This window comes from Clarias gariepinus, chromosome 3 (assembly GCF_024256425.1).
Source record: "Clarias gariepinus isolate MV-2021 ecotype Netherlands chromosome 3, CGAR_prim_01v2, whole genome shotgun sequence".
Lineage (NCBI taxonomy): Eukaryota > Metazoa > Chordata > Actinopteri > Siluriformes > Clariidae > Clarias > Clarias gariepinus.
The window spans coordinates 37989012-38133190 of record NC_071102.1 but is presented as its reverse complement, the minus strand read 5'-3'; the positions used below and the strand labels follow the sequence as shown (position 1 = coordinate 38133190).

Sequence of the window (144179 nt, the reverse complement as noted above, 5' to 3'; positions counted from 1 at the left end):
GGAACATAAGTGTCTCAAAAGACTGTCCACCACCTACATGGTTTATTCTTCTCACCTTTTGGTCAGTGACCCCATCATGTCATAATTCACATATGCCACTTCAGTGCTGATATTTCAGCTCTGACCACTTTGATTTCACTTATGGCACAGATTGAACTTCAGGCAAATACCAGAATAAAATTTCATTAAATTCTGTCTAGCCAGTTTTGCATGATGCTGTGACAAAATCTGGCTGGACAGAGATACAGTACAGACATACAGACAAACATTTTTTTAGACAGGTTTTAGGTCCTTCAGTGTATGAAATGTAATGATATCTTATTAAAAGAGTGAGTTCTGACCAATGTATATGGATTCTTGCGGCTAGATCTAACCAATTAAAGCAACTCCAGATCATAACACTGCCTCCAGAGGCTTACAGTATACAGTGGGCACTATGTATGATGGGTGCATCACTAATTTCTCTGTTTAGTTCCAATTCATATACTATTAAATGTGTATGGAAATAATTTTACTTTCACTAATCAACAAAACTGTGATTTCTCCTGTTGCATCCATGTAAGGTTTTATAATATTTTAAGACATTGTAATCTAATAAGAAGTTTCCTGTGCCCTGAGGACAGACCCCTCACTGTGCTTCCTTATGCCTTATGTGGTAACACCTTCTATATCCTGTATCCAGACGAATATACATCCAAATTGCTCTTGTCTGCTATGACCCTTTTGTTTAATCAGGATAATGCATATGTATTTCCTCTCTCCTGTCTGTTTCCAGGTTTCTCTATGTCTGACATGTTAATAACTGGTTCTTTTGATGTTCGGGATTAATAAACAGAAAATAAACAGAGATCTTCAGATCTGTGTGTGTGTTTGTCTCTCCCTGAGTGTGTTTGTCAATCGGGCCTGGACCGGTAAGTGTATCAAGGTGCAGCGGACACAACAAGCTAAAACTCTTCTTCTTAGCTCGGACACACCTCTTCTTCATTTAAACCTAACAATCCCCTTAACTGTTTTCTTTGATTGATAAAAGCTAGTTATGCTTTTGAAATGTGACTTTTTCCCAGGAAGTGTAAGACATTCCATAGGTTTTTGAGTGTATTAACAGCCCAATACATAATGTTTAGCATGTCTTAGTGTGTTTCCATCAAATTGTCAGACAGTGGCACAGGATCAGACGTTTGGATCAGTATCATGCATTACTAAAACACGACCCCTCTTTTTTTGGCTGGTATTTTTGCTATTAATACTGTAAGAATACATTTTACTTTTATAGTACTGTAGTCTCTTTAATCTCTCTCATATAATTGGTCAATTCAGAAATCAGTTCAAATAGGAAAAACAGATCACACAAATACAGAAAAAAAAATTCTAAAGGCAACCACAAAAAATACCAACACTAGGGCAGTAGAGCCTCAAAAAGATTTTGCTACTTGTGTCCTTTTAAAGAGCGGTGTTATGACACCACCCACGTTTCTCACAGTCCCAAGGCCAGAGAGCATCAGTACTGTGAACACCATGCTGTGAAGCCCTAGAGCCACAGACAGTGAGGCAGCTCAGACCACAGACAACAGCATTACCAATATGCTAAGATAGACTGCAGAAAGCAGCAGAAGAAAGTGATACTCCTCCGCATGTACAAAAGCACTCAGAGCAGCTCCTCATTCTTTTTATGAACATGACGTTACTCAATTCACTAGTCAAGCTCTCATTCTCCCTGATAGACACACAAATAAGCTGATAATAGACAGGTCTATAGGCAGTTCCTTAGATTATGTTTCTTTCTCATTTTTGCACGGAACAACAAAGCGGCATGGCTGACAAAATGAACAACATGTGTAAAAGCTAATACCCCTTCATTTAATTTTATGTGTTTTTGTGTAAAAACATAATAACAAATCATCTGATCATAGATGATTTTTATGACTAATTGTAATGACTTAATTAGTATCGTCATTACAGCCTCAGATCTTTAGATGAACAACAACATATGACTTTTTTCACTATGCCAGTATTTATTTAACAATGCTGAAGCCAAAAAAATTGAAGCAATACCAAATACCCCAAGGATAGCCAAATTGTAGATCCAGCTTTAGCATCCATAACTACCAAAAAAGTCATTACCTTTATCATTACTATTATCAATCATTCACATCATTGTGGAGGTCCAATATTCTTTACAATTTTGCTTCAGTTTATTGAGGTTTTTGGGCATTCACTTATGCACAGCTCTTTTAAGGTCCCGCCACAGCATTTCACTTGGTTTGAGGTCTAGACTAGGCCATTTCTGAACCTTGAGTCTTTTCTGCTACAAATCATTGTCCTGTTGCATGACCCAATTTCAACCAAGCTTCTGTTGTCAGACGAATGGACCCAAATAGGCCTCTAGAATATGTTGGATAACAGCATGGTCAGCTCAGTAACTGCAAGGTGCCCAGGTCCTTTGGCTGCTAAACAAACACAAATCATCACCCCTCTACCGCCTTGATTAAGGTATAAGCTGTTTCTGCTAAAATGTGGCTTTGGGCATTAAGGCCAAGCCTTAACTCCACTTTAATTTCACCTGTTCATAGGAATTGTTCCAGAAGGCTTGTGATTGTTTTAGACCGTGTTTCCATGTTCTTTTTACATTTAGGCATTTGGCAGACGCTCTTATTCAGAGCTACTAATATTTTTATCTCATTATACATCTGAGCAGTTGAGGGTTAAGGGCCTTGCTTAAGGGCTGGGATCTTCCGAACCGTAGTCCAATGCCATATCCACTGAGCTACCCCTGGCCCTTTTTAGACAAAGGAGACATTCCCCGGGCAGTCCATCCAAACAAACTGTCCTTGTTCAGTCTTCTTCTAATTGTGCTGTCATGGTCTTTAAAATTTAATGTGCTCAGTAAAATGTACCTCTTAGATTTTTATTATTATTATTATTATTATTGCACATTCTGACCTTGTGGTAAATTTGCTGGGACATCCAGTCCTGGGAAGATATATATATATATATATATATATATATATATATATATATATATATATATATATATATATATATATATATATAATTTGGATTTTAAACAATAAAAACTGTTTAATCAACATACCATTATTAATATACTGTAGGCGAAAAAAAAAAAAGATTGAAATATTTGGAGTCAATACAACAAATCTAGATAACACTGTATTTTGGCCACAATCACAGCATCGCAGAGGAAATGGGATAGAAGCAAACAACGGTACCAAATATGTATAAAACAGACATACAGTATTGTATTTACATTTGGTTGGGAATTGCAATCTATTATAAATTCATTTATTCTTCTTTTAAGTTATTTTCTTTTGTAGAGATATTCTATTAACATAGATAATAGTCTGGTTTTCTGTTTAGGAACTTAAACACAATCTGAAAAGCCAACAAGGAAAGCAAGCAGCACAACAGAAAAAAAAAAATTGCCCTGCTGTAAGGAGATTGTAAGTTTGACTCCTGATGACGCAACAGCCATCTGTGCCCAGCACAGGAGGAAGCAAAATTGGCCCTGCTGTTTGGGTAAGATGGGTGAAATACTCTGTCTGTTCTGTCAGTCACAGCGATACTAGTCAGTAGAGGTACACAAAGAATGTATTAGGATGTGCATTACAAGTTTGCTAAACAGTTTAAGTAATAGTACGTGTTAAGCTAAGTTAAATAAATAACCCATCATTTTTTAGAGAACACTTAGAGATCAAGACTCTTCACTGTACTGGTTAAGTTTAAAAATAAATTAAAAAAAGACTTATTTCTTGATGCATACGCCACAACGAGCCCACGAGCCAGTACTTGTGTGCACGCATGATGTGTCTGAAGTGCCCTGTGTCACTTAAGTCCCATACATCAAAAGAACAAAAGTCATTAACATGTAAGTCATACAGAGACCCTGAGACAGACAGACAATAGGAAGCACATTAGCACTTTCTAGTTAGATAAAAGGGTTCCAGCGAGACATTTACAGAAATATTAATCCACATATGAGGTATAATAAGTATTATAATATAAGGAATGAGAGAGTCCAATGAGTTTTTTTCTTTTCTTTTTTAATGGACATCTCCAATTGTCCAAACAGGGAGTCAGTTGTTGCTTCTTTACTGAGCATTTGAAATAACACACCTGTATATCACTCTGGATAAGGGCATCTTCTAAATGTCACAAATGAAAATCTGTATTTAACCTCCAACAGCAAAGATGGCCTGATAAGGAGTTGTCAGATAGATGGTCTCCTGGTTCTCATAATGTCACAATTCTGCCATCAGAATCCAAACATTGATCAAACCTGTGATTCTTCCATTTTCCCATTTGAATATTTTGAAGTATATAGCAAGCCCAGGCCATGTGGAAGGAGGAGACATGCATTAATTATAGGGGTTAATCAAGGGACCCTCAAGTGGTATTACGCCTGGATCAGGCAGCATTTAAACAGCTAACCTAGCAAGTATATTGATGAAATTTGATTTCACAGACTGATGTACATTTGAGAAGGAGATAAATGAACAGTTTTACAACAAAATGAAATATCTCCATTTCTGTATCTTTACATATTTTGGAAAATTAGTATTTTCTGATGCATAAGGTTGTCTATGGCAAAACCTTTTATTTAAAAAAAACACTATATAACTTTCTTTTAGAAGCTTTAACTGTCCATGTTTTAGGCAAAAATAGGTCACATACACTAAAAAAAAAGTGAAACTGCTGTGTCATTGATACAAAGTATGTTTCTACATTGATCTGATGGAAATTTAAGAATTCCTATACAAAACTGATATTTTTACGTTGCTTAAAAGAAAACATAGCAGCCCCGTTTAAACTTAAATTTAATGTGTTTACTCAAAGGACATTTCTGCTTTTAACCAAAGGTTTGCCGTGTCACCTGACCTCATGACGTAGTATTATCGCGGACTGAATCACGTTCTGCTGGCGGCCACAGGTTTTCAAAGAAAACAACAGGTAAGAAATCCAACTCATGTCATTTCTATGTTAAATGTATCTCTTCCATAAGCGAATTTATGATTTATGTCAGGAACAACTACTTTGTAGATAGAGTTTTGTGTCTGTGTTTGCTAGATTGCATTTTGTGTCCGTGTTTACTAGCTAAAAACACCTATATTTCCTACAGAAGCATTAGCGAACTACCGCGCTTATTTTCAAAAACACTGGAGTTTCTATGCTAAGTCGGCTTTGCCAAATAACATGAAATTAATTATATTTAAATACTGTGAAAAATGAATAGGAAAGTGACCTAAACACAGAACAAGCCAGTTTGGAGTGAGTGTTGTTTGTAGTATACATATAGTTGTGTTTAAAACCTTCTGGACTTTCTAATGTGTAAGTAATGTAATATCACTAAAACTTTATTCCCTCATATGAAACGGGGCATTAGCACATGTTCCTGACATACTGGTAACACTTTATGACACGTTTTTTAAGGTATCAGTGTTCACGTTGACGCGTTACTATAAGTAAAAGTACAACAGTCCACAAGTCGACACACTTTTGTAGCCCTGTAGCAAATATTTAGGGAATGTATAGCTTATTGACAGTGAAATATAAAATTTTGGTCACTTTATTTGTCAAACAATTGTCAGATTTTTACATGGTTGGCAAATAGGTTTATACAGTTCTTAAGATTAAGTTATTAAAATGCATTGTTTTTTTATTTTATTTTTGTTTTCTGTCTTTTAATTAGAGAAATAATATTACAACAAAAAGAAAAGGTAATGTATCATTTCAAGGATGGTAATAAATGTTTTTGGAGGAGAACTTGTGTGTTTATTATCTTCATTTTTAAACGTAATTATTTTTTTTAAGGTTGCTTACTTCATTCATAAATGTAACTTCTTTACCTAAATGAACTTTTTTGGTTCAGAGATAATTAAAAAAATATTTTTATGTATATTTCATAAAATTAAGTTTGTACGTAATCATACTTTTAACTTGAGAATAATGAAAAAGATTACTTTACTACTATAATTTACTCCTATTACTTTATACTACATGAATGTAAATTGTTTCTTTCAAGGTAAACACTAAACTTAAATATAATATTAAATTTTAGGTTTTTCTAAAGTGATATAATCAAGTTGTTAGAAAGTAGAAAAATAAGTTTTACTGTCCTAAAGCATTGTAATAAGTTTTGTTTCTGAATTGGATGGATGAATTTCTTTTGCTTTGGGAAAACTTAAAAATATATTTATATTTAATCAAAATTAAACCCTAAATAATATTCTAACATTTGATTTGAGAAAAAGAAAAAAAATGCTTGTAACAACTGGATTTTTTAAAGGTAATCCAAAGTATCATTTTTTTCCGTGTACTTAAAATTTTTAATGTTTCTAAAGTGAAAATCAAGTTGTTACAAAGTCGAAAAATTAGTTTTACTAGCCTAAGGCGTTGTAACAACTTTTGTTTTTGATTTGGAGGGTTGAATTAAAAATTTTTAAAAATATATTAATAACAAATAAAAATTAAGCCTTAAATAAACTCATGACATTTGATTTAAGAGAAAATAAAAAAAATTGCTTGTAAGCAATTTTTCTTAAGTTGATCCAAAGTGTCATTTCTTTCAGTGTAGCAGCTGCAATTTCAAACAAAAGGCAACATGTTTTGAAAAAAAAACAATCACATTGCTCCAGGAGTTACACATTCAGTAACGCAAAACTACCAAAACAGCAGCTGCTGTGAGTGACCTAAACGTGTTTGATACATTTTTAGAGAATCTTGAAGCCAAGAACTGGTTTTGCTGTAGGTGGGAGTCATGGTGAATTTACATACAGTATTATTTTTTTTTTTTAAATACGTAACAACACTTAAATCTCTGGTTCTGTCCGCTTCATAAACTTTAGGGGCGACTCTTTGCCAGTTGATGGCCAAACGGACTTCACATGATGCATACCTATACTAAATGTAAAGGTGTAATAAAGAAGCGGTCATCATGTCCTGAAATGAAAATGAACAGACGAGGAGGCTGACAATGCTGTAAAATAAAATTCTTTGTTTTGATGGCAAGGTTTCTAAGGATCTGCAACAAGCTTTCTATTTAAAATAACTTTGTGTGCAACACAAACACTTTTTTCTGATCTAATTTGCTGCAACTATACTTTCTATAAAAATCACAATAAAATAGTTGGAGTTGTAGATTTTTTTTTTTACTGATATAACAAAAATGGTTTTGACACAATGTTTTAGATTTGTTCTTTTTAACACCCTTATGACTCAAAGAAAATTCAAATTCAAATTCAAATTCAAATTTTATTTGTCACATACACAAACATACACAGTACGAAATGTAGTGAAATGCTTATACGACTGCCATTGACCCTAAAAGAGAATTAAATTTTACAAATAAGAAATAAATATGAATAAAAGAAATACGATAGAAATTAAATAAAAAATTTAAATTAAACTAGGAAAAATAGAACTAAAAATAAAAATAGAAATGTGCTAGGAAAAAAATAGAACTAAAAATAAAAATAGAAATATGATAAACCATAAACCATTCTCTATCAGTTTGCCGTACTTCTTGCTTCGTTTGACAAAACTCAGTTTTCTCTTCTTTTGCTGTCAAACTGTTTCCATGGAAAACCGCTTTTGGAATCCCATCTAGCCACTGAAACTATTTTGTAATGTCACATGGTTTGGTTAATGCCCTGTCTGTCTTTTAAACAAATTCAACTGATATTCTCATACAGAGGTCATATTTAGCATATATTGAAAAAAATCTGGCACACTTCTTCTGTGCTTTTGGTGAACCTCTAGGCTTAGATTTCCCAGCATTTTTAAAGCAGAAAATGTGAATGCAATCTCTATGAGGTTTTTTAATAAGACATCTTATAAGCACAGTGAGGGTATTCACAGATGAACATAGATGAGATTTTGCAGTTGGGGGTCTGGAGTTACAGTGTTTTTTTTTTTCCAGCAGGTATCTGAAGTTGCACGGTGGTAAAGAATTGAAGTGGTAATATTGTCATCTCCTGCGGCTTCTCCTGGGGCAATCACCTTGGCCTGTAAAGGAAAAACCCAAAAGGAAGGAATTAAATCAGGGTGGTCTGAATTGTTCATTTGTCGGCAAAAAAAAAAAAAAATCCGGTCCGGGAATAAGTATATTCATCTACACTAAGGAAGTTGATTTGATAGAAATGTAAAATGGTGATCCTTTTAGGTAACATGGTGATAATGATGGTGTAAAAATAAATTAACAGTATGCAAAGTAGCAAAGAGCTTATGATCCATTTTAGGAAGTCTGCGCTTCTTCACCTAACATTCTGCCATTGTAATATTCTGTTAATTAGAATCCCTTAGTATCTCTTTCACATGGTATTGTTTTGACTGAACTAGGTTGTGTCAACACTGATATCAGCACCATACTGCATCACTGCAAATATAAAGACAATTATTCACTGCCTGGATGACAGTACAGATGGTCTTTTTCATCTGAGCATCTGCCCCTGAGGACAATCTGCATGTCCCTAATCAGAATGCTGTAATTACATACAAAGGTGCATTATGCTTATATCACTGTTAACTGGCAACTCTGTATTTTCTCACTCTGAACTAATAGCTACCCCAGAGCATTTATGAGACTTGAAGAATTTGATTAAAAATGGATGCCCATAGGAAACTAATGCTTACTTGATCTATTTGTAGATATTGAAAATTCTAAGCACCTTTCAGTGAAATAATTCTTTAATTAATGCTTTAATTAATGCTCAGACATGCATATTAGGTTAATTGGCATTTTTATATTGCACATAGTGTGTAAGTAAAAATGTGTTTATGTGCCCGGTGATTAATTGCCACCCCATCCAGGTAGTACCCCACTTGGGGCAGTACCCCCATGCCCCCCGAGATATAGGCTCCAGGTCACATGCTATCCTGTAAATGATAAGCAGCAGTGAGAATGAGTAAAAGTGAGTTATTGTAAGAGTGAATAAAATATATAAGCCTACCATAAACACATCCATATCCATAAACACACTTATAAAGCACAACTATTTTTGTTCTATGCTATGGGCACTACTATGTTGTGATCTAGTTCAAGTTCAAGTTCAAGTTCAAGTTCAAGTGGGCTTTATTGTCATTACAACCATATACAGTTAGTACACAGTGAAACGAAACAACGTTCCTCCAGGACCAAGGTGCTACATGCAACATAAACTTACAACATAAATTAACAGAGACACTAAACTAGCTAACCAAGAGGCCTAGTTAACTGGCTAGCAGAGACAGAGAGATCTAACATAAATTACAACATAAATTAACAAAAACTAACTAGCTAAGTAACATTTTTACAGACAACATAAAGTGCACGTGCAAATGTGCAAACAAGAGCAACAACAAAGTGACAGTGCGCAACCACGACATAACAGAACATAAAATATGGTGTTGAGGTAGTGGGTAAACAAACATTCCTTAAAACAGCAGCAAGATTTGAGGAATTAGTGCAAAAATGTAGTCCAGTAATGATCATTGTGCAAAAAGATTGTTAAAAACAGTGAAGCATTTACAGGTTGGTGTGTACGATAATTTGGTGGTGTAGGTCAGTGTGTCTGCACTTGTGTTGATTAGTCAGTCCAGTCTCAATATTTTGAGGTAGTTGAGTTAAGCTGTGTGATAATGTTTGTGTTTGTGTGTGTGTGAGTGTGTTTGTGTTTATCAGTCCAGTCCCTTTTTGTTGAGGAGACGGATGGCTTGTGGAAAAAAGCTGTTGCACAGTCTGGATGTGTGTGCCCGAATGCTTCGGTACCTTTTTCCAGATGGCAGCTAGCTAGCGCTCCTAAAAATGGACATTATTCACAATGCAACATTAATATAAAAAAAATTCCCCAAAAAAGCTGCAAGCGTTAACATAAATCTGCCCTTACAGCACGAATAAATCACAATAATTAACTTGAACCTACTGATTATTTAAATGTATATGTTGTTCTTGTAAAAGGTATTAGTTACAATACAAAGTTACAAAAGTAACTTTGGTTATTAATGCTTAGTTCAGCCTTTTGGCCCTATGGGACATACCTTTATAATGCAGCTTAGAGAAAACAAAGCAAAAATGCTGAGCAAATAAACACAATAACCAAAAAAATCACATTACTTATGGTGCATTTTTCCACATTAATTATTGCTTATAGTATTTGAGTCATTGCTGCTGCTCTATTCTCTTGCGGCATCTCATGTTCATATTAGAATGTAAATAGTGAGTCAATTCACACATAGATATATACACACAGAGAAGTAGGAAGATCCATTAAAATGCTTGGCTTAGCAGCAGAGTCTGTACCTAGAATGCTACAATATACATGAGTTTACTTAGTACCTAAAGCAAGCTGCATATTACAATACAGATGGTATTATTTACTTTCAAGGCTAGTTAAAGTCTTAATCAGCAGGTAGTGAAGCAAGGTTATTGCCTCAGGACTGAGTTCATAAACAGGTGGAACGATAATAAACAGATTGTGATTAGGATCAAAGTTTCAAAATTAGCTTGCCAGAAACAGCAATTACATTTTGCAATAGCAAATTCTGGGTGGACATCTCAACTAGCTTCAAGCTTTGTGTCTATATGCTGTTACAGGTCTGATAGTTCAGTTAAGCATAGGGTATATACAGCATGGAGGCACGGTGGCTTAGTGGTTATTACTGACCTCTATGGTCCAAGGTCAATTCATGCCACGGGGTCTGTGTACATGTTCTCTACATGATTGGTGCTTGGTTTCCTCCGTGTACTCTGGTTTTCTACCACAATCCACAGTCGAACAGATTTGGCTAATTGGCGTTCTTAAATTGCAGATAGCATGTGAATGTTGACCCAAGGTCCTACCACGTTGTAAAAATAGGAATAAATGGGAACAGTCACCATTGGCCTCCACAGTCCCTAGTTGGACTACAGAGGTTCCTAGATGGAAGTGAATATTTCAAATAAAAATAAATACCAAGGTCAAAGTATCTGTTACTGTATATATTGATAAAATTCAGGGCAACAGTTCCAATTGTTTGAAAGAAAAAGAAAAAAAAAAAAAAACAGGAAACTGCCTGCACTCAGTTTGTGAAAATCTGGACAACCCAACATTTTAAAGTTGTAGAGTTTTACGCAGTTTCATATCCATGAATACTCTAAGCTGTATTTATAATTAATCATAGGGTTAAAGTGAGAGGTGAAGATATGTATAAATGCTTTTCTGTTAATTACATCTTGTGATAACACTTGAGTACCTTCCCCATGTCAGGGGCTTTTACTATGAGCAATAATTAAAACAAAGCTGTTGCAATCAAGGTCACAGCTAAAGATTTTCAATGTGCTATTCACAAACCGGATGCATGAATTAATTCAAGGCCCATGCCGATGGCATTACAGAAGAGTCATTTCAAATGCATAATAATGTACAAAGTGAAAAGAAAAACTATGTGCAAAGATATAATTATTTTTTGTGCTATTCTTTACCTATTCCATTTCTTCTTCAAAAAATGTGATTTTACAATATAATAGCAAGATCATGTGCTACCTTTTTGAAGCAATATTCACTTTTTAGTGGATAAAAGTGGCAAAATTCTCAGTTAAACCATTTATTTTATCTATGTTTTATTGTGAATAAAATTTTGACTCATGTGATTTGAAAGTGTTTTAGTTTTCATTTCATTCAAATTTAGTCCTAAATGTCCTAACTTTTCCAGAATTCAGGTTGTATGTGACCTTTAAGGCTAGACATACAGTTTATTTATCTGAGAGATGACACATTTCATCAATTTTATACATAAAATAGGAGAGTATTGTACTGTATATGTAGACCACGAATGTCACCCAGACTCAGGTGAATGGATACTGACTTGAAAAAAATATATATATTTTCTGATTGAGCTAAGGAAGTGAAAATGAAACACCATGCTCCATGATCAATTTGATCAAATCTAAACCGAGTACAGCTAAAGCTGTTCAGCGATCAGACATATCCTCAGGCTTCTATTTACAAATAGAGTTTGGTCCTTGCAAGGAGGACACTAACTGCTAAGTTCAGTTTTCTTTGGGTCATTTCCTTTAAAATAGGAAATTATATCTGCAAGTAAAGCCATAAACACAAACTATTTCTAAAATGTGTAGTAACAGACTTACTTAGATGCCTGGAGGCGAGATCTAGAAAATATGGGCAGTATGCACCATTTGTAGGACATGACTGGAAAAACAATTCCCTGTCCTCCTCCCAAATGTACAAACTGCTTGTAAAGAAAAACACTTTGTGGTTTTAGACATCTTACAAGACAGTGCTTTTAACCATTTCCTATGCCTATTTCAAAAGACTTACTATTAGACTCTATTGTAATAAAAAAGTAAAAGCTGATATGAAATTTCATATCTGTCACAGATAATATTAGTTTTTTAAAACAAAAATGCAAACAAAACACTCATCAAGATCCCCTAATCATATAATTTCTGACAAGACATTCAACTCTAAATGTATAATAAACCCAAACAGCAAAGACAAATACAGCTCTTTGGTGGTGTACATAACTCAGTCTACTGGACCGTACAATTTTATTCAGCAGAAGAAAGTCTCCATATTAATGAGATTCTATCATAATCCCAGATCATGCTGATTACAGTTGACATGTCATTCCGTTTTTAGATGAACAGAAACTGTAACGCTCCAGCTTCATACAATACATAGATAAAACACAAAACAATACACAAGATAGATACAGGAAAAACCATAAGACCGTACAGGCAATCAACATCACTGCCATTATGAGAATGAACAGTTTATTATTGTTTTATTAAGAGAATTGCCAAACACAAAATGTTATCTATTATTTTTTCTAAATTGCAGTTTAGAACAGACAAACTGACTGAAATTACCATCACTTACAAATTATCATGGCATTTCAAAAACTGGATATTATTAAAGTCAGCGGTGCCCATTTGCATCATTATTAAACAACATTACAGTCAAAGAATTTGGTTTCTGTCCCTAAATGCATTCCAAAATAAATTCCAGTACAGCACTTCTGAAAAGTATTACAGGGTTATGGGATTTGAGTGAAGCAGGAGCAATGAAGTAGGATCACCTCAATTTCATTATAATTTTTTTTTTCTGTTTTCTTTTGCACTTAGTTTCCAAGATTGACAGGTTGATTCAAGAGTGCTTGGCTATGTTGGAATAAAGTCCTATATTCACAGTTATCCTTTGCAGGATGTCTAAAAATGGTAAAAATGTTTAAAAAGTTTTTAAAGCTATTATATTTTAAATAGGAGTGGAAAATCCATGAAGTATTTACCATACATATAACAAAAAAACATTCTCTTAAAATTAAGTGTAAAACATTCAATGGCACATTCCATCCATACTGTTCCTGATTTTAAGCATTAAGTGGTTCTTTTGGACAAGTTAATGACCAGTAACTTGTTTATTAAACTCTAAACCTTTATCACTAGGCTCATGATGCTCTATAGATTGATGCCCACTGTACCCAGTCACTTGTGAATGGTTTCTTCTAGCCTAAAGTATAGTTGCTTCATATTGTTTATATTTATTTATAGTAAATAGTGCTACACAGATTGTTTAAAGATTGGACAAGATCCTCTTGGTCAAGTAGTAATTAATTATACTGAGACCAAAACATTAACTAGAAGTCTATTCTATAACTTTAGAGCTTTAAAAGAAAAAGCTCTGCCCCTGCCTTACTGTAGTTTTCATAATTTGAGGTATTGACAAGCAGCCTGCACCATTTGATTGAAATTACAGATGGGGGATCCTAAAAAAAAAAAAAACTAGCAGTTCACTCTAGCACTATGTTGGGAGACCATGTAGTCCTTTATATGTCAGTAAAAGTATTTTAAAAATCAATGCAAAAATTTACTGGAGCCCATGCAGTGTGGATAAGGTAGGGATGTTTGTCCATATCTCCTGGTTCTTCCTGGTTGTTGCATTATGGACTAACCCGGGCTTGTTTATGCACCTAGTTAAACATCCGGACAGTAAGGCGTTACAATAATCCAACCTAGAGGTAAGATAAAATTAAGATAAATTAAGATAAAAACCTGAAATAGTTTGCACCTTGTTGTCTTCAGGATTTATTTGTGGTTACTGTAGGTATGTTCTCCAACAGAGCTTTCCAGGAACAGATATATAAACTGCATATTTGGATCACATGACACAAATTATGCACAGATCGACTCCATTTAGCCAAGAATGCAAATACATACAACAAGTACTTATAGCTTTGCTTGAAGGGCCAACAATGGTACATGGGACAACCCAAGGAGTTGAACTTCTGAGCAGCAGCTATCTCTAGCTTTGAAAGAACAAATACATAATTAATTTAGCTCACAATTCAGCACACTACAGCCACCATTCTTAACTAAAGTGTAATTCTGGCCTATGTATGTTTTCCCCCCATGTCATTAATATGGAATAATTAATATTGTTTTAACCGCACGACAAAAGAAAATAAATCTATTTAAATTCTATGCTGTTACACTAAAGTCTTGAAATTTCCATAGAATGGAGGTAATACTGATGCACTAAGACACTGTGTCTAACCTAATTCTTGCTATCATTTACTTCTCCTTTGTCTTTCAGCTATGCATTTACAGGGGTCGCCACACAAATCATCTCCCTTCATCTTACCATATCCTCCGCATCCTTTTCTCTCACACCAGCTAACTTTATGTCCTCTCTCACTCACTTACTCACTCACTTACTCATCGTCTATATCACTTTATCCTGTATTTAGGGTCAAGGGGGCCTTAAAGTCTATCCTATGAGACTTGGCGCAAGAAGCTGGATACACCCTGGACAGGGTTCCAATCCATTACAGGACACACTCACTCACACAACTACTCAATTTGGGAATGCCAATTAGCAGGTCCTTGGAATGTGAAAGGAAACAGGAAACCACAAACACCACTCCTCACTCACTACTGTACATCCATAAATCTCTTCTTTGGTCTTCCTCTAGACCCCCTGCCTAACAGTTCCAACCTCAGCGTCCTTCCACCGATATATTCACAACCTCTCCTCTGAACATGTCCAAACCACCTCAATCTGGTTTTCCTGACTTTATCTTCAAAACATCTAACATGGGTTGTCCCTCTGATGGACTCATTCTTGATCCTATCTATCCTTTTCACTCTCAAAGAGAATCTCAAAATCTTCCTTCTATTAACATCTAAAAATAATCCACCATTGTTTTAAGAATAAGAATAAATTCAAGCAACTTGATTCTGGATTAATATTGCAACGTTGCTTTCAGATCAATTAATCAAAAATACAAATAACACATGTTTGATTATGTTTGTTAACATCATCCCTACTTTAATTTGCTGCATGGCTTTTTACTACAATATATAGACACATGTTTCTTGCTCTCGGCAGCTGTAAAAAACAAAACCATGACAATAATTCTGTACCACATTCCTTGCCTTTCATGAACTAGAATGAATGAAAAGTTCATCCATTCTTCTTGTTTTCTTTTTTTCCCTCTTCTTTTTTAGCAGAAAAACAGGTGCAACTGTCTGATAAGCAACACTAAACAATTGTTGTACGTACTTAGCTGTAATTGTGTTGACATAACCAGAAAAATAAATATTTATGTTTAGGCTTTAACTATTCTATTATTACATTATTTAGGCTTCATTTAATATGTAAATATATATTTAGGCCTAATCCAGAGTGACATGGATTTACAGCAATTTTTCCATAATAAGATAAAATGGTCAGTGTTTATCATTGGAGGAAAGCTGTAGATTTTCAACAGGCGCAATTTTCTCTGGGTGCAGAATTAAAATCCTGCTGGCTCAGGCAGTTATGTCAACAATTACATCCATTGTAGACGCTCTTTTAAATGGACATTACCAAATTAAATTGATATAAGTTCGAAGTGTATACTGTTTTTCTTTTCTGCACACCTCTCTCAACCTATTCTGACCATCGACACCTGAAACACCCCACTAGAAAAATGTTTAAGTGAAGGAAAATATTATCAGTATTGTCCTAAGTTGATATAAAAGAGAACTTCCACTCATTCATACATTCCTTTGTTTCTTCTTCTTCTTCAGTAATCTCCTTGTCCTGGTCAGTGTCATAGTGAATCTGTAGCCTATGCTGGAAACTCTCGGTGCAAGGCAGGAATACACCCTGGCTGGGAAACCAGTTCATTACAGGAACACACAGACACACACATCCACCCACACACATTACCACACTTTCACACCTACGAGCAATTTAACACAGTCGGGCCGCCTACCTGCATGTTTTTGCACATGCGGAGCAAACCGTAGAAATATGAGACAACCCACAGGGAGAAAAATTTGAAACTCCAGACAGACATGTATTATTAACTTGCATTAATTAAATGCAAACAGCTCGCTCGTTCAGTTTTATGAAGCGAATGTGACATTATCGGTACTAAAAAAGTGCTGTTGGGTATCCAGGTTTAGAATGAAGGAGGATATAAGGTAAATAAAATGTGCATAATCTTTTAATGTTAATCTCAGCCAAGAATAAAATGCTATCAACGAAGACGTTTTTGACAGAAATAGGAAAGCTATTACATTCAGGAATAGATTGATAAAGATAAAATTAAATGCTAAAAGTCAGTCTCTTATTACAGCATCACCATTAACCAGTTGCACCATTACTATTTTAAATATCTTTCTTTTTCAAATGAACTTTGAACATCCTGTAGACACGTCAGCTTTGTTGCTTATTCATTTCATCAATCCTTAAAACCATAGTGTGGGCCTATTAAAAAAAAAAAAAAAACATTAGAAGCAACCTACACCCACACAAAATAAACAACTGCACATTACACTTCCATCCTCGCAAAAGGGCAGAAATACAATTTCTTTGTGAGATGAAAAAGTACAAAAATCAGTTTAATACCTACGCATTTTATTCAGAGAGAGACGGTTAATGGATGCATGCCGATAAAAGGTCGTGTCATTTAAAGCGAGATGCGTAATTACTTCCAAACATTTTCAGCACTAATGCAGCTACCTTTGACAAATGCATGCCCACTATCCCGATACACTCCTCCTCAGCTGTTCGGTTCACAGCCGAAGCATGACGGAGCAGGAAAACGTGTCCGTATTGTTTCCTGTCGAACCCTTTAGTACTATCAGCAGTACCCCTCTATTTTAACTTTTATTCGATCCCTTTTATTCCATACACAAGCATTAACTAGCTTTTACAATCCCGCACCAACAGGGACAGAGCCTTTAGATAAATCTTGTCAAGCTTGGCCTGTCGGGAGGCACGAATTTAGATCATTTATTTCTACAGAGCTGCAAGTGCTGTCTCTGAAATGCTGTCATATGCACTATGACAAGTTTTTTTTTTCTTTAAGTCCAGCATATAAATCATCTCGTACTAGAGACAAAAATCTGGAATGTTTCTTTGTCCTCTACAATAAAAAAAAGGCATGGTTCAATTTTATGTCTTTTATTAGAATTATTAACTGAACCCTGATGTCTGAATCTATCAGTAGGATTGTTGTTTTTCACGCTAATGGTATGTGATTTTATTATTTTTTCAATTAGGTTGTCCAAGAATTTAAGAACGATAAAACAATGGGACAATGTACTTCTTGCAGTTTATGTACAGTACAATCCTGACCGAGCATCAATTGAATTTAAATGCACACATTCACTCTCTTCATGACTCTTGCCCCTCAACAGGCAATGTGATATAGATAGGACTCAAAGCTGCACACTACCTCACTGCTAAGTGGCTCTGACCTTAGTAAGTCTTGGTACAGTATTGATTCCTTTTTTCTTTTTTTTTTTTTTTCAATTTAATGCAACTACGAATAAGAAAAAATTAGGACAGAAAAGCATTGTAATCCCTCTGCAGCAATTTAATTTGCTAGAAGAAAAGGCTTGCTTGTATCCGAAACAATGCTCCATTTCCCTAAAGGGAGGACTGACAACACAGCCCCAGTACTGTTTCACCGAGCTAACCCATGTGGAAATGTACTGCTTTAACTTTTTTTTTTTTTTTGGTTTTGTTTTGTTTTTTAAAAGAAAGAGAAAGAAAAGACAAATGTAAAGAGGCTGAATCTAAAAAGAGCTGAATACAAAAACAGTTACTGCATATCTAATCCAAGTGTTGATTAAGTAATTCACCATGAGCTATACTAATGAACTTTTTCAAGTGTATCTGCCTCTTATTGTTAAAACCTGTACTCCTTCTCTGCCCATGCTATTTTTTAGCTAAAAGATCATAAAGTCATGCAGTGCTGTGTATATGCATCCATTTAGACCAGTGTATCTATCCAGAGGAGCTCTGCTAGATGCATATAATCCTGAAATTATTTTACTCTCTGCATTGAAACACTTTTAATGTTGACTTACCATGTTTGTCCTGCTTATGTTAAAACCATAACCTTTTTAACCATTAAATGATCAAAAACTGGAATTAAGCTAACAGGATATTCAGGACAGAGGTCTGTTAGATGTATTAGAATGAATTGTACTGTACTGTATGTACTGAAATACTGTTCCACTAAGAAAATGTTGAGTAGTAATGTATTATAATAAAAGTCATGAATTTAACAACTGAATTCAAAATCAACTTCAGTTATTAAAAATGTCTTTGACTTTGGAATGAGATTATATAATCAACTTATTGATTGATGGTCAGAACTCTTAAGCTTTTTATTTACATTTATTATGAATGAATTCTGGAAACACAAGCATGATATTAAGAATTCTTGAAATTGTAATTGTATTTATAACCATAACCTTTCAGTGCCTTCATATATATATATATATATATATATATAATCAACCCTAACGTTAACACCATTTAGGTTTTGGGTTAAAGCAGTACATTTGTGCCACGGGGGCGGCTTTGGCAGCTCTGGCACTAGGATGTTGGCAGTGGATGCAACATCCACATTCACCTAGTGCATCCACCCAGTGCAACATCCCACCCTGGTAATTGCAGGGTGGGATTTTTCACTGGGTGTTTTTCTGCCTTTCTTGTCTTTCTGGTGACTTTTTTCTATTGATTTGTGCTGCATTGGCATGAGTGAACCTTGGGTGCCCATGATCCAGTCACCAGTTGTGTACTGTAGTTAGTGATCAGATTTGTTCAGAGTTTGTTAAGAACTGTAAAATGCATTATCAAAACCTGAAAGGCTCGTGGTGAACCATCATCATCAAGAAATAAATTTGATTTTTTTTATTGATTGATCTTGATCAGAGATTACATAAAAGTGTAATTAAATCAAATAATAAATAAACAACTGTAGAACACCTGTTGAAATCTTGTTATCCTTTTCCATCAAATGATTTTATCTTAAACCCAGATTTGACACCTAATTAAACAATTAATTACAATGTTCTAAATAATTTTAAGTTTTATTGCATTACTATTATACGTAAGTATATTGTACTAATTTGTAGTACAATATACTTGCATTTTATGGTAATGTAATACGTAAATAATTTTAAGTTTAATCGCATAATAATAGTAAGTTTTAGTCGTGGCCACACCTCTTTATCTCCATAGAGACTAAATTTAAAGTTAATGATTGGCTGTTTCTTCAGGCAACACAAGAGATGAACGTGCACGTGCCATTTAGGTCATTTTACCCACAATCCATTTTCCACCTCTTCTTCTTTTAATGTTGTTTTCTTTCACTCGAGAGGCAGATTGTGAGCCATTGAAATATCAGCTCGACAAAAGTTTTATCACCTGTTACTGTGATTGCCCTTAACGGAGCTGGTGTAACGATTGCTGTGGGCCGACGCTGCCCTGCATTAACCTCCCGCCAGGTGACTGAGCCTGAGACTGAAGCTGCTTCCAGCAGGTGAGACCGGAGGGTGACAGATCGGACTGCTGTACCACAGTCTACTGAATCTGGTGAGTGCTATTGGCGAAAAGTATAAACCTGCTGCTTTTTTTTTTTTTTGCTGTATTTTGCACTGGAGGGGCTGAGTGTGGCAGTATTTAAACTTTGTTGTAATGTTCAACAATTTGACGGACATTTTTCACCTGCTAAGTTAGCTAGCTAACTGGGAACACGAACGCGCATTTAACATAATTTCACCTATATTGTATAACGTTGTCCTATCACTCTTTCTGCTGTTTTGGAGCAGTACAACATGATGTTTTAATTAGTTTGATGGTCATTTTACCTGTTAGTCACCTGTACGGTATTTTAGCCACCTTATTACTTCATGGTCTGTTTGCGAGCAGTGAAACATGCTTTAACCAGTGTGATAGGCTATTTACCCCCTCTTCCTTCATTATAATTTTTATGGACTGCTTGGTATTTAACCTTTACTTTAATGGTTTACAGAATGGTTAATTTTATGCACATGAAAAATAAAAATATGTGGAGGTAAATAGAGGTACTTTTTGTTGGACAAGATTATATTATCTAACTGCCTAATTACAGTATATCTTCTTTGTTAATCTGTTTTTTTTACCTGTTAGGGTGTAACTAATATGGACTTGTACAGTAAAACACCAGTGTGAGTCCTCCACATTGATCAAGAAAAACCTCAGCTCAACTCATCCAGAGTGGACATCATCTTTAAAGGGAGTGTGGTGATGGATTAACTGGCCAACATACCTCAGGCCTTCGGTGTCCTTTTTGGACTGATGTATGCTCTGCACCTGGACTATGATTAAACCTCTGTTTAAATAATAAACAAAAAAGGTTCATAAGACACATGTTCTTAAATTTCATGTTTGAAGAAATAAAACAGAAAAAGAATATACTGTTTCGATTATATATATAGAAACAATATATATATATATATATATATATATATATATATATATATATATATATATATATATATTGTAATCCAAAAATTCTTACTTTAACTTTTTATATTAATTTGATTTATTACAAACGATTTTAAGTTAAATCAACTTAGTATTTAAGTTAAACTAACTTAAGTTTTCATTAAACATTACTTAATTTTTTTTAAGGCAACTGGTTCAGGGAGCATGAGACATAATTTTCACATGTGTTTTGGCCAACACAGATTCCAGACCTTAACACCATTGAGAATCTATGGGATGTGACAGATAAGGCTTTACACAGCAATTAGAATTTCTCGTCATCAATATAAGATCTTAGAGAGAAATTAATGTGATCCTTGATGGAAATAAAAATTGTGATATTTGCATAGGCTTATTAAAATGCAATGGCCTTAATTAAAGCGAAAGGTGGTCCAATGAAATAATAGAATGTGTAAGGTCAGGCACTGTATGGAAATAATTTTTGTGCAATATCTATTATTATATAATAGATATTGCACAAAATATTAAGGTAAATTCGCATCTGATGGGTGGTGGCATGGTGGCTTAGTATTTTGCACTGCCAGGGGTCTGGGTGTAATGCCCGTCTCGGGGTCTTTTTGCATGGAGTTTGCATGTTTTCCCCTATGTTTGGTGGGTTTCTTCCCACAGTTCAAGACATGCAGATTAGGTAAAGTGTCCCTTCCCAAATTGTCTGTTGTGTGCAAATGTACGGTGGCTGCGATGGATTGGCACCCCATGTAGGGTTTACCCCTAAGTCTCCTGAGATAGGATCTAGGCCCTCTACGACCCTTTGTAAAGGATAAAGCTGTAGACAATTTGACAATGATGATGCATCTAAAGAGTTTTATTGCAAAATGAGGTTAATGTTTAGGTTAATTTTTATTATATCCAAGAGAATTTTGTTTGCAGCTATGCATATAGACTTACAGAAAATTAATAAATACACAATCTACAATTAATACAAGAAAAACAAACAGGACAAATAACAATAATAATAGTTTAATAATAATAAAAAAAAGCAGAATAGCAAAGAAATAGGATCAAACCCTCAAACTATTCACAAATACAACTTCTGTATTACTAAGTCCTGTAATGAGGGACAGAGTACAAAGGACATGTAAAGTGGACGATCTGGACAATTGCTGATCTTCAAAACCTTCTTAAGAACTCTTTTAAGTTAGATATCCTAAGGCTAAGCAAAATTCCCCTGGGTCACTTTAAAAGACTAATAAAACTTAAAAAATCATAAGGACTTTACATATCTTAAAATAATTAATCTTTATTAATTGCTTTGATGTTTTGCAAATAAATAGACACATCTCTATTAGACTCAAAGCAGAGCCTATTGTCAATTCCGGTACAGTGCTTTTGTCTGCTCTGAGACTGTGAGGTTGTCATAATTTAGTTTGTACATCTTCAATAAGATCATAATTGTACATTTACAGTATAATTAAAAGTCTGCCTAGAAAACTATTTAAAAAAAGACAGAATGTGTCTAATGACAGCATGAAGCCAAGCGAAATACAACCCACACCTACATCCTGATTTAAAAATGCAGAGATAAACAAGATTAAAAAAAAAGGCATGTGAAACAAATATAATTGTTCTTAATTTTTGCCAATAAAGATTTATAATAAATCAAGATATTCTTTTGGTTTGTGTATATGGGCTGGGTTGGGGTGGACTCATGGGGTGGAGTGGGCTCACAACAACAGAGTGGGCTGGGGTGGACTCATGGGGTGGAGTGGGCTGGTCTGGGCTGGGGTGAAATGGGCTGGGGTGGAATTATGGGGTGGAGTGGGTTGTTACAAGAGGAGCTTTCAAAATTGAAAATTTAAAAACATATCTGTTGCTGTGAGCACTTCTGAAATCATTTATACTGGGATAAAAAAGATGGGTGACAGAACGCATCCCTGTGGTTAACCAACAGAGGACTACAGTTTAGACGACAGCACACCATTCACACCAACACACTGTGATCTATCTGTCAGAAACTGTAATAGCCAGTTAGTAAGGTTTCTATTTATGTTGAAATTGAGCAAAGGTTTTTTCATTATGTGACTAGACCCTCCATGCGCTTGGAAAAAGGCTGTGTTAAAATAGGCAAGTTGAAGTGGATTCAACTGCCATTCCACTTGCCTTAAAATTCCCAGTCTAATTAATTTTTCTTAATCAAAGAGTTAAGAGCAACAGGTGTACGGTTGTTCATGGCTTTAGGGTTTTTGCTTTTACCTACTGGGAAGATCATAGCATTTTTCCAAATTTTGGGATGTACTTAGTAGAAGAGACTGATCGAAAATGATTTACATTGAAAATAAGTACAAGATCTTAGTACATGACCGCTCATCCTTATCAGGCATTATCAGGTTATCAGGCTCAGACCTTTTGCCCATATTATATAAATAAAAGTATTTGGCTAAATTATTGATTAATTATTGAATTCACGTGTTTCGTGGAGGCCCCTTATCCCCAGTAAAGGTCAATCTAAATGCTTAATACACCAATACATCTTGGATTCTTGGATGCTTCCAAATTTGTGGCAATAGTTTTGTGATGGCCTTTTTCTATTCAAACATGGCCATGCCCCAGTGCACAAAGCAAGGATTATAAAGACATGGTTTGATGAGCTAGGTGTGGAAGAACTTCACTGGCCTGCACACAGAGCCCTGACCCCAACCCCATCGAGCAACTTTGGGATGAACTGAAACAGTGATTGCAAGCCAGGCCTTCTTGTCCAAAATCAGTCCCTGACCTTGTAAATGCTCCACAGAATGAATGGGCATAATTTCCCATAGGAACACTCTTGTGAACCGCCTTCCAAGAAGATTAAAAGCTGTTATAGCTGCAAAAGGTTTGGCCGAAGACTTTTGTTCATGTAGTGTATCTTAACCTTATTATAAACATTTACAACACAATGAGAACTTATATTAATAGCAGAGGTTGCTATGTCCATTTTTAACATCCTCTCAATTTCATCACCTATTTTTAGACTTTTTTAATCATTTGACAACTGCTCAAAGGGACAGGATTTCTCTTTTTATTTAAGCACATTATCAATTTCATACCTTTCCAGACTGCCTTATGATTAAGAATTTTCTTCTTGTAATATGTTTTCTCAAGATACTGTATATCTATTTTTTGTGTAGCTTCCTGATATAGGCTTCAGGTCAATCTGACCCTGCAGAGGATAATTGCAATAAATAATGGGTGGAGGGATGTATCTGTCTGCAGTATGAAGCCTTTTGTAAATCACTATGGATTAATTAGAATTTTACAAGTGATTGCTTGGGTTACATTGTTTTTTACATATGTCCAATATTTATGTGCTTAACAAAGAAAGCACTATTAGAGACCATTTATACGAGAAAGATGGTAAATCTGAATATATGACTATAAGAATTTTAGTATTAGAATAGAAGTAGGAACAGGTTATTTCATCCTACAGCAGTTGCACTCAATGGTTGCTTTACATAAGATACTTTTCCTCTTTTAGATTCTGTTGAGCCTTCCCTAACTCAACATGTTGAAAGGCGACATGTTTTTCATTTCCCCAGTGGTCTTTTGTTTTGAAGTAGTTTAGACTGTTACACAGTCTATAATAAAATATTATTAAGTCAATTTAACATCTTCAGATTTCCGAGTACTTCATAATGAATCAATTTTAAACCTAGCTCAAGGCCTCTGCCATTATGCCTTGCACAACAGATGCTGCAATTTTTTATTTATTTTTATTATTATACTGTAAGTCAGCTTTTGTCTGCTTCCATTCTTGGGATAGCACTTAATAAACATTTCCATCAAACTATTCATTAGAGGTCTATCTTCTTTAATTCCTGTGGTATAGTTGATCTCTCTTTAGGTAGTCAAGAGAGAACACCCGTGCTTCCAGCCTCTAAATCTCTCACTTTTAATTATCTAGGAGTTTATCATGGCTGCTCATCAGTGCAATATCATTTAATAATTGAGCAGATAAATGTTGTCTCTTGTACAGTACTGTCATCCTGGGTAATGATGTCCTACAGTATATACAGTATACTCATTCCTAGCAGGAGCTCCCAATGCCTACTGTCTTCAGTAGATGTGACACCACCTGGGTATATTATATTATTGTTCCCAAAGAAACATTTCATGGAAGGACTAAATCTCACAGACAGTTCCCACAGAACATTAGTCTAAGGTAGTGACAACTTTTCAACACAACTGTGTTTAGAGAAAACACTTCTGTGTTTTAATGTGCTATTACTGTCAGTACCAATAAATAGTAATGATACAAAAAAGGTTTCTGGCTATCGTAATTCTAGCTCCATCCATGATATCATGTATAATAGTTTATCCCAATTATAATAAAAAAAAATGCACAAGCTTTTTTAATAAATTAAAAAGCAATATACTATATTGTTTATCTTGAGAGATCCTTATAATGAAAAGTTTATATCCATCATTCATTTAGTTCATTCTAATCCAGCTGAAAAAGAAATCTTTTCAGACAACCATCTTGACCTGAAAAATGCACAAGTCTTTCTAATGGAAAATAAATGAAACATGTCGTTTGTCTTTGAAATGTCTCTCATCTGGCGGGAAACCCTTGTGCATAAATGCATAAAATGGCATCAGTGAGGTGCATCGGTGTCAGCTCTGAAAAAAAAAAAAAAGAAGTTGATTTTTCACATTCGCTGACATTTTGTTCAGTGCTTCACATCAGTAGCAGCTTGTTCTCACTGACTGCTTCAGGGGCTGAATATAAGGAATAAAAATGTGTATAACATTTATAATGGTTGCTTCATCCCCTTTTGCTGGATGAATAGCAATCTGCATACTACCATGCACAATAGTGTAGTCTTACTATAGTACAGTAGTCTGGGATGCAGCCTTTCAGTCGTCGCTGAAGTTGTAGTAAAAAAGCAAGAAAACCAGACACCTGTCATCAACGAGAGCCCAATGGGCAGAGTGAACAGCTTCTGGTACCTTTGCACAGGACCTGTCATTGTCCTGTCTCAGTAACACCTTTGTGGAAAAAAGGTTTGACGGCATCTCAATCACCTTAAATGCCTGAAAGACATCAGGCCCTTAATAAAATACCAAGGTACTTAGGAATTTTTTACTCTTGCACCATAGAAAGCATCCTTATGGGAAACATGGTTTGGGAACAGCACTATGCAGGACAGACGAGTCCTAAAGAGGGTGGTTTGATCAGCTGAGTGCATCATCTGCACTGAGCTCCCTGACCTGCACTCATCTACTGATCTACAGCAAGCGATGTCAGACCAATGCCAGGAAGATAGTGACGGACCTCAGCCACCCCAGCATTTTACTGTTGTGGTGAAGAAAGCACCTCTGCTTCCTGAAAGTCAACACAGAGAGACTGAGGAGAAGCTTCTTTCCACAGACTAATTGGCATTCCCGAATTGAACTTAGTGTGTGAGTGAGCATGTGAGATTCCCTATTTCTCCTGGGATAGGCTCCAGGCCCTGTCACCGCATATACTGGATAAAACGGTATAGGCAGTGAGTGAGAGTGTTTACAGTTAAATGCTATGATTTTTTTTTTATTTTTTTAGTCTAATCAGGTAACTGTAACTACTGTGATGTCAACGTGGGACTACAGTTCACAGTGATTATGGATATTCTCATCTTCACATTTGTACAGCTACTGTAGTGATTGCACACACATGGACCAAATTATGTACACGCTCGTACCAGATAAGCCCCCTCACCGCGCTTTGAGTATACGCTCTGTTTTATTCTACTAGTCGATACCATGACTTGGTTATTGATTGTCTTTCTGGTTTCTGCTCTGCTTTCTGGTTTTGCTGACTTGCTTTTGCCTGCCCTAGTCCATGTTGATTGTTGATTGCCTGACCCTAGCCTGCATCTTGACCTTAGGTCTGGTTAAGTTATTTGTCATGATTACTATGTTCAATAAAACACTGTACCCTGCACTTTTGTCTGTACCTGCTGAGCTCACCATAAAAGTTTCTGCCTTTTCTCCTTTGGGGGTTACTTTACTTAAAGATAAGTGCCTATTATGCATAATTCACTTTTTTTTTTTTTTTTTTTTTTTTTTACAAAAAATTTGAAAAAAAGTTCCTTCTCATTTTTATTGGCCTGGATAAAAAACAAACCAATACATTTCCCCTGCCTAATTTGACCTCATATAAGAAGATCTCTTGCATGTCACTCAGCTCTGCCCAGCTCTCTTAGAGGGGAGTGGCTTGGCAGTAGCTTATTTGCATAGACACTGAAACAGCACATTTAGAACAAAAGTCTAACAGAGGGAGTTTGGGGAATGAAATCTGAATGCTATTTCAGCTCTAAGCTCTTTGAAGAAATAGCAAAATATGGGACCTTTAAAATGTAGATGGTAATGCTGTTTGGTAATGGTAATTGCAAAAATGTAACATTTTAGAAAATGTTTTTTCATCTTCCCACACACAATATTTAAAATTTGCGGGCGTTGTCAATGTGTTTACCCTATTGGGAAAGGGTGTTTGGGTTAGTGGCTTCGGTGACCTGTTGAATGTACTCTGGTTCATGCTTAGGGTGAATTGGATGTGGTTCTTGAGGTGAATGTGCTGCTTATGCTATACTATACTGTGCTGTGCAAAATAAAGTACTCCCAGCCATTGCATTGGGCAGCAATTAAGCTCACTTCAACATCCTTTCCGGTGGTAAAATGCTACAATATCATACTGTAATCTGTTCAATTTACACAATTTCTTCACCTTTCTGTTTAGTTTTGTGTCCAAGATCCCTGCTTTATCAGCACAATCCTCTTCACTTCTACTTTGCGAGAGGTGAACGCAACATTGGATGCAGGTTGTGAAATTGCTTACAGGGGTGGAGCACACAGCCAGAAACGAGCTGGAAAAATGTGGTTTGCTTAAATTGTAGTGTTTTGTATGTGTTTTCTATTCTGCTTTTTGTGAAGCAGATTATTTGTGATCAGTTACTGACACAAGTGGGTTTTTTTTTTTGTTTGCTTGTTTTTTTTGCTTTTTTTTTAATGGAATCCAAAGTTTCCATAGCATCTTAGTAGATTTCAATAATGACTTCAGGCTTGTGGATCTTTGGTGCCCTGCCCCTCAGGCTGTTTGCAAGAAACATTGGTACAAGACATTTGTGGACGTGGGGTTCATCCAACAGAATTTAATTGGATAATAAAAAGTTATATTACATAAAGAAAATTAGGAAGTCTAATGCTATTAGCATGCTAATTAAAGGAGGTAAAGGTGCATGAAATATTTCTGGTTAAAGGATTTTTACATTTTTACCATATAGTATATAAGATGTGCGTTTGAAAAAAAAGTCACGGTTATTGATACATTTAGACCAGGACCTTGTAGTTGCATGCTGGAGCTCATAAGATTGACAAAAAGTTGAGCAGAGCAGAAAAGTGAGCTTAAACACTTTAAGCACATTATATAATTAAGTTCTTTGCAGGTCTGAGGGAATTATTTAACTTTGATGCGTTATTCAGAATGAGGCTGTGACTATATACTGGCAGAGGGAATGTTTATGTGGATATCAGGGTTGGCAGATTGGACAGACCAATTCCAGTTGAATCGCTGTTTAAAAACCTTCCTAGCTGGCTACAAATTTACTCGTATAAGCTGTGGCTATATTTAATTTCAACTAAATTATACGTATCAATCAATTTTTTGTTTGTTTGTTTGTTTGCAAATTTAGAAACACAACAATAAATCAGAAAATGCAATAACCAATAAATAAATAAATAAATAAAAAGTGTTCACTCAACATCCCATGCTCATTGCCCATTATCAACTACTCTATTCTGATTCACACGGACAGTGTAATATAATATCTTGTGAGTCATAACTCATTTGAATGATTGCATAAAAAGAGCTAGTCTCTGTGGTTTGACAAGGGGGCAAAATAAAAAAAAATGAACACAGGGCCAACAAGATGTAGAACAAAAGTGAAAGTAGCTCTTGCTCTATCATTCCATCAAATCCTGATAATGCTACAGACATCCATAGACACTAGTCCTATGGAGCAAATTGGTCGTACTTTTATAGGGAAGGGGTAGCATACTGTATTTTTTCACTCTCACATCAATTGTAGTGAAATTAGCCAATGATTACCATCTGTTAACTGATTCAGGTGAAGCGGGCAGAAATCTCTTCCCTTGGGGTTTTACCATTCCCTAGCGGTGTATGGACAACTGTTATGGTGGCACCTACAGTAGTAGTGTATAAACAGCAGTTTAAATAGATGCAATCAATTTGGAGGAATCACGAGTAGCCATTAGTCCTAGGGAGCAAATTGTTCGTACTCTTATAGGTAAGGGGTAGTATATTTTCCACTCTTAAATCAACTGTAGTGAAACTAGCCAAAGATTAGCATCTGTAATCTGATCCAGCTAAAGGGGGCGGATATCTCTACATTTGGTGCTATGCCACCCCCTAGTGGTGTATAAACAGCTGTAATAGTTCCATCTAGAAGTGACGCCATGTACCTTCAGGGTCCAGGATGCAATTCCTGCCTCCAGCGGGTTTCCTCTGGGTGCTCCGGTTTCCTTACTTAGTCCAAAGACAAATTAGGCTAATTGGCATTTCCAAATTGCCTGTAGTGTCATTTAATACAGTGTCCTTGCGTACTATGTGATGAACTGGCACCCTGTCTAATGTGTACCCCGTCTTGTGCCCCTAGAACACTTTGAAAGTTTCCAGGCCTCCCATGACACTAAACAGGATGTGCGGAATATAGAATGAAAGAATGAATGAAAAGCAATGTAGGGCCACTGATGGGATTGTGTGGATAAGTGTGGCTGACAGAACACCATTTTAAGATCCCATTGACAACAATTAAACATTAATATGAGTTTGTTTATATAGAATATATATTGCATATTACATGTTGTCCAAATAACAAATAGATAAATGCTGATAAATGAACATATCCAAAAAGTTAGCAGGACCACATTGATATCAGGACTTATTTCCTAAACAAATAAGTTTACCAAACAGTATCTGCATTTTAAATACCATGAAGAAGACCGGAGAAAACAGCATCACAACCAAGTGTTAGTGCTTAACTTAAAGACCAAATGAATTATATTAGTTATTAATCATTATTTAAATTAAAGTGAGCTATAAGCATAGCAGAAATTTTTATCTGTAATATTATCTGTTAAACTGTTTTATTTACAACAGAGTATATCAGATTAATCAAACAACGGCTTTATTAACGAGTTTAATAAAGCCTATTTAACGAGTTTATTAAATAAACAAATCAATAAGATAATGAGAAGCATGATAAAATAGGTTATATCTCATGCATATGTTACTATTACATGACCTTCATTTAGTGACATTGGGGCAAATTTTGCACACAATACAGTATGTTGTGTTTAAGCTATTAAATCTGCAGTATAATAAGGATGGAGATCGTATTGTTAAATTGAACACGTTTTTTAGCTATTGATAGGACTATTTACGTAATAATAAATAACAATATACAAAAGGCATCCATTGTAGGCTTTGAAAATACTGCTGCCTTTTAATTGCCTTTATCTGACATTGTTCCAAAGCAGATAAAGAGCAAGTGCATTTACTCCATTGGGATGAAGAGTACACGACCTGGTTTTAGTCACGAGCCAAATTTCAAGAGCTGTTAATGAAAATGCAACTGCACAGAGGATGTAATGGAGCTCAGAAGAGTGAGCTTGGAAACAGATCTCCATCTTTTATTAGCTGCATCCTATTATACGTGGTTGAAGCCCAGAGCCTCAGAGATTGTTGGTAGTCAGAGCATTCTGGAGATTAGAGTGTGATACAGGAGCGTGGACTAGCAACAACAGTAAATATGCTATAGACCACTTCCATAGATATTGACTGAAATGAATGATGCGGAAGCCGTAAGCTTGACATCAATGATTCAGTAGTGGCACAAGCTGATGAGAGTTTGAATGTATATCCGCACTGCGCATGTAGCTTGTATGTAAAAGAGCTGACCCACAGGCTTACAAAGCAGGTCTGGTTGGTTCTAATGACATTTGCAGAGGCTTTTACAATCAGCACAAACTTGTATCACATTTGTATAAATCTGCAAACTCAGCAGGTGCCTTATTATGTGCATATCCATAATTATAATTTTGACTAAGTGCATTTGCAGACACATGGGTAAGATGATGTAAGTCATAAAAACAGGCAGCAAAAGTACTATTAGGCTACAATGTATTTCTATTTATAATTATGTTCAGGATGTATTTATGAGCCACAAAAAGAGGGATTACAAACTTATTCCAAAGAAAAACAGGCGTTTGAAAATGTATGAAGAAGGATATAAATGTGCATTTTTTTCCCTATGTAGGGCTTAAAATCCCTTGTTCCACACACCCTTGATTTGTGATTCAGCCTTGTGTTAGAAACAAGTTAGCACTGTAGCTCACATTATCTATAGACAAAACATGAATGGTTTGAGAGCAATTTGGAATGACGTAGAAGCAATTACTAAGGAGACAAAGATAATAACATTATTAGATGTGTTTTTTTGCATAAAATGTTTTAATGACTGGTTTTGCATTTGGAATTTGGCACTGACATCTGGTAAATATCATCCGTTTTGTCACCCAGAAGTGGGCGGGACTATGGAGAACAGATGTTCAGGTGCAAGTCTATTAAATATTAAGGAATGCATGCATCTTCATGGCTTTAATATATTTATTGTTTAGTATCCTGAGTGACACAATGGAACAATGTGTTCTGTAGAATTATACTTTCAGTATGGTTTAGTGTTATTATCAGGATTCATTTTTCAAATATTTGATTGAGGTGAACGTATTTCAGTTGCGCCACAGCTTGATATTTATATCATAAAATGACATCGTAATTATAAAGTAAAAGTGAAATTCCAAAGTAAAATATTCAACACAGCATGGTCAAAAGGACAAAACGATCACTGTATGAATGAATGCATGTAATAAGCCATCTGTAGAATCATAGATTTATACACAGACAATAAAAAAAATAGGTTTTTACCATTTGGCACCATCTGCTGCAGGTTTTATGATGCACAGATCCAGTAATCATTAAGTGATTGCCTCCTTAACACATTAGGCAGTAAACTACTGTACAGCATTTAGCGAATTCTCTACCGTGCATTGTGTTGGTAGAGATGGGTTTCATAAACCACACATTTGGTTACAGAGGCTAAAGCGTGGTCCTGTCGGCTTTGTGCCAAACCACAAAGGTGTGTACTCTGTGTGCCAGAGCAGGACCTTACCTCCAGGACATGATTCATAGGGCAGGGCAGGAAAACATGGTATCATTTCTGAAATTATGTTTTAGTCAGTTTTCACCTTAATGCAACTAAAACACTGAAACTTAATAACATCATATCCATGACTACTGAGCACACTGACTGGCTATTGCTTGGAATTTCACTACTGATCACTGAAAGAAATAATAAATAAATAACTAAAGTAAAGGTTTGCCCCGCAGAAATGTGATACGCAAGCCAAGTGGCTTCACTCTAGATGTGCAGGTGCTAGTAAAGAAACAGGAAATACATTCTTTGCAATGTAAAATACAGCCATATTTTTTCGAAACCTTTCATGCATAAATTTGTTTGATTCTTTCCTTTTTATAGTATTTAAGATATAAGTAAATGGATTGTCCATAAGTAAATAAAAAAAAAAAAGAAAAAAGCTTAATTAGTATGCTTAAAATTATGAAATAATGTATGTTTATATTTTTATTGATTATTTAAATGTTTTTTTTATATCCAGAACTAGAATATTTAATGTAAAATACATCAAGAAGTTATTTATAAGCAAAGATTTACATATTTGGAATTTTGATTGTTGCATGACACAAGCAGGTAAAAATCTAAAATAATTATATATATATAGTGTATATTTTGTATACTTTTATAGCCTTTTAGCTTTTTATAGCTTTTTAATACAGTATATATAGATATAATGTATAACTTTTTATAATACTCAAGTGACCACTTGTGGTGTGGCTCACACATTGGGAAATCAAATTCACATCAAACATCTCATGCAAACTTAAATAAATCTTTTGATTGTTTAAACCTGCTTTACCACAATGTCAATTATTATTGAATTGAATTGAATTGAACTTAGGGCATGAGGTGGGGTACAGCCCTGCACACACACATACCCCCTCTGATTCACACGCTATGGCCGGTTTTAAAACTACAGTTAACTTTTGCATAGTGGAAGCTAACTGGTGTACCTAGAGGAAACCCACCAAGCAACATGCAAACTCTAAGGCTAAGGGGGGACACAAACCCGAATCCTGGTAGGCCACTAAGCCACCGTGCCTTGGAAATGCTACCCTAAAATAGTTTTTTTTTTTCATTAATCTAGGAACCTCTGTAGCCCAACCAAGTGGCCAATGGTTACCATTGTAATTATTCCCATTTTGTACAACAATTATAAGACCTCCAGTCAACATTCACACACTGTGAGCAATTTGGGAACACCAAGTAGCCTAATGCACATATCTTTGGAAGAAAACCCAACGAGCATGGGGAAAACATGTGAACTCAGTCTGCACACAGACAGTGCTATCCACTAAGCTGCTCTGCCACCTTGGGTAATGCTATGCTAAAATATTTTTTAATAGGCTACAATAAATTGTTAATTGGCGTAGACATGGGCATGGACATGTGGACATATGGACAGAATAGAAACAGAATCTTCTGAGAGACCTAAACATCTAGTTAATACAAATGTTGTTTTATGTATTTATGCAATCTTCATGTTGGTGTGTGTATAAGTGGATAGATGCACCTCTTCTCTCTCTAAGAGCTGCCTACCTACTGGCCCGATGCAGACAGATATTAGATGAGCTGTCTCACAGACAGCCTTTGCCCAGGGATTGGCAAATTTACAACGAGGCGTTTTGGCTTATTTGGAAGATCTCTGGCAGAGAGAAAGTCGTCTTTTAGTTTCTGTGCATCAGTACTGTATGTATGCATGTACATATGTATGACTGTAAATGTATGTATACGCCCGTCCTATGTGTATGTAAGGTTCGAGACAAACTAGGACTAAGTGTTCCCCTAATTTTTTATTTTTTTGTGTGTGTGTGCGGTATATATACTTTGCACAATGACGAATCAAATTATTATTATTATTATTAGTAGTAGTAGTAGTAGTAGTAGTATGAACTTGTCTTTCATTTGTTTCCCTCTTATAGCCTCTTATAAACTAATTTCATATTGACTCAGCCTTGCAGAAAATTAAATTTGGTTCTTTTAAGGAATCTTTATAAATGTTAAAGTATATGCATTCTTAAAAAGCAGCTCTAGAAATAGGAGACATTCCCCAGACATCTTTACTCAGTGACACGGTGTCAGAGCAAAGCTCTAATTTCTTACTGAGCAAACAGCATTTTCACCTGGCACAAACTATTTTCCTCCATGCCTTCAGGCGGAGGCATACGAGGTTACATAAATCCATGCAAGGCTATAATACCTCACAATTACATGTTTTATAACACCTTCTGCCCTGCACTACTAAGCCTGAAACATGTATATCCATCAAATGTCTATAAAATGCGGGGAGAGAAAGAAAGTGACTATTCTATTTCAAGACTAGTTCTTTAGCCTCACAGACATCCAACATCTTAAGCTTCTTTCCATGTCCAGCCCTTTTGTGCATTAACTACAAGAAAAATTTAAGTAAAATGATTAGGCTAATATTGCATTATAAGTGTGGAGGAAGTGTCCAAGCTCCCTTGAGTTTCAAGAGGTTAAACAAAGCTTAAAAACCTTTAATAAAGTGGTGCTCAGAGGGAACAGAGGAAAAAAAAAAAGATCCATGCCACATTCGAAAACACTGCATTAAGTTCATATTATGTAAGTTCATATTATGTTCCAGTGCTTACCACGTTTATGGCATGTTATCAGTGCATCTTAGTCAATTTCAAAGAATTTAGCATAAATACAAAATTTTGTTCCTCACACAGTTAAAAGCACATGATGATGTATTTATTTCAACCTAATGAACTTCATTGTCCTTATCATAAGGCCCATACTAAGCCTACTCCATATGAAGACTCGACTGGAGCAATATATCATGGACTAGGTGCATAAACGTTAACCAAGAGGTCCTGGGTCCTTTGAGGATTAATGTAAATCTGGTAATTTTGCAAAAAAAAACTAATTTCCTTTTCTCCCTCTGCTCCTGAGTGTGTACAATTTGGCACACTTCAAGAAGCCTAACTAATATAAACCTTGCTTGATCAGCTCCAAATCATAGAAATTACACTGTCAAGTTTAAATAGCTTATGTATTTCACTTACACACAAATTGAATTAAACACACAGTCGATAAATATTAAAGGCATTACCTTAAGAAATGTTAAATAAGAAAATAAAGACAAAGAAGCAAGCGAACATAAATCAATAAATGAAGATAAATAAGTGTAGTCAGTAAGATAAATTAGAATGCAGTCGTAAAAGGAGGACGAATAATGCAATGACTCAGGAAGTGTATAGGGCTGATTTGTATTTCTTCGTGCACTCCCGTAACGTACACATAACTCCAGGAGGCACCGCTGCATAACCCGCAGCAGAATTAACACAGTAAAAAGGGCCAAAACCAACATGCATCACCTTAATATAATGCATTGGAGATAACATGGTTCTAGGGGGAAAAAAATCGTGACTAATTTTAAACTGTGTGAGCACAAGTCTGAAGTGGTTTAACCTTCCTGTATTCAGCAGGATCAGGGTCTCTTGCATTGAACTAGTGTTTAAATCCACAAATCTAACAAGAAAAACTTTCAGAGCATGAGCTCATCTATAGAAGATGGAACGTTCTAAGTAGCTATAAGTAGCAGTGAAGATCCTGACAATGGGTAATGAACACATTGGAGGCATGCACTATTACATTAAGGTGTTTTCTACACAAATGTGCCACACAGAAGCATATAATTAGTACATAAATTCATTCCAGTTGAGACTGCAGCTTCTTTTTATGCTGTTTAACACTTTAATAGATCCAGCACCAAGTGAATGATAAGTGACCGATCTGGTTTGTCTAAATCTGAAGTGAGATGTGCCATATCAAACCCAGTCCATCAGGTTTCTTATAACACATGCTGCTTTTCCTACGGCATCGGAAATGGAGCATTAACACATTCTGGCTGAGAGACATTGAGGGTCTGTATGCTTGGAGTTTGCATGTTCTACCTGTGCTTGGTGGTTTTTCTTCAGGTACTCTGGTTTCCTCCTTTAAAGACATGCAGGTTAGGCTAATAGGTGTTTTCAAATAGCCTGTAGTGTGTGTAGAAGTGGGAATGTTTGTCCCCTGAGTTGGGTTGGCACCTTTCCAGGGTATACTCCACCTTAAGCCCAACATGTCCTGAGATAGGCTTCAGGCTTCCCATAACCATGCACAGGATAAATAGCATGGAAAAATGATTAAATTAATAAATTAAATCCAAAGTTGTATGACGTGCTTGGTGTCCAAGGATTTTTTTTTTTTCAAAGTTAAGTCAAACCATTTTCTTTTACTCTTTTTTCTGTAATTTCATCCCAAATGTTGAACATTTTAAGGATAATATATATTTTCATTTGCCAAATACATTATGCCTTTTATTTCTAACTCTGAGAAAGTCTAGTTTTGCCTTTTGCTCATCATTGAGCTTTGCTTTTTGTGGAATTTAGTGGGTGTCACCATGCATCTTGCAATTTATGGGTATTTGGCATACAGGAATATACACATGATTATGAAGATAACCAGCGATTCCAAAACTTCCAAAGCTGGATTTTTTTTTTTTACACAAATAAAATTAGAATGAATAAGTGATAATAAAAACATTTGACCAGGTTTTCACATCTTTAAACTTTAATGTAGCATCAGGTGTTTCTTATATGGTGAGTGAGTGAGTGAGTGAGTGAGTGATTGAGTGAGTTTCAGTGATAGCATATCACTGAAATTCACCCTCTTACTCACTTACTCACCCATCATCTATTCTGCTTCATTCTGTATAAAGAAGAGCCTGAAGACTATTCCAGCAGACTTTGGGCTTGAGGATATGTACACCATGGATGGAGTGCCAATCCATCCCAGGTCACACTCTCTTTCACTCACACACACACACACACACACATGCTCATTCACACACTATGGGCAATTTTGGGAACATTGATTACTCTGATCTGCATGTCTTTAGACTGCAGGAGGAAACCGGAGTACCTGGAGGAAACCCAACAAGCACGAGAACATGCAATCTCCATGCACACAGACCCTGGACAAGGAAGGTGACAGTGCTAACCACTTAGCCTCCGTGCCACCTCTTCACTAAAACTTTGATTGTTTTTGTTAGTAAATAGTTTAGCAAAAAAAAAAAAATAATAATATATATATATATATATATATATATATATATATATATATATATATATATATATATATATATATATTACCCCTTTACCTTTAGCATTATAAGCAATTAGTTATTTATTAATTGGGCTACTTATGTAAAATACTCTAAAAAGAACCATAACCTACTATTGATATTACTAAAGCAATCTATTGGAATTCATGTTATTGTATTAATTTTCCATATACAGTGTCTAATAATCATTCAGGCTGTTCTGTGAGCTAACTTAGAGGATTGGATGTTTTTTTGTTTGTTTGTTTTGTTTATAAGAACCATAAACGTCCAACGGTATATTGGTTTTAAGAGACATTTTTTCCTTCAATGGTTTACTCTACTTCTGAACATTCAAACATTCATTCAACAAATCAGCTACTTATATCAGACCTACTCACATTGTATGTATTTGTGTAAAAAAAGATTTTCTTATACCCAAGGCTGATTACAAGTCTTTACATTCCACACAGCTATACACACACTCAAAGCACACTTGTTATTAGAGCAGTGTAGTCCAATGCATCGTTTTCTTTGCGCATGGAAAACCTATTTTCTGTTATGCCTATAAAGCGCTATTTGAACATGCACCAGTTTGATGTAATGATCATTCAATACCTGCCTACCATTTTTGTACTGAGTCTGTGAAAGAAACCATAAAGCACTCCAGGCTGAGCTCAGCTGCTTTTATTTATCCATGAGATTCTGTATATTATAATTATCTGCAGAATATGTGTAGTATCATTCCCCATAAAATAAATGCAGTGCAATATTTAGCAGGCCGGGAATTATTCATTTTTAAATCACTTCATCAAATATTAACAAAAACATTGTCGCACAGAAGAGATTGAGTAACTGTACACTCCTTCTTTACACCGCACCCTGCTGCAGGAAAAGTTTGGTCCTTTGCCAGATGACTTCTTTTAACTCAGTGGTTCTCAACCCTGATCCTGGAAGACCCTCTACCCTGCACATTTTAGTGTTTTTTTTTTTTTTTTTTTGCTTTATAACACCTACTTCCAACCACCATTATGTGCATGACTGATTCCATTTAGTGGTTAGCACTGCGGCCACGCAAGTCCAGGGTTGAGGGTTTGATTCACACCTTGGGACTGTGGAGTTTTCCATATTGTTCCTGTGCTGGGTGGGTTTCCTCCCAGTACTCCAGGCCTCCCATGACCCTGTACAGGATAAGCGGAATCCTTGGGTTCTGCACGAACAGGATTGAGTAACACTCCTCTTGTGTGTCTGGTGACTAATTGTATTTCTATACCACTTAATCTGTACAGGGTCATGGAAGGCCTGAAGCCTATCCCAGGAGACTTCAGGCACAAGGCAGGGTACACCAGGGACACATATGCACACACTATGATCAATTGTCCTGATCTGCATCTCAGTGGGACAAAAACTGGAGTACTTGGAGAAAAACCCACCCAGCAAAGGAAAAACATGCAAACTCCACACACACAGACACAATGTGGGAGTCAAACCCTCAACCCAGGAGGCCGGTGTGCTAACCACTACACCACTGGTGGCACAAATGACCTACCTCCTGTGCAAATGGTCAATGTGACTAAAGGTGTACTTCCAACCAGGCCAATATGCTCTGATAAGATTGATATGGAATAAAACCCTGCAGGCACTTCCAACGGTCTACTGGTTCTAATGGGCACACCTGCTCTAAATCCTCTCCTCCTCACAAGAGGATACACTCTAGAGCCATTACTAATCAAACAGAAACTAAAGAAATCCTGGGAGGTATGCCTCATCATTCTTATTATTTGGGACATCGTGACAGATTAATGCATTGTCAGAAGACAGTTTTTAACCCATGCTACAGGCTCTTGAAATTATTTCCCAGCTACCCCTACACACTCACTCACTGGCTTTCAAAAAGATTTATGATTATGTGCTTTCAAAAAGACTCTCCAACCTCTGCCTGGACTTCTTAAGCAAGCCACTGGGTTATTCAGCTAGAACGAGAAATGATAAGTGGATGTGCTGGACTACACATGGTGCTGGGTTGATATGCAGGGATCATTTACTGAATGGAAGAGCCAACACGAATGCAATGAGCTCCAGTATGTTGTAGTGCAAAAGAGACCCCCCAACACAACCACCATCACCATCCTTTTCCCCAAGCTAGGAAACGTCACTTGAAGTATACATGAAATGACAAGAGATACGCATGTCTTCATTCCTTTTATTATTTTTTTAATGATTATTATTATTATACAAATTGAAAGGCACATCCTGTTTTAGTCTTTCTTCACTCCCCTGACACACAACACTAAGCATAGAAAAGTAGCAATAGAAATGGACAAATTACACACTCCATTTACCACCAGTAATATGCTCAAATAGCATACTTATGTACTACTATTGTAGACTGTTATTGACCACTAAGACTAATCAGTTTTCTATTATGGTTAGTATTTAAATTTTAAAAACCGAATGACATGAATTGTGTAGCAAGACATTTTAGTTTAAATTCAGTCTCCTGTACTTCTCATCAGGCCATATCATACTGAGCTTCTTAAGGCACAGAAGGAAAAAATAAAATATAATGATAAAAGGAAAATAAAAAACTTTTTTGCACTTCTAAATATGATTTGTTTTTAATTATTTCTCCATAAAGTAAATTACAAAATAATGAAAAAAAAAAAGATTTTAAACTGTTAAAAGCAAGAACCTGGATGAGGTTAAGAAATCCTGCCTTCTGAGTTATGATTATGGTTACAACATTTCGGTTTTATCTATGATTAGTTAGAAACCCAATGGATAAAGGCAGGACTTAACTACCAGTTGATAAAGGCAGGACTTAAATACCTAGTGTCAGCAATATAAATGAAATAAATTAAACACTGTGAACATTTTATAAAACATCCTGTCTGCCATTAGCATGCTTGAGTTTGTTGTAGTGTCAGTCTCCACAGTTTACTAAAACAAGTTGGCAGTTAGTGTTTTACAATGTTGCAAAGATATGAACCTAGAAATGGTTTACTGTACAAGTTCTCTCAGGTTTTAGTACAGAATGTGACTATTCCCACAAAAAAAGATGTTAGCATATAATGCTAAACAGTTGATTTCAATGACATAAAAATTGAGTTAAAAACTGTTTTTCAAATTGTTTTACAGATCTTAAAACTGTTAAAAATGTTATATACACTATTTTACACAGTGTTTAATATTTTAATACCAGTGAAATATGAAATAAAAGCATGTATTCATTTAATTATAAAATGTTTTTAATATTATTAAGTAATTTTCCTTAATACATATGAGTACCTTATGTTTTATTTGCTTAAACTAAAAACAATTATTCCACTAATAATGTTAAAATCATCACGGGTCTGGCTAAATAATTTAGGATGTTTTACATGATTTATTCAAGTAGATTCTGTTTGGGAAAAATCAAGCCGTAAATACTTAAAAATAATCTTCGTCTGGCTAAATAATTTAGGCTTTTTTACATGATTTATTGAAGTAAATTCTACTAAAAAAATCAAGCCTTAAAAACTGCTTAAAAATAATATGTGCGATATTATTACCATATTTTTTAAGTAGATAGCACTCAAGATTTTTTACAGTGTATGCTAAACATACTACAAACATAATACTATTAACGTTGCTTTCTTAATCATCATCTACTGTATACAGCTTTATCCTGTGTACAGAATAGACAAGGAGTCGACCCACCGCAGGGCACACACATACTCACATGCTTATTCACCCACTACTGGGCAATTTGGGAACGCCAGGTAGTCTATTCTGCATGTTTTTAGATTATTGGAAGAAAATGGAGCGCCTAGAGGAAACCCATCAATTGTGGAGAGAGCATGCACACAGACCCAAGGTGAGAATCAATCTTGGACCCTGAAGGTGCGAGATGACAGTGTTAACCACTAAGCCACTGTACCACCTGTTAATAACATCATAAATGTTCATCATTTAGTGGTACTGAATGATGAACATTTATGATGTGTCAAAGGTAGCCTGAGATTCTAAAATATATCATGGTTAAGTCACACAAAATTCAAACTTTTCATTTCGGGATTGTTCGTTAAGCCATTATTTAGTGGGCGTCGCTAAACGCATGACCATATACAATTGGGTGTTGTCAAAAGAGGAAAATTGTTAGTCAACTGCACTAGAAAGTGCTTAAGTGATATTACCACTCACCACAAATTCATTCCATTACATAATTCCATTACATAAACAACCTTGGTTAAAATTAGCACATCACATAGTGCACCAAGTGCACAAATGTCAGGATATTATAACTCATACTACAGTGATTAAATAATCTTCCCTGGTGTACAGCAACACATTGATTATTTACCCCATCGAGAAAACCATTTCGGTATTCAGCCACAATCAGCTCTGTGTGTGCCTTGTTGTTTTCTCATAACACCCATTTTATGATCATATTTTCTGAAGCTAGTTTCTGTTGTCTGATAGGTTACCAAAGCAATAAAGTGAGTTGTCTAGAAATAAGCTTTTGTGCCATCTGTCAGCATCCTTGTGTTCTGCCCCTGCTGGAACGTCTCATTTCCTGGTTTCGCACATGCCGTTCCTGTCTGCTGACCCCAGGGTACCTCGGCCTCCACAGGTTAATTAAATGAACAGACTAACCGGTTCACTGTGTAGGGTATTGAATAATTACAGCACTATAGCTGTACTAACAGCAAATTATTTAGAGAAAAAAAAAAGCCAGCAAGAGATGTATTGCAGTTCTGATATACTAGTCTAGCAATAACTAGTATAATAATAATATATTAATATAATACAGTAGTATATTATTATACCAGTTAACTAGAATATATTAGGTTTCATGCAATACCGTTTATCTGTTTAGTATTCAAAATATTAATATCTGTTTTTTTCTTTTTGGGTATAAACTTGAAGTGGGTGTTGTCAAAATCACAAGAGCTTTTACTGTGTGTATGAACCTTATTATTATGCCTCAGAACAGACCCTGACGATCCAATATGTTCACTATGCATGTTGAATCAGGCCCTGTTGCCCACCTCACCTCGTGTCAAACTGCTGGAAAAGCAATCAGGGAAACTTTCTCTCCTCTTCAAGTTTGATGTCAGCAAATAACAGTAAACTAAATTTGATGCCCTAGCGCAGAAGTGCATGAATCTGTCTGTCTTGCCGCCCTAGCTTAACAGTTCAGCTCCCTGCCACTGCTCTGTGACTTTATACCTGACCTAAGGGAGAGCAAAATATGACTTGTTATTAAATTTGATAAATGTTTTTAGAAACTGCAGCTCAGGAAAGATAACCGTGTTGTAAATGAACTTGTATTCATACAGTATGCACCTGGATAAAATGAAACTCATACTTTCCAGCAGCAACCTCCGGTGAGACCAGTCCAGACAATATATGGGTGTGATGGCACAAAACAAGACAATGATGATTTAGTCTTTATGGTTACTTCTCTGAACTAATGCATAATGGAAATTCACATTGAATTGTAACTGTTGGCAAATATAGCAATATAGATGGAAGTCACTTAAAAATACCTTCGGGATTGTATTTCGCATTTGAATATGCATAACAAGAATATAATATTTATAATATTAATAATATATTCATAAAATTTAGTTTATACATTTTTGTCTGATTGTATACACAATTTTTTTTAACACAAGTTTGGATGGATTTTGTACATAAACAATATAATTCTGGATTATATGACATTGGGTAATTACTTAACAACAACAGCAGTCAATTTAGATGGATTTTCGTATGATTTTTGTTTTCTTTTAATAACTATTAAGACCAATCATTTGGGAATGACAAAAAAAACCCATACATTTTTAATTAATTAGATGATTATATTGAGAAACCCGAGCAGAGCTATGATGTCATGTTCACAGCACAGTCTGAGTGAGCTATTTTGTGTAACTGATCAACTATATAGTTTCTCCAGAAAAATGATAGAAATATGGTGATGTATATTGAATTTTTTTAAACCTGGCAACCCTCTCCTCAAAGCTATCATGAGCTGTTCATTTAAGGTCTACAGGAATTCCCTTAGGACATATTATCTCTTCAATCCAAATGCTGTATTTATATTTATATTTATGTATATGGTATAAATATTTAAAGATTGGAGCCAAGCTGGCCATGACAAGCTTTTCATGAATTCCTTTTCCAGGTCTGCCTGAAATTAAACATATATACTGTACTGTGTAGGTATTTTTCTCAGTCTATGCACTCTCTCCATTTTCAGAAATCGAAAAAATGCGCAGCTCTACATCCATTTTTATGAGAAGGACAATATAGTCACTGGGAAGATTTAATCCATATAAAGATAAGGTATTTACCTTGAGTTAATAATAGACCTTCCAAATTCTTGTTTTGTTCGGTTTGCTCATTCATGAGGCTGAAAGACTCACACAGTATTACTCCTGACTACCTTGGACATGTGTGGTTCTGAGAGGCACATTAATGTCTTATGTACATTCACACGCACACAGGGTCACTGGGAAGATAATGATGAAGACTCCCTATGATAAAGTGCCTCTGATTGAAAATGCTTCTAGTGATGATTCATAATGTTAAGTGAATCAGGTAAAGTAAATGTCTATAGAAGGATGAATATTCAAACTCATAGTCCATTTCCACTTCCATTTTATCTTCTGGATGTCTGTGCATGGTGACATCTCATATACTGTATGACTAGATCTATGAGACTCTTTTCAGTTTTGTCCCACCTACAAGGTCACAAACCTATTCTATTTATTATGCATAGGAACATATGGCTGCTGCTTCATACCAAATAGAAGTTCTGAAGATACAAGAAACAGTATGACCATAAATGTATGAGTATGATGAAGTATTACCCAATGATAATAAAGAAATGCATCATAGATAAATTATAAAGTAATTAATATACAGTAGGTAGGAAAATGTATTATTTTTGGGGATGGATTTTTATTCACATGTTAATGATGCTATATTTCTCACTGATACATATTGAGAGAGATTATAAATCATTACAGAATTGTTCTAGAACTGTTCATCATATGTGACATGACTGAAAAAGCCCAGGTTATCTAATAGGTTAGTGCTTTAGTTTGATTAGTCAAGTCATCATCCACCACATCCATTATCTTTAGCTCTTATCCTCATTACGGCCATCGAGTGCTATACGAAGAAACTTGGGCAACAATGCAGGGGAAGGTTTTACTATCCAAAGGTTGATCTTCTGTAGCTCGGAAGACTTTTGTTTAATTGTGATTCTCATTTCAGCCTCAATTTAGAGTCTGTTTCTCCTAAAAATTCATCAGGAGAAGTAGGTGAGACAAAACAATTAGCAACAGGAATCATCCTTGAGACATAATGAAGGTAACCTCACTAAACTCCACTCAGTGTTATTAATGGCTCCTTCTTTTTCTTATTTGGAAAAGAAAATTATTAATATTAGAGCTACAGTACTTTCAATATAGATGAGTCTGTTCATATACTGTATAGGCAAGGGTCCATTCACATGCCATGTGCAATGAATACTCTCATTCCTGGAGATTTATCTGTCAATTCCGTGGCCGTTTTCGTAAAGGGATGGGTTGCCAGATTGATGCCTGATTATGTTCCAGAATTTGAGGTGAAGGACCTAACAACGGCAGCTCGATAGGACGGGGTTGAACCAGGGCCCAAGCAGTCACACACCCTAACCACAGAGGTTTTTTTTTTTTTTTTTTTTAAGTCTTGGTGAGAATTTAGTGAGTATATAGCACCACAATAGCACCACAATAGCACCACAATAGCTTGTGAAGAGCTATTTATTTGCTCTTTCTGAGATCAGCATGAGGTAATGGAGATGACCATTAAGCTCTGATTGATCAACATCTCTTAGGGAATAGTATATATTCATTTATTCAAATAAATTAGCAAATGAAAAAATTGCGAACATGAGCCAAATCTAGTGTATAAACATACTGTATATTCTCGATGCAGTAAGAACTAACAAAGGCTTGTCCTGATTTGTGGACTTGGCTGAGCTTGTTTTGCATGTTGCATTTCATGCTCACTACTGCCAACAACTCCATTAATATTTAATGAAAATTTAATGAACCTGCTATCTATTTGGTTGGCTCAATTCGTCTAATGAACATGGAACATAATTTGTTGTTGTTGTTGTTTTTAATCACATTTATATTACAAAGATTAAAGCCAAGCTATTTTGACCTGACAATAACAAGGTGAAGTCAAAGTACAAAAGATAATTATGCTGAAAATGATTGAACGGATATTAAAACACAATGTAATGTTTGGGCTGTTTTTATTATACAGACTATCATGCACAAGCTGGAATTTGCATAGAATTTTTTTATATTGATGATAAAATAAATATCAATTATTATAACAATATAATTTAAAAAAAGATAAAGCCTGGGTTTATAGGACATGCATTATTGGACAAAAAAATGTGTCAAAAATAGTTGTAAAAATAGTTTCAGAAAGCTGTGCAATCTTTGTGGTATCATGTCTTTACCCAACTTTTTATTTCAGTTGTCACTTTAAAATGTCTGCTCAGTCTGCCTCCAGCTCCTTTCAGACCATATGCATGATGTGGTGGATTGCGGAAAGTATTCTAATCTCTGGTTTGCAGACCCACTGCAAATACACGCGCATTCATCGCTGAGGGTGTGCAGGTATCCATCTATTAGCAGCTTCCAGCTTCCAAAGGCTTTCATTGTAGTCCCATGAGAGTGCTGGGTTCTGCCACAGTGTTGTACGAGCACCTCAGCCAGCGATCCATCAGGAAATGTGAAGCATGTCAGCTGTGCTTTATTGCAACAAATTAGAGAAGGGGAATTTTATTTCCTTTCATTCTGTTTGGTTTATGTAAAAAAAAATTTTTTTTAAAATCATAAAATTAAAAGGCTGATCTCGCATTTACATAATTAAATTTGAAGGCAAATTCACTGGTCTCAGCAAACAGTTTGCTCCGTTCATTCCATTTATTTATTTGGCAGATATTAAGAGAATGTTTTCTTCTTCTTTCAAATAGATCAAGTCTGAGACAGTTTATGATCTAAAAATGTTGAGTTAAGGGGTTGTGATCTGAGGTGAAACATCATCATCTCCTGAAACTTAAACTGAAGAACTCAAAGGACTCTGACCTCAGCCCCACTCAAAACCTTTGGCATGAACTGGAACGCTGATTGTACCTCCTCACCCAAAATCTGTGCCTAATCTGATAAATGCTCTTGTAGCTGAATGAACAGAAATCCACACAGCTACACTCTAAAATCTGGTGGAAAGTCTTCTGAGAAAAGTGGAAGTTACTATTTATAATGTTTTGTGTTGCAATGTTGTTGCTGATCATTATATGCATGCGAATGTCAGGTTTACACCAGTATTTGTACATAAAGTATATGTACCTAAAATCACATTACACACTGTAAGATGGCAGTATTATTTTTATGCTTAAGAAATTAAATATTCAGTGAGATCTTGGCATCAAAAGAGACAAACATGATGATGACAACAAGCCAATATTACATTTACATCTCAAAAAAGGGAGCCAGTTGACATTTAAATGCAAACGTTGTTAAAAGGAAGAAAGAGAGACAACGCTGTTATTACACCATGTCATTAGAGACAAAAAAAAAAAACATCAGATGCTGCATAAGCATGTTTTATTTCAAGTTTAAATGATCTCTGTATGACATGTCACAAAGGCATAGAAACCTTTTAATCATTGGGTTTAACTAATTAATTAACTAATTAATTTAGTAGTTTTGATTTATTCATTATTTGTTATTTATTTATTTTAAGGAATAATTATACATCAAAAAGTTCCATTCAGCATCTAATTAAACTCTTTACGAGGATATTAGGTCAACTCTATTTCAAAGGTGTTTATTCATGTAAAGTGTATCAAGGCTTAATCTAAATACCTGAATGAGTAAAACTAGACTACTGAATGCTTTTATTTACACAAAGTGATATAATGCAGTCAGATAAGTAACATCAGAAATAAATAAATTAATATATAAAAAATTAATCAATAATTTTTTTACGTATTAAAAGTTATATATATATATATATATATATATATATATATATATATATATATATATATATATATATATATACTTAGCAAATCAGCTGAGGATGATCAGCTGTCCTTCCTGTCTGTTATTAGGAACACCATACTAATACGGTGTTTGACCCTCTTTCACCTTCAAAACTGCCTTAATTCTACGTGGCATTGATTCAAGGTGCTGAAAGCATTCTTTAGGAATGTTGGCCCATATTGATAGGATAGCATCTTGCAGTTGATGGAGATTTGTGGGATGCACATCCAGGGCACGAAGCTCCCGTTCCACCACATCCCAAAGATGCTCTATTTGGTTGAGATCTGGTGACTGTGGGGGCCATTTTAGTACAGTGAACTCATTGTCATGTTCAAGAAACCGATTTGAAATGATTCGAGCTTTGTGACATGGTGCATTATCCTGCTGGAAGTAGCCATCAGAGGATGGGTACATGGTGGTCATAAAGGGATGGACATGGTCAGAAATAATGGTCAGGTAGCCCGTGGCATTTAAACGATGCCCAATTGACACTAAGGGGCCTAAAGTGTGCCAAGAAAACATCCCCCACACCATTACACCACCACCACCAGCCTGCACAGTGGTAACAAAGCATAATGGATCCATGTTCTCATTCTGTTTACACCAAATTCTGACTCTACCATTTGAATGTCTCAACAGAAATCGAGACTCATCAGACCAGGCCAAATTTTTCCAGTCTTTAACTGTTCAACTGTCGTGCAAATTGTAGCCTCTTTTTCCTATTTGTAGTGGAGATGAGTGGTACCCGGTGGGGTCTTCTGCTGTTGTAGCCCATCCGCCTCAAGGTTGTGTGTGTTGTGGCTTCACAAATGCTTTGCTGCATATCTCGGTTGTAACGAGTGGTTATTTCAGTCAAAGTTGCTCTTCTATCAGCTTGAATCAGTCGGCCCATTCTCCTCTGACCTCTAACATCAACAAGGCATTTTCGCCCACAGGACTGCCGCATACTGGATATTTTTCCTTTTTCACACCATTCTTTGTAAACCCTAGAAACGGTTGTGCATGAAAATCCCAGTAACTGAGCAGAAATACTCAGACCGGCCGTCTGGCACCAACAACCATGCCACGCTCAAAATTGCTTAAATCACCTTTCATTTCCATTCTGACATTCAGTTTGGAGTTCAGGAGATTGTCTTGACCAGGACCACACCCCTAAATGCATTGAAGCAATTGGCATGTGATTGGTTGATTAGATAATTGCATTAATGAGAAATTGAACAGGTGTTCCTAATAATTCTTTAGGTGAGTGTGTGTGTGTGTCACTATATATCACAGTATAAGGACAAATAGGGGAAAATATGATGTAGAAGAAAAAAAAAATCCCTAATACAAGCCACCTTTGCCTCATGCATAAAGAGTAGTTCCTTTCCACTGGTCATTTTCCAGTCCTTCATCTGTCCAGTTTTAATGAGCCTGTGCCCATGATCTTCGGAGATTCCCGTGTTCATGATTGGAATCCTGATGTCGTCCTCTGCTGTTGTAGCTCATCCTGCTACAGTATTGATGGTTGTGCATTCTGAGATGCAGTTAAATAGTGATTCACACTGGAATTTAGTTCATGTTTTTATACCACCCTGTGTAACCTCTAGATAGTTTTGTGAATGAAAATCCCAGAAGATCAGCAGTTTTAAAATACTTAAATCAGCCCATCTGGTACCAACAACCATTGGTTTAGAGATTGAACCACTAAATTAAGGATTATAATTTATGTTCTGAGCTGATTGGTTGATTAGATAACTGCACACATGTGCAATTGTACACTTGTTTGTAATTAAGTGTCAACCTACTGTATCATACTGCAAATACTAACCAGCAACACCTGCACACAAGCAGCACAATGCAAAAAATTATGTAAATGTCATGTAATGTTCAGTGAATGTTCATATCAAACCGTGAATGAGAAAAACGAAATATTTCAGAAACTGATGATTTTTTTGAGTAAGGTTTACACACAATGGTACAAAAAAGCAAACGATGATCAGAGGTCAGAGCAGAACGACTAAGCTGACAGACAGGAAGGCAACAGTAACTAAAATAAGCAAGCTTTTCAACCATGGTGAACAGAAATCTTGATCTTGATGCTACATCAGCAGAATACAATCCCAGCTTCCATTCCTGTGAGCCAAGACCAGGAATCTGAGGCTAAAGTAAGTACTTTAACTTCATCTTCAGTTATTCATGTTGCATGATTTTCTACACTGCTCTTCTGCCACACTGGGTAATTGATTGGATAATTGCTTGAATAAAGAAGTTTTATGTGAATGAAGGTGTAAAACTGACTGACATTTACAGAAGACTTTAAGTACAGTACGCTGATGGACTCTGAGCTGCAGTAAAACATTTGAATGGTGTAATCAGAGCGCACTGCAGTCATTTGCATGAACCCCCAGCAAGTGGAACGCCTGATACTTGAAAATTGATGGATAGCTTGAATAGGAAATGCATTTGGTTGTGGGAACTGTACACAATCATTCACAAATACCATTTGCACAGTAAAGGAATTTGGCTGGGAGTTATTTTCACATCCCTGATCTCAGTCCAAGCCATTTTCACATGCTTGGGCCATTAAAGGAGTTCCTGGGACGCCAGCGTTTCAGTCGTGAAGCAGGCAGTCTGATCATGGCTCTGGCGTACTGAGGAAACGTTCTACCTTGATGGCCACTAGTAAAACACTGGGATAAGTGCATTAGCGTATCAGGGGATTATATAGAGAAATAAAGTTTATACTTTCAGAACCGTGTTCTGTTATTCTGCACAGTAAAATGTCCTGGTTTGACATAAATGCTCCTCATATTTCTTTAATTTTTTTTTAACAGTAATGAATGGGAATATTCTTAATTGAGCTTCATAGCGCAAGGTCTCAGGCACAAAAACTATGAACATTCTGACTTAAGGATGAATAGGCAGGACCATTTGTTATTATTATTTTTTAATATCTGTATTAATTTCATGTTGTAAGCATGGTAACCAAAAGGACACTCTTGTGTAATTGATTATGATGACTATGAAAGTACAGCCTGGGCTGGATAAAAGGAAGGAAGGAAGGAAAAAAAAGGAAAAAAAAAACAGCCATCACTTCATACTGTGTAATTTTACCACCTCTGGTGCTGCTATTGTTATTGGTTCCATAGAAGAACCTAAAAAATGGCAACGACTAATCAAATAATGTGGATGTCAAAAAAAAAAACTATAAAAAAATATAAATAAAATCAAGCCTTACTAAAGCTTAGCCTTGCTACAGTAGCTCATTCATCCCAGACATTCATTTACTGTATGTATGAATATGTCTGCTGAGCTTCTCACCTCTGAGTGCAGGATATACCCCACATTTGTCTGGATTTTACTGTATGCCCAGTCTGATATGACAGAGCTCTAAGGCACTTTGCCATCCAATGTGAAAGGGAAAGAATGAAAGTGGGAAAATATATTTATATATGCAGAGCTCTGCTCTGGATCTTCTCCAAATATATCTCTTAGGAAATATCTCTTGGTCTTTTTTAATGAAGCCAGACACTAAAAGATTTATGCATGACTAAGATCACTAGACAGACCAACCTACATGATGAACTTGATAGAAGAAAAATAAGAACAGGAAACTGAGATTTATACTCACTCACTTTTACTCGTCATCTATACTGTACCTCTTCCCTCTGTATATAGGGTCATGGTGGGCCTGGAGCCTATCCCAGGATACTTAGGTCATGAGGTGGAGTATACCCTGGAAGAGGCGTCAATCCATCACAGGGCACACACATATACTGTACTGTACACACACTATGAGCAATTTGAACAATGCTTAGAGGCAGATTAGAGGCAGGAATCGAACCTGGACCCTGGTGGTGCTACAACCACTATACATATACAGTGGGGGAAATAAAGACCTGATCCCCTACAGATTTTCTAAGTTTGCCCACTTACAAAGAAATAAAAGGTCTATCATTTTTATTATAGGTTTATGGTAAAGGATTGCAACAGAATATCAACCAAAAAAACAGAAAAAGCACATGATACAAATGTTATGAATTAAGTTGATCAAATACATATTTCCCCCACTGTATATACTACTTTATGTTTGTTTTTATATACTACCCAAAAAAGTAAGAAAACAAACTCATACATACAGGGGGTGTTCAAGTCAAACCGGGACTAAGTGTAGTATTCCTTAAATTCCTGGTTAAAAATTGTTTAAATCTGTACAATACAAGACTTTAGGTTACAACATGACATTATTCGTGTTTTACTATGAACTCTGTCTTTCCTTACAAATTGGTGGCGGATCAACGAGCACTTCATACAACAGACAATGAATTCAATCAGGTTATGCATGCACTTGGTTTTGATACATCAGAGTCCCTGGAAGGTTACAGTGCACATCTCATCTTTCATAGAGCAGAGAAAGCATCCAGTTGTGCTGGACTCCGATCCTCCAAGACTGTAAGAAAGAGTTTATTGTGGGTATATGAAACACAAACGAACACAAACTACACAGCCATGCATACCTCCAACATGTTTGTCAAGGCAAACCTGATATCAGTTGTATGACATGGCAGATCACTGATCACTACTTTGGGGCTTTTATGGGGCTTTTATGATGATCGATGGCAACATGACTTTTGCTAAGTACCAGCATATGTTCGCCCCAAAGCCTTGGTCAGAGATTAATCTTCCAACATGGTAATTACCTCAAACATACATCCAAAGGAGAGGGAGTTACAGGAAAAGGCTCAAAGAGGTTTCATCAAATGTTAATGGTGTAAATGACATATTATTCATTCCTCTTCATACTATACATATGCAGCATGTGGACACCTGACCACCATGCCCATGTGTGGTTCAGAACCTGGTCCTCACACCTTTATTTGGAATAAACTGGAACTGCAGCAGTGACTTTTTGGTGTAGTGGTTAGCACTGTGGCCTTGCACCTCCAGGGTCCAGGGGTCGATTCCTGCCTTGGTGTCTGTGTGCACAGAGTTTGCATGTTCTCCCTGTCCTTGGTGTCCTCCAACAATCCAAAGACATGCAAATTAAGTTCATCGGTATGCCCAAATTGCCTGTACTTTATGTGTGTGGATGCCCTGAGATGGTTTGGCATCCTGTCCAGATTTTGCCCCGCTTTAGCAGCTGTTGCTTGCACTGTTATGAAATCCCTGCACTGCCGGTGCAAACTGACACATGCGCAGAGGCCAAAAGTTACACGAATACCCATCTGCCCCTTCTCATTCAAGTTATACTTGGTTATATATCCTCCGAGGCTTGGTTTGATTCCTGTTTGGTTTTCATTCCACAGTCCAAAGAGTTGCAGATTAGGCTAATTGACATTCCTAAATTGCCTGTAGTGTGTAAATGAGTAATGCCCTGTAATGGATTTTGTCCAGGGTGTACCCCGCCTCGTGCCCTCAGTCTCCTGGGCCCCCAAGTGACCCTGAATGGTACTGTATAGACAATAAGTGAGTGAGTGATATATACCCGATCTAGGACTACATACAAAAGTGACTCGGATCGATCAGATTTGTTTGTTCAGACAACCCAAAAAAAGATTAGGTCTGTATCAGAACTGAATCACATCAGGCTGGTAATGGGACCGTAGCCTAAAATAGCAAAGCACAAGAATCTAGAGCCAGGCCTTCCCAGAAGAGTGGAGCCCTTTTAAAAACTGGAAAAGGTTACTCTGAAATGTGATGTTCAAACAGCATGTTTTGCAAAGTCTACAAGTGTTTGACTGTTTTAACATTTCAATCACTCTTCCATGTTCCAGTTTCAGGACCGTACCCAAGTTATACCGTACACTGATATGTTTGATTCCTCTTGCCTAAGATTCCTTCAGAGTGCATCTGACTCCAAGCAATTTTGACTTCTAATACATTCAAATCCCATTTGATATTATAACTTGCATGTTATTTCTTGAGTGTGTGGCAAAACCCAGAGGAAATCTTTAACCTAGTAAAATAATTACTGTATCAACATACTAAATCTTAATCTATCAGGCCTCTCTGGAATTTCCAGTTTATCAGCTAGACCTGCAACTCAGAAACTTTAAAATGCTCCTCGAACCTTTTCCTACTGAAAATCACGTTTTAAAGCACTCTCATTAGTCATGCTGTCTAAGGCACACTTATCCAACCACTTTTCCTGCTCATAAGATCATAATGAGAGAATGATTGCATGACTGGCAAAATAGATTACCCCCCCCCCACCCCCAACCCCCCAACCTGTAAACAATTTAGCTTTGCTATTATGGAGAACCTAACTGAATAATGTCTGAATATTAAATATGGCACGGTTAGCTGTTGTGACTAAGCATTTAGTCATGTAGTTACAATTCACTGAGGGAACGAAATCACTTGAAAGTGGACTGAAATTTCTAGGAACTGAATCAATCGCTGTTTTTCATTACCTTCCTGTGCTTTCTTAAAAATGAGAGAGACGTATCGTCTCCCGGACTTGTGAGTGGAACAGGATTGGACTTATGGTCTAGCTTTGAATCTAATCTCCTGTACGCCCAATCAGGATACAGTGGAGAAGGTTTACCTGATGTCATGCCAAACATGCTACAGCATGCCCATGGTTCACCATGTGAAATACATTAAGATGGAAGTTTGTCTTTCAAGAGCTTAGTGATTTGCATCCCAGGCTTTTTAAAATTGGCTTGGTGGAAAAAGCACATCCCGACAAGCTGTAATGCCTTAATGGACGGGCAGACACATGCGAGTGCAATTTCAATACTGTCTGGTGCTGATGAAATGATTTAGCGCATTGTTTTGGTAAACTGCTAGTATGTATTCAGAGCGAATGCACAGCCAGTGTTGTATTTATGTATTTCAGAGTTCATCAACACGGACAGTATAAAATTCCAAACCCAGGAGTGCGACGTACATTCAGACAACTCAAGAGCTCCATCCACTGGCAGAATGAAGTTCTACAAACATGATACTCTGGAACATGATTAACAGCAAAAGCTTGTTCATTACCATTGTAAGTGTTGTAGGTTTTTGTTGGTTTTTTTGGAAAACTTTGTCATATTTAGTTTGCAAGATTTTCTGCACGTATTTCTTTAAAGAAAAAAAAAATTTCCAGTCCTTTACTTGCACAAACACTGCATGATGTCACAGCTTTGATTTCAGCTCAATTTACATATTTGCTTTATGATTATTTCCCATAGATATCTACAGCATGTCTCAAAAATTTCCATACATACATACATGCATACATAGGAATGCAAAATGTTTTCAAAATTTTTTCATATCTAGTTTAGCATCCATATACATGTTTTCACTTAGCTTTTATCAAAATTCTCAAGTATTGATCAGGAAGCTGTCAAAAGTGTTGCTGCCGCTTGTGGATGGAGATTTTTGGTGCGCCCTGTAGAATTCTCCTCATAAAAAAAATAAATAAATAAAACAGGACACCCTTGCATTAATCAAAAGTTTATGAATGAATAATTCATAAACAGTCACGGTGCGTTTGAAAACGCTTTCATAGCAAGTATTGCGAAGAACTGCGTCAGAGTTCAGTGCACAATGAGCCGAGAGATACGCTCCTGAACCTCTCCATCAGCCTCCAGTGTTTGATGGTAACTGTCTGAATCAAACTGCAAAATCAGTTAAGTGTAGTAAAATTAAGATTTGCTGCAACACTGCTCGGGACTTTGTTAAGACCTAAGGCTAAAGGCAAAAACCTACATACTGTACGCAATGCAGATTTTGCGAAATGAACCTACAACAACCTCTAACACTATTGAAATTGATTTTATAAAATGCACAAGCTGCTCTCAGTTGCATCCAGAAGTCCAACCTGGCCTCAAAACACATTGAGGTACATTTTTATTCTGGGCGTACAAGAACGAGGGGAAAAAAATATATGGCTCCTGAAACCAACCAGCATGTTGGCAGAAAAATAATAGAATCTTGGCTGGTGTATTGTATTGGTCTCATATTGTCTCATGCAGGCTGGAGCATGCGGTCAGATATTAATCTTGGGGGAACAGAAGACAGATAATACATTTCCAACAATATTTAGTAATCCATTTAATGTCTTAAGCAATAAACAGTACCAGGCAAAGGCTTTGGGCTTGCAGATTAAACACATTTTGGACCAGAAGTGACATAACATGCATCAAACAGAAAACAAATCAACCATTTTAAAGAACTATTTGATATATTAATAATTCTTCCTTCTTAAGTCTATCAAACAAACAGATTTTTTCAGACTTGCTGTAGATTCAAAACCAAGTAATCAAAGCTTCTGTGAAGACTAATGTTAATTGTCTGATTTGTCTCAAGCATCTATATTTCTTACAAGATTTAAAGAATGAAAAACTACTAAAGTATGTAATAAGTACTGAAATGCGGTGTAACTTGTGTAGTTCACTCTTCAAATGCCATGTCGCTTACAAAAGCAGCAATGTTCCGGACCAGTCTCCAGTCCAGAAGGTGGCAGTATTTTCACCTTGCAAGTATTTGTATTTCAAAAGTTGCACTTTTTTTTTTTTTTTTTGCAAAAGCAAAATTTTGTTTATTTCGTTCTTTTGATCAGGAATTTAAAAAAAAATGTTGCATTATTAATAAACAGACCCCCAAAATTTCTACATACTCAAATTTTGGCTCTAGTTTCAGTAATGAAAATATTACAATGCAGCTAAGGACACATTATGATAAACAGAATAAGCAGCTCACCTCTCATATCTTCCAGTCTGAGTTGTTTGTTCTTTTGAATCTATTGCACTGCATAGCGTCTATGGGGGTCAAGTGATTAAAGAACGAACAACTCGGACTAAAAGACTCATTGAGAAGAATCGCTTAGTTCTGTTTCCTGTGTACTGCACTTTATAGCCTTAATAAGAATCACGTGACTAAAGAACAAACGATTCGGATCAAAAGACTCAAAGGTAACTACTTATTTCTGTTTCCTGTACATAATCTATGGAGGTTTTGCAATGCTTTGCACAATGAATGAATCACTCTCCGAGACTATTAATTCTTCTAAGTCACGTTAAAGATTGGTTCAAAAAGAATTAATCATTCATGAACGACCCATCACTAATGTAGAGTTGACCCCTGCGAAGTCGCGGTTCAGAGTCAGCGGCCTCAGTTGTGGATTTTTTCTTAGAAACTAACTAATAAATGTTTGTGGAAACCCCCACAATTACGTGGAAACCCCAAATATCCTCCGCACTTTTTTAATGGCTTTTTTCGTCTCAATATTTTATTGTTAATGTGTTTTAATGCCAAACTATTAAGAACCAGATAACTTACTAATTTTGTAACTTAAATATTAATGTAAATTTCGCTAACCTTTCATATAAAATATGATACTATATAATTTTTTTTGTTCTGTAGAAAGAGCACAAAGCAACCATCGAAGGGGAAAATGTGGCTTGGGATGATGACAGCGGTACAGTACTGTACAGTATACGGGTTTACCTTTTTTTTTTAAGGGTAACGTATTAAGCTGAGTTTGATTCAAGGAATTTCAGACCAATTAACAATTGCAAGTTTATTTTACTTATTTTAAAGGGGAAAAATAAATAAATAAAAAATACACACAAAACTAAATAAATTATTCCTGGTATACAATGCTTCAAAAATTACCTTTGTCAATAATCTAAGTCCATGAAGAGCGATTCTATGTTTTCCTGAATGTCCTTGCTAGAAAATATAACTCTGCCGAATCCTTCCTACTTGCTTTGGGCTTCACGGTCTTCACGTCTTGGAAAGCACGAGTAAGACCTTCGCGGAGCTTGTGCGTGAGCGCTCCGTCCCAGTACTTACACAGCAGTGATCCTCCAGGGCGTAGCAGCTTCTCAGCCAGGTCTAGCAGTGAAAGACACATGCAGACAAGTCTCTCATGGTCCAGCTCTTTAAGCCCAGTGGCATTGGGTGCCATGTCACTCAAGATGACATCAGCGGAAGCTTGAGGAAGAAGGAGCTCCTGCAGCTCGGCGTGAGTAACGGGACTGGTGATATCCCGGTTAGACAGGAAGTGGGCACCTTGCAAAGGGGCAATGTGAAGTAGATCTATTCCTACAACATACCCTCTGGCTAAATCAGGCCCTGTAAAAAAAAGAAAAAAAATGAAAAAGGAAAATCAATTAATGATTGTGAAGTTAGAGATAGGTGTGTATGTGGTTTTTCTCTGTTTAAAAATTCACAGTGCAAAATCAATTAGCAAGAGTTAACTGATTACGAACAGGACTAATGCCAGAGGCTGATCACTTCATTAGTAAATCATAAAGATTGAAATGCACCGTTTCCTGAATAAAAAAAGTACATTTAAGTACAGTCTTCCTTCAGCACCACACAAATAAAAGTGCATTCACATCACCAAAACGGAAACATCTGGAATGTTCGTGAAGTCTTTTGGACTCTTCCAAACGCTTTGCTTTTTTAATGCACAGAAGTTTGTGCTGTCACGTCTGGCACGAGTCGAACATGTGAACAATCAATCAATCATCATTGATTTGTGATACCCAGACGCACATTTTCTCCTCAGCTTTATTGAAACAGTCTTCCAGTCTTTGCAACACAATCCAGTATATACCATCCACTGATTTATTTTTGTTTTCAGCTTTCTATGAAAATAAAAATGGGCGATAAGGAACCGGTTTGTTAGGCAGCATTAATCCAGTGTTTATAAAAGGAGTCGTGGAGACTCGACTTTTTAAATAAGTTTAAAGCGAGCATGGGTAGTAAGGATACACAAGATAAAAATAGATGACAGCAGAGTTGTCAAGGTTACCAATACATGGCAAACAAACCTTATGGGTTAGATTCTTAACAGCAATTAAGTGTTTGACATATAATCAATCAATAACATCTCTAGAGCATGTATTTTTTTTTTTTTTTTTTAGGATTATTGATTAGTCTCAAATGGTTTTCTTATGGAGACGCATCTGTTTAGTCCCAGTCCTGTGAGTTTGCATCACATTGTGTGTGGAAATGCTTTTACTTTCACTATTAAACATAGCTGGAATTTGTACTGTCCATTTTCATGATGCAAATTTAGCAATCATTTAAGTGACATCAGATCTTTACTTGATGCAGGCTAATAATTAAATCCTTCTGGAATACAATAACACGTTTCCCCCAATATGTCATCTGACATGGTTTCATCAAGATGTGCACATATTTATTAAATCAATTAGTTCTTATATACTTGCTCGTGTACATCCAAATTTAAATTATTAAAGATAAAATTATTCGCTAATGTTTGCTGTCCAGATGATACCCGAAGGTTTAAAAAATAAAAAAATATTTAAAAGTCAAAATGCCATAAATAGCCAGTAACATTTATTTTGATTGTCCTACTAATTTGCCCAGTTTGACACTAATTCAGTAAATCAGTTACATCATTCCACTGCAATCCATGTTGTTAAACTAGTGTTTCACTAAGGATGTGTATGTATTAAAATGCAGTTGTAAGGTTTAAGGTCATACTGTATTTTGTGTAAATTGTTAAAATGACAGCAGAATAACTAAAACCTTTTTTTTGGGGGGGGGGCGCTCACATTTCAAGATTATTTTTTATTTATTTAATTATTTTTTTGTTTGTTTGCGGTTTACCTGCTTTTTTAAAATAAATAAAATACAAGTAAATAAGTAGGTAAACATTGTCACTAATAATTAGTTCCTTTGGAATTAGGCCCTTAACCCTCAACTGCTCAGATGTATAATGAAATAATATGTAATTCGCCCAGAATAAGGCTGTCATACAAATACTGTAAATGTTTATAATGTACCACCTCATTTACCACGGTGCAATTAACTAAATTTACATTATTGTATTTTACTAAAGCATGTATATAAAATATGCTCCTTTGGAAGGAGCGCAATTTCTGCAAATTACACAAAGTTTTTGCTTGAATTTTGCTTTAAATTTTGAGTGTTTTTATGTGCTCTCTGGATAACACGAATTAGTGCAAAACTGAATCATTAACTTGAATGTTTTTAACAGAAAAGTAATAATCATCCTGTACTTAATGAAGAAATTATGTTACTTGTAGTTTTTACTATTATTATTATTAGTAGTAGTAGTAATAGTAGTTAATAGGAGTTAACCCCCCTCAATAAAAAAAAAAAACGAAAATGTTGTAGTAGTAGTAGTAACGAAAATAAGTTTTAAGACAGAAGTGCACTGTGAAATAGTTCATACGGCCAAAAGTCTGGAAACCTGCCCATCTCACCCACATGCACTTGTTGAACATCCCATTCCAGACATGTTCATCGCTTTTTATTGGTTCATTGCACGGCAAACTTTTTGGAAAGTTTCCTACTAGTTTTTTTTTTTTTTTTTTTAGCATAGCTGTGGGGATTTGTGTTCAATCAGCTACAAGAGCGTTAATGAGGTCAGGAGGTGGTGTTACTGAGTAGGTCTGGGGTGTAATCAGTATTCCAGTTCATCACAAAAGTGTTCAGTGGGGTTCAAGCAAGAGCCCTTCTACTCTAACCACTGGAAGCCATGTCTTCAAGGAGCTTGCTTTTGGGCACAGCTAGACCATGTCTGGGCCTGTTAGATGCAGTAAAAGGAAATAAGTTTGAGTGGTAATACGGTAACTGGAGGTTGAAGAAAAAGTCATTATTTGCAGTATTGACCCTTCTTTTTCAAAACATCTGCAATTCGCCCTGGCATGCTGTCAATCAACTTCTGGGCCACATCCTGTCTGATGGCAGCCTGTTCTTTCATCATTAATGTTTGGAGTTTGTCAGAATTTGTGGGTTCTTGTTTGTCCACCCACCTCTTGAGGATTGACCACAAGTTCTCAATTATATTAAGGGCCATGGACCCAAAATTTCAATGTTTTGTTCCCTGAGCTACTTAGTCAATCACTTTTCCCTTATAGCAAGGCTCTCCATCATGCTGGAAAAAACATTTCAACAGATAGTTGGGAGAAGTTGCTCTCTGAGGATGTTTTTGTATTATTCTTTATTCATTGCTGTGTTCTGAGTCAAAATTATGAGTGAGCCCACCCTTGGCTGAGAGGCAACCACACACATGTATGGTCTCAGGATGCTTTACTGTTGGCATGACACATGACCCATGATACCACTAATTTTTTCTTCACCAGACAAGATTGAAAAGGGGATACTTCAGTGAAATGACTTTACCCCAGTCCTTAGGGACTTCACCCCAAACATCAGGGACAGACTGATATTATGCAAAAGATACAGGGAATGGACCCTGTATCTTTTGCATAATATCAGTCTGTCCCTGATGTTTTTCCTGGGAAAAAAAAAAAACTTTTTTGCTGCACTTTTTGACACCAGGTCATCCTCCGAAAGTCTTCCCCTCACTGTGCGAGCAGATGCACTCTTCCCTGCTTGCTGCCATTCCTGAGCACGCTTTGCACTGGTGGTGCTCCGATCCGGCTGCTAAATCAACTTTAGGGGACGGTCCTGGTGCTTGCTGCACTTTCTTACGAGTCCTGAAGCTTTCTTAACAACAGTTGAATCTCTCTCCATGAAGTTCTTGATGTTACGATAAATAATTGAATTAGGTGCCATCTTACTAGCAACAAAATCCTTTTTTTTTCCTTTTTAAGTTCATTTTCATGACAAAAAGGGGTGGGCAATTAACTGCAATTCTTCTGATCTCTCTTTATAACATTCTGAAGTGTGTAACATCATAAAAACTATATATTATATATATATATATATATATATATATATCGATAAAATCGATATTTATCAATAATGAAATTCGAATGCCGTTATCGATTAGTTGGGCTGCTCACGTCACTGAGGAGCGCAACCACAAGATGCACAAATACACACAGATACACAGCCGCTCGCACAATAGAGGTTACAGAAGCGTCTGCAGGAAAAAGCGCGCGCCCCGAGTCCTCCAAGGTTTGATAGCAATTTACATTAAACGCCTCTAAGAAGACGGTAACCTGCACGCTATGCAAGACCGAGCTTTCATGGCATGTCATGCACGAACACTTAAAAAGAAAACGTGTTGGTGTTACGGATGGCGAAACGTCAGCAGAGTCAGTAAAAACTGTACCTCTTCATCGTGTAAAAGTTGTATAGTTTAAGTGCTTTTGTTTAAACTGTTTGCTAACATCCGGACAGTCGCGCTAGATCTGTTCACGTGCTACTCGCTAGCATCACACTGCGCAATCACCTCATGAGCAATAGTGATTAGTTAAATGGCGCTATTTTAGATTAGCTTAATTTACACGGTGCGAATAACAGTAGAATATTACATTTAGTGATTGTTGTGGTTTTCAGCGAACGCAAATAACAGTATATTTGTGACTATTAGTTGTTTGCATTTCTACAGGTTTTTTTTATAGTCCACTACAAAGTTCACTTGTAATTTACTGTGGTTTTACTTATGCATACATCATTTTATTATACAAAATTACAGTATTTTAGCTGTTTATATCTTATTAACTGAATATATCAGTGTATTTTTTAAACTATATATATTGTATATATTTATACTGTATATATTATATACTACATTTCATTTAAGGTTTAAAATGTCAAAATTAAAGATTATTAAACTTTATATGTGGCTTTTGCATTTTTAAAAGTTTATTTTTATACATAAATAATACCCTGATCTATGTTTTTTTTTATAGTTATAAGCAAAATATCAAATTAAAGTCAAAATAATCGTTAGTTGCAGCCCTAATATATACATTTGCCCACAGAGAGTAATAATGATGTGTACCACTTGTCCCAAACCCCTCTGAAGCACCTGGGACTCACTTTCTCCCGCTGCATTGACTCTCTGCACGGCCACCTGGCTCCAGGCTCCGGGTGCAGCCCCGCAGTCTATCACACTCAGCCCAGGTTTTAGAAGGTGGAATCTGTCATCTATTTCCAGCAGTTTGAAGGCGCTCCTGCAGCGGAAGTGCTGGAGCTGAGCTGCTTTAACGAAGGGGTCGTTTATGTGTCGCGCCATCCAGCGCTGCTCCGCGCCGCTCTTCCCCTTCAGCCTCACCGGAGCTTTCTTCAGCAGCCGGGCCGAGGTGTGCACGCGACAGATGTGTAAACATTTATACATGATTTACACGCGTCTGGATACACTAGCTATTAAAACAGGCATTTAAAAAGTGGGAAAGATATATAACTGATAATTCCCACAACTTTTTCAAGATGTTACCGTACACATAAATGACACAAGACGCATGCTTTTTCTTCTTTATTTGGCGTTTAATTGCGGTTGGCAAACAACGTGAAGGTGCATTACCGCCACCTACTGGAATGGATGGAATTAAATGGAATGGAGCAGGTTCATATCTGAACTAGTACACACACATACAGTATATATTGTGTGTGCGTTTTCCTTTAGACTTCGTAAGCATTGTCCAGCTGTAGGATACATTATACTTTTATGCCTCTTACTATGAGGCGCCGTATAGGGCTTAAATCAAACTTTACTCACGCACACACATATGAAACACTTGCATACACATATATGAAACACTCACACATACATATATACTACTAACTGCTCAAACAACTACATATGAAACACTTGCATACACATATATGAAACACTCACACATACATATATACTACTAACTGCTCAAACAACTACATATGAAATGCGCGCGCACATACATACATACTTTCCGCGCACATACATACATACTTTCCGCGCACATACATACATACTTTCCGCGCATATACATACATACTTTCCGCGCACATACATACATACTTTTCACGCACATACATACATACTTTTCACGCACATACATACATACTTTCCGCGCACATACATACATACATACTTTCCGCGCATATACATACACACTTTCTGCGCACACGCACGCACACACACACATACATACATACTTTCTGTGCACGCGCACAAAGCCAACTGTAGCGGTGTAGGGAACGAGTGAACAACGGATCTTTAGTTTAGCGGAAAAGGGAATGGATAATTTCCTATAAGTCATTACATATCGCTGGAGTGTGAAAAAATTTTACTCGAAAAAGAATTTATATTTTTATTATAATTATTATCGAGGCGAGGACATCATATAAATAGGACACAATAATTTACATTTTGATTTAATAAAGAAACCATTCGTATTATATAGGCTAGTAATCTGTAAAAATAAATAATACGTTTTATATTTTTTTATGGTATCAGTTTTTGTTTCAATAAATAATCTATATTTAATGTCCGTAGCGTGAAATTTCCACAGCAGCAGGTATCCGAGGTGCTTGTGTTACCATGGTAACGCAAGGAGGAAGTGACGTTGCATGGTGTTCTGAATGGTGGAATTTTGTAGAGTGAAGTTCCCTTTTCAGACATTTCCTGCGCAGGGAATAGGGTGTAGGGTGTAGGGAGTAGTCATTTCAATGTATATGAACTTCATTCTCCCTGATTAGTAGTAGCGTTTCTTAAATAGACCGTTAATGGACAGTTTAGAAAACAACGAGTGATTTATTTATCACCACAAAAGTGGGTGATATGGGGGGTCGGAACAATGTTTGTCCCGTGGGATTCCGATGAGTTGTTCATATTAGCGAAGGCGAGGAAACACATTTCACAAAACAGTATTTCTTTCTGTTGTAGGATCCGACATATTAGCCACAGATTCCGTGCTTCAATTTTCTTTTTGCAAATCATCACCTGCGTTTTCTGCCGCTGAAATATTCAGACATTATGTGGATAGTTCTGAATACGCCATGTGATTGAGCAGTGATGATACAAACCAGTACTACCATTCGGGGAGAATGAAGCGACAAGGCCGTCTACACTGAAATGCCTTCCTTTTACACTGAAATGCCTTCCGGTTACACTGAAATGCCTTCCTTTTACACTGACATGCCTTCCGGTTACACTGAAATGCCTTCCTTTTACACTGAAATGCCTTCCGGTTACACTGAAATGCCTTCCGGTTACACTGAGAATCTCATAGGTGAATGTGCGAGAAGAGTTTGTATGTGTGTGCGCGGAAAGTATGTATGTGTGTGCGCGGAAAGTATGTATGTGTGTGCGCGGAAAGTATGTATGTATGTGCGTGAAAAGTATGTATGTGTGTGCGCGGAAAGTATGTATGTATGTGCGCGGAAAGTATGTATGTGTGTGCGCGGAAAGTATGTATGTATGTGCGCGGAAAGTATGTATGTATGTGCGCACGCATTTCATATGTAGTTGTTTGAGCAGTTAGTAGTATATATGTATGTGTGAGTGTTTCATATATGTGTATGCAAGTGTTTCATATGTAGTTGTTTGAGCAGTTAGTAGTATATATGTATGTGTGAGTGTTTCATATGTGTGTGCATGAGTAAAGTTTGATTTAAGCCCTATACGGCGCCTCATATCTTACTGATGGGACGTTCATGATTGATTTGTTCTTTGTGAACGAGTCTTGTTATATTATAACAATATTTTACAAACTTGTGATAAACCAACCGTTAAAATACTATGAAGCTCCTAAAGCAAAGGAAACCCATTTCAAAATATTAAATGGTATTTATCCATCATCTGCGTTTTTAAGACAGCGGTTTAATTTTGAACAAAATGCTTGTACTTTCTATAAAGTGGACATTGAGACTACTGATCAGCCTTTTTTTTCCTTGTGAGTACACTGCTATCTTTTGGGAAAATATGTCTTATTGGTTGGAGCCAAAGATACAATCACTGCCCGCTTTTGAAAGAAAACATATTATATTTGAAATACTACTGGATGATAAGAATAAAAACTCTCATTAATATAATGCTGATTTTAGGCACATTTTTCATTCATAAATACAAATGTATAAAAACTAAACCTTATTTTTCAGTCCTTAAAAAGGATTTTATTTGTAATTATGTTACATCATTGGAACATAGGAAAGGTAAAAAGGCCAAGAAATTTGTTGGAATAATAAGAGACTTTGGTTTATTAAAAGAAGAATAAGGAGTCCCTTTTGCTTTTGTATGCATCTATTTTTTTTGCTTATTCAAATTCGAATTTTATTTGTCACATACACATATTTATTTATTTTTTCTTTGTTATATATATATATATTAATTATTACTTCCTTGAGTGCTTTTTCGATACTTATATCCCGGTGTAATTCATGTGTGCCTTGTTTTTTGATCAACGTTTACACAACTTTATGATGCTATTATAAATGTACATCTTTGTACATATTTAAAAAAAAAAAAGGGAAAATGCGATGGGGGAAAAGTATTTAAAATATATATAAATCATAATATATTTAATATATTATTATAAATCATAATTATGCTTTCCTAAAAAACAATTACAGGAATATAATGTTATTATAACTGTATATATTTTTCCATATTTTTGTGCAAAAAAAAACAACAACAATGGGGAAACTTTTATAGGGATGGGCCAGTCCATTTTTAAACACAAAGGGGAAATCACAAGATCACAACCAAACTAAAAAAAAAAAAAAAAAAACACACATGGGCCAGTAATAACTAATAAATTAAACAGATATTAAAAGAACAGAACAAGTAGAAAAGTAAATAATCAAAACCGTATACATATTATTTATTTAAACACACAAACATAAAATGGCAGATGTTGGTACGGCCGGTGGAACCATAGTTGCGGTCGATGGGGCATGCCGGACTTTAATAGTTGACGGACCGCAGTGAGAGCTTCACGAGTACAGTGCAGCAGTTTTTAGCCCTTCACCCCTCAACAGCTCAACGGTAACTTAAACCCAAAGAAAAATAATATTAGCCAAATAAATATTTAAATGAAACAAATCGTGTTGGTGTCTTATTGTTTTATATATGTTTAATATAAATAAATACTAAATAATAAATGAGCAGTGAATGAGTCTGTGCACATGTTTATGTAGATCTATGTGAATGCTTGCACAAGTTATCCCTCAATGTGTGGCCGATGGCGGGCCATCACTGTGTGTGTCACACAGTAGGACATAATGTCACACTAAAGGACCACAACTCTAGTTAATACATTAAAAAGAAAGTAAAAGGTTAACATATTAAACTATTTTTTTAAACTTTGAATAAGCCAAGAGAAATTAAACTTTAACTTGCAACCCTTCACAAATATTATATAAAACAAAACGGGTAAAAAAAAAAATCAACAAATTGCAGTTTCTACTAGAGGTTTTCCAAGCATATCCGAGAAGGAAACAGAGGTGATGGATAGGTATAGGCTCCAGGAGAGGAAGAGAAGGGTAGAGAAGAGAGGTAACAGAGGTATCTGTGAGCCGTAGTATAAATAAGAGCACCTACAATATTTGCAGATGATATTGTGATTAGCAGCTAGAGTAGAGAGCAGATTGAGATGAATGTAGAGAATTAGAGGGATGCGCTGGAGAGAAGAGGCATGAAGATCAGTAGGAGCAAGATGGAGTTCAATCGTATAAACTGTCAGATAAGGCATGTTGGTGTACCTGCTTATACTCACAAGCTCTACTCCTCTCCAGAACAGTTTTGCAAACCATTCATCGTTTAAGCAAGTTTTGCTACCCATTCCTCGTCACTGAAATGTGCTGCGGTGACTTTTTTTCTGGGAGAAAGCTTTGCAGTGGCTCTCCTAATGGCGCGCAAGACATAACCGAGAGAATCCGGTCATTTCTCAAAATAAAAGGTGCAGGTGTTGTTACACGTTGTCTTCCACTGCGAGGATGATCAGCTGTCCTTCCTGTCTCCCTGTAGCGCTGTCTTAGGCGTCTCACAGTGCGGACATGGTATTTTATTGCCCTAGCCACATCAGCAGTCCTTATGCCTTCCTGCAGCATGCCTAATGCACGTTCACGCAGATGAGCAGGGACCCTGGGCATCTTTCTTTGGGTGTTTTTCACAGTCGGTAGAAAAGTCTCTTTAGTGTCCTGCGTTTTTAGAACTGTGACCTTAAATGGCTACTTCCTGTTAGCTGTTCAGGTCTTAACGACCATTCCACAGGTGCATGTTAATTAATTGATTATGGTTAATTGAACATGCATGGAAAACATTGTTTAAACCCTTTACAATAAAGATCTGTAAAGTTATTTGGATTTTTACATTATTGTTAAAATACACAGTCCTGAAAAAGGGACGTTTCTTTTTTTGCTGAGTATACAGTGGTGTGAAAAACTATTTGCCCCCTTCCTGATTTCTTATTCTTTTGCATGTTTGTCACACTTAAATGTTTCTGCTCATCAAAAACCATTAACTAATAGTCAAAGATAATATAATTGAACACAAAATGCAGTTTTTAAATGAAGGTTTACGGTATTAAGGGAGAAAAACAACTCCAAATCTACATGGCCCTGTGTGGAAAAAGTGATTGCCCCCTTGTTAAAAAATAACTTAACTGTGGTTTATCACACCTGAGTTCAATTTCTGTAGTCACCCCCAGGCCTGATTACTGCCACACCTGTTTCAATCAAGAAATCACTTAAATAGGAGCTACCTGACACAGAGAAGTAGACCAAAAGCACCTCAAAAGCTAGAAATCATGCCAAGATCCAAAGAAATTCAGGAACAGGATCTATCAGTCTGGTAAAGGTTATAAAGCCATTTCTAAAGCTTTGGGACTCCAGCGAACCACTGTGAGAGCCATTATCCACAAATGGCAAAAACATGGAACAGTGGTGAACCTTCCCAGGAGTGGCCGGCCGACCAAAATTACCCCAAGAGCGCAGGAAAAACTCATCTGAGAGGCCACAGAAGACCCCAGACCAACATCTAAAGAACTGCAGGCCTCACTTGCCTCAATTAAGGTCAGTGTTTTTTACGACTCCACCATAAGAAAGAGACTGGGCAAAACAACGCCATCTGGCGTAAAAGTAACACAGCATTTCAGAAAAAGAACATCATACCAACAGTAAAATATGGTGGTGGTAGTGTGATGGTCTGGGGTTGTTTTGCTGCTTCAGGACCTGGAAGGCTTGCTGTGATAGATGGAACTATGAATTCTACTGTCTACCAAAAAATCCTGAAGGAGAATGTCCGGCCATCTGTTCGTCAACTCAAGCTGAAGCGATCTTGGGTGCTGCAGCAGGACAATGACCCAAAACACACCAGCAAATCCATCTCTGAATGGCTGAAGAAAAACAAAATTAAGACTTTGGAGTGGCCTAGTTAAAGTCCTGACCTGAATCCTATTGAGATGTTGTGGCATGACCTTTAAAAGGCGGTTCATGCTAGAAAACCCTCAAATAAAGCTGAATTACAACAATTCTGCAAAGATGAGTGGGCCAAAATTCCTCCAGAGCGCTGTAAAAGACTTGTTGCAAGTTATCGCAAAGCACTTTACCACTGCACCACTCGGAGGCCCTATTTCATCCATTATTTAACCAATACCTGGAATGTGATATGATTGTGAATTTATGACTGAAATAAAGCTGTTCTTTTGTAAAGTACTTTTACTTTACAAAAGACGGCGTTTGTTATCAAAAGGCTGATAAACGCGTGTTGTACAGTCATCCCTCCTCTCACTTTCATGTAGGTCTGCTCAGTCTTGTTAATTCATTTTAAACCCCTCAATTCCCCGAATTCACCCATCAGCTAAACCGGTTTGATAACTTCATACCTAGCATGAATGAAAGGTGAGAAGAGGGGTTACAGTAACTGGGGGTTCTGTGGGTGTCGCGTTGTATTCAGCGAATAGACTAAAACAAAATCATGTTTGCTTCAGCATTGGAAACAATATTGTATTAGGCTAACTTTATTAAAGATTATTCACTTTTGTATTCTTTGTTGTACTTTATCTTTTTGCACACACGTGCGGGTATCTTTAAATTGGACAGAAAATAAAAGTGGGATGGTAGGCACGTTATTTTTCATATAACTTAAACAGCTGAATGAAGTTAAATATACACAATAAATTATTAATAATAAGATAAACTTGGTCGGTCTGGCTTTTAGATAAAGTTCTTACTTAATATAATTTTATTATTTAATTAATGATCTTATTATAAATATGATTCTTATTCTCTATATTATTGTCGAGTATAGTCCTTCAGAACAAGCATTGTGTCAGAAGATTCTGCGGAATCTCTTCTCACCTTTTATTCACGATAGACACTTGCAACTCCAGGTCCTCGGTTTGATTCCCATGTCGGGTCTGTGTGCATGAAGTTTGCATGTTCTCCCTGTGCTTGGTAGGTTTCCTCCGGGTGCTTTGGTCCTACAGTCCAAATACATGCAGATTAGGCTAAGTGGCATTCTCAAATTGCCCGTAATGTGGGAATGTGTGTTGTGTGAATGGTGTCACCAGTGTGGCCGGTTCACACACTCTCTCTAAGGACGGGAGGGGCTTCTCACATACAAACACACACTCACACACATACACAGCGACTGTGCACATAAACGGAAACACTTATCTGGAGGATTATAAAATAAAAGGATTTATTTTAACTTTTTTTAAAAGGGAAAGTGCAGGTTAATTTGTTTTATTTTTTTGTAAATTATTTTTATGTATTTATTTTCTTGGACTGTGAAACGAATAATTTGAGTTTCCATTATTTCTTATGGGAAAATTTAATTTGGTTTATGAGTGTTTTGGAATAGGAGCCCGCTTCCATAACGAATTATTCTCGTAATCCAAGGTTCCACTGTATTATATTTATAATTTCATTATAATATAGTCCTTCTTCTTGTAGTCAAAAAAACAAAAACAAAAGTACCATACCAAAAGTAACATATCTGAAATAAACAAAAATCAAACAAACAAGCAGAGTTCGATGCTAATAAGCAGTCCTTTATAAATTTCAAATTAATAAAAGATTTGACTCATAATATTTATATTATAAATAATATATATTTATATATATATATTATATTTATAAAATAAACTTCTCTCATCTTGTTAATTACAATATATTTAATATAGTTGCAAGCAATGATGAGCGGGCACAAGCACCCTGTGCCATCGCCACCCCGGGTGCTTCTCAAGGTTTCTTTCTATTACCATCTCAGGGAGTTTTTCCTTTGTGTTACATTTGTGATATGTACATGTGTACAATAGGCCACAGAAGCTGGAACAAAGCATCACACTATAATGTTACTCAATGTGATGTCACTGAACTAGTGATGGGTCGCTCATGAACAACATTGTTCATTTTGAACGAAACTTTAAAGTGACTCAGAAGATCAAGTAGTTTTGGAGAGTAATTCGTTCATGTTCTACTGGGTGCGCATGCGCAAATCATCGCAAAACCTCCGTAGGTTATGTACAGTAAACAGAATTGTGTGATTCTTTCTCAATGACTCTACGCCGAGTCGTTCGTTCTTTTGTCACGTGAATTTCATAAACACTATGTAGTGCAGTACACAGGAAACAGTAATGAACGGTTCTCCTTAGAGTCTTTAAGTTCAGAGTCATTTGTTCTTTTGTCACATGACTCCCATAGACGCTATGCGGTGCAATAGATTCAAAAGAACGAACAAATTAGACTGGAAGATATAAGAGGTGAGCTACTCATTCTGTTTATTATAATATGTCCTTAGCTGCATTGTAATATTTTTATTACTGGAACTATAGGCAAAATTTGTGTATGTAGACGTATTGGGGGTCTGTTTAATTGAAAATGCAACATTTTATTTTATTTCTTATCGAAAGAACAAAATGAACTAAATGACTCAAAATAAAGATTTGTTTATTTTGATGAACGAGATTCAAAGAACTGAGTCACTAAAATGATTTAAACTTCCCATCACTAGATCTCATGCTGTAAAGACTTCTTTTTAAGTTTTTGGGGGGGTGGCGCAAGATGGCGACCTGAACAGTTGTGTTGATTTGTGCTCTGAGGCATCTCGAAGAGTTCACATCATCTAATCGATTTGTAATCCATATCTAACACCTATGGAGAGTGTATTCCACTAAAACGGAATGAACTAAAATTTTTGTCCAAGACTGATTAACGTTACTTGGTAAACTAGACTGTACAGACCATCGCATGTGCAAAATGCCAAAGAATAAAGACCGAAAGTTACTCTCTTCGCTTTTTAATACGACAACAGGAGATCATGACTCTTCGCCAAATTCTCCAACAGGTAGTCCTCTCTCAAAAAGATCTTGTCTTGTCTTGATCTTGGAAGTTGATCCTAAAGTTTTGAATGCCAACCTACTTCATGCTGTCAATGCTCTTACAAAGCGTTTTACATCCGTGGAATTCATCTTTGAAATCGCCCAGAACTCGGTTGCAATCGTTAATCTCTCAAAAACGGTTGACTTTGTTGGTGAGGAGTTGAAATCGTTGTCTACAAGGGTTAGGACGAATGACGACAAGGTAGCTCAATTTGAGCAGGTGGTATGCGTGGTTCGAGACAAATGTGATCAAGCCGAGATATACAGTAGAAGATGGAACCTGAGACTCATCAACCTTAAAGAAACGGATGGAGAAAATATCAGAAACCAAGTGCTTGAGATCCTCAAAAGTCTAACTCCAGAATAGGCAGATAACATTCGATTTTATGTTGACACAATTCACAGAGTTGGACGGCTCGGATCAGGGGAGCACTCGCCCTAGGCTGGGTATCATTCAGTTTGCACTCCGTGTGTACAGGGAGAAAGTTTGGAGAGCTGCACGGGACCATTCAGGACTTAAGGAAAGATGTGTTCGTCTAACAGAGGATCTGACGTTCACAGAAAGACAGCAGAAAAGAATGCTATGGCCAAAGATAAAAGCGGCGAGGGAAGAAGAGAAGAGAGCCTACTTTCGTGGAGCAGATGCCTTTATACTGTAGATGGAAAAAAACTATCTGTTGAGTTTCAAGATGAGTATTAACTGAAAAGAAGACACAGACTGTGGGTTTGTCAATCAATAAGAAGATGTACACTCAATTTTCAGTCCGAAAGACTTAACTATATGATGTGACTCTTCTCAGCAAGGAGTTGATACAGTAGATACCGATTACTTTGTGAATTTTCTTGTTTCAGGGTTCTTTACATAACCTTGTTCTGACATCCAAGTAAGTTTCATTATGTCTGATTTAGTTTTTAGTTGTTTATAGATTGTTTCTCTTAACATTAGGGGTTTACGAGACAGCACAAAAAGAAAATACATGTTTTTCTTTTAGGTAATATCTATGGGTATAATTATTCTGTCCAAGCCAAAAATATGTCCTCAGAGGTCACTAATTCTGTGTTAATGTTAATGGAGAAATATAAAGATGCATTTTTGATACTGGGTGGAGACTTTAATGATGCCCCAGAATATTTTTTTGATCGTTTTCCTCCACATACTACATCCTCCTTAAAATTTAAATTTACTTCATTTCTGTCTTCACAGTTGTCTGTTGTGGATATTTGGAGATTCTTAAATTTTGATGAAACATGTTACTCTTGGAGTAATTCCTGTAGAACCTTACAATCAAAAATTGACCTATGGTTGGTCAGTACTGACTGTGACAAATATGTAACAGAAGTTGAATATACTTATGCTCCTCTCTCAGATCATAAAATGCTTGTCTTGACACTTTCGGGGTGCAAGGTTAAAAATAATTCCATAAGGGGATATTGAAAACTAAATAATCATTTTCTTAAGAATGTGGATTTTGTTAATGAGGTTTGAGAAATACTGTAGCGCAACGAGTTTTTAAAAATAAGCAAATGACAAGTATTCAGAATTGGGAGTAATTCAAGTTTAAGGTTAGACAGTCTGCTATTTACTTTAGTAAACAAAATAAAAATATTACTTTGAAAAAGGGACAGGAGCTTATGAAAGAATTAGACTCTTATTTAAAAAAAAGAAAACCTTTAAATGAAAAAATTAAACTGGAGACTATTAAAACCCAAATTGATCTAATATATATAGATATGACAAAAGGTGCATTTATTCGTTCTAGAGCTAAGTGGTTGGAAAAAAGGAGAAAAAAATACCAGTTATTTTTTTTGCATTAGAAAAAAGAAATGACAAAAGACAAACTATCTCCTCTCTCAAAGTTGATGATGTAATAACTTCAAACCCCTAATCAATTTCAAATTATGCAGAATTATTTTCTACGAAAATATATAAATTTGAATTTAAAATAGATAAATGTTCTTATTTCTTTGGGTCTATTAAGAAATTTATCTCACCTATCTCATCCCAATTTAAAGACCTTTGTGATGAAGAACTTAGGAAAGATGAGATGATCACAGCTATCGGTTCAATGAAACAAAATAAGTCCCCAGGTACAGATGGTCTTTCAGTGGAGTTTTACCTTTGTTTCTGGGACCTAACTGAGAATCCTTTATTTAAAATGTATAAGGAATGTATTGAAACAAAGGAAATATCATCTTCTATAAAACAAGGGTTAATAACTCTGTTGCCTAAGCCTGATAAAGATCAGTTGATCTTAGACAACTGGCGTCCTATAACATTACTGAATGTAGTCTATAAATTATTATCTCCTATTTATGCAAATCACTTGAAAAAAGGTTTAAGTAAAATCATCAGTGAGTTTCAGACAGGATTTATGACTGAAAGGCATATAAGTTGGAACATTAGATTAATTTTGGATTTGGTAGATTATTCGGATTTGGTAGAGTCAGAAACGTTAATGGTTTTTCTAGATTTCCACAAAGCTTTTGATACAATCGAGCATCAATTTATGTTTAGGGCTTTACAATCTTTTGGATTTAGGGAGAGGTTTATCTCTAATATTAAAATGTTTCATAAAGGTATTATTAGCTCCATAAACTTATATCCAAATATTTCTATAAGATTTTCTGTTTGTAGGGGAGTGCGTCAAGGTTGTCCTTTTTGTTTCTTTTTATTGTAGAGTGTCTCTCTATTAAAATATTGAACTCTTTAACTGTGAAAGGAATAAGTATCTTTTTATCTCTAGATTATCTCAACTTGCAGATGATACTGTTCTTTTTTTGAGAGTTGCCTGCAGCTTTACAGTTAGTAAATTAATTTTCCGATGCTTCTGGATTAAGGTTAAATGTTAATAAATGTGAAATAATGTGTCTTTATAATTCAAGTGAAAAGCTTCTGTCCAATATCCCAATTAAAAATAAGATTAAATATTTAGGAATAAATATTACTAAAGATCTGACAGAGAGACAAAAGGTAAACTTTTCCCCTAAACTACAAAAAGCTCAAAGAATCTTTAATAATTGGCTTCAAAGAGACCTGACTATGATAGGCAGAGTTTTATTAACCAAGGTAGAAGGGGTATCTAGATTTATTTACCCAGCATTGTCACTTTTCGTTAATGATTGTACTTGGAAAAAAAATAATGATTTGTTAATACAATTTGTTTGGAGGAATAGACATCATTATTTAAGAAAAGAAATTCTTCAAGGCTTTTGGATTTTTGTGATTTAAATGATACTTTTAAAGTAAAATGGCTTAGGAATTGCTTACTTAAACCTAACTCAATTTGTTTTTTTAATATTTTTAACCTTTTAATATTTTCAAAAAGGTTCAAGGATTGCGTTTTTTGTTAATGTGCGATTATTCTATTAATAAATTACCGGTGGCATTATCCAATTTCTATCAACAAGCTCTGAAGGCTTGGAAGTTATGTCATGTACACAACTTTTCTCCTCATAAAGTAATCCTGTGGAATAACGCTTACATCACAGTTAATCATAAATCCCTTTATTAACAAAGCTGGATGGATAAAAGTATTTGTTATTTGTCTGACATTTTAGACCAATCAGCTAATTTGCTTTCTTATGAAAATTTTATGAACAAATGGTCATTTCCTATAAAATATAAAGATTATAATTATGTAATGAAAGCCATCTCCACAGGTTTACTTATGTTGATGAGAGGTCATATGATGTCATATAATATTTGTCGATCTGAACCTGCTCTCTGTCTGAATGGAGTTGATATTAATAGTAAAAAATGTACAAATAAGTTTATTAGACAGTTGTTTTATAAAAAAAAAAAAAAAAAAAAAAAAGATACCTACAGCCCAGAGGGAAATTTTTCTGGAACGATTGTTTTACAGATATTATATGGAATAAGGCTTGGTTATTACCTTACAGATTTTGTATCTCTAACAAACATAGAGAATTACATTTGAAAATTCTTCATAACATTTACATCAGTAATTATACTTTGTCAAAGTTTACGGATATTGATGAAAAATTTTCATTTTGTCTGGATGAAACAAAAAAATTAGCTCATCTTTTTTATGGATGTGTACATTCAAAGAAGTTTTGGGGAGAAGTATCCCTGTATGTCCAGAAGAAAACAGGTTACAATTGTGATTTGACTTCAAAAGATGTGTTATTTTATTTTGAATCGAAGAGTATAGCCGTTAATTTTATGTTGAATCTTATAATTTTATTTGGTAAATTTCATATTCATGAAAGTAAAAGAAATAGTAATATGAAGCCATGTTTAAAGGCTTGCTTAGTTGATATATAACTATACATGGATTCCATTCAGATTATTGACAGTAAAAAGTGTAAACAAACAATACTATTTGCTACAGAACTGAATAAAAAATAAAAATAAAGATTCCATTTTGTTTTCTATAATTATTTTTATTTAGTTGCTGTATGTAGTTGTCTGGGAAGAAGTATTTGTAAAATAATGTTTGTAATGATTAATGTAAACCCTTTGTCTTGTTTTATTTTTTGGACTATTTGGATGTCTTGATAGTTTTGTATATTTGTTATTGTTGTGTCTAGTTCTAATAAAAAAAAAAATCTTTTTAAGGTTTATGGCGTCAAAAGGATTTATATTAATGCTTTACCGCCATCTACTGGTCTGGAGTATGGACCCGTTACTTTATACGTCTATCCTAAATTATAACTAAAGGCAAAACTTTCTTTAAGATACTGGATTATACATCAGATAAATAAGAGAATCGAATCTCCTTTTTTTATATATATAAATTTTATCCGTTAATAGCATATGTTATTTTCCTTTTAATTTCTTTTTAATTATTATTTTAATTATTTGCACGGTCGCTGTTTCAAGCCGGAATCATTTCAGTGTGAACATGCTGTGGGCGGAGTGTAAACACACGCGCGCGGGAAACATGTTGTAGTCTATTCAGCTGCACTGTGTCATTATTAACTTCAGTGTTTTTTTCCTTTTTATCACATTAATAAGCCGGTAATTTATCACTGGACAAGTAAGATGCTATATAAGTATTATTTGTATTATTTGCTTTGTTTACCGGCTTAAAAAAACGTGAACATTAGTACAATAATACATTTCCAGCTTATGTCTTTATGCCGAGTCGATTAATTTACATTGTTAAATTTTATTTATTCTGTCGCTTTTTTTTATTAGTAAATAAAAAACATGTTCACTATTCTAGGTTAAAATGTTAATAATAATATTTATTTCCATTGTTTTAAAGACGGAATAAGACACTCTTCAAGGGTGGTGTAATATGGCATGTATTAATTCCACAGACCAGAGTGTGATTTGTCACTTAACAGAGGTTTTAAAGTGATATTTATATATGTATTTATTTATTTTCTATATTGCTTATTGTATGTAATAGGGACGAGAATCACCAGTCATATAAACCCCCCCAATACGATTTTATCACAATACCTCAGTGTGGATTCGATTAAAATTCTGCGATTCTGTAAGTGTCAGGATTTTATAAATATCACGATTTAATTTTTCTGACCTAAAAACATATTCAAATACAAGATTTTGATGTTTAACTGAGCAGCGCCTATCTCTGTCATCCGCCAGAATTATTATTTCTAAACATACTCCTACCACATGGAATGAAAATACATAAATAGTTCTGAGTGCGCCACCTGTAGGACTATAAAGCAATGGCGACGTTTTGCCTCCTCAAAACTCAGCTTGACAGTGAGCGCGCGGGTTGAGTGGCTCGCCGCATGCTTTTAACTCAGGCACGCGGGACATGGGGCTAATTAGCACTTGCTGTGTTTTTGAGAACAGTATAAGCGTGTGTAATTCACTCACGGAGTATAGAGAGAAATGCTGATCGGAGACTTTTAACGCATTAAAGTTTCAATAATTTAACCCCATAAAAATGCATTTGTGTTGTGCCATTCGGAAGATTCTGCGCTCAATAAAGAATCGCTTATATCTGAGGCTGATCGGCAGATCAAACTGGAAACCAGACAGTTCTGGTCTCTGTCCGATCGACCGGTTCATCTCTATTATGGATGTAAAAATATTGTTTAAAAAAATCAATTTTGGAGTCGTGAATATGTGAATCACCAAACAAAAGGATTACGATTCACTACTAAATCAAATTTTCACCCCATGTCTCTAGTGTATAAGGTTGCGGGGGCATGGAGCCTATTTCAAGAAACTTTGGGCATGTGGTGGTGGGGGGGGCTGGATAGAATCGTCACTAGTGGTGTCTTGATACCAAAGTTTTTCTTCTGATACCGTTATTCAATTCAATTTTATTTGTTTAACGCTTTTAGCAATTTTCATTGCCGCAAAGCAGCTTTACACAATCAAAAGAATTATTTAAGTTAGTATGAAATGTGAATTTGTACGTATCAAAATGGTCAGTTTGTCCCTGGTGAGCAAAGCGAGGGCGACGGTGGCAAGGAAAAACTCCCTGAGATGGTAATAGGAAGAAACCTTGAGAGGAACTAGACTCAACAGAGAACCCATCCTCATTTGGGTGAAACAGAAAGCAGTAAATGATCTGCATTTATACAGTGTGTTAGGTGGCAGTTCAGCTATAATAGCTGATGTTAATTGATGTTAATATGGAGTCCAGTTAGTTATTGAAGACCCAGGTAAAATTTTTATGAATTTCGGTTTTGATTTGATTATCAAAAACTTAAAATTCATAACGCAGTCTCTTACCCAGAATTGACCAGACTGCTGTAATTAATTCAGAAAAATAATGGTGATAAATTAGTTGCATCAAAGGGCCTAATTAATTAATGAGTTACTGTACCTGGAAAACATTTTGTTGAGACTGAATAGATACTGTATAATCATAATCTGTGTCACATTTTCAGATCATGCTCAAAATCAAGCTGCATCTTTGATGTGAATAATGAAATCTAATCTAGTGCAGCTTATAAAATGAGTTAAGGGTTTATTATTTATTTATTTGATTGGATATGGGGTATGAACATGCAATAAACAGCTTTTGCATACTAAGCATTTCATCTAAGCATCAATAAATAGGTTTATGTGTTTTATTAGATGTTCACGAGGAAGCTGCTGACGCTGGTGCTGGTGGTGCAACCCGGCCGCGTGCTGCTCGGCATGAAGAAGCGTGGCTTCGGAGCGGGGAAATGGAACGGCTTCGGGGGCAAAGTTCAACCTGGAGAGAGCATAGAGCAAGCTGCAAGACGGTGAGGAGGACAGTTAGCCAAATACAGATCAGATACACAAATTATTGCTTAAAAAAACAATATTGATATTTGGAAGTTGTATTTTTGTAGGTTTGTTTATTTAAAAGATTAATTTCTTTTTATATATCCTATCTTGGAGTTTTTACAGTTTACAGTTCAACCTTATAACACATATATTACGTTTGCTGAAACAACCTGAGAGAAAAACCTGGGAAAATTAAAGTGCGAAAAAGTGTGTAAAGTGGCAACAAACACCTTGTAATCAAAGTAGAGTTCCAATAGAGAGCATTTTAAACGATTTTTTTTATTTTCAAAGTAAAGTGCTGATTTAAGTTCAAGATCAAGCAGACAAAGGGATGCATTCAAAATGACAGCAAGGTTAAAAAAAAAATGAAAATTGATTCTAGAAGGAGATAAATCTTTTTAGGACTGTTCTTTAAAACTTTTTATCCTGATATATTTAGATCAGAGATATGGCTGTAATTAAAATTCTTCACATTAAAGCAAAATGATATGAAGGGCACTCACAGAAAAAAATATTATTCAGCAAATATGGATGCTTTGCTGGAAGATCTTTGGTGTAAGCATTAAAAAAAAGCCCAAAGTGTTAAATAAATAAAGAGCAGATTTGTTAAACAATTAAAATAATATTTCATAAAGAATAACTGTCATAAGTTACGCATTGATTAATTGCTTAGTAAATCTTGTAAGTTGTAATTCTGTGTGAAATAAATCATGTTTATTTAATTTTTTTATTTTATTTATATAAAATTATAATTACAGTACTCCTCCAGGTTCCTTCCACAGTCCAAAGACATGCAGATTAGTCTAAGTGTTTCCAAATTGAGTGTTGTTTGAGTGCATGTGTGTGCACACCCTTGTTTACTGTGATGGACTTGCACCCCGTCCAGGTTGTGCCCAGCCTAATGCCCTGGGATAGGTTTTAGGCATCCAAAGACCCAGAACAGGATAAGAGGTGTAGAGAATGAGTAAGAGACAGAGAGAGTGATTGCAGTATATCAGTAATGTATTGAATTTATGGATAAATCACATATTTACAGTACAACCAAAAAAAAAAGTCTTGATCGACCTCAGTCTAAGCATACTAAGTGCGTCGTGTTTTATTTCTTGTCTGAAAATGTGACAAAATCAAATTGGGTATTAAAGTCTTTTTTGTGGGTGCATATATATTTTTTTATATCTGGTTTAATAAGCTCCACTCCGTCCCAAAGTTTATTACTGTTGCTGTTCCTGAGATATTGCCAGTATGAATTTGTAAATGAGGAGAGCATTGGAAATCATATTTTTATTTCAATTAGGATGTTATAATGTAATAAGAAAAAGTGAACCAGGAATTCCCTCCTACCCCTAAAAATAACTTTCCCAGCAGCGTGGTTTTATAGCGAAAAAAATGCATGTGTTCCTGGTTGGATATCATTGGTTAAAGTGCTTTAAAGCAATTTTTAAGATTAAAACTTTCTCAATTCTGTTTAAGGATCAGGAAGATTGGATATAGCACCCTATTGGCCTTAGTGTAAGACTAATCTGTACCATTTAATACCTGACTTGAAATGATGGATCACAAATGTTTTAATCTTTTAAAGAGAGCTGCTGGAGGAAAGTGCCCTCACTACAGATACGCTATACAAGATCGGGAACATCACGTTTGAATTCGTGGGAGAAACCGAGCTGATGGACGTGCACATATTCCGAGCCGACGACTACAAAGGCGAGCCAACGGAATCAGACGGTAATCTCAAGCCGTGCCATGTTACAGTACATCATCGGGTTTGTGGCATGCATTTTGCTGTTCTAATGTGTTTTACGCCTCGTTTCTGTTTGTGTTTTAGAAATGCGGCCTCAGTGGTTTGATATCGACAAAATCCCCTACGGCGAAATGTGGGCAGACGACATCATCTGGTTCCCGCTGATGCTGCAGAAGAAAAAGTTCTTGGGCTACTTCAAATTCCAAGGTCACGATGTGATCCTGGAACAAAAGCTGAATGAAGTTGCGGAGCTGTAATCCGATTCCAATATCTTGTGTTCAGGGGTGAGATGTGGTGACAGTGCCAGGGATGTGTGGAAGGAATGGACCTGCAATGGATTGCACAATCATCAGCTGGTCCTGGTGACACATGGGGACTGTTCAGATCTGACTATAACACAGGTCTCACAAATTGTGTAGATATGTAAAGTAAAAAAAAATAGTATGTTTCAGGGTTGGAGGTTCAAATCCCACCTCCAGTCTGCTTGTGTGGAGTTTACATGTTCTAACAACGGACTGGTGGGTTGCCTTCCAATGATAGTTTTCAGCAGTGTAACTCCTTCTTTCAGTGCAAACTGTTCTGTAGTGATGGACGGATAGGGTAACAATTAAGCTAAATCTGTAATTAATTTGATTATATAAGTATAAAGAACAGAACTGTAATTAGTAACCCTAATTAATAAACATTTTTAGTTACTTCAGTATGAAGCTATTTGGGATTCAACCTAAGAGCAAAAATAAAAGTCCTCTCAGCTGATGGTGACACATTTCCATCAAAAAGTTGGATAAAAATCTGATGATCTAATATCTTTGATTGCCATAAGCATAATGGTTTTTCGGTTGTACCTTTGTACTTAAGTTTGTAATATTGCTTTAGAATCATCATCGCAACCCATCTTATGTTACCCATAAATTAACATTTACCCAGATTTTGCCCATATCTTCCCAAGATTCCTGTTAATCCAATATATCAACAACAAGTAGTAATTGCTTTCCAAGCAGGGTCAAGGTCAAATGTCTGTAATAATTTCTGTAACGTTAAACAGCTTCCTTCTCTTTTGAAGTAGAGCGTGATTCATTCTAAAGAGGCCCCAAATTCTTTATAATAACTCTTGCTAGGATGAAGCAATCTGAGAAAAACAATATTATAACGTATAATCTGCTCCTCAGTATATAGAGCTATGAACACACTGGGATGCCCCTAAGTCCGACCGATACGGTGGATAAGACAGGGTAATGTAAATAAGGCAGCCATTGCGGCGTTTAGCGCTGTACCACTTCACTTGACTTCTCATCAGGTTGTTAGTACAAAGTCATTATGGTTCAGATTGCCTTATTATAGAGAGAGAATATTTTGAACCTCTTTTAAGTGAATCATCCTGTACAGTGATATTTGATATTTGGCATGTAAATAATTAGCTAGAAAGACTGGGATTGTTGGGAGTCTAGGCATGTCCATGCTCTACTTGAAAGAAAAAAGAAAGTCTATTTGCTGTTCTGTTGTTCTGTAATTCATGTTTTCTTAAGTTATAGTTTTGTATTATTCTATAATTAGTTAAATTAAATGCTTTCAAATACTAAACCAATTATTTAGGCTGCTACTTCAGTTCTTTTCCGCCCACTTTCCTGCTTACTGTATGTTAATATTAGGATAACAGATTTCATCTTAAATCAGAAATTATATACAAGAGAAAATAAAATGTATATAGTTTTGCTTTATTTGCTAATCATTTTAAGCACCTAAATATCTTTAATTTCAGTCTATTTAACTTAGTATTAAAGGTGACACAGACTGAACAAATATAGAACAGACTAAACAAATAGAAGCTTCCCTCTGTAAAGATAATCATAAAGGGGTGATGTCAAGATTTTGTGATCAACCTTCATGTTCCATCTTGAGGAACTCCATTCTAAAATAATGCATATTTAAACTTCCTCAGATAAAGATACGTCTCTAATAGGTTTATATTCACAGGGTATAACGTAGTTATGTTATTGAACCTGTGAGGTTGATTATATATTCTTTAAAAGCCATTGGAATTTATTTAAAATGCAGTTGCACGAGTGAATGTGGGGCAACAGTGAAGGACTACCTAGCCAGATTAATCTTTGAAATCTGATCTGAAATGGTTGAGCTGTGTACTCGTGAGATAACATCAGATGTTATACTGTAATAGGGTCAGTAGATACACACACTGCATCAGACTAAAAAGCCACGATTACACTGTCTTAAAACAGTTAGTTTCACACTAATGATGGTTCTAATTTCTTCTTGTTTGTTTGTTTGTATGTTTTTTGTTGTCTCCTAATTCTAATCAGTATGTGTAATGTCCTTTTCTAAATATAATTAAATTTTGACAATTGACAAATAGAATGATTGTATGATCCTCATTCTAGTCTTTGTCTACATATGTGCTAAAATCTTTTATTTGGTGTATCATTTTATAAATTATATCTACTGGATAAGTTAGGATTTTTGTAGTTTTACACTTTAATATTTTCTTCAACTGGTTTTAGCTTTGATTACAGCTTGCTTGCGAGTTGATGTGTAAACGTATTTTTTCATGCTCGCAGACCACTCTTTTCACAATTTGAGTCCTGAAGTATTCCTGTACCATCAGGGAAGGTAAAAAATGCATAAATGTGATAACCTGGTCATTCAGTACAGTCAGGTCGTCAGCTGACTTCATTTTATTGCCACATAATGTTGCTGAGCCTAGACTTGAGCACCCGTAGCCACCGCAGATCACAACACTGCCTCTAGAGGCTTGTACAGTGGCCTTGTTAGACTTTTAGAAATTGTTTTGGCTAGACCTGAGCACCTAAAGCAAACTTAGTTCTTTACAATGGCCATGCATGAAGGACTTTTCTATTGCTTCAAAGTCTAATCTTTATGCCCTCCAACAGACTGAAGTCAAGTGAGTTTCTAATAGACTATGCACAGCTGTTAAGTCCCAATACTGAGAGTTCTCATTACAATGAATGCATATGGAAAGGCTTTTACTTTCACAATTAAAAACAGCTATGATTTCTAAACTCCATTTATTATTATAATTTAACTTTAAGTGTGTAAGGGATTTCCGATTACAGTCATTCATTAATTCTTTTCAGACCTTTTTGTTCCACAAAGTTGATGGTTCAGCACCATCCATGCAGATTTAAAATGGCAACTTTTTTTGTTTGTTTCGGTTTGTTTGTTTTTTAATGGTGCTGATACAGGTGAATGGACAAACAGACTGAATGCATTTATGCCAGTGTTCTGTATTTTGTACATTAAATGGATCATAAGTAAGGGATCTTCTACCAGCTGTGAAATGAAGCTCTGTGCAGTAAGACTCGCAGCGTCGGCTTGTGTGTTTACATCAGCACGGAATGGTGTAAGAACTCTGTGCTAGTTTCTAGCTTTTGCTCATTGTTGCTGGAGATTGTGACTGTTAGATGTAGACCTTTTTATTAACCACGGGAATTCACCACTATTTTCATTATCAGTATACATTCCGCCTAGTGCTAATGCTGAGGAGGCGCTCTGTGAACTGTATGCAAGGATCAGTAATCTGCAGAACACACACCTCGATGGACTGTTCATTGTCACTGGGGATTTCAACCATGCAAATCTCAAGTCAGGGCCTCCTAAATTCCATCAGAATGTGGACTTTGGGGAACAGGAAGTTTGGGGTTTCCTGCTGGAAAATGATAAAAAAAAAATCATGCACCTTAAAATGCCTTCATGTACGGTGATCTTACAGTATGTAAACCTTAAAATAAAAAAAAAAATAAAAAAATGCAGTAAAATACACTACCGTTCAAAAGTTTAGGGTCACTTTCTACTGTAACTCCATGATGGTTCCTGATTTTTCTTTCTTTCTACATTGTAAAGGAATGCTGAAGGCATTGAAATTTGAACAGTTAATGGTGAGATGTATCTGCTACTTATGCTCTGTAAAGACTTCATAACGCCTCTAATCTGAGGTGCTGTTAATCGGTCATTTTTCAGGCTGATAACTCTAAATGAACTTCTCGTCTGCGGTAGAGGTAGGTTTTGGTCTCGCCCTCCTGGGACGGCCTTCATGAGAGACGGTTTCATTATGGTGCTTGACGAAATTTTGCAAATGCACTTGACAATACTGTTCTTGCAAGAACTATTACAGAAAGGCTGACATCTGTGTCTTAAAATAACAACTACCTGTTGTTTTTGTTGTTATGTAATTACCTAATTCCATATGTGTTATTTTATAGTTTTGAAATCCCCAGTATTGTTGTAGAATGTAAAAAAAAAAATCACTAAACAAAAAACAAAGAAATTTGCGAGTGACCCCAAACTTTTTAAAATATTTATTATAATAAACCAAATTATATTGTATTATTTTACATAGTTCTAGACTTATTATATAATTTACCTTTCAATACAACAAGAATTCTTAAAGCTCTAAAACTAAAATGTGTTTAAACTTATAATAAATACTAGATGTGACTAGATTAAAAGATATGTTAATTTTCCAAAGATTTAGTTTTTTTGCAGTTTGTTTTTTGTTGTAATGAGTTAGTTAATCCTAAAAAAATATTCAGGAAAAAAATGTAAGAAATCCTAAAACTAATGTGTAAATGTAATAGTCTTTATGGCTGGGTACAATATGACCAGATAACATACAAAAACAGCTTATTGTTAATCTCTTGCTTTATTTTTGATTTACAAAAAAAGAAATATAACAGATAAAACTGGCTGAGAAAATGTGAGCTCTGTGCCAGCAGAGGGCAACAAGAGTGCATGCTAGCTCCATTAAACAATTTGTTACGAACAGTTTGCAAAAACATAATGACTACACAAAAGGATTTTAAATGACTCATGCACACAAACACACACAATTTTTCTTTTTACAATTTTATAAATCATCATCATACTGGATAATAGAGGAATGACTAGTACGGTACACACATGATCTGTTAGATAATAAAGAGGCAAGAACACTGGTATAGAATATCTTTATACTCTGCTTTAAGTTAATAAACACTTTAATATAAATTTTCATCTTTAATTTTACTTTATGACCTGAGAATCTCAGAATTAGATGTCTTACGTTTTAAGAAAACATCCGAAAGTATCTTTGGTATGTTATTAATACCTACTTTGAGTACACACTAGATTTAGGCTCAGATTTTGCAACTATTGAAACAACTGGTCTTGTTTATTAAAAAAAAAGATTATAGTAGAAATCTTGACACTATGTCAGTACTACTAATGTTTTCCTTAAAGGATTCTTTAAATCTTTTAAGAATTTTTAGTTGTGCACTACATATCGTTTTGGACACTCAAAAAAAGTAATGCAGCAATACTGCCATCCGCTGGCTGTAAACATATTATACTGAATATTCCTTAGGATTCTTTACACAACTGAGTGTAGTTCTTAAAAATTACACTAGCTTAATTATGACCTATATAGCATATAGGACTGCATAATACGAGAGCTACCTTACAAAACTGTAAAGTATAGATCATACAAAATATGTTGTGCCATTAAGCTCAGCATGAAGCAATAAGTAGAAAAGATGAATGTGCTTCCGTAAATACAAAATAGAGCACAAAGTAAAAGAGAGATAGAGATTGGTAAAGAGAGAGAGAGAGAGAGAGATGCACAGTAGTGTTTTGTAGAATACACAAAAGAATGAAAATTGTCCAAAGCAGTTCTGGAAGCCCAACATTTCCATTTCCTCTTTGTCTAAACACCACAGCCAGGCTATTTTGGCGAAAGAGGAGGAGACTGACATCCATTACTGTGTGTAAAAAGGCCGCTCAGCTTAGCGTGAAGATTGTTCCAGACCTGGCCCATCTACATGGAGATAAAAGACAAGATCATGAGATAAGTGCCACATGAGAACTGGACTGGCATTTTATACAAGTTCTGAGGAAAATTCACAAATTTTCTGGGTATTTCACATTTCTTGCACAATATTAAAAAGGTTGCGTGCGTGTTTTGTAAATAGAGAAATATGACTATAATAGAACGCCACATTAATAAATCGAAACTACAGTCTGCTTATCTTTATATATATATAGTAGAGGTCTCATTATGTGTGCACAATTTACTTCAGAGAAATTGTAACTGCCAGTTAACTACATCTAGACAACAGATTCACTCTCAGATCCATTTAAAGAAATTGACATCTTAACAGAAGAAAAGAAAAAAACACAACTTGTAGCCATGTTAAACATCCTGTTCCAGTTTGTTTTCCTATTCATAATGTCCACTAGATTTTGGAGTATGGGTCTGGGCATTTGTGATAATTCAGTTCATTGCAAAGGTGTTCAGCGGGGTTGAGATCGGAGATCATTAAAAATCTTTGGGAATTATGGTCAATCATCTATTTATCAAATTTTCTGATATATATTTTTTTTTCAAGACAAGTTCGGGTTTCCTCTATAGTAACTTAATGTTTTAAGTTTTCCATATTTGCTGTATTTTTCAAGCCAAGAGGTCATCAGCAAGCAAGGATGTTAAAAGGGGTATTGTAGTAGCATCCGATTTAGTTGTTCTGTCACTAACTGCTCATAACTTGCAGTTTAGTGCTTTGAAGTATTCTCTTTAACCCTGCACCTTTGTTGCAGGATGTAGTGGTATAAAAGTAAAAAGAATATGAGGAGCAAACATGGTTCGGTTTCACTTGCATGTCTTTAAAGCAGAACAAACACTCTTACAATTGATTCCTCTTTGATTATGTTAACAGACTTCCTCTTTATACAGTATAAACATATAGTACAAACAGTGCACACAATATTCTTAGCTCACATATATACTCATGTACATAGTACATGGCAATGTGTACACAATCTGTTAAATGTAATGATATACTGCAAATATAAGAGCATATCTGGTCCTGTAGAGTAATATCTATGCTGCAGTAATCTTGCTGATGGTCCAAGCATTCAAGCATCAAGCTGAAGTGCACTATCTACAAGTAGATAAGGGTAAGGTATGTGTCCTGAGAGGTTTAGGGTCTTATTGAGATATTGAAAGTGCTATTTAAAGGCAGACTGTATGGGTTTAGTCCCACAAATGGGGTAAACATAGACCTACAATTATGGAGGACATGGTTGTACAATTATGGTGTACCCCTTTGCTTCTAGCCACCAAAAAAAAAAAAAAAACAATCAAGGTGAAGAGTAGAATAGAAGTGGATATGTTTTGCTTTTAAGTTCTCTCATGTTACAGAGATCCCAATATTTTTTGACTTGTGGCCATGGGTTCATTCAGCCCCAAGAGTATTCCTGACGTCAAGCACTAATGGTCTCATGTTCATCCCAAAGATGTGCAGGAAAATAAACCTTAGTACAGCATATTAAGACATTCTAGGCAATCATCTGCACTCAACATTGTGGCAAAGGTTTTAGGGAAGACCCACATCATCACGTATTCACATATAGTGTGGATCCTTGGAGAGTACAAGTGGTGATCATTTACAGCTTGTGGTAGGTCGCAAATGAAGTTGTGTATCTGGTGGAGAAGGCGGTTTTGTCTTTAACAGAAGCTACACCATCACAACATCGTTCCATTAAAGATAATCATATCAAAGTGAAACAGGGAATACAGGACTTCTGGTCTTGTGGGTTTCGATCAAGCTGTGAGTTATGAAGCTGAATTTCAGATCACAGAAGTGGACACCATGAGGTGTGGTTTAGTGCTGAATGGCGAGATTTCCTAGGCATTTGAATGATTGTAGACATTTTCAACTAAGTGTGTACAGAGGCAACAAGAATGGATTGCAGAAAGAATTTTCCAAGGTATAAGCGTGGGTTAAGCACCCTTGCCCAGATGGGATTGGGGCCTTGTTTGTCTTACGCTTTCTGTCAGTGAATAAAGTAGAGACCTTTGGCCTTGAGATGATGAAGGCTTGCAGCAGTTCCTTACATTCATCTTTGCAGTTAAGGGTATTAAACTGTGCATTAAATATTTAGAAATTCTGGAAAGGAGGAAAAGTCCTTTATTACGTTGTGGATTTCGGAAATATCTCTTTATATTTAATATTGAACAAAAAAAATCTTTATAAGCTTTATAAACAGTTCATAGATTTTAGGAATGTTTAGTGCAGTTATTAAAAAGCTTTATGTTTTTAGTTTAGATTAGCTCTGATATGATATTAACAGACTAATCAATTGACATACAAGCACGTTCAAGTTAAACTTGGACTTTTGATAAAATTTCTTGTGAGTTAAAGTGTAAAACAAACTTTTTACAAAAGCTGACATTTACAGGAGACTGCAAATGAATGATGGTTACTGGCCGAGGTGGCTCGGATCACAGTGCGGTCGTTCATGTGAACTTTTAGCGAGTGGAATGCCTGATGCTTAAAAATTGACAAATAACTTGTTGCCAACTTGCAGAAGGGATGCATCTCTGTGGGAACTGACACACACACACTCCAGTCCATTTCCACATGTTGGCACCATTAAATGAGTTGCTGGAAGGTCAGCATTTGAGAGGCAGGCACTATGATCATGGTTCCAGCTTACTGAGAGAACTTTCTACCTTGATGGTATCTAAGCACTAATGAAACATTGAGATAAGTCAATTAGCATAGCAGGGGATTACTCCCATTATTGTGTTCTGTTACTAAAGTCCCCTCATATAAAGCATTTTAAATTGAAGCATTTTTTCAAAAAGATAAAAGGGAGATTCCGTGTAAGGTTAAATTAGTGTTTTAATTTAAGGTATAATCATGAAAACCATCATTAGTGTCACAAGTTTAAAAAAGTCCTAATGCACATTTAGTGGAGGCCAAAAATAAGTGGCATGGGATTTCTCGGGGGAAATTAACAACAAAAAACCCCAGACAGGTGGAACAACTTTTCATGCGAATTTTGGATGAGGAAGTGAATGGCTTTCATACTTATAATGTTGTTTTATGGCTGGCAGTCACTTCCTTTTTTACAAAGTAACAACTTTTTTTGTAGTTCCCCTCTTTTTTCTCTGTCTAACACCACTGTGTAACTTGCATATTTCCAACAATTCTCACCTCTCTGTGACTCTGCACTTGTGAATTGACGAAGGCCCCTAGGATGTGTGACGTGATGGGGAGGTAGGCGAAGATTAGCTGGCTTTCCTGATGCGCACAGAACAGGGAAAAGTAATTTCGTAGCTCCATAGTCTGGATTGCGTTCTCCTGCTGTAGAAAGAAAGTCACAGAGATATTGCATGCTGTATGATGACCAGGCTTGGATATCAGCATTCCAGGCTTTAACAGAACCACTCAGTCAGTCAAAACACAATAACAGTAGTTTAAACCCTAAGGTGCTTGACAGATTTGGCATATAAAGCAAATATACATCATTGCATATTTTTAACTTCCTCTGGGTTAGTTTCTTCTTATTGACTAGAGGAAACCAAAAATCCCCTAGCACTCTAGAGAGGAAATTACTGTGTAGTACATAAGCCTCTTTTAAACTACTCTGAAGGTTGTTTCATTTAAAGGGATGGCCCACATGTTAAAAGTGGTATCTTAATATCCCTATTACTTACATGAAGTTTTAAAACCTAAATTGTAACCTATAATATATGCCAAGACTTCATTACAAGCCTGATAACATCATCATTGCAGTGTTGGGGTTTTTTATTGACTTCCTGCCTGAGCTGCAAACTTCATAAATGAGTCATAGTGAGTTAAAAGCAACAGCTAAAAATACCTGTGAAAACGTTAAATCAAGTTTAGTAAATGTAATTTAGAATGGCTTCAAACATTTTGCCTATTTCTAAATACCAGGCATTGCCTGAATCCTATTAAAAACAAGAAAAGAAAAAAAAGACCTTGACAAGTGGTTTGCTATGTTGGTACAAGATCACGATGCAGTGTCAGATTTTGTGTCAGTTGTCGAATTACATCCGACACTGTTATAGTGCAAGTCTTGCCTAGTCATAAGTAATAGGTGACTCATCCATAAACCCTGGTGGGGCAAATGGTAATCCCCATAAAGTCCATAGGCCCCACTTGGTTTGCTCACCGTTCAACACAGGTGTTTCAGAATTACAGAATTCTCCTATATTGTACTGAACCCTACAATATAACTAGAAAGGTAAATTTTCTGAAGAAAAAATGAGTGGTGCTTGCCATGGCAACCCCACCCCACCCACATGTCTATGACAATGTGTTCCACACTTAGGTTGAGTTTCAAAGTTCCTATGGAAGTTACCATAGCAGAGAATGCAACTGCGAGCAAAATTTGGGTAGCTCTTGCGCCCCAGGGGTACAACTTGTACCGTCTTGCGGGTTATGTTCTGACGAAGCTTGCAAACCTCTTCAAATGTGTTAAATTTGAGATTACTACCAAATTCTTGCTTTCGCCAGAATCGGTCAAAGTTGGTCTAAGTGTTAAGTCGATGGGATTTTTTGACAAGGCTAATATAGTTAGCATAACGCTAGCAAAATGCTAATAAGCTAAACGTCATGCTAGCAACATGCTTATCACACTTGCAACATGCTAATCATGTTAAGAGCAAAATGTTAATATATTAGCATAATGCTAGCAACATGCTAATATATTAGCATAATACTAGCAACATACTAATATTTTTAGCATCATACTAGCAACATGTTAACGAGGTTGCTAGGGGGCGTGGCTTATGAGTATCCTGATAAATGCGAAAGACTGATTGGTTGCCTGATTTAACTGAGCCCTCCCCTGTGCCTCAACGACAGTGGGGTCCACAGTTAAATTCAGTTTCAAAGATCCTACAGTATGGAGGTTACAATTGTATTTTAATTGCACCCTTCTGGGGCAGTTTACCATTCGTCACGTCAAGATCGTCACCTTGTCATGTCAAGCCCCCATTCCCAAATAAGCCGAGCAATATGACACTTCTTTCATGGGTCTACGACAAACTGAATGGGACTAGTCATGCACCAAATTCCCTATTATAAGTCAACCGGGCTAATTCGGGCACCTATTGTGCCCCGGGGGTAAAACTAAATACCTTGTGTGGGATATGGTCTGACACAGCTTGCAAGCCTCTTCAAATGTGGTAAATTTTATCTTTCTACGAAATTCTCACTCTGCTAAAATCCGTAAAACTTTCTCAATATTAAACCTATGGGATTTTAAGGGTGATACAATTTTGCCACCTTTTTCATGTGTCTACGACAAATGGTACAGGAATAGATACACGCCAAAATCCCCGTTATAAGTCAATGGGGCAAACTGGCCACTTCTTGCCCCCCAGGAGTAAATCCTATAGCCTCTTCAAATGTGGTATATAAATAATATTGAGATTACCAAATTCTCACTCTGCGCTTCAATTCGTCAAAGTTGGTCTCAATATTAAGTCTATGGGATTTTGGGGGGAGATTAATTGCCCCCTGTTGGGGCAATTTACTGCCCGCCCCTCCGTTTTGGTTCACTGTTGACTTTTGACTTTGTGTATATATACACTATAGAGAGAGAGAGAGAGAGAGAAAGAGAGAGAGAGAGAGAGAGAGAGAGAGCAAACGCTATTTTCTAATGAAAGAAAATGTATATCGGCCACGTGAAGGTCAGCTCAGTAGAGCCATTTGGATCCTACGGCGCCACGAGTTGCTACGCCAACCGATACGTTCAGATGTGCAGTCATGCGTGCAATTTAAAGAGAGCAGAAAGCGAGAGCAGCGCACAGACAGATTAGCGCAAAAAAATAAAATAAAATAAATGTCACGTTAAAAAATTTGAAAAGTTGATTTGGAGAGTTTTCCACGATGAATGAGTGGGAAAATATGCATTCATTCTTCCTGCATCAAGCTCTACGAGGCCTGTGTGTCTTATTTAGACGCATCTGTTTCTCCAGTACTTGGACTAACCCCCCCGGAAAAAAACAAAACAAAAAAAAAAACTCTTCTCAGATGTGTTGGACTAATGGTACTTAGTTATTAATCTAGTTAACCCAGTGTAAATATGTATCCAATGTTGTAAACATTAAAGCACTTTTTGTAAGTCGCTCTGGATAAGAGCGTCTGCCAAATGCCTAAATGTAAATGTAAATGTAAATTTGCTCGGACTCTGTTGCGGTTGTCAAAAGTGGAAACATTAAACGCCATTATGAAGCTAAACATAGACACTTTAAAGAAACTTACCCCCAGCAGTCTCAATAAATGAGCTTAAAGTGCAGTATGAGCGATCTACACAGGTCCTCTCTCACTCACTCACCGCCCAACAACGAGCTTATGAATGTTCACTGAGAATACAGGGGGTTTTAGGAAAACATAACAAGCCCTTTACAGATGGGGAAATAGTAAAGGAGTTGTTAATTTTTAAGTTGTTGGCAACTTTTAAGTTGTTAATGTTTAAATTAATTCATGTTCTGTTCAGATTTAGAGATGAAGGCATTTTGCACAGTTTCCTTCATCATAATTTTGTCAGACATTGTTACTGGTTTAATTAAATTATTTCGTACCAAAGCAACATAAAGGACAGAACAGAACGGCATTAAAATGAGATCCAATTTGTAAAATATGTAAATTGGTGTTTATACATATGAAAATATATATTGGATACACCTAAAGCATCAGTGTCTGTTTTGGGTTGTCCGGACCTTAGCTGGTGAGGAGTGTTTCTTTACCCGACCTCAAGCAATTTTAGTTGAAGACCCCAGCACTAGAAGGTGAACCGTTATCCCAAACTGGGATCATGCCCATCAATAAACAGGTTTTCTTAGAGAGTTTTTTTTACTGTGATCTGTTCCTCTTTTTCCACATCCTCAGAGGATTTCCAGCCCCTGCTGCTGAAGAACATCTTCACAACATGATGATGCCACCATAGTGCCTTAGTGTGTGATAAATGAAACTGCCCAGGTGATGAACGGTGCATGGTTTTCTTTAGGTCCATTCCATTACATTCAGGGGGAAAAAGTTTAATCCTGGTTTCATCAAGTCTTTCAAAACCCTTGTTTCTCATTACCTTTAAATCTATAGGTTTTCTTTTGGCAAACTTTAAGTACACTCTAACATAAAGGCTTAGTTGGTGGAGTGCTGTAGAGATGGTTTGGCCTTCTGGGAGGTTTTTGTCAAGCGAAAGGCAAAATCATCAAAATACACTATATGGACAAAAGTATTAGGCCAAACCTGTTAATTACTGAATCAAGCTGTTTCAATCAGGCCCTTGTCGCTAGTGTAGGGCAATCTTAATCCTTTAGCAAAAATATGCTTTCAACTTTGTGACAAAAGTTTTCTATTTAGTTAGTTTTTTTTCCTATTCCAACATGACTGTGCCCCAGTGCACAAAGCAAAGATTGTAAAGACATGGTTTGGTAAGTTCGGTGTGGAAGAACTTGACTGGCCCTAACACAGAGCCCTGACCTCAACCAGCACCTCATCAAGCACCTTTGGGATGAATTGGAAAGAAGATTGTGAGCCAGGCCTTCTCGTCCAACATCAGTGCTTAATGTCATAAATGCACTCCAAAATCTTGTGGACAGCCTTCCAAGAAGAGTGCAAACTGTTATAGCTGCAAAAGGGAGAACGACTCCATGTTGAAGTATATGTATTTAGATACATTGTCATTGCAGGTTTGGCCAAATACTTTTGTTCATATAGTTCTTATTTTCTTACATATTTAAAGAAAATGTAAAAGCCTGTTCATTACAGAAATAATTACGAAACACTAAAGGGATCTAAACTGAAATCCCTTTATGTTGTTAGGGTGTTTAGTGGGTCTATAACAATACTGACCTGGACGATGCGGGACTCTAGCTGCTCCACAGACACCTGTTCTTTTGGCTGCACAGCTGCACTCATCATCTGTCTCTTCATCACACTATATTTCTGAAGTGCCTTCTGGTGCTCGTGCAGAATGCCCTTTTCGTGACGCTCGCACAAGTCCTGCACCATATGCTCAGTAATTAGACATTCTAAGGTTTAGAATGCAATCTATCAGGTTTAGCCACATACTCACCCTGTAGGACTGCAACAAATCAAGAAAGAAGTTCAGTTTTTCAACCACATCATCCTCTTCTCTTCTTCCCTGTTGGGCAGCTTTGTCTGACAGCAGGGAGAATTCTGAGGAAAGGCCACGAAGTGAGAGCCTCAAATCAGCCCACATGCTCTTCGAGGAGTTCAGGACAGGCACAGGGGAGGGGTCACATCCCAAAGTACTGGAGAAAGGAGTTAGGAGAAAATCAAATGGAATGCAAGATCAAGTAAATTCAAACCAAAATACAAACACAGCTATTCTTATTTATTGACTTTCCCGACTAAACACAGGTGATGGAGGTAATTGATAAGGTGCAGGCTAATGATGCATTTATTGTTATGTGATTATTTCAATAATGTATTTTTTAAGTAAAAGTGAAGCATTTCAAAGAAGCAACTCAGAAGAATTCATCACTTCCCCTTGCATAAGAGCACTTCTCTCAAACAGGATTGCTTTCTAAACAAAGGCAACTGTTTTTCTGCTTTATAGTCTTTAGTTGATGTTCACATCAACCATAAGAGTGGGGAAAAACTCTGTAGTCTCTGTGACTTTAATCATGGCAAGGTAGTACCTAGTTGGCTAGATTATATGCTGCTGCAACATGACTGAATGATTAGATAACAGCATTAATCTGCAGGTGCACAAGTGTTCCTATTAAAGTGGACAGTGAGTAAGGATTACACTTCTCTCAAAAGTTTTTTTTTAAGTGAGATTTTCTCTCATAATTATTGACACCCCTAAGAAACACAAGCAAATAATCATTCTCAAATACATTCTACTGTTTTTAAGTTTCCTGGATAAAATCGTTGGTTTTAGAATTCTTAAATCCTCAACACAAGATACTTACTGTACTGATTTTCACAAGTTAGGTTATATTTATATATAAAAAAAAAATACAAGGAGTTAAAATTACTATTAACCCATAATTTAAAGTAATAGTTTCAGTAAAAAGTTTCAGCTGTGTTAAAAATTTTATTATGTATAATGTAATTAATAAAATAACTTTATATAATGATTACTTTAATTATCACTTTTATTTCAGCATCTAACTTAAATACAATAATCATAATATTTACAGTGAAACCTTGGATTGCGGGTAACTTGGTCTGAGAGAGTTTTGCAAGGCAAGCCAAATTTAAATAAATAAAATTTTTAATTTTTATTTTGTGCCCAAATTTTGTGTGCCTGTTCTTAAGTAACTGTCCTGCAACAACGGATCCCTTGAATTTTTTTTTTTTTTTTTTTTAAAGGCTGTAGCAGTGCGGGAGACGAATCTAGTTAGAGGAGTGATTCCGTTAATGTGTGTGTGTTGTGTAAGTCATTCTATACAGTAGCCCTGCTCCTGCTTTTCCCTCGTCTAACACCAGTTCCTTTTGAAGTTAAAGGTTAAATTGTTTTAATTTTTACTTTAGATTTTGTATTAATTATTTAACATGAATATTCTTGGATTGTCGAACAAATCCTCAGAGTTTCCATTATTTGTTATGGAAAAATTCACTTTGATATATGAGTGCTTCAATATACAAGCATGCTTCCGGAAAAAAAAATATGCCCGCAATCCAAGGTTTAACTGTACAATAATAATAAACAGTATCATATTATCATCCAACATGGACAGAAGACATGTGGTTGTTATTTACCTAAGTTCCTTTCCAAACATCAGCAGATCTGTGGAGTTCTCCTTTGAACGCTCTGCCATCCTCTCTGCTCGATCCCGCAGTTTCTGAAAGCTGTTGTGGATGTTTCTGATCAGCTCTCGGCATGTAGTGAACAAGGCCTGGATGTCTGAAGGAAGGTAATCCTACAAAAACAAAACAAAACAAAAAAAAAACTTTCATCCAAAACCAATGTTAAGGTGTAATGATACTGAATATAACTAATGTAGCACCATAAACAGTGGATAACATGAAAGTGTAGAAGAAAAAGAAGAAAAAACAAACAGAAACCTTGGCTTGTGTTGCATCTGTATAGGTCATAAACTCGTCCCCCATTTTCTTGAAAGCATCACGCAACTTTGTTTGGACATCCTGAGAAAACAAGACATATGATTAAATATGGAAGTTTGTATGACATACATAACCGAATAACAGAACACAGTTATGGGAGTAAAAACTCTCTTTATTTCTTTACATAATCTCCTGCTACACTAATGCACTTTCACTAGTGCTTGGATACCATCAAGGTAGAAAGTTTTCTCAGTACGCCAGAGCCATGATCAGACTGCCTACTTTATATCCGAAATTCTGGCCTTCCAGGAACTAATTTAACGTTTCCCCAAACACGTACAGTAGAAATGACTTGGAGAGGGGTCATTGCCATCATTGATGTCCAATGATGTGGCAAGTGATGAATGAATAATTGTCTGTAAATGTAAACGTTTTGTGTAAATGTCAATTGGTTTTATGGCATAATTTTTGAGACATTTCATCAAAAGTCTCGGGTTTAACTTGAACAATATATTAGTTTTTTTATTTCAGACCAAAGATTGCTTTCAAGGTAGTAGTAGAAGTTGAATAGAACCAAACACACCACCACACTCAACTTTTTTTTTTTTATAAAAATGTTCAACAATCTAGTATACATCAAGTACCTTGATTTGAGCAATTGCTGTACTTTAAACTTTTACATAAATTTTTGCCTATGGATCTTTTAAGCCACCATGTCCATCTATTATAAACCCTGGTCAATATTTCACATGTACTCTGCTAAGGTACATGTGAAATATTGGATGTTTTCCTGAAAAGGACATGCAATGAGTGAATCCGAGGACACCAAACACTTAAAAATACCTATGAATTAAGTCCATAAATAAACATGTAGTGACAATTAATTTTTATACATATATTTTTGCCTGGTAGCCCTAGCATATTGGATTTCAATTGAATAGGCAAAGATAAAGAAATTATCAAATAAATAGAGGCTTTCTGTGTCAATTTCATCATATATTCATGTTCAAAAAAGCGGTAGTTCTTTCTACAGTATTAAACATCTATATGACAAACAATGTGTAATTTCTACAATATTACACTACAATGCGTCATTTACACAATATTACAAAACTCCTTCTGCGAGGTCAAAGAAATGTTAGCAGACCATAATAATAATTGTTTATCATAGCAATAAGCCCCATTTGGATAGGATTAGACATTGATAAACGCCTGTAAAAACTCTGTGATTTTATTTTTTATCTTATAAAAGTCAGTGTGTGTTCTTCCTCTTATCGTAAAAAACAAGAACAAAGACCAAACAATCTTTTTTTCCCCCAAACACAAAATCTACAGTAGTCTGAGTGTTTTAGTCAATGCAACCACGGGGGGCGCAATCCAGTGTCTTCTTGTGCCAGTCCCAAGTCTGGATAAATGCAGAGGGTTGTGTCAGGAAGGGCATCCGACGTAAAACATTTGCCAAATCAATGATGCGAATCAAGAATATAATTTTCATACCGGATCGGTCGTGGCCCGGGTTAACAACGACCGCCACTGGTGCCGTTGACCTACAGGTTGCTGGTGAAAATTGGGCTACTGTTGGTCGAAGAAGAAGAGGAGGAAGGCGTGTGCGTAAGCAGAGAGAGAAGAGGAAAGGCAAGAGTTTAGGAGTGATAGTAGGGACTTTGAATGTTGGGACCATGACAGGGAAGGGAAGAGAGTTAGTTGATATGATGCAGAGAAGAAAGGTGGATATACTGTGTGTACAGGAGACCAGGTGGAAAGGTAGCAAGGCTAGAAGCTTAGGATCAGGGTTCAAATTGTTGTACCATGGTGTGGATAGGAAAAGAAATGGAGTAGGAGTTATCCTAAAATAGGAGTTTGTAAGGAATGTTCTAGAGGTGAAGAGAGTATCAGATAGGGTGATGAGTCTGAAGCTGGAAATTGAAGGGATAATGTTCAATGTTGTTAGTGGTTATGCCCCACAGGTAGGATGTGAGTTAAAAGAGAAGGAGAAATTCTGGAGTGAGCTAGATGAAGTGATGCAGAGCATCCCCCAGAGGTGAGAGAGTGGTGATTGGTGCAGACTTCAATGGACATGTTGGGGAAGGGAACAGAGGTGATGAAAATGTGATGGGAAGGTTTGGTCTTCAGGACAGAAATGTAGAAGGACAGATGGTGGTGGACTTTGCAAAGAGGATGGAAATGGCAGTAGTAAATACTTTCTTCCAGAAGAGGCAGGAACATAGGGTGACATATAAGAGTGGAGGCAGAAGCACTCAGGTCAGCACACGCTCTGTAGCGAGAGCAGGGAACAGGTGGAGGAAAATTTGGAGAGGTGGAGGTATGCTCTGGAAAGCAGAGGAATGAAGGTTAGCCGCAGCAAGACGGAATACATGTGTGTAAATGAGAGGGACCCAGGAGGATCGGTGAGGCTACAGGGAGCAGAGGTAAAGAAGGTGCAGGATTTTAAGTACTTAGGGTCAACGGTCCAGAGCAACGGAGAGTGTGAAAAGGAGGTGAAGAGGCGGGTACAGGCAGGTTGGAATGGGTAGAGAAAAGTGTCAGGTGTGTTGTGCGATAAAAGAATATCAGCGAGAATGAAAGGAAAGGTGTACAGGACAGTGGTGAGACCAGCGATGCTCTACGGCTTAGAGACAGTGGCGCTGAAGAAAAGACAGGAGGCAGAGTTGGAGGTAGCAGAGCTGAAGATGTTGAGGTTCTCTTTGGGAGTGACAAGGATGGATAGGATTAAGAATGAGTTTATCAGAGGGACAACCCACGTTAGATGTTTTGGAGATAAAGTCAGAGAGGCCAGATTGAGGTGGTTTGGGCATGTTCAGAGGAGAGATTGTGAATATATCGGTAGAAGGATGCTGAGGTTGGAACTGCCAGGCAGGAGGTCTAGAGGAAGACCAAAGAGGAGATTTATGGATGCAGTGAGAGAGGACATGAAGTTAGTTGGTGTTATAGAAGAGGATGCAGAGGATAGGGTTAGATGGAGGCAGATGATTCGCTGTGGCGACCCCTGAAAGGGAACAGCCGAAAGACAAAGAAGAAGTCTGAGTGTTTTAGTCCTGTCTAGATTCTCAGATGTGATTTTGCAGTCAGACACTGCCTCTTTTCTAGAAAAACATCTAACTGACTGCTGCTCCTCAGAGTATTCACCTAGCATAAGTATCAGTGATACACACTTCCATAACTGCGAATTTAGAAGATGGTATAATCTAATCGAGCGATAAAAGAATGAGCAGTTACTGTATATAATTGATCTGATCAAGTGTCAAATATCTAATTAAAAAACTGATTATTCTGCTAAGTTTTATTTAATATGAGATCAAAGAGACACTAATTCCATCCACATAGGGCTTGGATAGGGCATTTGGGATGTCCAGGACCATAAATGAAAATGAAAACAAAAACGAAACGAAAGGACGCTCAGTAGTATTATTACATGAGAGAGCCACAAGAACAGAAAATGCGACAACAAAAACATAATAAATGTATAAGTTTTCTAACTTATTAAAAGGATATTATAAAAGGTTTTTAAAAAATTTAGTTTTATAAAAAAAAGAAAAAATTTGACCTAAAGTGATACAAATTGCTACAATCAGCTAAATAAATATACCCATAAAAACATTTATTATGGCATCCATTCTACAAACATAACTTGATATTTGGATGGAATTTGTATTTTAAATCCAATGTACTGAAAAACTAAATCAGTAAAACAATTGTCCAATGGGTCTACACATATGGTCAGGTTCATCAAGATCAGTCTTTGTGCAAATACTTATGGACCTGACTGTATAGAGTGTGCATAGTACAGGTATAATGTAGCAATTTCTATGTGTTTAGTATCAACAGAAAATAATGCATATGAAAAGAAAGATTCCCACCGAGCCATTGAATGTGAGAAATATTTTAACAAGCTCATCCTCTGAGAAGAAGGGATGTCTTGCTACAAGGTTCAAAAATCTGCTCAAACCACGCCGGCGTCCTTCGATGAACTCTCTCTCTGACATTGACTTTAATACTGTAGTGAACAGAGAAGGACAAATATTATTTAAGCTTAATAAGTATGTATTAATAAGATAAGTATAATCAAGCCATGGCCAAACCACAGTGGGCGGATATTGTGTGGCAGAAGCCCGACTCCGAGAGTCAAAGCACCAAACCACAGCAGCAACTAATAATGACGTTATATTACAATTTTATACACAGGTTTCACTAAAGGTTTTTGGTCTTTTGAAAGCATAGAATTCACATCACATCATCATACCTCCTTTAAGTGCTCTTTTGGGTGGTAGAGCAGGCACCATTCTGTAGGCATACCTCTGTAGCAAAAGCTCATGGAAGACATCAAAGTCGCTGTAGCGCCGATAGACGGAAATTTTAAAGCGCTGGAAAAAAAAAAAAAGGTAAATCTTGATAAGCCTGGACATAATGTTAAACTTGCTAATAGATGTGTGGTTCAGAGTTAAAGAAGTGTCAGCCTCTAACATCATGGAGCATTTTGTTTCAGGACCACCTTTGGTCATGTGAACAACCTAATTTCTTAATTATATTGTATTCCAAAACTTTTCTATTGGATTATGATTTAAAACCTGGTATGTACAGATGCGGTTCGGTCATGATCACGCTGGAAGTAGCCACTAGAAGATACAGAAGGTATGGCTATAACCTGATGTAGACAACACAAAATTAGACAATCATCAGACACTAAGCAAGTTTCTGTCAACAGGTTCATCCAAATTCTGACTCCACCATCTACATGTTGTGGCAGACCAGGAGATGCTTTTTCATTATCCAACTGTCCATTGTTGGTGAGCTTATACTCATGATATCCACATCAGGATTCTAATTCTGTCAGCCAAGGACTGGAACATGGGATTACACTATGGTCATGATTTGAGTTACTACAAGCCCCAATCACACAGCCGACAAAAGCACCAATATTACAGAAATGCATTGCAAATGCTGACCGAGGGCCGGGAAGTGTATAAATGTTAAAATAACTCATAGTTTATGAAAACAGTCAGCAAAAATCATATCAAATGATATGATAAAGGACATAATGTGGTGAGAGATTTTTTTTTTTTACATTCTGTGTGTGTGTGAGCAAACAGAGTGAAGACAGCCAGAAAGGCAGACTACATTTAGAAATATAATCACTGTAATCACTGTCCCAACAGATTACATGGCACACAGCATAATGTGGTTTTGTGTTTTATTCTGTAAAGAAAAAAATCAGAGTAGTTGGAGCCATGAGGACGCAGAAGTTTAATCAGACATGAAAAATTGAGGAACTCCAGAGACAGGGCAAGTGACAATGGCACGAGGAGAAGAACGAGCCTCATTCGCCTGTGTACAAAGTTGGTCTTATGCCAACATGCTGTTATTAACAATAGACCTCCTAATCATAGGCTTTTTTGTCTGTGCTGTTTAAATATTTCTGATTGCTTTTCTAGGTTCATATTTTTTCACAAAAGTTAACCATAAGCTTTGGATATGTACGTGTATATAACATATCTTTACACATTTTTTATGTATTATAGGTAACCGTTATTGCTTTCTTATGCTTCTTGTGCAGCATAAAAAAAAATGTGATCATATAGTGACTTTGATCACAGTGGGATTATAATTTTTTTTTTTTCATATCAGTTAGATTTTTAGAACATTGCAATTTTTTTTATTCAATTAAATTCAATACATAGGAGATATGAGGTTTTCACACAGAGTTTACACAAAATGGGGTGAAAAACAAAAAACATCCATTGAGCAGCAGGTATTCGAGTGATCAGGATGACTGCGATAATTTAACCACTGTTAGTTCAGGAACCTAAACTGGAAAGTAAAAAAATCTGGTTTTAATAATCTTAATTTCTGGTATAAAATGAAAGTGTAATTGTTTGAAATTTGCATTAAAAGCATGAATCCATAAACCCAACCTGGCTTGTGCAGGAAAGTTGATATTCAATATTTTTTTTACTTCCAATTATGTAATTATAGTCCAATGTCCAGTGTTGGTGCTTGATTATGGTAGCTCAATATGGCCTCATCTGAAACGGTCACTTCCACACCTTACCAAGATGAGCACAGCCAAGCTGCAACGTTGGGCCCTTAAGTGAGGCCCCTAAATCTTTCTTCATCAGACGCCTTATTACACAACAGACCCTGCACTCTGACCCCAACTTCATAACCTCCCAAGCTAAAATGTAGAAAATAATATGTGAAAATGTCCTTCTGATTAGGCATGGTCTGCATGACTATTACTGCCAAGTGTCTGGAAAAAATTTAGAAATGTATGCAAGCTGAATTTATAATGTCCACTAAAATTTGGACAGCATTACAAAATGGTTACCTCACAAACAATCCAGTGTATAGAAGGTAGGGAAGAAATTCAATCACAGCTCTGAAAACAAATTCTCTTAGACGTTTGTTCTTTTAATATTCTGTGCACTTCACAAGCACTGACTCCTGAACACCTGACTCTCATTAGCACAGTGTGACTGGCATACAATTAGAAGAGCTAAATACAAAATCAAGCAGATCACTTTTTGGAATGCTGTGTGTGAGTATTTTTCAGTCTACTTTACATATGAATATTTTCTCCCAAAATGCTAAAATCTGAGATGCTCTGTAGCTCTCATGACATTTTATACTAAGGCTCTAATAAAAATAATACTTAAAAAAACACCCTATACGTTGTGTGTGTGTGTGTGTGTGTGTAAATATATATATATATATATATATATATATATATATATATATATATATATATATATATATATATATATATATTATACAAATGGTGCAAATGTTCCTGCACCTTCTCCTGGATGGAAGGAGGTCAAAAGGTTTGTGATTTGGGTAGAAGGAATCTCTGACGATGCTGTGTGCGTATGCAATAGTTCTATTCTTTATTGTGCTATATGTATACAATTGCACACACACACACACACACACACACACACACACTTCCCTCAAAATCTATGATGCTTTATTATAACCAAGAGGAATTTAGCAAACATTTCCTACAACATGGCAGTAACTAGATTAGTGGTTATACAAAAGGCCATTTAAGTCAAAGTGGAACTAAAGTAAAGTTACTAGAGTAAAGACTCCCTTTTGTTCACTAGTGCTTGGAGCCCATCAAGGTAGAACGTTTTCTCCAGAGCCATGATTGGACTTCCTGCTACACGTCTGAAATGCTGGACTCCCAGGAACTTCTTTAATAGCCCAAACATGTGAAAATGGCTCTACAGGGGATGTGGCAATAGTTCCCAGCTGGGTTCCTTTAATGTACAAGTGGTGTTGTTGAATGATGTGTGACAAACTATCCGTCAATTTTTAAGGTTTGGGCATTCCCCTTGCTGAAAGTTCACAGGAACGACAACAGTAGGTTCCGAGCCACCTCAGCCAGGATCATTATTCATGTACAGGCTTCTTTAAGACATTTGCGGCATTTAAATGTTTTACTGCGGCTAATAGTCTTATTACCGTACTCTGCTTAAAGTCTTCTTTAAATATCAGTTTCGGTTTAAATTGAATATCACTTGCAGTTCAACTTGTGCCATTTCCACAACACTTTTAAAACTATTTTTTTATTTTTTTTGTGTGTTATTTTTATTCACTTGTCACTTGTGTTATGTAACCCCAGCAACTTAAATACACCCCTAACCCCCCAAATAAAATTTTTATTGCATGAATATTTGTGAAACGTCTTTCTAATCTCCTCTTACCTCGCTGGTGATCTGATACTCCACATGTTTAAGGAACAGCCCTTTCTTCTCAGGGATGAGCTCCACCTTTATGGTGTCCTTGCCCAGCAGGTTAGCCAGAGACAGAGACATGAAAAGGGGGTTCTCCCGAACTGGTTGTAATCTTAAGGCCTGTAGCTCCTTTGGGTCTCCCAGCTGGGGTTTAGGAAACTCTGTTTAAAAAAAAAAAAACCTTCTCTATGTAACTCATTAAGAGGGACAAAGTTCAACTGTCAGGAATAACTTCGTGATATAGCAACTAGCAAGTAGTAATAAAGATCAAAGGCTTTGGGAAAAAAAACACAAAATGGGAAGACAAGATAAGGAAAGTACCTTTGGTCATTTACAAGCATCAAGTCAGGCTTGTCATGTGTCTTCAAAAAGTCTGACAACTTGAGACAACAAGACTTAATTTCGTCCTAAACTAGTGTCATCTAGTTTCAATGCTTTACTTCTGTCAGAATGCTTCATTTCCTTAAACAACTTAAACAATTATAGTGATTTAAAACTTAAGATTGGTCGCCAAGTATTTATTTTTTCGCTAACTATGTTGAGATAATAGACAGAAAGTTTTGCACCATCCAGACTTAATATATATCTTATATTAACATTAAAAAATGTTAATATAAGATGGGTGATCATATTAATTAATTATAAATTAGTTGGATCCAGGTTGGTGTTATCAGGTGAGTTGACGTAATTCAGACAATGTGGCCAAATAACCAAAAACACGTTGCTGGTCTTGACAAAATTGTAGAAGCTTTGAGAGAAATCTTTTCAGTTCTTGACATGTCAGTTCTTGAGATGTTGTAGCTACTCTTTAGATAAACTACATCGCAAATTATTCATAAATGCATCATAACATATGCTACCGCATACCAAATTCATAAGCACATGTTATCTCACATGGTCAAACAACCAAGAACCATCAAGAATCAACATTTTTTATTTGCATACCTTAAGTCAGTTCAGAAATTTTGGAAAGAACCCAGATCCAAAAGCTGGTATGCTAAAAAAGTATCTTTATACACTTTAAAAATGTAACAGCCTCAGCAACCACCTCATATCCTACTCTGTTCCAATCACTCAGCATCGTCCGGTATGCTAATCACCGACCAGATCGTCTTTCATCATCTGCACCTGTCTCTCAATTTACAATTTACAAGCATTCTTCTGTATCACTTTAATAATGCCAAATTGGCTCCCCGAAGGCATTACACCCTTCACATGGTATACTAGTAAGCACTAATTGTGTGTTTTAGCAGTGTCAGTCACGAGCGATTTGTAAATACGGCTCGATGCTAAGACCAGGGTGGTATTAAGCTCTACTTATGTGAGAGAAAGTAACATGAGACATTAGGGTCTCTTCATGCAGCAGAACTCACATGAGAACAGCACCTGAAACAACACCATTCCACCAATCTTTCGAAAAAATAAAAGCTTAAGGTTGCTGGAACGAGAACGAGTCAAAAAGGCTACAACATTCAACATTCAAAACATTTCCTGTCTTAAAAACCAAAAGGAAGTGAAATGTTCTAAGAATGAACACAGAAAAGCTAACTGTCGAATAAAAATAGTATTGAATAGAGAGCATCCAAGTGTATATTCTCACCAAAAATAAATCTCAGAATTCAACAGAAAGGGGTGAGAACACACAGGGAAGCAAAACACACAAAAATGCTGACGTGGTTGGTTTTTCAAGACTGGAACAGAGTCCGGGTAAAAACTCTGCTTTCTGGAAATTTGTTAAAAACATAAGTCTGTATAAGTCTTGCAGAAATACCTGAAACGAGGGCTGACTTGCAGAAACTCTGCTCCTAGACAGTTAATAAGAAGCTAGAAAATCACATGACATGTCATATGGAGCGTTCTGATAGGTGATTGAGATTAGTGTCCTGTTAATGTCACCAGGTTACTATTGCTGAGATAAAATGTGCTTACCCTGTATGCAGTTCTCCAAGAGTTTGGGACTTGGCTGCTTGCCTTGTTGGGCGAGAGCGATAAGTGCCAAGGCTTTATAAAGAGAAACCTTACTCAGAAATCCATCTCCATTATTGACATGCTCTGCTATCTAAAGAAAAAAGACCACATATGTACGTTTTAGAGGTTGGAAAATAAAAATAAATTGATTTAATAATCACAATTCTTTTGTGTGCCTAGTCATGTATCGCAACAAAAATGCATTTTTATCAAAACTTGCCTCCAATTAGATTTTTCTTTTAAATTCACTCATTACACACTCATACACCAGTTTTAAAACTAGGATTAAATTATTTCCTAAGTTTGTTTGGAAATAAAAATTATGAGTATGACAGGCATATGTTCTATTCTGTAAAATTTTGGCTTTTTTTATTTTAAGTTAAATATTAAACTCTGTGTTTGAATCCGTTTTGTATTGTTTACATGCTGCCCACTTACATGTAATGTAATTAGAGTTACATTTAGCTACTGATGTTCAAATTAGTTGTGAAACTGTTGAATAAAGATAAGCATGAGCAGAATTAATGAGCTGTATAACAAACCTCGTTCTGTATGGTGACCGAGAGGTCAGTCCTGTTGAGGAGTCTTCGGAACACATCGGTTGACACCCGTTCATCCGTTCTACTAGTGAGAGCTTGGTGCACTTCTCTGTAATACAGAGGGACTGATCCTGCAGATCGGAAAGATAGAAAGGTCTTAAATGGGTAAATATTTCTGAATACATGTTATACATGTATCTTTAAGCCTACAAAAATGATACTTTTTTTGCTGGTAGCTTGCCTCATTTTTTGCAGGTTATATGGACTTAATTTTCCTCTTTTCCCCATATAAACACCACATTCATAGATATAAATTATTTTTAACTGTATTCAATCAGCCAATCACCTGAAATGTACGCAATGTCTAAAAGCATTCAGATACAGGTCAGTGGCTTTAAGTAGTGTTTACATCAACCCCTTAGAATGGGGGATCTCATTGGTTTTGCCTGTGGTATGGGCGTTGGTGCCAGACATGATAGTTTGAGGTCAGGAAACTGCTGACCTCCTGGGATTCTCACACACAGCAGTCTCTATAGTACTCAGAATGGTGCAATAAAGAAATAACTTGCAGAGAGAAGCAGTTCTGTGAACAGAAGAGCTCTGTTTCTGTAAGAGGTCAAAAGATAATAGTCAGAGTAACTCAGAGTTACTAGGGTAACTCCGATAACAATTTTTGGTGTGGTGAAAGGAAAAGCATATTAGAATGGACAAATGTCAAGAATATCAAACCAGTGGGGTCCACTTCTGTCACCCAAGAACAGAAAGCTAAGCCTGCTGGAAAATGGGCACATGCTCATCAAAACCAGACAGTGGAAAAACATAGGCTGACCAAATAAATCCCAAGGTACACAGATGGTATGACCAGAATTTAGCACCAACCTGACTTGGGTTAACTGCACAGGCTAGTGAAGGTGGTGTAATGGCGTGGGGAATGTTTTCCTGGCACATATTGGGTATGTTAATACCAAAGAATTAGAGCTTAAATGTAACAACCTGTTTAAGTACTGTTGCTGACCATATGCATACCTTCAAGCTACAACTGACCCATTTTCTTACGGCTACTTCCAGCATAAAAACGCACCATGACACAAAGCAAATGTCGTTTCGATCTTGTTTTATGATCATGACAATAATGTGTGTCTGAACCCAGATGAATTCCTTTGGGATGTGGTGGATTTACAGTGATTCACAGTATGAAAGCACTCCTGAAAAAACTCATGAAAAAATTTGCAGCAATCATAACTTCTTGTTGTTGGTCTTTCGGCTGCTCTGAACGAAGGGGTTGCCAAAGCGGGCCATCCGGTCCACAGACAACTTGGCACAGGGTTTATGCAAGATATCCTTCCTGATGCGATCCTCGAAGGCTTGGGACCGTCACTGCATTCAGTTATGGCTGGGGTTTGGCCATTGGGTAGGAAACAAACATTTTCCACATGGCAGGTGGGAAAGAAACCCATCACTAAGAACCAGCTAGCTAACAAGAGATCTAATTAGCTGACTGGCTCAGATATGACAGTTAAATGCATTTGTATACACATAGCACAATAAAGAATAAAACTAATGCATATGCACACCTCATCGTCAGGGATTCCTTCTACCCACATCACAAACCTTTCAACCTCCTTCCATTCAAGAGAAGGTGCAGAAACATTTGCACCATTTGTATAATTTTGTATATTCAATGTGTGTGTGTATATACACACACACTGTATGTACATGCATATATCCTGCCAACTGTTATGGACATGGCCTGCTATATTTTTGCACATGGAGAACATGCAAACTTGATGCACACAGACTCCGAGACAGGAATTGAACTCAGATCCATGAGGTGCAAAGCGACACTGCTAACCCATAATCCACTGTACCACACGTGTGTGTGCATACTGTACATAATGCTACATATTTGACCCTGATGTACTGTATATACACTACTTTTTGCACTTCTAGTAGATGTTACATTGCATTTCGTTGCTGAGTACCTGTACTATGCAATGACAATGAAGCAGTGTACTATGTACTATGCAATGACTACTTACTTACTTACTATAAAAGCATGCATTTGTATCTGTGTATAGAGATGTTTATCTCTCCAACATCTACTAAGAATAAGATTCTTACAAATATCTAGTTACATTCCACCTGGTTTGTACTCAAGCTTGCACGTGTGATCACTCGTGCCTATTTTCGTGAAGGATAAGAACGTTATGGCTCCGGCGTCCTTTTAAATTGTCCAGTTACGCAACAGGCGCGCGCGCTGGAGCTCGCGTGGCCACGAAAAGAAGGGAGGGGGCGGGGGGGATGTGCCACGGCTTCTCTCGCGCCTAGCGCATGATCATCAATACACAGTACCAGGGTAATGCGTGCAGGCGAAATAACATAGATCACACAGAGGAAACTTTGTATCTAACCTAAATTAAACAAAAATAAATAAACAGCAGTCTGCAGCTTTCCCCGCCAGCTGTCTCTCCGAGCTATTTGCAAAAAAAAAAAAAAAAACACAGTTCAGCTTCTAACAGCAAAATGACGACTTTTAAGACAACCTGAACTGAAGTAGAGAATTGCACCGACGAAAAAAATGTATTAAGAAAACAGCTAAATGTTCACCGTTCACCAAGTTATTCAAGTGACAATAATTACCTTCATTGAGCTCCCCTTCCATGGCTCAAACTGTCATGTGAGTAGAACGGCACCTCCATGTGATTTCCTGAAAAAAAAAAAAAAAAAAGGAGGGGGGAAAAAGTGATTTCCTACTGCCAGGAGTGTGACCGTGTGAGAGGGTGGAGTCTAACGTCTACAGGAAAACAGAGCTCACGCTTCATCATGGGTCTGTCTCAAATCGAAAATGGGTCTGTCTCAAATCGAGTCACTTTTTCATGACTAACAAACTAGCACTAAACAGCCTCCTGCAGGTCAGCCTGCAGAAATTACTGTACTGCACATAACTAGCTGAAGTACAGGTTGGTGACAGAGAGTTTGCAGAAATAGTTAAAGGTTAAAGGTTGAAGCTAAAAGTAAACTGGTTAGCTTTAATGTAATCAGTCACATTATTTCAGGTTGAAGCCCACATACATGTCTGCCTATCCTTCTATTCTGCAGAACTCTCTACCTACTTCCATTTGGACATTTGATGACCACTGAAATGATGACCCTCTGATACATCCGGTCATAGTTGAAAAATAGTTCCAAAATAAAAGTTGAACGGCTGTTATAAACGGTCATCAATTGTCCAAATTTTTTGCTTGGAGGCGCTGTTCTTTCAGCTCAAAAAAAAAATTCAGTTCAGTTTAGTTTTTCTAATTAATATCTATCGGTTCAGGTGTTTGTTTTCATCGAGCAAGTAGCTTATTAGTATCTTATTTTAAAGTAGATTATTAAATTCAGCACATAACTGTTCATAACATTGCTTTTACTTAACATTTAGATTAAACTTCATGCAGATATCCAAGTATTGCCATAGGTTTATTAAATTATGTTTGGCGGTCAATTTAAGACGTGTCAACAGTAAGACACATGCATAGTATACTGTCAAAACCTCACATAACTGCTAATAATTTACCTCCTAAGCAACATTTTGGTTGCATTTGGGTCTGCAGGTCCAGTCAGTTTTGCCTAATGCTGTGACAAAATCTTGCTGGACAGACATACAGACAACATTTCTGAGACAGTTTTCGGGTTCTCCACTGAAATTGAGATGTAAAGTTATAATTAAAGGAACAAGTTCTGACCAATCTACAGAAAAACCTTTCTTTTATTTATATAGATTATAGTAAGTCCCTGATTTGCAAACTTATGTTCCAGGAGCACGTTCGTAAGTCGGATTTCTTCATAAGTCCGACAAAGTGAGTCTTATACACCTTTGACACGAATATACAACATAAAGCAGGAAATAACCTGCTTAAAAAAACAATAAGCTTAAAAAAAAACAAAAAAAATAACACACAGGTTTGGTGTTTTGGTTCCACATTATATCATGAGACACCAAATTGCGAGGGGAATTCTGGTAACACAGCAGGGTCAGCTGACCTCATTTAAAGAAAGCCCTGGAAGATGTCGAGGGGAGGACAACGCTACAGTACATGATGTTTACTGCATGGTTGAATAGACACCATTTCGTTTTCACAAGCACACATATCGGACTTTGGATATTTCATACTGTACATCCAATTAAACACTGAAAATATTGTATATAATAGTAAATATTAGTATCTTGTGCACTGCAATATCTATTTCCTGTAGAATACATGTGCGCTACTTTCGCGATCTCTTTGCATCTACTATGTTCGTAGATTCACAGTCTGTTCGTATCGGTGAATAGTACACAATAAAGTTCTTCTTCAAACTGTTTAAAGTTCAACAAGCAAATATAGGGAACTGTTGCTTTTGGAAAATCGTCTTTGCCAGGTGGTACATTATTTTTTAGCTTTCTTAATACTTACTTAAACTAAAATAATGATTTTTTTTTAAATTTATTTCTGAATTCACTTACTTGTATTTTCTTAAAAACACTTCATCTGTGATGTTTAATTAGTAGTAGTTATTTAGGGGCTTCCCACACTCACCAAAGATGATCTTCCAGTTTGACTAGCTTAGTTTGTGTTTTGATCAGTTCCAAACCTAGGATCCAAACTTTACTCAGTTCCTGTACACAGTCAGCTCATCCACTTCTGATACTCAACGAAAAATTCCTGCAGAGGTGGACTACTGTTTTTTACTGTCTTTCATCTACACCTGGACATAAACAACAAGGACCAGTCTTATACCACAAACTGGTTACTGCATGGGTAAAGGTGACTCTCTCTCTCTCTCTCTCTCTCTCTCAATTTATTTTATATACAAATGTCTCTGCCACTATAATCTCTGCCCCGTACATTCTGTTCTCTCATACAAGGAGCCGATTTCCATTTATTATTTGTCTTAAAACAGATGTATTCACCTTATCATTGCAGTGGTGACAACAATCACTTCGCATCTATCCTATTTTGTCTTAGTTACAGTACGTACAGTATACATTGTCCTTCTACAATCCAACCGGCAAGTTTATTGCTTCAACAGTATAAATGGCACATATCCCGAAATTAAAATGTGTTTTTTTTTTTCACTAGGTTCACTGTATACGTAGTGTACTACCTTATCCAATCCTCTCTTTAAACATGATGGTAGGCTCCATCTGCCTGGGTGTGGTATCTATTGAATATTTTGCTGACATCACACCAGCTAAAATGAACAGATGGCTATGCCACCTTTTGCTCTTCCTCATGTGGGGTGAGGCAGAGATGGACTGCTGCATGAAACTGTTCTTGTGAGAAAATCCACACATCATAATTATAATGTGTTAAATCTCATCTTATTATATACATTATCCGTTTTATCCTGTATTCAGGGTCGCAGGGGGCCTGGAGCCTATTCCAGGAGAATTAGGGCACGAGGAGTGGTACACCCTAGACAGGGTGCCAATCCATCGCAGGGCACACAAACATACACACAGTCACACACCTATTTGCACGCTACAGGCAATTTGGGAATGCTAATTAGCCTAACCTGCATGTCTTTGGACTGTGGGAGAAAACAGGAGTACTCACCGAGCACGGGGAGACCATTCAACTTCACTGGGAATCAGATATAATAATCATTTGCCAGATATAATAATCAAAATTAATACAACTTAGCGTAAACAAGTCGTAAGATACTCAACCTTACAAAATTGTATTTCATTTTATTAATGAATTCTGCTTTTGGTAGAGAGTTCTGCAGTACAGAAAGACAGGCTAACATGTAATATACATGGGGTTTAACCTGAAATTATAATATCACTGATTACATTGAAGCTTTTAAGATTATTGTTAGCTGTTCTTTTTAGCTTTAACTTTTTAACTATTTCTATAAACTCTTCATCCATCAATGAGGGGTACTTATGCTGGTTACAATACACAGCTTCATAATGATTATTACTTCTGTGATTTTAAACATCTTACATGCACAAGTTTGCTATGTTTCTGTAAATAATACAATTAAAAACACTGAGTTTTCTACCTTCCCCAGCTCACTCTTTAACGTTGCCACAGTGTTGGTGTTAGGCTCCGTTTCCTGTGTGGTTGCGGCATCTAGAGGTGAAGAAGCCTTCACAGCCTCAGTGCATTTAAGCTCTGAAGAAGCCGGAGGAGATGGGGGTAAGGGGCAAAGATGCCACAGCAGTGTCAAAGATGCCACAGCAAGTTCCATAGGACCAATGCCGAAAAGCAACTGAGCAGGCCTTCTACAATGCTTTTCCTGAGATTAAGAGAAAACAAATAAAGAATAATGATAATGCTCCTGAAATATAACAAAGTAAAAAAAATTTTTAGAATGTTTCATTAAATAGCAATGAAAGAAAAATTAAGTTTCATTGTTTTACCTCGGTCTCTTCTCTTCCTGCCAACTTTCTGCTTTTCAATTCCCTAATTTGCTTTACCTCCTACATCTAAGGGATGGAGAAGAGAAGCTGACCTCTTTTCTGCCGTTTTACTCCTGATTTAGTCTACCTGTACAGTTTCATCATAATGTTTCTGGACCGAACTGAAATAAAGCAATAATTTAATCAGCACCACTACATTCATTAGTTTCTTTCCCTCTGTACATATACATATATATATATATATATATATATATATATATATATATATATATATATACATATATATATATATATATACACAGGGAAATATTCTGCGCTTCTATAAGTAATAAATAAAAAATAAATTAAATAGCAGTTTTCAGTGGTACAGCACCGTCCACAATGTCACATTTAGTTGTTGTTGTTGTTGTTTTTGGCTCATTGAAGTAGTTAGAAATTCAGATGTTGGTGTCACACTGCTGAAGAAATGAAGAAGAGGAGCTGACCCAGCCTTCTATGCACTGCATATTCATTTTTCTAAAGCACGGCATATTCATTCTATACAAATATCACCAGCAAGTACAGTACATTACCATGTAATTAGAGGTCTACTGTGATTGGAAGATGGGCGAGAAGAGAGAGTATTTAAACTTCAGCTACCCACAGAGCAGTTGTTGGTAGCGGCTTGATCGCAACTGCCGAGGTCTCTCTTTATTCCCAGACCTGCTGTTGTTGTGAAGCTCTTAGGTTGGTGATTTGGTGTATATTTGACTTAATTGTGGTGAGACTATTAAAGTAGAGCTCTTGTCCTTTGTCTCATTGATTACAGCTATGTTTGAGACTTCAAAGAGAGAAGTTGATAGTAACTTATAGTTATAAACGTATAGGTCAGGCTGTTTTTTTTTTTATTTTTTGTAGTAGTAGTAGTATTGTTAGTTGGTTATGAAGAAGTTGGTTTTGTTATGCTTGTTATTTTGGCCTTGCCCCTTATGGAACTGATACCGCTTTCGTTTTTTTCTTTTGTTAAGGTATGGAAATAAAGAACCAATCTCTTATGCTGTAACCATCCACAATATAGCCCATAGTGTGTGAGTGTATGTATGTCTGTGTGCCCTACGATGGATTGGTGCCCTGTCAAGGGTGTACCCCGCTTCATGCCCTAAATAATGACCATGAGTGAGTGAGAGAGAATCCAAGTGCAAGAATTGGCAAACCAAGAGAACTTTAATCCCTTGGTTTAGTTGCAGATAGAGGAAAAGTATGACAGAAGATGACGGATAGTGAAGAGGTGTGGATGAAAAAGTTTGTGCACACCTACAGTATTGAACCGGGATCATACAAGCCAGTTAGCCACAACACTACATTCATTATTTATTCATGAACTGTAGAATACAGCAGTCATAGCGCATTACTTAAAAAAATAATTAGCAAAATAACTAAACAGAGCCTTAACATAACAAAACTGATTCATCTGAACATACAATCTACTGCAAGAAAAAAACAGTGCCACCTTCTGGCATTATTTGGTATTATCATGAAGCCACATTCCTAAACCCCTGACTGTTAAAGTATATTAGACCATATTAGATATTTTAAAAAAAATTAATAAATAAAATATGTCAAACAAGTAAAAATTAAACAAGTAGAGTACATCTATGCTATCTAAAAATGATATTGTGCAAGTTTGGTCGAAAACTCATGAATGGTTTAGGAGGAGTTGCGGATAACATATTTGGTCATCCCGCTTTTGTTTCAGAAACACTCATTCACACACTAGGGGCAATTTTGGGAACACCAGTCAACCTAACCTAAATGTCTTTGAACTGTGGGAGGAAACCGGAGTACCGGAGATGATAAAGCATCTTGACATAAGGCAAAAGTGATAATCAAGTGGCTCAGGGAACACAACATTGAAATTTTGTATCAATGGCCAGGAAATTCCCCAGACCTTAATCCCACTGAGAACTTGTAGTCAATCTTTAAGAGGTGGGTGGAAAACAAAAACCCATAAATTCTAGAAAAAAATCCAAGAATGGGCTGCCATCAGTCAGGATGTGTCCCAGAAATTGATTGACAGTATGCCAGGGCGAATTGCAGAGGCCTTGAAAAAGAAGGGTCAACACGGCAAATATTGAATCTTTATATAAATTGTAATAAATAAAATGTTGGCCAGAACTTATATACCACAATATACCTCCAATCTTCATGGGTCCAATGTGAGGATAGTTGGCAAGTCTTCATGGGCCACATGGAGAGGAAAATGACTCAATTTACACACTCGTATACAGTGGGTACGGAAAGTATTTAGACCCCCTTAAATTTTTCACACTTTGTTATATTGCAGCCATTAGCTAAAATCATTTAGTTTATTTTTTTTTTCTTATTAATGTACACACAGCACCCCATATTGACAGAAAAACACAAACTTGACATTTTTGCAGATTTATTAAAAAAGAAAAACTGAAATATCACATGGTCCTAAGAATTCAGACCCTTTGCTATGAAACTCATATATTTAACTCAGGTGCTGTCCATTTCTTCTGATCATCCTTGAGATGCTTCTACACCTTCATTTAAGTCCAGCTGTGTTTTATTAAACTGATTGGACTTTATTCGGAAAGCCACACACCTGTCTATATACTGTAAGACCTTACAGCTCACAATGCATGTCAGAGCAAATGAGAATCATGCGGTCAAAGGAATTGTCTGAAGAGTTTAGAGACAGAATTGTTGCAAGGCACAGATCTGGCCAAGCAAAAAAAAGTCTGCTGCATTTAAGGTTAGTAAGAGCAAAGTGGCCTCCATAATCCTTAAATGGAAGATGTTTGGGACGACCAGAACCCTTCCTAGAGCTGGCCGTCTGGCCAAACTGAGCTAATGCAGGAGAAGTGCTTTGGTGAGAGAGGTAAAGAAGAACCCAAAGATCACTGTGGCTGAGCTCCAGAGATGCAGTCGAGGTAAATCTACAAATTATTTACATTTTAAATGAAATTTAAAAGTGCTCTTAACTCCCTGCTCCCTGTTCAGGGAATTTCGTTTAAAGGCATTTCCCTCAACAAAATAGCAACAGATAACTGGATAGGTTGAGCAGAAGATTACAGAAAGAGACTGAATTATGGGAGACATACAGGCTTCAGAGGAACGTAACATTTAATTGACACTTCGGAATGGAACACAGCTTCAGTATTACCATCATGAAAAAAACGTACTTCCCTTTTTCTGTTTTTTTTTTTTTTTTTGATGGCTGGCATTCAACAAATGAGTGCATTACCACCACCTGCTAGACTGGAGTGTGGAGCATCAGATTGGCAGAACAAACAAAGAAAATAAAACACAAAAGGGGGAAAAAACTCAATTAGATTTTATATACTATACTTTAATTTAGGTAATTAGGCTTCTCCAGTTGGGTAACACCTGTTATAAAGACTCTAGTTTATCCCTGTGTACCCTCTTCTCAGCCATGTTATAACGATTTCCTCTCTTTTGTTTGTGCCCCACTTCATATTTTACCTTTTTAAAATTTGCTTTTGGGTAGACATATGCGTATGCTCTACCTGTTTCTTCTTCATCACATCTTTCTTCCCATATTTCATTTGTGTTTTCTTTAATGATGTCCTTGTTTTCTGCTCTGCCTATTGGGATTAGTGACATTTTCAGCGCTCACCTGAACCGAGGTGTTTAATTAGTTTGATTATAGGTAGTTGTACAGGTCCTTCTCAATAAATTAGCATATTGTGATAAAGTTCATTACTTTATGGAGATGAAGATTTCATTTTTCAGCACGACCTGGCACCTGCTCACAGTGCCAAAACCACTGGTAAATGGTTTACTGACCATGGTATTACTGTGCTCAATTGGCCTGCCAACTCTCCTGACCTGAACCCCATAGAGAATCTGTGGGATATTGTGAAGAGAAAGTTCAGAGACGCAAGACCCAACACTCTGGATGAGCTTAAGGCCACTATCGAAGCATCCTGGGCCTCCATAACACATTAGCAGTGCCACAGGCTGATTGCCTCCATGCCACGCTGCATTGAAGCAGTCATTTCTGCAAAAGGATTTCCGACCGAGTATTAAGTGCATAACTGAACATAATTATTTGAAGGTTGACTTTTTTTGTATTAAAAACACTTTTCTTTTATTGGTCGGATGAAATATGCTTATTTTTTGAGATAGGAATTTAGGGTTTTCATGAGCTGTATGCTAAAATCTACAATATTAAAACAGCAAAAGGCTTGAACTACTTCAGTTGTGTGTAATGAATCTAAAATATATATGAAAGTCTAATGTTTATCAGTACATTACAGAAAATAATGAACTTTATCACAATATGCTATTTTTTTGAGAAGGACCTGTATGTTTAGTTGGTCCTTGGTCGTGCATCTGTTGAGATAGGTTGTTGTGAATGTTTTTTGTTTTTGGTGTCAAGCCATTTCTCTTAGCTCCTTAGCTACTTAGCTACATGTATGTGTTGCATGCATAGCTGCTTGTGGCAGCGTGTGCGCGCTCTCTCTCCCTCTCTCTCTCATTCTTCTTTGCTTTCCCTCTCCTACAGATGGCCCCGCCCTAATTGAACGTGCTGTTACGTGCCCCGTGGTTGGGAGTCCTTGGACCTGCGCGTCTTTTTAAAGTGACGACGAGAGCTGGAAGCGCGCGGGTTGTTAGTGGTGGTCTCATGTGCCGAGACAGTTTGAACTTAAAAGATAAACTGTTGTGTCGGGCCAGGGTTAACTATTGCTTGTGTAGTGCTAGTTTCCCTTTTGATTGTTTCTTTCTTTTCTTTGTTAGCGTGGCTGGAGGTCTCCGCCCGCTTGTGTATATAGTTGTAAATAGTGTAAATATATATTTTGTTACTGTGTATGTGTATATGTGCTTGGGAAGCTGTAGGGGTTGGCTGCCATTTTCTTTAACAAACTTGTTTTCTCCTGTTTTTGGTTCTGGCAGTTAGGGAGTTAGTTTAACCCCTGTGTTTTTTGGTTTTGGCTTTTTTCTTTTTAGTATATTTAGTTTTGTGGGAGGAGTAAGGGTGAATAGTTTTGTTTATTGTTTTGGCCTTGGCCCAACCCTGAAGTTTGAGAGCCTCCTGTTTTAAAAAATAAAATAAAATAAAATAATAAAAAACAAAGAAAACAAAAGACCACACAAATCTGGTGTACAGATTTATTATTTATGTTATGTTCCTGGACTCTAGGCCTGGGATGTAAAGACGTAAATTGACCTGTAGAGGGCAAAGACGTGAATTAGTTTCCTGAACATGACAACGAGTTCACTGTACTAAAATGCCCCCCACAGTCTTCAGATCTCAACCCAATAGAGCATCTTTGGGATGTGGTGGAACGGGAGCTTTGTGCCCTGGATGTGCATCCCACAAATCTCCATCAACTGCAAGATGCTATCCTATCAATATGGGGCCAACATTTCTAAAGAATGCTTTCAGCACCCTGTTGAATCACTGCCACGTAGAATTAAGGCAGTTCTGAAGGCGAAATGGGGTCAAACACCGTATTAGTATGGTGTTCCTAATAATCCTTTAGGTGAGTGTATATGTGAGTAAGAAAAAAAAAACTAAATCGAGGGTACAGGAGGTCAGTGAGGTATAAAGCAGTAATGTTAGGTCCAGACTGTGGCTAGTATTAAATGTTATATATATATATATATATATATATATATATATATATATATATATATATATATATATATATATTTTTTATATATTGAATGTTATAAAAATGTTGAGGTAAACAAAGTCTTTTGTGAAAAAATCTCTCTCTTTCTCTTTTCAGAGCAATCTTACATTATAATCATTAAAATGGTCAGGAAGTGACAGTGTGATCAAACAGTTGTGCAGATGTGTTACATGAATAATTTTTTTTTAATTATAGTAAAGCCAAATAAAGTGGCTTATTAGCCAAATAAAGTATTTATTTATCAGATAAAAAAAATAATTGTAATTTATATTCTACATAATTCATTCTTTAAAACAGTTTACATGCACATACACAATATTTTTTAGTTTACATGCACATACACAAATTTTTTTTATTAATTACATTTTTGAAAGAATGCAAGCAGTCTGTAGTCTTCCTTTTTTCCAAAATTTTCTGTACTACATAAATGCATGATTTTGTAAGAATTTCTCCTCTCCCTGATTTAATTGGAAGAATTTAAGTTCCATTTTAAAGGAAAGTTGAGTAAGTTGAGTAAATATTTAATTTGTTTATAATTTAACTCTGGGAAACATTTACATTTAGTCATTTGGCAGACGCTCTTATCTAGAGCGACTTACAATTTTTATCTCATTACACATCTGAGGGTTAAGGGCCTTGCTCAAGGGCCCAACAGTGGCAACTTGGTGGTTGTGGGGTTTGAACCTGGGATCTTTCGAACCATATTCCAATGCCTTAACCACTGGGCTACTCCTGCCCCCTCTAAGTAGAACTCTAAGTAGAACAGTTTCTTTAACATTTTAAACTGTGTCTAAAACAGTTGTAAAATTTGTTTTTCCCCACACTGTAGCTATTTAGAACTTTATCTTGTTTTCTCCTGATCACTGTGTGCTGGCTGTTTCATCATCATTCCACATGAACAGACATTTTTCAGAGATCGGTAGCTTTTAATAAATGTCTTCGACTACATTTATATCTGCGTACATTGCTTTCCTGACAGGATATGAAACCCACGTCGTGGTGAAGTGGATGGGTTGCCCCTAAATGTTTTTGGGGGCTATTATAACTTCAGTGAGGCAATCAGACTTTGTGGGCAGTTGCTTTAAAATCCAGCCTCAAGCTGCAAGTAATCTGGAGTACACAAGATCTCGGGAGTGAGCTTCCACATAAAGCAACACAACAGACCTGGGCAGGCTGGGCCCACTATAAACGTGAGTGCTCCATGTGTCAGCATGAAGAGGCTCACCATATCGACCACAAAGAAATGACCAAAGTATCAGAGGGCAAAGACGATCAGCAGCAGCTACATGCCATCAAGTGAGTAGAGGAGATCGCTATACAGAAAAGCTGACGAGATCTCTATCGTCAGATCATAGCCTTAGGGAGTTAGGTGATTTTTTAAAACTTTGTCTAGAGAACTGTCATGCTTCCTAGTTCTGTTTGACGTTCATGTGTCTTTATGAAAAGCCTTGTCCTGATAGTTCTGATAGCTCTGCTCTGTTTTCAGATAGCTCTGATCTGTTTCCTGATATATTTGATAATTATGTTAGCTCTGTCCTGTGCCTTGAGAGCTTTATTCCATCTTCTGATAACTCTGCTAGTTCTGATAGCTATGTCCTCTGGTTTGAGGTTGGTTCCTTTTTTTCTCCTGATAGCCCGGAAAGTCTCAATTTGCTTTCTAAGCCACGCCCTGCCTGAGCCACACCCTGCACTGCATGAGCTACAGCCTGCACCACACGAGCCACGGTCAGCCCTGTCTTAGCCAGACACTCCCCATCTAGCCCAGCAGTGAGGATGTGCTACTGTCCCCTCCAGCTGGATTTTACAGTGGTGCTCTGCTCCCACAACCTGGCTGAGACACATGTTTGAACTTCAAAACCGTTGTTTTCTCCTTCACATAAGTTCAAGGATTTCATGCTCATTCCGCTGCTTAAGTTCAAGGATGTTATGCTTGTCCCACCATCCAGGGTTTCTGGACATTGTGTTTGCTCTTTCAACTTGGTTCGAGAACATTGTATTTGCTCAGCTGCCTGGATTCAAGTTCCAGCTCTATTCCTGTACATAGTTTCAAGAAGTTTTCTGTTGATTCTTCAAAGCTTCTTTGTGACAATGACCATTAGTAAAAGTGCAATATAAATAAAATTTAACTTCAAGTTGCACCTTAGTCCTTGTCGCAAATTACTGCCTAATCCCATATTCAAGCCTGTTTAGACCATAGCCACCATGTCAAGCCCCTACACAATCTCAATTTGCTGCAGCACAGCCTCACTCTCGGTTTGTCTGACAAAACATTTTGATGGCATTGTCCTGGACCACCTTTGGACTTCACTTTCTAAAGTAAACTGCACCACTCTTGTGTCTGTCAAATTGGTGATGAAGACACAGAGATAGAGGACCCAAAAGCTGTCTAATAAATTCTCGTCTTAGTGCAGGAGACCTCAGAGTAACAAAAGGTCCAAGAAGTTTCTTAGATCAATAATGATAAAATAATTAAATTTAGCATGTCTCCCCACAATTCATTATTGCAAATCTGAAATCCACTCAAGCTTCCATGTGCAAACATAAAGAAAAGAGCAATCGTGAACTCCAAAGGCATACAACATTGATCAAAGCCACTTACTCTGCTCATGCTTCCGCGTTGCAAGTCTGGAGTCTGAATAAAGAGGTTAATTGCAAAATCCAAAGGCACAAAGCAATGATCAAAGTCACTTACTCCAAACGCGCTTCTGGGTTTCAAGTTATCCAACAGAGAGTAGGAGCTGACCGCATGCTCATATAGCTAGACATTGAAGGTAATGAATCGAACACAGATGAAATTGATTAGCGTGGGAACCAGACAGTGGGGAGAGAGCTGAAAAACCTGGACCATTAAGCTGGAGCATAACAGTGTCCTCCAATTGTTCTCAGCTAAGTCTGGATTAGTCTGTACATAGCTACATATTTAAGACTATTCACATAACATGATGTACAGTTTATTTTTATCCCTGATATGAGTCCTAGTAACAAAAAGATGCTGCTTACCTAAAAGGAATTGATTTTATTTGTTTCAGTTCCAGATATTGTCAGGATCTGTGATAGATCCTTTCTTGTTCTGGGAGCTCTGGATGCTGAGGGTCTCGGGGTGCGGCATACTCGGCCATGTTGGGTAAATCAGACAGAACACAGCAGCTTAGAGCACTGCGAAACACAGCCATGTCCTGCACTTCATACCATTCAGCAGTTTCCCCATCATAATACTCTACATTATTGGCAGTGCTAAAGCCATGATGGCCTCCAACAACAAACAGGAGATCGTCCAGCACCTCAATGCCAAAATTGCTGCGCTGGGTAATCATCTCTGGAACATTTCCCCATGAATCGATCTGAGGATTATACTTCTCTGCAGTTCTCAAAATATTCACACCATCAAATCCCCCGACAGCATAAACCTGTCCTCTGTAGGTAACTACGCCTAAACCACTTCTTCTGCTGGTCATCCGAGGGAGGAGAGTCCACTGATCCATCAGAGAATTGTAATACTCCGCCGTGAATGAACAGACATTTCCGTCAAATCCTCCACATATGAACACTTTGCCATTAAGTACTGTAGCACTTGCATCGCTCCTACGTTCGTGCATCGGTGCTATCATTCTCCACTGATTGTTCTCAGGATTGTATCGCTCAGCTGTGTTAAGCCGTTCTGTGCCATCAAATCCTCCCATTGCATAAATATAGTTGTCCAGCGCACACACACTCACATAACACCGGCGGCAGTGCATGGGGCCCACCTCAGCCCAGGTTCTGGTGATAGGGTCAAATCTATGCATGCTGTTGATGTAATTTCTGCCCTCATATCCTCCCATGCAGTAAACAAAGCCGTTGAGGTACACCACCCCCTGATAGGCTCGTGGACTCTCACCACAGCATGTCACATTAACCCAGCAATCTGCTCGAGGATCATATGCCTCTATAGCGTTAGTGGGACCTTCGTGGCTCCAGCCACCAATGGCCAGCAGAATGGCACTAGGTAGACGTGGCAAAGTGAGATCAGAGTTGAGAAATTTGTCTGTGTTTAGGTCATACATATTCAGCAGGACACTGTAGATGATCCGTCTACATGCTGTGTCATTAGCCACTAAAATGTTGTTCCTTACATTGTCCATAAAGTAGTTGTAGGGCAGTAGACCCATACGCACCCTGGCCAGTAACAGTCCAATGTGCGTTTTTCGCTCCAGGGGTGCATGTTCAATCCACAATATGATGGCCTCAAACACTAAATTCTCCTGTTTTACATTTAGCTCATTTTTCTCCATGATCTCACAAAGCTCTTCAACAGTGAGGTTCAGGAACTCCTCAGAGCCATGGAGCACCTGCTCAAAGTGGTGCAGTATAAACTGCAATGCCTGCTGCTCTAACTTCATGCAGAAACAGAAGCGAGCAAAACGCCAAATTCCAATGCAGTTCTCCTGGCACACCTGAGCTTTTAGGAACATGGAGCACTTATTTACCAGGCCACTCATTGCCAGATAATCAGCAGTGATAAGCAGCTCATGCACATTTTCCTCCGTGATGTTAACCCGCTGTATGTATGCATACTCCATGATCAACTCCATTATCTCTGAGGAAATACCAGGGATGATATAGTAAACTTTATCTGGAGGATGACATCTATGGGTGAAGAGAGCTCTGAAATAAGGGCTGCAGCCACACAGGATGATCTTGTGTGCATGAAACTCCACACTGTTGACTTTAAAAAGGACATCACACAGCTCCTTCTCTAAACGCAGCTCATTGAAGAGGTTGCAGGCCATCGTGCCATTCTTCCTCTCCATTCCTCTTCTTTCTGCTCATTTGTCTTCTGTTTAGTGCATCTATGGAGGTCTGTAAGTTATCTGTGAGTGTCTAAAAATAGAGCTTCAGCGTCTGTGTGTTGAGTTTGGCACCTATGACCTCATAATGTTCTATGAACTCATAATGTTCTGACTCTAAATTCTGTCTCCATATGAGTATAGATTAAAGGACAGCAGGTGAGAAAGTATTAATAAGCAGACCCAGAATTGGACTAATCAAACTTAGTAGCACTCTGCTTAGTAGGTAAGAACCCAATGGGACTCTGTGGGGAATACCATGAAAGTGAGACTGTCAAGCATGTACTGCTTTTTTTGCGGGAAATATATGCAGGAGAGGCTAGATAGGATGGCAAAACTTCAAGATCTAGGTGGATTAGAAGGCAATGTTGGATGTCTTTTAGAATGGGGAGTTACTAATCATGGAAGGAAACATTGTTTCTTTTTTTGTGAAAATCTTTTTTTTAAACTTGTCTTTAACCCTCTGAAGTCAGGGCTCTTCTTCTATTTGTGTAAATGTCAAATATTTGGCAACATAGATGCTAATGCTTTTTTACTTATTTACATGGAGTACAAATTAAGATATCATAATAAGGGTGATGTAAAGTTGTCAGAACGGGGCCGGCTCGCAGCATCCCCTCAAATAAATGTCTTGCCCCCTCAAATCAAAATTTTTAAATGTTGAGAAAGCACATGTTAATATACTCACAAACTGAATATATTAAAAGTTGATAAAATGATCTGCGGTAGCGAAAAAATCAGCAGGAAAAGCGCACGCACACACACTCCTCACCTGAGCCCTCGGTAAACATCCAATCACCGTCCATATGCAAATGAGTCAAGACGAAGCAAGTGGATTGGAGAGTAGAGAGCTGTTCATTTACTATAAAAGAAATTGGAAAATAAAAATATATATATAATATGAATTGTTTTATGGCCCATCTGCTTTAATTTAGGTTGTCTCATGAATAATGAAAAACTTTCAGTTTTGTTTTAAGAATTAGACCATCCAGCTAGGATAAATGTCCTTGATTGATAAAATCTGAATTAAGGATATTTTATTTTATTTTATTTATTTAATTTTAATTTTTCAGTTTCCCCCTGAGGGATTGCCACCTTATTTTGGTCAGGGGGTGTGCATGCCTCAATAACCTTAAGAGCTATACCAGCAGGAGCTTAGTCTTCAAGTGGGACACCCAAGTTGGACAGGTCTGAAGGTAGAGGCCTAACAAAGTGCAATCCACTTCTCCATTTCTGTTCACATTTCTGACTGCCCCCCATTTGTGGCTTTTAGAACCGGATCTGTGTCAGAACCATGTGCATCTTAAACTTGACAAAATTCACATAATAAGAAAAACTTAGGCAGAAAAAACAGTCCCTCAAAAAAAAAAAAAAAAATGTCAGGCATTAGAATACCAGGAGTGTTGTCAAGAAAATGAGTTAGAAGTTGGTGACTAGAGCTACTTTGAATGATAAAAAAATTAACTCAGAGGTTTTAGAAATTTTACCGTTAGGCAAAAGGAGAGACTTTGGAAATGTGGATACTCAACCAAAAGAGGGCACCCTCTCAAAATGACCCGAAAAGCAAAACAAAGATACGTTATTAAGGATAAAAGATACATTAATTAGGATAAAAAAAAAACAGCCCCATGTGACAAAAAAGATTTAAATGTATTATAAGAACTGGCTAAAACCTTGAAAAAGTGGGATGCCGATGGCAGGACACCACAAAGAAAGCCACTGCTGACAAAAAAAACAAAACATTGCTGCACACCTGAAGGCACATTGACAGTCCACAGTGGTATTGGCAAAATGTTTTATGCACTGATAACACTAAGACTGAACTATTTGGAAAGAACACACATCACTACACCTGATATAGAAAGGACATTGCATAAAATTATGAAAACATCATCCCAACTGTTAAGAAGGGTGCAAGATATCTTGGTTAGATAGTTTAGTGTCTCTGTTAATTTATGTTGTAGATTTATGTTGCATGTAGCACCTTGGTCCTGGAGGAACGTTGTTTCGTTTCACTGTGTACTAACTGTATATGGTTGTAATGACAATAAAGCCTACTTGAACTTGAACTTGAAGAAATATAATAATTTGGGCCTAGTTTGCTGCATTAGGGCCTGGCCTGCTTGAAGTAATTGAGGGGAAAATTTGGGATGATTTTGGGAATTTGTCACTTTTTGTTTGACTGCACAGTTAAATGCCTGTAGAGATTTTTTATCGATTTATTTATGTTGTTATTTTGTGACTTTTTTGTGAATTTAAGCTTTGGGAACATAATGGTATGCAGGAGCCCTCATAAATTGCACATAAAATTGTGTCTATTTAGTTGGATTTTCTCTTAATCAAGTGTATTATCCCCTGAATGTTCTCATGAATATAATTAGTAATGCACTGTTTTGTGTATGATTAAAACAAATGCAAATATTTTCTTTGTCCTCTTTAAATATACAGAAACTGAGACTTGCAGGGTGAGGTGTGTGATTAGTGTTAGACAAAATGCCTGGACATGAGCAATGGGGGCGTAAAATGGTTGTACGTGCAAAACCAATGCCCTTATCTCCTGAATCTCACTTCAAGCTTTTTTTCAAAAGTTAGGAGCTATGCCACAAATTTTATAAATAAAATTTTATGGTAAATTTGTCATCAGAATGAATAAAATTAACATAAATTATCAAACCACAGATATTTGAAATGAAAACATTTCTATTGTGCATTTGAATTTAACATGTAACATGATCTTTCGAACTCGTTTAATCATTATTATTTTCCTTAAAATATTACATTGTTCATTTTTTCATTACATCCATCTACATTTAATATGAGAATGTTTGGCTGCCAAATGCTACTGAACAATTAAAGAGGTGATATCAATGCATAAGAACCGATAACAACTCAATAACAGCACTTAAGAAACTATACTAACGCATTACCTAGCCATTAATGAAAAAAATTGTTGAAAGGCACCAGCCGAAATTTTAGGGCACGCTCCAATTTTCCTCCCAACACTAACGATGCTAATAAACACATCCGATTCACATAAAGCCCAAAAGAGTCTGTTAGGAGCCGTTACTGACTTCTACCAAGCTTTCCAGAGATCATAACAAATTTGCATTAATTTGATAGCAAATTTGGCTCGGTGGAAGTATAATGGAGGGCAATTTCACAAGTAAAGACCAAACAAAACAAAACAAAACAAAACAAAAACAGCTATTACAATCCATTGCAAACAGTGAGATTAATCAACAGTGAGACAAATTATCTAATAAAAAATATTTAATTTCACACACTGCAAAAACATACAATTTATACAGTACTACATTTACTATTGTTCGAAATTGTGATTTTGTCGCACATTGTACTATTGTGGAGGTCCAGCACTGCATATGGTCCAAGTTTCAGCTAAATGCATCTTCACGTCAAGTCTAGTAGGCTTTTATTGTCATTTTAACTATACACAGTTCAGTACACATTGAACGAAACAACGTTACTTCACAACCAAGATGCTACATACAATATAAATTACCAACATAAACTAACAAAACTAAGAACTGCAAAAAGACAACAAAATGTGCACTTGCATGTGCAAACAAGAGCAACAACATGACACAAAGCAATGTGATAGTGTAGAAAGAAACTGTGATAGTGTAGCGCCGACCAGTATACAAAGGGTTAGAGTTAGGCTAACCCTAAATGAATACTCTAAATGATAACTCTAAATGAACTTCTCATCTGCGGCAGAGGTAGGTTTTGGTCTCGCCCTCCTGGGATGGTCTTTATGAGAGCTAGTTTAGGTAAGTTAAGGTAGTGCAAATATATTTTCCATGAGATGGTAAATGAAAATAAAATAAATAAAGATTCTTGTTAAGGTAGTGCCAGAAAAAAGGTGCAAATAGCAGCTAGTAAATATTGTGCAAAGTTCAGGTTGGTGTGTGATGGTGTTCATCTAGGCGTGTGTGTGTTCCAGCCCAATCTCATTGTATTGAGGCAGTGCTGTGGAGCTGAAGGTGCTGTTTCTGAGCTGCAGTGTCTGAGGCCCGGTCAGAAAGTTCAGGATCCGGTTACAGAGGCAGGCGAAGATGGTATTAAATGGTGAACTTAAAGTCTATAAACAGTATTTGAACATAGGTGTCCTGGTTGTCTACGTAGGCATTCAGGAAATCTGGTTAAAGGCTGATTTGGATTAGTTTATTTGGCTATGAGAAAATAGAAGAAATAGAAAACTTTTATTAAACAAGGAGTCCCTGTTAAACAATAGGTTTGGGAAATTGACAAGAGTATATGATGGTAAAAGTGCGGGCTGGCAAAGATAAACATTGACTATAAATTATTACAAATTATTACAACCCATGCAATAGACTTTAGGAGGTCGAAGAACAAAACAGTAGCGATTTGATATGGTGTGGGGATTTAAAAGGGCCAATGGTCAGGTAAAATAAGAATTGTTAGAAAAGAACAGTTTAGTAATTTAACTTTTTATAAATAATAAATTAAAAGACAAGTATTAAAATCTAAAAGTATGAAATAAAAACTATGAAGTCTTATTTAATTGCTACCAATAAACATTTTTTATATATTTTTATGTTTTGCTGGAGAAATTAATTTTAGGCAGAGACATCTGCTCTGTCTTGTTAATTCATCTTAAAACCCCCTATTTGCCACCAACAAAACCAGTTTGATAACTTTACACCCACTGTGAATGAAACATGAGAAGAGATTCACACAGAATCACCTGACATAAATCCCATTGAGATGGTGTGGCATGCCCTGGGGTCCGTTCTTCGTACGTCACTAACTCAGTTAGCTGGATTTGATTGTTGTGGTTTTGTCCTGTTCTTGGATTGTTTCGTTCTTCGATGCGCATCTCGCATTTGCTGTCATAGCAACATGTCCGTAAGCTTAAACCTGCTGGAAAACGGGTTTATTTTATGTAAACAGGATTTAGGCTGCGCTCCTGGCGGGTTATAATTGGTCGAAATGTCTGAGGTGCTGTTAATTGGTCATTTTTCAGGCTGATAACTCTAAATGATCTTCTCATCTGTGGCAGAGGTAGGTTTTGGTCTCGCCCTCCTGGTATGGTCTTTATGAGAGCTAGTTTCATTATGGTGCTTGACGGATTTTGCAAATGCACTTAACAATACTGTTCTTGCAAGAACTATTACAGAAAGGCTGACCTCTGTGTCTTAAAATAACAACTAACTGTTGTTGTTCTTGTTGTTACGTTATTACCTAATTCCAAATGTGTTATTTTATAGTTTTGAAATCTCCAGTATTGTTGTAGAATGTAGAAAATAAATCACACACACAAACAAAGAAATTTGCAAGTGTTCTAAAACTTTTGAACGCTAGTGTATATATGCCCCCTGCCATGGATTGCCCCCGCCCCCCCCCCTCACATAATTGCTATCCAATATTATATTAGAACATAAATTCATAGGTTTATTATTATCAAATATGATATTACTATTATAATAAACCCTAGGCATGAGACAGCCATCAAGACCATTAATACAAATACAAATAAATGTTCTATTTAAAAAATATATTAATATTTCTATTTTTCATATACAACATTTATTTTCATATTGCTTATTTTATTTTATTTTATTTTATTGTCTCATGTCATTTGTAATTTGTAAACCATTAACCTATGAATTTATGTTCTAATATAATATTTGATAGCAATTATATAGGGGGGTCAATCCATGGCAGGAAGGCATTTCAGCGCATAACACGTATTACAAAAAAATTGAGCTTGCTGTTTTGTCATTTCGTCAACCAATCGGAGGGCTTTTGATTTTTTAAACCAACGCACAAACACGCAATAGTCCTAGACAACTCAAACCGGCTATACTAATCATCAACAACAGGTGTGCTTGACTCATCTTAGATGTGTCAATTCATCTCGGATGTGTCAAGCGACATACGAAGAACGGACCCCTGAAGGACTATATTCGACAACGATATAGAAAATAAGAATTTTAACAATAGGAATCTTTCCCAGAGAAAATGACCTATCATCTGAATCCAAGTAAAGCAATTGAGGCTTTTTTTTAAATAATAGTAATCATCATGCTTTTTTGTAATCTGAGTATATTATGACTGATCCCCCAGAAATTCAACAAAACACAAACATATACTTGCTAAATAAATGCTGTCATATTCATGTCATGTTCACCTGATTAAACTAAAATGTTTGTATTTTTATTTTAATTGCCAAAATGTCTGCTTTTACAGAGGTCTGCACACCTGCAGATGACCAGTTAATGAAGGTCTGATGTTTAAAAGCACCTGGCTGCAATTTACCCTCTTAAATTCCTTGGAGGCAGTACGGTGGCTCTCAGCATTGCCCACAGTAAAAAAAAAAAAAAGTTATATGATGTTATTCATTTAAGGTTATGACTAATACTTAGACCCACCATGATCAGATAATTTTTATTATGCTTACACAAAAACACACAGAATAAAAAAAAAATGAACATAAAGTATGATTGTATATAGTATATATCAGTGTACATTTCATACAGTGATCATTGCCTGGGCAGCATAAATATATGTGTAATCTGAATGAGATTTTTTGGAGTTAGATTTAAGTGTTGTCTTGGGGGATAATTCATCATGCAAGCTCTTTCTTGAGGCCTAGCAATAGTTTATGCTACATCATTTTGTCTTTAGAAGCAGCTTGCTTGATAAATCATCTCCCAAGACAACACTAGTCAGGAGCTGCTGATGTGCTTGAAATGAATGGCCGTGTACAAAAATGTGCAATTATTGTTGTTGCAGGTTTAACCTGACTCCAAAATTCCATTGGATTGCTGTTGCTGGACAATCTAAAAGAGTGAAAGAAACTTATCACTGATAAATCAAAGTATAACCCAATATCAGACCTGTCATCAAATGGTTCAGATAATGTACTGTATAAATAAAGGTTAATAAGTGAATGGCATAATATATAAGATGTGTATATGTTGTTCTTGCCTTCCTCTTGTGTTTATTTTTGATAAGCATTATAGTTGCCACTATCTCTATATACTATATCTGTGTTGTGATACTTTACTGGAGTATTTCCTTTTTGTTGTTGTTTTGTTGTTAAATTTACTCCACTACAATTTAGAGAATATTATAGTCTTACTCCACTATATATATTTTACGGACTTAGTTGTGTGTTAGCTTTTTGTTGATTAGTGCATTGTGAGTCAAAGTTAGACATCCCTTCTGTTTCTCACGGATTACATTAAACCTTTTTCCTTAGTATGAAAGAGAGTTATACTACGTACCTTGTATGAAATCTGATATCTCCATCTCTCCAAGCTGCTTCATTGTGACCTTTGGCTATTTTTGCCATACTGTAGCTCCTCAATCACCAGCTGCTAAACCTCTGTAGTTTTTCACACACTATTTCCAAAGGTGATAGTTCTGTTCTAGCATCATAGTCATGACATTGAAGCAGTGAGTTGGTATATATTTCTTTTTATTCAGTGTCCTCTGGATGTTGTGATATTTCCCAAACACTTGGTCTACCTGCTGGCAGAAAGCAGTTGTTTTAGGCAAACAATACATCCAGATCCATCTTTTGTCCTCTTTTTTCTTTTTGTTTATTGAAACAAATTCTCTCATCCCACATTATTTACCCATACTTCTCTGATACAGAGCATTGCGGGACACAGCAAAACTAACTACTAACATGAGTACTTAATTTGTCCTAATTTGTCCTAGAGTATCATCTATCTATAGCAAAGTAAATTTGGTTTATTATAACATCTGCAGAAGTCTCATGCAGCTAAACTTTGTACCGGGAAGAAAGGTGATTTCTTTTTCTCATCCATTCCATTTTATTGACATACATCTCTGTTAACATCACCCCTTCAAGGAATTAATTCTTTCTGACCCAGACCAGATGTCTTCACCTTATCATTTGGTAGCAGCTACAATCGTTTTGTTTCTATTCTGTCCTCGGCCTTGTCTTTTTACAATCCATCGTAGATACAATCTATCTACCTATCCATCCATCTATGTAAAATGACAAGCTAATTACCCCAAACTGTTGTTCATGGATTCTCCAACTAAGCGAAAGTAATGACATGTTGTCTAGCTTGGTTAAAAGACATTTCTCCTGCTCTGGGAATTCTGGGTACTTTAGGGGTGTTTATAGAGAAGGTCTCGGGGTGCAGCATACTCAGCCATGTTGGGTAAACCAGACAGCACACAGCAGCTCAAAGCTCTGCGGAATATATGCATGTCTTCCACTTTGTACCATTCAGCAGTTCCCTCATCATAATACTCCACATTATTGGTGGTGGTAAAGTGGTTTCCTCCAACAACGAACAGAAGATCATCCAGAACCTCAATGCCGAAGTTGCTGCGTTGGTCCATCATGTCTGGAACATGCGTCCATATGTTAGTCTGTGGATTATATGCCTCTGCACTTCTCAGGTGATTTACACCATCGAACCCCCCAATGGCATAAACTTGTCCACCGTAAGCAATCACACCAACTCCAGTCCTTCTGCTGGCCATGCGGGGGAGGAGAGTCCACTGGTCTGTCTTAGGACTGTAATATTCTCCTGTAAATGAATATTCATTACCATCAAACCCTCCACATATGAACACTTTACTACTTAGTACTGTTGCGCCTGCACCACTCCTGCGTTCGTGCATTGGTGCTATCATACTCCATTGATTGTTCTTAGGATTGTATCGCTCAACTGTGTTAAGCCGGTCAATGCCATCAAATCCTCCCATTGCATAGATATAGCCATCCAGCACACACACGCTCAGGGAACACCGGCAAGAGTGCATCGGGCCAACCTCAGCCCAGGTTCTGGTAATGGGGTCAAACCGTCGCACGCTATTGGTGTAATTCATGCCATCAAATCCTCCCATGCAGTAAACAAAGCCATTAAGATACACCGCTCCCTGATAGGCTCGTGGACTCTCACTGCTACAGGTCACATCGACCCAGCGCTCTGCTCGTGGATCATATGCCTCTATGGCATTGGTGAAACCTTCATGGCTCCACCCACCGATGGCCAGCAGAACAGCACTTGGCAGGCGGGGCTGAGCAAGATCAGAGCTACGAAATTTGTCTGTGTTCAGGTCATTGATGTTTAGCAGAAATTTGTCAATGATCTGTCTACACACTGTGTTGTCTGCCACTAAGTTCTTCGCAATGTTCTTAATGTAGTCAGACGGCAGTAGCCCCATCCGCACTCTTGTCAGTAACAGTTCAATGTGTGATTTTCGCTCCAGGGGCGCATGTTCAATCCATAGTATGATGGCGTCAAAAACCAAGTTCTCCTGCTTCACATTCAGCTCATTTTTCTCTATGATCTCACAAAGCTCTTCAACTGAGAGGTTCAAGAACTCCTCAGACGCACGCAGCACCTTCTCAAAGTGGTGGAGAATGAACTGAAAGGCCTGCTGCTCCAACTCAATGCAGAAATAGAAGCGAGCAAAGCGCCAAATTCCAATGCAGTTCTCCTGGCACAGCTGAGCCTTCAGGAACATGGAGCACTCATTCACCAGTCCGTTTATTGCCAGATAATCAGCAGCAATAAGCAGGTCATGCACATTTTCCTCTTTAATGTTAACTCGCTGTACATACACATACTCCATGATCAACTCCATTATCTCTGAGGAGACACCAGGGATGTTGTACTGAAATTTATCTGGAGGATAACAGCCATGGGTGAAGAGAACCCTAAAGTAAGGGCTGCAGCCACACAGGATGATCTTATGTCCATGGAACTCAGCATCATTCACTTTAAAGAGAACGTCACACAGATTATTTTCCAAACGCAGCTCATTAAAGATGTTGCAGGCTATTGTCTCCTTTCTCCTCTCCATTCTTTTCTTTCTGCTCACTTTGTCCCCTGTTTAGAGTATCTGTGCAAAAGTAGAGTTTCCTCTGTGTCTTGAGTATAGCTTCTATGACCTCACAATGTTCTATGACCTCATAATGTTCTAAGTCTGACTAGTTTCAGGTTTTTAGTAGTTTTTAGTATTTTGACAAGAGATGGAGAAATGACATGTACGTAACGTATCTCATCTTCATCTTCTATAATACTTATCCCATACAGGGTTGCAGATGCCAGGATCTCGGGACACTCCAGATGATTAGATAACTCCAGATCATTAGACGGGGTAGATTCTGGACAAAGTTTCAATCCATTGCAGGGCACATACACATTATGGGCCTTTTGGAAACGCAATTAACCTGATCTGCATGTCTTCGGACTGTGGTAAGAAACTGGAGTACCCAGAGAAAACCCACTATGCATGGGGAGAACATGAAAATGCCACAGACACAGACCCGGCAAGTTGAAATTAAACCATTTACAGTGAAACCTCAGATTGCAAGCAATGCAGTCTGTGAGTGTTCCGCAAGACGAGCAAAGATGTGTAATAAATTTTGACTTGAAAAACGAGCAAGTCTTGGTTTACGAGTACAGAGTATAATGTATCACGCATGCACGTCTTGTTTTAAGGCCGAGCGTCATGTGATTACAATTGTTTACTAAAACACTGTGACCAAATGTGCGTGTAAAACAACATATTTTATTTTGTGTTTACAGCGCGCGTGTACTGTTTCTTATAACACACGTGTGTGCACGCATGTAAAGCAAAAGGAAGTCTTATAAAGTTAATAATCCATTTTCTTCCTCAGCCTGTGCGCGCACATAATTTGACACTGTGCCGGTTCACACTCTCTCTTTTTCTCTTTTGCCTTTAGCGTGAGGGTGTGTTTGTGAACCGGCACGGTGTCAAATTACGGAATAAAATGGAAACATAAATGGAAACACTTATCTGTCAGGATTTATTTGTTCTTTTTTTCATCATAAGTTTAAAAATCCATTTTCTCCCTCGGCTTGTCGTTAGATGTGTGCTGATTTGTCACTGTGCCGGTTCATACACTTTCTGTCTCGCCTTTAGTGTGTGTGTGTGTTTGTAAACCGGCACCGTGTCAAATTATGCACAAGCACAAACATAAGTACAGACCCAAACACACACACACAGCGCACTTATCTGTCCGGATTTATTTTTACTTTTTTTAAGGGTAAAGTGCAGTTTAATTTGTTTTATTTTTACTTTATATTTTGTATTAATTATTTTTATGCATTTATTTTTCTGGGCAGTGGAACAAATAATTTCGTTTCTATTATTTTTTTTTAAGTGTTTTGGAATACAAGCCCACTTCAGGAACGAATTATGCTCTTTAAGGTTCCACTTTATATACATTAAATTAAATTCTGTGAAAATAATAGATCTTTTAAGCCACAACCAAGCTTGCAAATTCAAGCACTACAATACAGTACTAAATATTCAGGACACAGAGGAAAAGCAGTTGAACCTAAACAAAATGCATCTGGCCTCTGGTCAGTCCTGTAAAAAAAACATCAATCTCATGACCCAGGAAGGAACAGCTAGAATGATTACACACACCTGCAGGAGGAAGTGCTTCACTGTGATAGCGGAGGGCAGTGCCGTGGTAAGTGCATGCACCTGCGTTGTGTCATACTTATGTACTGTATACTAAATGTGCCAGGGATTTAATTTACATGAAACTTGATTGCACATTTATAAGCATGTTCTGTACAGTAAATCTGTTGAATTTTGGAATAGATGTTACCATGAATGAAGCCTTGAGAGCGCGTTTATTAATCGTTTATTAATTACTCATAATCGTGTACAGGGGCGGACTGGGACCAAAAAGTGGCCCTGGACTTTCTGGCCCACAGCAGCCCACATCATAATACATTGGCTCATTAATGTAGAGATAAATTTCTTTACACCAGTTACAGATATAAAAATATAATACAATACAGAAATCACTGCTTTTTAAACATATTATTTAAATTATCACTGAACATATATTGGGTCATATTAGTAAAACAAAGAAACAAAGGAAAGAACATCAAGACAAACAACATCTTAACTATAAAACATGAAAAAGACAATATTTTAAAAAGAATGGCAATAAAACTGAACAGGTAAGCTGAAATAAAATCATGAGCAGCATTAGCTCACGCTAGTAAACTAGTTGCTCATTTTAATTATTATGATAGTCAATATTAATTCGAAATAAGGCTGAGAAACATTATTTTGAATTAATATTGACTACCATAATAATTACTAGCATGAGTTAATGCTGCTACAGATTTTATTTCAGATTACCTGTTCAGTTTGATTGCCATTCTTTTTACTTGGCTCTGGTAGATCAGGGGAGACGTGTTGGTCATCATCTGCAGGCACTGGTTCATCATCACTAATCCTACCGCACTTGCAGCTTACACTGATAAGTGGTATATCTTACATTGCATCACGATGATACCCCTGCAAAATGTTCATGATATCTCACAAACAATAAGACCAATTTGTCTTTTCCTTATAAAGTGTTTAGAAGAAATTCCACCCATACAAGTTTGACAAATATGCAAAGAAAAAAAAAATCTGAAAGGGGCAAATACTTTTTCATGGCACTGCACATGTAGTCAGATTGTTCCACTGGGGTGAAACTGTGCCAGGTGGAGTTATAGCACTTTTAAAATCATACTAACTTTACACTGATCTGAATAACTTTGAATAATGAACTTTCTTTGATTGTTCTTTCCTTTGTTTTACAAATATGACCCAATATATGTTCAGTTTTTATTTATGTTTTTGTTATATTTTTATACTAGTATAGGGTTTTAAAAATGAATCTCCATTTTAATGAGCCAGTGTATTATGATGTGAGATGTGGTGAGCTGCTGGATCCAGCCTCGCTGTCCCTGACCAGAATGTTAGAGCCATCCGAGCAGAACTGGAACTTTCCTTTACACCAAAGGCAGAATCTGTTCATTTGAAGCATTTTACAACATTTACTGTTTATTATTATTTTGCTCAAAGAAATTCGCTGCATCGAGAAAGGATTAATATCTCTCCCTTCGTAAATTAAAACTGAAGATGTCTAATTAATATTGAGGGAGGGCAAAACATCTGCATGCGCGGTAACAAACACTGTTAGCTTCTCCGCTTTATTTTTAATGTTGCTCGCGGCAGCGTAACAGCCCGTTAATTCATGCTCGTGTAATGATGAGATGGACAAACTAGTCGATTAAGACAAAACTAGTCTTAATCGATGGATTAAGTCGATCCCGCACTTAAATCCAACTAAAAACTACTGAAAAGAAAACAAAACTCAGGCTTTATATCCCAGCTTACATCTCTCCAGCAACAAGACGCTCTTTGTCAGCGGCGTCCGTGCGATCAACGCACTCACCCATATGAGTAGGAAAGGGATGTAATATTATGGTTTCCGTCATTTTTTATATATTTGTGTACTGACTGGGCCGGCCCACACTGGCCACCGGCCCACCGGGAAAACTCCTGGTACTCCAGATGGCCAGTCCGCCACTAAAGCAAGTGCCTGCTAAATTTTGGGATAAACTGTTGAATTTTGTGATGAACTAATAAATTTTTCAAGATCAATTTTTTTTAAAAGTTCAAAGTAGCATATCTTCTTCTACCATAGGCCGACTGAGATGAAACCAAGCCTATAAATTACTTTAAGCTCGGCCAAATACCGTGTTAAAATTTGTTTAGTAGTTTTTACGTGACGCGAGCACAAACACAAACAGACATACAAAAATTTTACACATACAATCTTGATGTGTTCTATTGCTTATCGTATGTTCCTCCACATTATTTTTAATGTATGTACAGACATGCCAACTTTACAGTTTTATTATATGTATAGATTGCTAGCTAGCATGAGACTTAGACTGATGTTTGTTACACACCGAGAGAGAGAGAGAGAGAGAGAGAGAGAGAGAGAGATAAACAGTGGTGGCCAAAAGTATTAGGACAGCATGTGCCATGTATTAGTTCTCCATGTGCACAAAACAGGGGATGTCAGTCATTAGTTTGAGTTTGGCAGAAAAGTCTGGCTCCTTTAGTTAATTAATAGACAACAAACAAAAGAAGTGGCAGGTCTTTTACTTTCTAAAGGCAGAGTGTTCACTTCTGCACATACTACCTAAAACACAGGAATTCTCAGGTGAACTGTGAACTTCCGTGGCAAATTTGTGAACATGATCTCCAGGTTCCTAAACATCCTGCCAAATCTTCCCTATTTATTTAATTGCTGGTTAAAATTAACGGAAAGAGCAAATGCAAAAGGTCAAATATCATCTGGCAAAAAAGGAGAATCTGCTGCTAAAGTGCCTACAACTTTTTATACTACTTTGTTTTAAAAGGAACCTCAGCATTAAGAAAGTTATTAGTCTAGGGTGTGACGTGCCAGTATTATTTTCTAGAATTTTTTAAATATTTCATCTTTACATAATAATTGATAATCAAAAGGTTATGGAGAGATGTGTGGGCAGAGGCAATGCCCTCTACTACATCGAAGAAGACGGTTTCTTCTTTGCACCCAAAACAAAACAACAAAAACAGGGCAATTATGCTGTCACTCCATCTTACTACAAATTAAGCAAGCAGTGAAGAATTGATTCCAAAGAGAAATGGTTTATCTGACAAATGATTAGAAAGACTGCTGCTTGTGAGGTATACCCACTACTTAAACATGTCAGATAACCCAGACCAGGGGTTGGCAACTTTAAACACTCAAAGAGCCATTTGGACCCGTTTCCAACAGAAAAGAAAACACTGGGAGCCACAAAACCCTTTTGACATCTAAAATGAAGATAACACTGCATATATTGTTTTTTACCTTTATGCTATGTATAACAAAAACTATACGGTGTTGCATTTATGAAATCAATGAACTGCTACAGAGAAAACGTAATCTTATTTCTGCATGCAACAAAAACATTTTGAACTCCAAAAAAGACGCCGAGTTGAAGGTTACTATTAAATAAAATTCTCAGTATCCTCAAAATCCTCCGCGTATTTTTGAAATAATCAGCTAAACTTAAATTATCAACCTGCAGTAAACCTAAAATGCCACCTGAGTCCGTGTGCCATTTGTTTTAAAATGGCACACGGACCCTTTTATCGCATCTACTGAAACATGCAGTCAGATGTTAACCTGAAGAAAAAAATAGGGGTTAAAAAGCTCAATAAATCACGTGCCGCCGGGTGTCACACATCGCTGGTTGTGATGCATATTTTGATTATTTTAATTATTATTATTTACTTATTATTGTAACACCTGTGCCACCTCGGCCTCAGGGAATAAGATCGGGTTCTCCGGATTACTGAGCCACTACTTTGTCTCCCCCTAGTGTGTCTACATGTGTATGTGTCTCACATTAGCATTAAATTAGATTCACCCGCGTCTCCCTCGTGTGCTACCCTACTTATACCAGCCGACCCCGTAGCTCCCTGTTCATCCACCGTTATGGTTAATTGTATATGTTGTCTTCACCTAGAGCATAACGAGTTTGTTTACCTGTTTCCCAGGAGTGAGCATTGTGTGAGCATTGTTCTAGTTCTAAATACTTTGCAGGAGGAAATTACGAGTGACTTTCCTTTGTTCCCTTTTTGTTTTGTTTTCTACAAGTGACTTTCCTTAAAAAGGAAAGGTTACATTCTTTCTGTTTGTCAATAAAACAAAGAACTCGTGTTCTCAAAACCTGCATTTGCGTCTGTTCTTCGTAAAGAAACATGACAGATGGACGAACCCGTCAGGATGCAGTAGGTGCCCCCCTGCTGGAAGGAGACTTACCGATGCAAATATATCTCCGGGGCCAACAGCGTGAGATTAACATATGTGGGCTGGCGCGGGCTGTTAATGACTTACCATACCAGGGTCTCCTCCAACCTCTCCATGCCAGTGCTCCACGCCCTGACCACCTCGCCCCACCCCTCTGGAAAGATACGCAGGTAACTCGGAGGGGTGCAAACGATTCCTATTGGCCTGTGGGTTATATCTGACGGAGTATCCAGACATGACGGAGCAACAAAAAATCTGCTTTGTCATTTAACAGTTCACAGGTTCAGTCATGGACTGGGCGGCCGCCGTCTGGAGCGCAGGCGGGGAACTCATATCCAGCTACAAGAACTTCACTGAGGCCTTCAGAGCAGTATTCGACCATCCAGATCAAGGCAAGCCTGGAGAACAACAGCTGCTGATGTTGCGCCAAGGTCACAATCCGGTCGCAGAATACTACATAAAGTTTCGGGTACTGGCCGCGGAGAGTGGTTGATGTGAGAAAAGTCTAATAGCTAGGTTTCGAGATGGACTACAGCCAAAGGTTCAACTTGAACTCATGTGCCGGGACACTGGCATGACCTTTGATGAAATTGTTAACCTGGCTATTAAATTAGACCAACACTTTCGCGGTCAGCGAAATCAACTACCTACAAGAATGATGACAACACGGCGTGATTACAGCCTCAGCAAGCCTTCTCCAGACCACTGTGAAGGGGCTCTTCTGGAGCCCATGGATGTGAGCACTTCCCGCCTCTCGGCCACGAAGAGGAGGAGATAAGCATCAGGACTATGTGTATACTGTGGGGGGAACGCGCACAGAGTAAAAAACTGCCCACTGCTGAAAGTAACACCACACACACCACCACGCACACATCACCCATTTTGTTTAAATGCACAACTAGCCTTTATTAATCACACTTTTTCTGTTTTTCTCCTCATAGATTCCGGGTAGGCTAGAGACTTCATCTCCTCAACCCTCATTTCCTCGCTGCGAGCTCCCATGTTGAAGCTTCCATGTCCGATCGGTTAAAGCTCTGGATGGTCGCAATCTAAAACAATCACCTATTGAGTTTATTTCAGCGCCCCTACGGTTAACCTTATCCGATTACACCGAGGAGTTAAATTTTTTTGTTTTTCCTCAGTCAGATCATTCCGTCGTGCTAGGTCTCCCATAGCTTATCCTTTCACAATCCCAATTTTGATTGGGCTAATTTATGCGTCGTATCCTGGGCCCCTAGATGCGCTAAATTCTGTAAACCATCGGCATTGACGGTCCAAACCACTATTATTGAAAGTCCGAAAGCCTATACACCCATCGATGTGCCATCCGAAATTTAAGGATGTGTTTAGTGTTACTGCAGCCGCGCGACTTCCCCCTTACCGTCCGTAAGACTGTGCGATAGAGCTTTTACCGAGAAAAGCACCACCTTGCTTGCGTATTTATCCATTGTCAGTGGCAGAAACCAGGGCCATGGAGGAATACGTGAGCGAGGCTCTTTGGCAAGGGGCTCATCAGCAGGTCCACGTCTTCCGCTTCAGCAGGTTTTTTTTTTTATAAGGAAAAAAAGGCGGGGGTCTACGACCCTGTATTAATTACTGTGGTCTCAATGCCGTGACAATAAAATATAAGCTGGTAACTGGTACCGGCCGCTATCAACCAACTTCGAGGTGCCTCCATTTTCACTAAGCTCGACCTCCGCAGCGCTTATAATCTCATTCGTGTGCATAAAAGGGATGAGTGGAAGACTGCGTTTAGCACGACATCAGGTCACTACCAATATAATGTGATGGACTGGTAAACACACCTGCGGTGGTTCAGGAGTTTATGAATGAAGTGTTTAGGGATATGTTTAACAATTCTGTCATAATATACCTGGATAATATCCTAATATATTTACGGTCATATTTCAATCACATCCGTCATGTGACAGCCGTCCTTCATCGCCTGCGAGTTTCACAAGTGGGAGGTAGCATTCCTCGGTTATCGCATAGGGCCACAGGGGGTCGAAATGGAGCCGACCAAGGTTGCGGTGGTGCAACAGTGGCCTGAACCCAAGACAGTCAAGGTGCTACAGAGTTTTCTGGAGTTCTGCAATTTCTATCGGCAGTTTATTCAGGGCTTCAGTACTGTGGCAGCGTCGCTTACGTCACTGTTAAAAGGAAAACTGAAACGTCTTAGCGAGTTCCCACCGGAACGCAAAGAGCGTTTCAACATCTTAAAACAGCTTTCACCACTGCGCCTATTTTAAAACTACCAGACCCAGAGAAGTAAGTCGCTCTGGATAAGAGCGTCTGCCAAATGCCTAAATGTAAATGTTGGTAAATGAATGCCCCTACCAACACCAAACAGACCGTGACCACATCTTGCGGTGGATTTCGTAACGGATCCGCCCTGTGTCAAAACTGTACACTACAATCTTAGTGGTAGTAGACAGATTTTCTAAGGGATGTCAATTCGTCCAATTTAGCTCTCTTCCATCAGCCCTCCAGGTGGCAGAAAACCTATTCAAAACTGTTTCGCTGCTATGGCATCCGAGAAGATATTTCCGATCGTGGTCCCCAATTTATCGCCACTGTTAGCCTACCGTCAGGCTATCACCCCCAGTCGAATGGACAGGCAGAGCGGACTGTCCAAGAACTCGGGAGGTTTCTCAGAGCATACTGTAGCAGCCGACAACACGATTGGGCAGACTGCATAATCTGGGCGGAATATGCACAAAACTCGCTATACCACTCCGCTACTGGCCTGGGGCTGTGGAAATAAAAAGCGCCCCCATGTTCAGAGTCAAGGAACTGCTGGACTCACGGAGGAGAAGGGGTTCCCTTCAATATCTAGTGGATTGGGAAGGGTACAAGACATCTTGAGTCATGAACTCATAGCTGACTTCCACAGAGCACGGCCTGATCGCCCGGCACCGCGACTACCGGGCCGCCCCACCCGCCGGCAATCCTATTAGTCTGGCGGGTCCCCACTCTCTCCGCCAACGGTGAAAGCGTTATATGGATTTTGCAAAATGGTGATACAGTAAGATAGTGAATGTAAGTCGGGATGGTCAATGAGACAGGGGCCGTTAGAAGATGCTCATATTTTCACATGGTACTTTGGAAAAAAGGACCATTAATTTGTAGATTTTTCATTTTAGCTTAGAAATAAATAAACAATTACTAGGTTTAACATTTAAAAAATAATGTAGGTATTAGTTTTATTGTCACAATAAATCTGCAGCTGAGTGACAAAAATAATAACAATAAAATAATAATAACAACAACAACAACAACGGAGGGTCACCCATGGCTCTCTGCCAGTCCTGATAGATTTTTAGCTGTGTGTATGTAATAGTTCCTGTATTCAGCATTATTGTAGCTCCTCAATACATGTCCACATGCAGTCCTTTGTGTGTTTGTGTGTGTGTTTCATTCTTCTGCTTCTCCAGTGTCTCCTTTAGTTTTTGGTTCCTGCCACCACTCAGAAAGAAACGACTCTTCATAATCACCAACTCCCTCAAACTCCGCATCAGGAGAAGAAGGAGCAGGAGATTCCTCTGGACTTACAATATCCTATACAGACAGACACAAAATTTATTGAATCAGAACAATCTGAGAGCAGCAGTAGGGTTACACAGACACCTTTAACACCTTAAGCACAAGCACAATCTCAAACCAATTACACACACACAAAAAAAACACATCAAACTGAACAAAAAGAATCACAAACATTCAGTTAAACTTCACATTAACCTAAAATGGTCAACAATGTTTACACACAAGTAGACAGGTAGAGAAACCTAAACTTTGAGCACATGAGACACCATGAGTCTGTTCTCCAACAATAATTAAGTTTACATGATGTTGTGTTAGACAGACTAAAACCAAATTATTAAAACAAATGAAAATATGCCCTCCTGGCAAAAAAAAAAAAAAATCACATTAAACGAACTTCTCAGAGATGGACTAGCACACAGAGAAAATGCGGTAGTCAAGCTACTCCTGTACGTACAGTATACCCTAATCAGACACAGAAATTGGCCTAGGTGCTCTGCACATGCTCCAGAGTAGTGATGTGTCATTCTTGAATTATTATTTCATTTTGAACGAATTTTAAGTATGACTCGAGAAGAACAAGTCGTCTTTGGGAATGATTCCTTCAGTCACCCATGCCGAATAATACTGGTTCTGTACAGGAATTAAAGTCTACGCGTTTTCAGACTCGTTCGTTTATTGCGCTACAACCTCACACTTAACCAATGCAGTCTGAGCTGAAAATAGAAATTTTTTTTTTTGAGTCATTTGTGCATCATGTCACAGCCAAATAAGCTCAACTTTGACTAAGGACGAACCAGTTAAATAATTAATTAATCTTTTCTTTTTCTTAAAATATTATGTTTTTGTCTTGTTTGTTGTGATATATGTTTGCGTAAGTAGTAGATAATAGGAAAGTAACATAACATTTAAAATTAAATGATGTTTTTGCTAAAATGAACAGAATTAATGAAATGACCTGAAAAAAAATATTTGTTCATACTCCTGAACGAGACTTAAATATCTAAGTCGGTAAAATGATCCGAACTTCCCATCACTTTTCCAGAGCTCCCGTTACGGACTTTGACCTAGAGGTCGAACAAAATGCAGTACAGTAGAAGTAGTCAATAATACAGTGGTGGTGTCTTCTTCCTTTGAATAAAACCATAATCTGAGGCATATTGTACATCTTATTAGTACAAAAAGTAAATCGGTTAGGTTTACAACCACAAAATTTGCAATGCCATAAAGCTGTCCAATGATTTTGCACTTGACATGCTACCGGTTTGCTGCTAGCTCACTTGTTTGCTGATTGTTTTGGTCTGCAACATAGTGGATCGACTGAGAATACAATACTACCAAACTACCAAGAATCAGACATACCTAAAATCAATGTTTCACTATAGAACACGCACATTACCTCATCATCTGTTTGTAAATAGTTGTGTGCAAATTCCATTAATTCTTTTTGTTTTGTTGTCTGATTAAAGTAACGAAGAGCTTCCTGTAAACACAAAGCAAACAAGTGCATCATAAACATCCTTGAAGCGGTGTACTGTCACATTATAAAATGAAACTGTCAAAAATATTTAAAAGATTTTTAAGAAGTGTGTGTGTGCTTACAGGGCGGGGTTTAAAGTCCTCCTCTTTCAGGTCCCACTGCTTTCTGTGAAATTTATAATATGCAACATTTTGCTGCATCACCTGATCATCAGGATCAAAGAGCAGGTAACTAAGGGCACATGGAGCAGCCTTCACGACATCATTTACTGTAACACACAAACGCGCACACACACATTCACAAAAACC

General features: G+C 36.9%; 5 protein-coding genes and 1 pseudogene across 5 annotated transcripts in view; 1 reads left to right on the top strand and 5 right to left on the bottom strand.

The window, feature by feature from the left end:
- Nucleotides 1–56738: 56738 nt before the first annotated feature.
- Nucleotides 56739–62398, bottom strand: mrm2 (mitochondrial rRNA methyltransferase 2). The gene is made up of 2 exons (XM_053492854.1): nt 61973–62398; nt 56739–57310 (listed from the first exon to the last, which is right to left on the bottom strand). Exons 1-2 carry the CDS (start codon nt 62268–62270, stop codon nt 56883–56885), a joined length of 726 nt encoding a protein of 241 aa, XP_053348829.1. The 5' UTR covers nt 62271–62398; the 3' UTR covers nt 56739–56882.
- Nucleotides 62399–76116: 13718 nt separating this feature from the next.
- nudt1 (nudix (nucleoside diphosphate linked moiety X)-type motif 1) lies at nt 76117–81679 on the top strand. The gene is made up of 4 exons (XM_053492707.1): nt 76117–76235; nt 78269–78420; nt 80025–80170; nt 80271–81679. The coding sequence occupies exons 2-4, from the start codon at nt 78269–78271 to the stop codon at nt 80441–80443; spliced, it is 471 nt and encodes a 156-aa protein (XP_053348682.1). The 5' UTR covers nt 76117–76235; the 3' UTR covers nt 80444–81679.
- A 3163-nt stretch (nt 81680–84842) lies between these two features.
- snx8a (sorting nexin 8a) lies at nt 84843–109064 on the bottom strand. The gene is made up of 12 exons (XM_053493310.1): nt 108954–109064; nt 106317–106444; nt 105736–105865; nt 103777–103967; nt 100314–100434; nt 99931–100067; nt 96053–96133; nt 95747–95907; nt 94089–94287; nt 93866–94015; nt 89192–89341; nt 84843–86010 (listed from the first exon to the last, which is right to left on the bottom strand). The coding sequence occupies exons 1-12, from the start codon at nt 108973–108975 to the stop codon at nt 85918–85920; spliced, it is 1563 nt and encodes a 520-aa protein (XP_053349285.1). The 5' UTR covers nt 108976–109064; the 3' UTR covers nt 84843–85917.
- Nucleotides 109065–121398: 12334 nt separating this feature from the next.
- Nucleotides 121399–123163, bottom strand: LOC128518702 (kelch-like protein 10; annotated as a pseudogene).
- An 8098-nt stretch (nt 123164–131261) lies between these two features.
- LOC128519375 (kelch-like protein 10) lies at nt 131262–139790 on the bottom strand. Its single transcript, XM_053493086.1, has 2 exons — nt 139770–139790; nt 131262–133045 (listed from the first exon to the last, which is right to left on the bottom strand). The coding sequence occupies exons 1-2, from the start codon at nt 139788–139790 to the stop codon at nt 131330–131332; spliced, it is 1737 nt and encodes a 578-aa protein (XP_053349061.1). The 3' UTR covers nt 131262–131329.
- A 2231-nt stretch (nt 139791–142021) lies between these two features.
- Nucleotides 142022–144179, bottom strand: part of p3h4 (prolyl 3-hydroxylase family member 4 (inactive)) — an 11118-nt gene continuing 8960 nt past the window's right edge. The window contains exons 5-7 of the mRNA XM_053492683.1: nt 143994–144139; nt 143791–143874; nt 142022–142409 (exon numbers count right to left, since the gene is read on the bottom strand). Of these exons, the coding sequence (XP_053348658.1) occupies nt 142266–142409; nt 143791–143874; nt 143994–144139 (374 nt within the window). The 3' untranslated portion in view covers nt 142022–142265. The remainder of the gene's footprint in view (nt 142410–143790; nt 143875–143993; nt 144140–144179) is intronic.

Excerpts from the sequence above, each read along its gene's own strand:
- nudt1 (XM_053492707.1), top strand. The coding sequence starts at position 78,269 with ATGTTCACGAGGAAGCTGCTGACGCTGGTGCTGGTGGTGCAACCCGGC. Across the intron at positions 78,421-80,024 it reads ATAGAGCAAGCTGCAAGACG|AGAGCTGCTGGAGGAAAGTG; the intron begins GTGAGGAGGACA and ends AATCTTTTAAAG. Across the intron at positions 80,171-80,270 it reads CGAGCCAACGGAATCAGACG|AAATGCGGCCTCAGTGGTTT; the intron begins GTAATCTCAAGC and ends TTTGTGTTTTAG.
- LOC128519375 (XM_053493086.1), bottom strand. The coding sequence starts at position 139,790 with ATGAGGAGAAAAACAGAAAAA. Across the intron at positions 133,046-139,769 it reads TGAGGAGAAAAACAGAAAAA|AAAAGAATGGAGAGGAGAAA; the intron begins GTGTGATTAATA and ends GTGAGCAGAAAG.
- snx8a (XM_053493310.1), bottom strand. The coding sequence starts at position 108,975 with ATGGAAGGGGAGCTCAATGAAG. Across the intron at positions 100,068-100,313 it reads CAAAAGAGCACTTAAAGGAG|TATTAAAGTCAATGTCAGAG; the intron begins GTATGATGATGT and ends TGTTCACTACAG. Across the intron at positions 94,016-94,088 it reads ATTTGTTGCAGTCCTACAGG|GACTTGTGCGAGCGTCACGA; the intron begins GTGAGTATGTGG and ends CATATGGTGCAG.
- mrm2 (XM_053492854.1), bottom strand. The coding sequence starts at position 62,270 with ATGTATAAATGTTTACACATCTGTCGCGTGCACACCTCGGCCCGGCTG. Across the intron at positions 57,311-61,972 it reads AGTCAATGCAGCGGGAGAAA|GGCCTGATTTAGCCAGAGGG; the intron begins GTGAGTCCCAGG and ends TTTTTTTTACAG.